The 144,179-nt window shown below is 38.6% G+C and overlaps 2 protein-coding genes across 3 annotated transcripts; one reads left to right on the top strand and one right to left on the bottom strand.

Annotated features, from left to right (window-relative positions):
• Window positions 1–30,817: 30,817 nt before the first annotated feature.
• On the bottom strand, window positions 30,818–104,534 carry mettl15 (methyltransferase like 15). Of its 2 annotated transcripts, none has more exons than XM_012850749.3 (6): window positions 104,446–104,534; window positions 98,971–99,209; window positions 58,167–58,303; window positions 42,475–42,666; window positions 39,919–40,097; window positions 30,818–31,474 (listed from the first exon to the last, which is right to left on the bottom strand). In XM_012850749.3, exons 2-6 carry the CDS (start codon window positions 99,193–99,195, stop codon window positions 31,041–31,043), a joined length of 1,167 nt encoding a protein of 388 aa, XP_012706203.2. In that variant the 5' UTR covers window positions 99,196–99,209; window positions 104,446–104,534; the 3' UTR covers window positions 30,818–31,040. The 2 variants fall into 2 exon arrangements, with proteins under 2 accessions (XP_012706203.2, XP_021165268.2); XM_021309593.2 differs by lacking the exon at window positions 30,818–31,474 and adding an exon at window positions 35,732–39,437.
• Window positions 104,535–104,573: 39 nt separating this feature from the next.
• Window positions 104,574–137,016, top strand: kif18a (kinesin family member 18A). Its single transcript, XM_012850747.3, has 18 exons — window positions 104,574–104,703; window positions 106,610–106,952; window positions 109,507–109,664; window positions 110,293–110,397; window positions 110,842–110,952; window positions 111,088–111,285; window positions 113,796–113,972; window positions 114,090–114,164; window positions 114,303–114,403; window positions 119,873–120,035; window positions 120,374–120,538; window positions 122,678–122,799; window positions 122,888–123,177; window positions 126,504–126,560; window positions 131,716–132,088; window positions 134,806–134,898; window positions 135,014–135,111; window positions 136,343–137,016. Exons 2-18 carry the CDS (start codon window positions 106,637–106,639, stop codon window positions 136,471–136,473), a joined length of 2,733 nt encoding a protein of 910 aa, XP_012706201.2. The 5' UTR covers window positions 104,574–104,703; window positions 106,610–106,636; the 3' UTR covers window positions 136,474–137,016.
• Window positions 137,017–144,179: the final 7,163 nt, after the last annotated feature.

The following is a 144,179-nucleotide window of genomic DNA, read 5'->3' as shown; positions in this document are numbered from 1 at the left end:
AAAATAAGACAAGCACATTCACAACATAAATTTCAAAACAACAGCAATTGTTCTTTTCCTGATTCAGATCTACAAGAAAGGAGCAAACCTTGTTTTAGTGTCGCCTGGCTCACACTTGAAAACAAAAAAGGGCCACTCTTGGAAATGAGAAAGAAAGGAGAACATGTCATATAGGAGGAGATGTGTGTTGATCTTCATGCATCAGGGAATAGTGATCTGCCTAAAACTGTTGTATATCAACAATCAAAAGAGAGATTAAAACATTTAATTTGCAAACATTTAAGTTTTGAACACATATTTATCTGTCAAAATTAGGGTAAATTTGATTGTGTGTAGTTTAGTAACCAGGTGCTGACTAGGATATAGGCAGCGAGTTTATATTTGCACTGCTATCATACTACCCAAAGATTTTGCCTTTGGTTGCTGCAAAAAGAAGTTATTTAAATAGACTGAAAGAGGAATAAACTGTCATAATTTAAAGGAGTGATAACCTGATATTTTACATATACAATTCTACTAAAAATGTCTTTAAATTCATGTTTAATAATTTTTAGCAGAAAAAATGTTTTAAATAGAGCTCATTCTGACCCTTTTTCTTTCTCACGAGGGTACGTGCGAGAATTTGACTTGCGTGCATGTGCATTCATGTGTTCCCATGGAGATTTTACTGGTTAGCAGCATGATAGTAGCCACCCACCTCCATCATTTGATACATCTCACCTCTTATATATATATATATATATATATATATATATATATATATATATATAATATATATATATATATATATATATATATATATATATATATATAAACCTGCAATAACTATAGACTAATCATACATTGTGTCTCTGTCAGTCTTAAACAAATGGCCACCTTGGGCTTGCATGTATCGGATGTATCTGGCCAGGGCTGTGATGTCAGGTGTGGTATTTGTTATGGCCATCCGTGAGTCTAGATGGACATGAAGTCTGTTGGGGGCTTTTGTTTCTTTCTTCTTCTTTTTTTTTTACACAAGAGCGCTGAAGGCTGTCTCAGACATGTAAGTGGTGCTAAACGGGAGAATAACTCTCATCAGTGCGTGTTTGGCCAGTCTGGGTGTAAGAATCTGTCCTTTGACAACCAAAAACTTTTCTGTATCCATTTTCTTGGAAATATTTTTTTGATACAGAATCAGCTTGGAGGTCACAAAGCTCATCTTCACGGCCAGTGTGTTCCCCGTCTTTGATAGTGGAAATGTAGGGGTCCGTCACCCATGTTTCTGTTGATAAATGCTCATCCATGTGGCTTTTCATCTCCGCGCAGAGCAGGTTTATGTGCTGAATAAACTCTGTGCGTAAAGACACGACAGCGGAAACTGCTGTAGCTTCCCTTTCAACATCTTTTCAACACTATAGTCCAGTCAGACAAAGACGTCCACAGCTTCCTTGCACTGTAGGACGTTTGAATCAGATCGTTGCATCCGCTTGTTTGTCTCATGGTAAAGCGTGAAAATGTCAGTGAGATATGCAGCTTTTAACGAAAGCTAGTCATTCAGCTCTTCGTACAGTGATCGATTGCAGTCTTGCAGGAACTCTATTTTTTTTTTTCTTCTTTCAGTTACAGAAAACGCACAAGCACTTGCCCCCGTGACAGCCACCGCACCTCTGTGTGCAGCAGCAGTGTCTGATGCGCGTCATCTTCGCACAGCTGGGCAAAGATTCTCTTGTTCAAAGGACGAGCTATGATAAAATTTACAATGGTAACAACCTTTGTGAGGATGGTACTGAGGTCTTCTGAAAGTTTTTTTTTTTCCTGCCAAAGCATGACGATGGAGCATGCAGTGAAAGATGAAACACAGAATTTTTCTTTCAAGCAGTTGTTATAACCTTTGTTTTTTTTCCCATCATTGCTGCAGCTCAGTCCATGAAACATGCAACTAGGTTTTCATAGGTCAGGTTATTGGATATAAAGTAAGAGTCCACGTTATAAGTATATCATGACCTGTTGACGTTGTTGCTAAATTTGTGGACATAAATACATCTTGTTTCAAGTCTTCACCATCAATGTACTGCACATAAACAATGAGCACGGACTCGTTTGACACTGCTGTTGTTTTGTCCAGCTGAATGGAAAAGGGAGCATTCCTAATCTTTTCATGCAGCTGGTAATGACAGCTTTCCAGCCATTTTATCTATTCAGTATTTGACGGTGTTGTTGGAGAGTGGGACAGTTTTCACTTTATTCGCCGCTTCTGCACCACGCATCAGTTCCACAATTTTCAGGCAAGCCGGTTTGATAAGCTGTTCTCTGATACTGTCTTGCTTTTTAGCCTCGGCAATTAAAAGTGAACACCCAGAAAATGTTTCTGTCACTCTGTGTAGATCTCTACCTGCTTTTTCAAATGCTTTTCTGGTGTCAGTGGATCTTTTTGACAGTGGCAACTACTGTTTCCTATCAAAGCATTCCTAACCTTTACCCATAGTTTCACGGTGTTTAGTCTCTTGCTGTCGTTTAAGTTTGTTTGGCTTCATGCTGTCATTCGCTCGCTTCTCACCACAAATTGCACTCTCGGGCTGAGAAAAGTCCTGTGCTTTGATAAATCCAAAGTCAAGATAATGGTCCAAGTATTGTGTTTTCTTTTTTTGATGAGGGAAAATCCTTACTTTTACATTTCTCAACCATGTTTTCGTTGTACAAAGTCTTACTGACATGATGCGACTTACTTGAGCATCTCAGAAGCTCATGGTACAGCCACATGACTGGGGGCGGAGGGAGGGGGGGGGGGGCTTCCCAGGTTGGGAATCACTCTCACACACGATAGGTAAAAAGTTACACAAGGAACAAAACACACAGAATATACTCCCGATCAGTCCCTGTTTATTGCAGTTGCCCCTTTCTCCAAATGCAGCCTTGATGCCATCTTGGCCTGGTATTGTCCCAAGTTAACAAAACACTCAGGTGCAAAATGTGAAGCGCATACATAAAGGGTTGCATGGAGAGTCACCAGAACATTATTATCAAATATTAACTTAATCCACAGCTCCCTGGTGGTTCAGTTCACAGATGCAGGCGAACTGAAAACATTTGCATGTTTATTTCGGCAACTAACAACGGAGCAGTTGACATGAGCGCGACATTTGGAGATCTTTACTTTTAACACAACTCATTAGTGGCAGCGATGCGACTAAGTGATTTTAGGTGATTGACAAGAGGCAGGCGTGGCTTAGGTTAACGCCTTCTGCCAGTGACGTAAATCAAGGAGGAGCACTGAAATCTCGCTTTGTGGAGAGCACACTCTTGTGGGTTTTTCAGGTTTATACAAAGGGCCCACACACAAAAAAAAGTCACTTTCACTCACCTGATTTTCTGGAAGGTTTTGACTGAGGACCAACACAAACGTTTTAACATGAAAAAGTCAGATTGCCAGGAGGTATTACCTCTTACAACATGCTGGTATTCCTAGATTATTGATTTATTAGCATTCATTCCATGTCATCTATTATGCCTTGAAAATCACAGTTTGTCTAAGACCTGTAAATATTTCACTTTTTAAAAAGCCACAAATCCTACATTCATGAATGCCTAAGTCTTAATTAAGAGCTTATTCGCCTTGAGGGTGTGTAGCTGATTTAGCTTTAATATCTTGACTCTACATATGTTTTTGCACATAAATGAACCAAAACTGGTGAATAAAAACAATTCAACCTGCAAGAAATGTGTGAATAAAATAAGAAAAATGGGTAAACTGATTGTGTTTTGCACCAAGATTAGCAAATCTTGATATACAAATGCTATGTTACCATTACAGTGCTCAGTTTTGATGAAGTAAATAAATATTCAGATGTACATATGTTTTTGAAGTGACGTAAATACGGATATTAATTGTTTGGCACACCGAATCCTCCAAGTTTTACATTCTGATCCAGAGGCACAGCATAATTTTTCTCTAATTAATCCATTCCTAATTATCAACGCACATCTGCAGTCATGGAAGACATTTGTTTTTGTGGTGATAAAAAGTCAGCCTGTTTATGTGCCCTCCTACCAACCATTCTAGACTATGACTCATTTCTGAGCCTCACTGCAGAGAGTTATATGTGATGTGAATACTTATCAAGGCAACAATTCTAAACTTGTTTCCACACTTCAGCCTCATTGTAAATCAGCAGGAGGACATCGTGTTTTCTTTTAATATGCAGAGTATATTAATAGCTGTTAACATACTCTATTTAATCCTGTGGAGACCCTGTGAAGGAGTGTGATAGCACAATAGATGCAGAAAGAAAACAAAAATAATCCTAACATGCAAAATAATAACAACAACAAAATCTGTCCTTAAATTGTGCATTCAAGATTACAAAAAAAAAACAACAACATTGCTATATATTCATTCTCTAAAAATGGGGTTTTTATATTTTGAAGCCTGAAAGTTACTCTGTTATTGAGTGTGTTTTGAGATGGGAGGGGAAATGTTAGCTGACCAACTGAAATAACTTCTTTGACGTCACCACTTTATTTTTAGAAGGTAATATATGGGTGTGGAAGTGCCTTTTCATGTTAGAATCAAAATACAAACACGTAACATATACACACACCGATGCTCTCGTGTGCACATGAGGCAGAGCGTGTGTGTGTGTGTGTGTGTGTGTGTGTGTGTGTGTGCACACGCATGTGCATTTATGTTCTAATACCACAGTCGGGCGTGTTCCCACCTACTGTTGAGCAGGTGTGCACGTGTGTTGGTGTGCACCAGCTAAAAGGGACTGTTGTGATTGTATATGTGTGAATCTCACAGAGTCAAAAGGACGTGGAAAAACTTCAGCTTCATAAGACCTGAAAGGTTTTCAAGTTTATTTCTGATTCTCAGCAGCAGGATCCTAACAATGGTGAAAGCTTTAGCTGAGATAATCCTGTTGACCCCTGGCTTGCCATTGACCTCCAGATCATGGACCAAGATGCACACATGCTATTCAGCGAGACATAAGTTTTGCCGAATAGCATAGCAGCACTTTCTATGTGAAAGAAAAGTAAAAAGATCATGGCAGTACTAGCTTCATTAATGGCTTACAGTAGGAGAGAAACACAGCTAAGGTAAGCTTTGAGCAAATTTTCAAGTCTAGAGGATGAAAGAGTGCACATACAGTTAGTCACAGTAAAAGCTCAGCAAATAGCTGTCTCTCGGAGAGAGACCGGGGTTAAACTCTAAAAGACTTCATACTTGGAGTGCAATGATCTACCAGGGACATCAGGATATACTCACTGGGAGGCAGGGAAAGCAGTGATGAGAGATGAAATAATTTCATTCTCATCTCATAAAAAGAAGTTAGAAAACAAAAATATTCAGGAATTAGAAGAAAAATTAAGTTACTTGAAGTCTCCCAGGAAGAGGGAAAGCTGGGTAAGATCTGTAAGGCAAAATTAGAATTAAATCAATATGTTGAAAAGCAAAATAAAATTTTAATTCAAAGACTTCAAATAGAAAACTTTGAACATGTAAATAATTCAGGAAGCTTCTTAGCTAATCAGCTAAAAATAAATGAATAAAGAATAAAGAAAAAAACAACTATATTTGCAGTTACAGATTAAACTAGGAAGAAATTGCTATATGATCCCGAAACCCCCTAGAATTACAACTACAGTTAGGGAGTATTAAATATCTGGGTATTACTGTGTCGTCTAATGTGGCGGTTTTAACAAAACTTAACCACATCCCTCTTTTAAATAAGATACAAAATTATCTTGCAAAATGGAAATCTTTACCAATTTCACTTATGGGAAGGGTTGCTTCAATTAAAGTTATATTTTTAACTATAATGAATTACTTATTCTCAATGATCCTCAATATATGACTGGTTTAAATCTCTGGACTCCTCCTATTCTCAATTTCTTTGGAAAGATTTCTGATTTGCCATTAATTAGCTCAAACATAAAATGGCATGTATGCTTCAAAAATATCAACATCAGCTCTTTTCTGACAGAGTTTCTTAAAATGATGGAGTTACTCCAGTCCAACCATACACCCAATTAGAATAATCCTGACATCCTACAAAAAATAATATGATAAACTTTCCCTACTGGAAGAGTAAAGGTATTGAATACGTGGAACATATAATTGAAGGAACTGAGTTTATCACATTTGATAGATTAAATATTCAATATGGTATTGATAAAAAATAAATTGTTAGAATAACAACAAATTCAATCTATAATAAAAAAAAAATATTTAAGGTCATTAAAGGTGGTTTACAAATTCCAATAAATGTATTACAGTTCACTGATCCAAATCCCCCAAAACTACTGTCTAAATTATACAGGTCAGTGTCTAAACTAGATGATTCAATATCTCTTCCTATTATGTAATGGGAAGCGGATTTATCAGGCAGCTTTGAACAAAACATCTGGTCTGAGATGTGTTTAAGAACTTTTAAAATAACTAGAAACCCAAATTTACCTCTAATACAATACAGAATCAATCACAGAGTACACCACACTGGTCAAAGATTATTCAAGATGGGTTTTGTACAATCTAATATCTGTTCACAATGCACAGGCAATAATCCTGACAGTTATATTATGCACTATGGTTATGTACACCTTTTCAGAGGTTCTGGGTCCAGATATCTAAGGTCTTGTCAAAGTGCCTGAGATGTAAAATTTCACCTCCCCCCTCAGTTTTCTTGCTGGGTGACTTAGATGATAGCACTTTGGGGAAAAAATCACTTTGCATGGCTTTCACTGCCTTATGTATCACATAGAAAACTATCCTCATGAATCGGAAAATCAAAAATATTCTCAGTATCAATCAGTATAGAGATCTTTTGTTGGATCATATTAGTCTTGAGACAGCCTCTGTCTCCACATCAGATGAATCTCCCCACTCCCACTAACTGATGGAGCAGTCAGTGGGAGTGGGGAGCTGTTGAATTTGTCCGGTGGGGGGTGGTGGTTGATTTGGGGGGGGGGGGGGGGGGGGGGGGTACTTGGGGCCTGGGATGTGCCCAGAGTGGAGTGTCTGGTGGGTCCAGTGCCGGGGTCTGTGTGGAGCTTTGGGGGCCTCGGAGCGGCCTCCTACAGTCCCTTGCGATGCTCTTGGGGGGTTCTGCACCGACAGATGTAGGTTACTGGCCTGGTAGCTGTGCTGCTCCTTGGTGGGCCTGGGGTGAGTCTGGAACCGGGGTTCCTGGGGTCCTGTGTTGACCAACCAACCAGAGCCCACCCCATGAACCCTGATGCGCTACCTCGCCCACACTCTGTCCTCCATACCTAAGCCCTAACCCCATATTCCAGGGGAGAGCAATAGCACCAGAACCAGCTGACCCCCGGGACACAACGCCCACCCCCAGCCCAGACCCGACCAGGTGGACCATTCCTCATCCAGGCCCCGAATTCTGGATAACAATCGCAGAACAAGGGTATGAGAAAGACCTCGAGCCTGCCTCTGCCTGCTCAAATGGTGTGTTGTTGCATGTTGTTCTCAAGTGCGTTTAAAACTGGGAGTGGCCAAAGATGTCACCAGACATCAGGGCTGAGAAATGCTCCCCATATCCCAGCGATGCCCCCACCCCCCAAGGTCCTAAATGTGTGGCAGCATGATGGAGCAGACAGAGGGAGGTGTCCGGGGATGGGGAGGAATGACTGGGGATTATAATAATAATAATAATAATAATAATAATAATAATAATAATAATAATAATAATAATAATAATAATAATAATAATAATAATTCAGGGGACCGGAGTTCAAATCCCGGTTGCCTCAGGAAGGGCATCCGGAGTAAAAACTCTGCCAAGTCTGTGTGCAAGTTGTAAGCTGTGGCGGTCCCTGAACAACGGAGAAGCTGAAATGACTCTTTGTTTTATATTCCCAGCTTCACTTAGGACCCCCTTTGAATGCACTGAAGGCTTTGGATGACAAGGAAAAAACACAATCTTGTGTTTTTTCCTCAACATCTATTAAACCACATAAGCAACAAGTAAGTCCCTGTATCATCTTGCAGTTAATGGTTGGTTTCATTTGATATACTTTCACTCATCTCAAGCTGCTGCAAACTTAGTAAAATAAAAACTATTTAAATGACATTTCTATTCTTTCTCTTTAGCCCCAAAGCCATCTCTCTGGATTTTGTTCTGACTGCGCTTGGAGAGAAGAAACATGTTGTAAAAAGCTTACTACCAAATTTAGCCTATCAATGCAGCATGCTCATAGCCCACAGAAAAATCATCCTTCGAGTATCTTGGGAGGTTCAAAGGGCGAGGAGCCAGGAAGCAGCAACTGGCAAAGACAGAGCTGAGGTCAGTTTGGGTCAGCATCTGATGGAAAGATGGGCAGAGAGGGGGAACAGGAGACACGGTTGGCAAGTTAATGAACTGGGCATTTGTTTTATTTTAATGGCTATTGAAGCTTTTTCACATGTTAGAAAAGCCTGATTAAATCTCACAAAGGTAGACAACCTTTTTAAATTTTGTCCCCTTCTTTACCAATCTGGTGGTTATTTCATATTTGGGTATCAGGTAACAACCAAACATCATCAGCAATGTCATTCTCAGAACAGAACATGCAAATACCAGGTATACTTAATACTAAATATTATGTGCTTCCATTAAATTTTTTCTTTCATTTCTACTAAAAATGGAAATCAGGATAACTGTATATAGTGCACGAGAGTCTGGTGTGCCCATACATATTCAAGATATTCAGCATGCCGCAGCCTGATGAATGACGGACACAAACTAACCCTGAACTTGCTCTGTTGGCCCTGTAAAGTCCAGCTGACATCAAGAGTGCGACGAGAGTTTGGCTGATATCAAACATTTTCCTTTCTTACTTTGCCATGCACTCCTGCCTGCTGAGGATCTGGAAAGCCAGCAGTCCAATCCTGGTTAGGGGTTGTGGCATCCTGACAGCTTTTTGTAGACAGATCATTCATGCATGTTGAAGTGGCAGCACAAATTAATCCACGTTGACACTCTTTGTGTTTTCGAATGTCTTCTGTAATCGATTATAGCCTTTGAATATTTTTGAGCACCCTCAGCCACACAACTAAGAATCTCAGAGCCTGTTTTACAAAACCTTCTCAGACTCAAATATCAAAAACTTCCCCCCAAGCTGAAACTTTTAAACTGAACTATGCCAAGTGCTTCCTTTCCACTAAAAAAGGCTCGTGAATCAAGAGTTAACTGTTCTCCAGATGCTCCAATATTGGGCCATTTTTTCACTTAAGTCTTTATTTTTGAAGAGATCAAATTTACAACAATATCACATTAATGAGTTGCCATTTTCAGTGTCCCTTCAGACTGTTTATTGTTAAATATGTCTCCTATAAACACAGGCTGCAAGCTAAAAAAAAAAATACTTACGCTGCAAGGGAATCTCCAGAGGCTCCAATTTAAAATATTACCATTTGATGAAATTGTCAACAGAGACTCTTTATTTGATTTTGTTTTATTGCTGGCACTTCTTTTTTTTAAAACAAAGGCAAGAATTATGGAGAATCCCATTTGCAGGAGACAGTGTCCAAAGTGAACTTCAACCCATTGCTGGAATTGTATTTGCCCTTGTGAAGACTGTACAGCAATTGTACAGAAACTGTTTGTGCTGTCAAACAGATGCCCACGTAAGGAGAGATTTTTAATGTTAAAATAGAAAATACGATAGATTAAATAAATAAATTTGGGTATGATTCAAATTAGAAACATCAGGTATAATTAAACATAAAGGTAACTAAACAAATCTTCTAGTCTCAGGTGTGTAGATCATCTTTTTAAAGCTGTTGCTGCTGCTATGAATGTAAAAGTTGAACTTCAACATAAGTGTTCGTAACATCCATACCAGTCCATTTCGACTGTTGTCAGCGGTGAATCCAGGGTCATTGTTTGACTATTTGATAATTTAAGAAGTGTTATTTTATCCAGCAATTGCTCAATGTCATTATCTGATGGCTTTATCCACGATATGTATAAGGATTTGTAGAAATCTTGGAAGGTGTTGTTTATACTTTCAGGATCATATAATGTATTCGTAATTGAATCTGTAACTGCGAACATAGTTGTTTTTTCGTTATTTATCTTTGTTAATTAGCTAAGAAGCTTTCTGACTTACTGCCATGTTCAAAGTTTTCTATTCAAAGTCTTTGTATTAAACATTTATTTTGCTTTTCAATTCGTTTAATTCTAGTTTTGCTTTACGGATTTTACCCAGCTTTCCTTCTTCCTGGGAGGCTTCTAGTAACTTATTTCTTTCTTCTAATTCCTGAATCTTTTTTTTTCTATCTTCTTATTATGAGATGAGAATAAAATTATATTACCTCTCATCACCAGATTTAACAAGATTTTAATGCATAAAAAAGATAACAGCAATTTCCATTTAGAGTAGCTTGTGTGCCACCAGTGGTCCATGTACCAGAGGATGAGAACCATAATTCTGCTCTATGTATATGTTGCTCATATACAATCAAACTTTCTTCTGTTTTTATGATGATTAATTTGTCAAATGATTCCTTATTACCTCATTTGAACAATAAGATGAATTATGAACATGACAGAAATTGACTATTGCTAGAATAGAGCTTAAAAAGATCTTGAAGTATGGAAGGTGGCATCAAAAACAGTCAGAAAATGCAAATTTTAACTAATCAAAAAGCAACTGAGTGTAAAAAAAAAAGAAGGAAAAAACAGAGCTGTGACTTTAATGACTGCCTAATATTTGGAAATGCAACCTAAACATCATGGCAGCTATATATAGAAAATGTGTTAATGACATCACACGCAGGCACACGTTCCAACTCGTTGTGCATTTTTATTGTATCACCGTTTGAAGTAACTCAAAGTGAATATGTGATTTGTCAATTGATTCTTTTGCTCCCAGGCTATGAATAAAATGCTTTAATTATTTATGTACTGACGTCAGATGTTCGCTTGAATGTTGTATGTGGTGCAGATCTCTTTCTCCGGGCAAGCTAAACCCCCTCACACCACCACCACCACCACACACCCTTCACCACTACAATCCGTTCCTCTGCAGACACCCACCCCCCAGCTGATGAATGCACCTGCCACGGAGAAGACTTGAACTAGTCGTATGCAGCTAACAGACAGACATCAACCCGTGCAAAAATGAATTCTGCATCTCGGCGTCAGCCACTCCTCCCTTGGATCTGCTGCAGTTGTATCCACCAGAGGCTTAGTCATGCCAAGCTGTCCGAGCACGGGTACTCCACAGAGAACCTGGTCTTATTGGTAAATTCCATGTGACAAAGCTGCACATGGAGTTGAAGCTAAATCCAGAAAACCTGTGGCAAATATTGCCTTTGCATATGTTGGTTTAGCAAGGATTTTGATATTTTGCACAGACAAAGAGGATTTTCTACTGATCTTTTTTTGTTAATTGTTACATACAGAGAAAGAGATATATATAAATTTAGACAAAATAAAATAAATCAACAAACTAATAAACATAGGGAATTTTCTGCATGAAAGTTGGGTTCTGTTTAGATGTGTAGTCCATTTCTTACCTGCAGTAAATAACTCTCAGGATCTCCATTTTAAGGAAAACATTAAATTCCCTGCTAACATCTTGTCAAAGCAAACATTTGTCAATTTAAAAGAACTTCAGTTTCTGACATGTCAATGCAGTTCATGCAAATGCTGTTTTACAAGCCTTTAAACCTCTTTCACATTTGTATGGAATAGGTATTTACATGATGGTTATACATGTGCAAAATGGTTATACACATAGAAATATTTGCTTGTATACACCGAGACTTGCTGTAAGTCACTGTTCGTCACATATTCCCATTCACAAATTTCCTTCCCATGTGAAATATGTACTAAGTACAAGGTGCTTGGCACTCCCACCCCCACCTCACAGCACAGAGCACCGACAAATAATAATAAACATCAGATTAACATTGCATAAATAGCTTTAGAAAAAAAATTGATAAGAAAAACCAGTTGAGTAAAACAACAGTTGTATACGACGGTATCTCAACAACAAGGCAAACTCTTTATAACGAGGCTTGAGGGGGAATTGTTCCTTTAAATGAGGCCAAGGATTTTCATTTACTTCACAATGAGCCTCAGCTAAATGAGATATATTTGCTTGCTCATCACAGCACTGTGTGCCAGTTTCCTTCATTTTGAATGAGTAATAAGACTTCCTGTCTTGCTACACAGCACACATTAGTGTGCAAAAGTCTTGAGTCACCCCTCAAGACAAGCTGTCTTTGTTTCCTCCTCTGGTCCTCTGTTGCCGTAGTCTGGGACATTTAGATGAGGAAAAAAAAGGAAAAGTCAGACCAAGAGTAAAAAAAACTTTATTCTATCTCAATGCTGAGTTTAAATGATTGCCAAAACAGACTGCTTGGGAACAAAGTATAAAGAACCAATGGTTGGTTTAAAACTTTTGCACAACACTGTATTATATCTAGTTGATGCTACAGCTGAACCCTTTCAAAGAAACATTCAAAACAAACACAACTTTCAGCAAATACACAGCTTTAAAAAAAATACACCCTAAAACTGCTAATTAACAAACTTTCAAAGAGTTACGAATTCATACCATTTATTTTGGGGGGGGGGGGAAGTATGTATCAGCAAAGGTTGATATACTGAATTTTATTTTAAAAGCAAAAAAAAAAAAAGGCAGAATTGAATGTAAAAAGCATGACATGATAACTAAAAGCATTTTGTCTTTGAAAAAAAATCTAAACGGCTAATTTGTCCCATTTGAGCGACAACCTGTGGTAGACCTTTAACCGTTCTGTCATATAATGTTATATAATCTTGAAATATGACATATAAATCTTACTTCCCAATTATGTTCATCTCACCAGTTTTTCTAAACATCTTTATTAAGTTAATTCACATGTAAAATCTGAAACGTTTACCTCCATATACTTTGTCAGGTTAAGAGAGCTTAATTTAAAAGGCTTTGTTTTATTACTGAATAATTATCCCTTGAGGGTTTGGGCATGATGACAGTAAAAGTCCCCCCACATGTTGTTAATCGCTTCATTATCAGTCAGTGCTGTTTGGGTAAAAGCTGCTAGGAAATTCCCCCGGTGGGAAATGTAATCGATGGAGGTTTATGGGGTACATTTCGTCTGAGCGCTTCGACTAAATTATTTTAAGCGTTGTTCTGCTGGTGATGGGTGAATCATCCCTGCACAGATCCATCACCAGCAGTATATTCTGCATTAATCAGCTCCTCATCAACATAAACCTTCACCGCTGATGCATCATGCTCTCTTAACCTGAGCGTAGCCCGCGATGGAAGATGTTAAAAGATGGTGGTTCGCTTTCTGGCTAATAGTGCAGAGCAAAGGTGTGATTCATTGCACTTGCACCGCTGAACTGTTTGTACACAGTCAGAGCAAAAACATGTTTACATCGTCTAAAATCCTGACAATGTTTTCACTTATCGTTTGTTGACGATGATCCCTACTCTGTTTGTCATATGTTTTATTTACCACCCTTGCTCTCCAACTAGTTACGGAAAAAAAAAAAGAAATAAAGCACACCCCATAATTAGAACTAAAACATTTCATGCTTGCCGAGCACCCACGACAAAGTGTGCAGGGGGAGACAAAGACAGGCAGGGCTGGGACTGGCGCATGCCATGGATGTGAAGAGATCCTCTTGAGGAGGTGGAGGGATGGAAGGAGGCAGAGGCACATTGAAGCAGATGCAGAGAAATGTGAGAGGGTGTCAGTAAGACTGGTGATGACGCGCTCGTGGCTGCGGAGAGCTGGCGAGGCCGCGGCCCTGCCTCTGACTCACCTCATCCCCACGGGGCCTCCTGGTTGACGTCACTCAGTGTGCGCTGTGGCATTTCTCTGCTTCAACTTCTTTGTGTGCAGCAGCCACACTTGAGACTTTCTCATATAAGAGAGACTCTGAAAATACACACATCTATCTATGTATCCGTCTATGTATCTATGTATCTGACCGTCTCTCTAAAAAATTTATACTGACAATTTTCCTCTTCATCTGCAGCCAAGACCTTGAAAAAAACCATCATCTTTTTCCAGTTTTTTCTTCCTCCCATCAGATGACTTTGGTTGCATTCACATTTTAGGTGGGGCAGGTGACCAAAACAGCCACCTGCAAAACTAATTGTGATCTCTACAATGACGCAGACTGTTGGCCATGAGTGAGAATGAAATGCCAGCACTGCTTATGGATCATCAACTGAGGTAACAACAACAAAACTGAGAGTAAAAATGTAATGAATCCAAATCAATGAAAGTTAAATCTGTGTTTAATTGTATTTGTTTGCTAAGTTTGGTATATGTTAGTCCTATAGCATCACCTTCCCCTTTTTTTTCGCAGATCACCATCTATGTATATCTGCTTTTATTGTGGATTTGGTTAAATTTTCAGTTTTTTTCTTTGTAATAATATAAAAATATTGGCAAAGATTCTTCAAACATAATTACTTTTTTGTGGTTTACAACATCCGGGTATCAGCCAGGTGGAAGGCAGTGACGCCAATGGCACCATAAATTGGTGCCGAGTAAATTAGTTTAAGTGACACTTGGTGCCTGGCAGGAAAGACAGGAGCATCCGTCTAATCAGGGTAATTACTTTGGTTGTCATTGTTAGTTTGTTATACAGTTTTATTGATGAAAGTGTAAGTGACTGTGTGGCGGTTGCAAAGCTACGGTCATCAAGCTTTAATAAGGGACATAGTGTGTGCTGATACACACACTGATATGCGATAGTTGTGTTTGCTTTGTTCAAATATGGTCAGAGGCTCCATAGTTCTTTCATGCATGAATCATGTTAACCTCACTCGAGCCTTTCCTGTGTGTCTTTAATCATCTTTAGGCATATGACTATAATTGGTTTTTCAATTATTGTCATATGAGAATTATTTTTCTCATGTCCCCCTCGTGGTCAGCACTGTTTAGACTTTGAAAATGATACTTAACAAGCAATACTAAACACTGTATTTTAGTTTAAAAACCATAAAATAAGATATAAATATTGGTGTTAAATAATGCAGTCACACATTTGACTATTTTGACTAATGGAAAAAAAGTGCTTCAATCAGATCTGTCCTTTCATTCGTTTACTCTTGGTCCATTAATTATTTTTTTCACCTGTAAGGACTGGCAAGATGTTATCTAAGTGCTCTGTCTGACTGCTGCCAATGGGTTTCAAAAGTATTTTGTGAACTTGGCCGATACGCGACAGAATATGGAGTCCAAAATAGTGGCTTATGTGCAAGTATACTATCAACACCCAGACAGGTAGACTTGTATAGTTTTAGTGTGGTAACCACTAGGCAGGCATCCTAACTGACCTGTTGTATTTTCCATTGCTTCTCCATTTTAAATAGGAAATTAATTCTTGCATATTTTGCAGAAGGGCTGCACGGTGGCACATTTGATTACGCCGTTGTCATGCTGCAAAAACTTCCTGGGTTTGAATCATCCTGGGGATGTTTCTGCATTCAGCTTAAATGTTCTCCCTGAGCATGCATGGGTTCCTCACACAGTCCAAATACACAACTGTTAGGTTCATTGGTCCTCTAAATTGCCCTTAGGTATAACTGTGTGCATGCATGTCTTTTTTTATTTTTTATGCTTTGTTTTTTTGCCCTGTGTGTCGCTGTGTTGCCCGGGGGTGGACTGGTGACCAGACCATGGTGCACCCTGGCTCCTGCCCAATGACTGCTGGAGATAGGCTCCAGCCCCGGCCTCTATCTTCTTCTATTTTAAGTTTATTTAATTATCTTCATGCTTAAAAGAAAACAGCACCTCTAAATACTGCTTGTTAACTTTGCTAGGATGAAGAAGAAAAAAAAAACAATCTGCAAAACCAAAGCGAGACGTCACTTGTGTCTGGCATGCATCTCACATGAGTGGCGTGATGATGTGTTGGTGTCCAGAAGTGCCGCAGCTCTCTGACTCGAGGGGAACACTCCACCCTCACTTCCTACTGGTAAACTGGAAGATCCTCACCCACGGGTCTATCACTGATGTCACGGCAACATCTTAAAGCTCGCCACCTGTCAAGAATCAGTCACCACACATCTTTAATGAGCGCATGACACATTTGATGAAAAGTCCTTGCCCTCCTCACAAGCAGATCACACACTAAGCATCATAAAGCAACCATTACATCTGGGCATGTATTGGTTACAGAGATAGTTTAGATCTTTATTTAGCAATCTAAAACAGACATATTTTAGCAAAAATAAGTCTGTCTGGCAGTTGTACTGGATTTTCAAGCAGCACAGTACTTGGGGGCACATCATTTAAAGGTATTCTGTCTTTTTATATCTCTTTTTTTGTGGCAATAAGAATTGTTGTGCCAAAAAGAGCCCAACAGATTTTACTTTCACAAGTGGAGCCTTACTGCTGTCGCCATAGTGCTCCGCTTGATTTATATATTGAAGACGTTTTATTAGATTTTATGCTGGGACTATTTCATGTTCAATGGACACTGAAACAGGAAAGGTAGAAGAAGAAAAAATAAGACAAACAGAGGGGACAAAAAGCTAAGAGGGAGAAAATGTGAAAGAGAAAAAGGACGCAGCATTAGATGTATGTAATGATTGTTGCAATGAGAAAAAGTTAAATTACAGAGTAGATGGAGTAGATGGGACCGTCTCATTACAGAAAAAACAAGATCAGGGCTCCCATTGATTCCGTGTTATGGTGTATTGTATATTTCACACTCTTTGGGTTAAATTCTGCTTAGATTTCTGGTGTTTCTATTGTGTTTTCCTTCCCTTCACGTTGCTTTCAGTTACCGTAGTTTTACGGGTCTCAAAATCCAGTCCTGAGAGCCAATGTCTAGGAACTTTTACACTACTCACCTGAATTAAATGGTTACTTCCTCAGCTCGCATTGAAGCTCTACAGAGCTCCACCAATGGCCTAATTATTTAAGTCAGGTAAGTTATTACATTTTTTTTTTTTTTTTACTGTCGGCGCACTTTCTGTCTGTCTGCAATTGGGTTTTCTCTTTAATGAATTTGGGAAGGTCTATAGGTGTACCAGATTCTGGCATTCATACTTGGTCAGTTCATACATTGTGACAGAGCAGCAAGAAATATCCCAATTATTACACACACTGGAAAGTAGAATCTAGTGCACCATTCTGTGCATTAAAATCAAATGCAAGAAGGCTGTTTTTTTTCCCCAAAAGAGTCCCACACCGGCAAAATATTAAACCTCATGACTCGGTTGTTAAGAGAACCTCTTAACAGCATGCTAACACGGACCTACACCTGTCTCCAAGATAGGAAAGAAAGACATGTTTCAGTGACAGCAGATAGTTAAATGTATATTTGCGCCATAAATGTGTTGGTTGTGTGAACACAAATGCAGCTGAACCCTTGTTTCAAACACATCATCACTTCATGCCCTTAATAACCCTGCAGATGCCATGTCTCAACCTGTGCACAGCCTGCATGCTTTCATATCTGATATTTTGGTGTAAGCAGAAGCCATCATCTCATCAGAAGCCTTACCTTTACACTAATCTTACTTTTTTTGCTTTATGTTATTCATTTGTTTATTTGCAATATCTAAATTATCTTTTTGTGACAGAAACTGGTTTGATATATAACAAAGGGGGCTCTAGATTTTCAAAAATATTAAACATATTTAAAATACCTTGCCAGTGGGAGGCCAGTTGGATATGATCATTAAATCATGAAATGACCAAACTATCACCACGGACAAGAGTCATTGATGTGTGAGTGAATAACCAGGTCCAGTGTTTACACTGTCGCTGCAATTTCCTCGAGCCACCAGCGCATGCACCGATAACCATAAAAAGAGAAGGTGTCCATTGAAGGCCTGAGTGATAGTGTCCTGTGTTCCTGAGTAAATTAAACCAGAACAAACTCTATCATTTCAACCCCAGGGTGACTGTTCAGCAGTGACCTCTGTTTCACTGTTGTTGTGGCGAGTGGAGCCTCTCTAAGAGCCAAATGGACGACTGCTGGGAATATTACAGGCTTGTACGCAGACAGGCAATTTTCACCACGGTGGAATAATGGCTGCAAATGGAGGGGAGGGAAGATTTACTCAGATACTGCACACCTACTTGGAGAGTGGTGATTTTACTCCGCCGTCACACCATCCAATGTATTGCCTCATTGGCGCTGATTACAGATCGCTCTTGGTTTTTAGACTTCACCACAATATAATTTGAAAGGAATCTAAAAACTGCTATAGAAAGATGTGCTTGTTGAGGTATAAATACAGTGGTCCTACAAGCTTAAACCTGGTGCAGAAAGAATGAAAAAGAGGTGTTTCTGACAGCAAAAGATAAATAAAATGCACTATTCAAATCTTGTCATTTGAATAGTACATTTTACATACTCATATATTACAGCAGCATTAATTCAGAATACGGCCAGGATCAGCATGGAGGCAGATGAGGAGCGATGAGGGCATTACTGCTGTTATACGGTCACACGAGGGAGGGCAGCAGTACACATAAAAGCCACAACAACGGGAAGATAACCTGCTGCACTGCAGAAGGACCAGCTGGCATTAGGGAGTCAGATTAGTATGTTTTTGCTCATTCATTGTCATTTTGGTTAGGTGAAACGAAGCGACGGATTTATAGGTGTTGTATTTACAGTTTGCTGCTAAACTCTGTCCTTTATGACGGCTTGCTTTATGGGAGTCTGCTGAGAATGATTAGTTTTCTTAGTCACTCATTTATTGGTTAAATCAATAACTGAAGTGATGATCTATTGGACAACATGGCCATGAAGGAAGGTCCAGGTTGGGGCACAGAACAATCCCCTCCCTGCTTTTTCCTGCTAATGCGACTCAGGGTCAACTCATCCATTCGTCTCAAAAGCCAAAATCAATGCTTAAGCAGAGATGTGCTGTTTTGCAATCAGAGGATGCAACAGATACTGCTTGGTTCATGTTGGGCCCTCTTATCATTATCCCGTTTGCACAGATGGGCATAGGCACGACACATCTGGCGTGCATTTCCTGGTTATTGTACAGTCTAAAATACACAGTTGTAGTGAACAACTGTCAGAGATTTAAAGTAGACGCTTTCACTCATTCCTTTTATTTTTGACAGATCTACAGGCATAATGTTCAAATTAATCAAGGTCGCCGGAAAATCGTTCTGATCATTGGAGGGATTTTAGTGTTGCCGGTGTGAACCCGAAATTCAGAGGTCGTGAGGAGCCAAAGACCAGTCCCAGACACTGGGGAGACCAGAGCCCCAGACCTACAAAAGGGCCCCCAGAGCACAGGAGCCTGAGAAGGAACAACACAGGGATAGCTGCATCCCCTATCCCAGAGAGGAGCAGAGGAGAGCCCCAGGAAATCTCCCAGCCCTCCACCATCGATGCAAGAACAGATTCACCCATGAGCCCAGAGACCCAAGGGCATACTGCCCCCCAACAGGGTCCCAATAGAGCCAGGAGGATTAGGCCCTTCGAAGCAGCCACCAGGGGTAAGCTAGCACACTCCCAAGCACCCAGCTCTGGACACCAGCCACCAGCAGGGATCCTGGCAGGGGGATGGGCCCCACAATTAGTTGAGACCTGAGATGTTCCAGGAGAGGAGGCAGCTTAAAACACAACCTGACAATGAAACAAGCTTGCAGTCCACAGACATGCAGTCACAATCACACGCTAACATCCTAATGCCCCCAAATGTAGACACTCATACCCATACACTCAGTTTAAAAAATTAACAAGAATGGATGCTGTACACATAATTGCATTCACCACACATATTCTGCACTCCCAGGTCCAGGTACCGATACACCAAAAGGGCGACCAGCCCCCAGACCTGGGAGATGCTCCTCTTCACCAGGGTGGAGGATAGCAGATCGCCCAAGCCACAAGCCAAGATCAGAGTGGAGCACTGCCCTAACCTGGGCAAACCAGGTCCATACCCAAACCCCAACAAACCGCCCGGACCCCAGCAGTGATGACCCCCGAACCCATCCATTCAGAGACAGGGCAAACACAATTTGAACGAGACAGCCAACCAGAGCCCAGAGGTGCCCAGACAAGCCGTCATGAATGTTGTTTTCAAGTGCATTTAAAACTGGGAGAGCTGGAGAGGGGGCCAGCCTGCGCCTGCGCCACCAAAAGCACAACATACTCACAGCAAAACCTGGTAGTGGTAAAAAAAATAAAAATAAATCCCATATCATGATGTGGGATTTATTTTCTTCAGATAAAATATAGCTTTTTATATTGTTGCATGTAAGTAAGTAGTTTAATGACTCAAATGCAAAAAATGTGAGTCATTGCGATTCAAAAATAAATTTAAATTGGAAAAAATTCTGCTAAAAAAAAAAGAACAGGAAGGCCCACAGGACAGAGAAAAGCACGAGGATAGGTTTTAGAGATAACAAGCTAAATACTGGTAACAATTTGCAAAAATCAAGACATAGCAAGAACCAGAAGGAAAAGAGGGAATATAAATACAGGAGACTGTAATTGCTGGATGGAAGGCGGGTGTGCTGGCTGATGATGAACTGCAGGTATAGCAAGCTGGAAACAACTACAACTGAGGAAATCCATTGGCAAACTAAAAAGTCAAATGGGAATCAAATAAAAACACAAAAATCTTCAATTTACAATAGTAATGTGAAAAAGATGTTTTTTTTTTTAAACTAAACAAACAAAAAACAAAGAGCCTTCAGATAACCTTCTCAGTTGATTTTTAAAATGTTGGTTAGTCAAAGTATAGTTGTGGCCCCTGGCTGCACTGCAGCATCCCAAGAACCTTTCTTACCAGGGTGGGCTACTCCTGAGATCTGCAGGCCTCCCAAACAATGTTCAAACAGCCTCAAATTCTGTGTTTTCCTGAGAAAGATCCTTTCATAGCAGCTGGAGAAGCCGAGGTAGGCAGGTAGCTGGAGCGGGAGGGAGGATGTGGCCTGAATAAGCTTTCTGTTTTCTGAAATTCAAACGCTTTGCTGCATGTCAGAAGGGGACTCGCCGAATGACGCATGTCTCTTCCTTTACACTGAGAGTTAATGGTAACAGTGCTTCACTCTCCTATGTCTGCCACAAGTGGAGAAATAACAGAATACTGCCGTCGGTGCAGGATGAATGTCCAGAGGAAGAGCTTCGTCATTCATTTTGAGAGCGTGTTGAAATACCGCCTCATGCTTTAGCCCACTAGACATTTTTCTTGTTATAATAAATCTCCTCTAGTCATGTTTGTGAGTTTTACTCTCGAAACAGATGACCCCCTACAGCTGTTACATTAAAAAATATTTTAATCATTTATAAACAGTTTATAGTGACTATTTTTTTGTGCCAAATGACAAAGAACACTGACACAAATACAACCAGAGTCACAAATGCATCTGCTACCATGATTGGTTTGATTATAGCAAGTTAACGAGGGCGTATGCCATTAAATAGACAGCTTAATTGGATTTTGACAGCTTGTAACAACCCTGACTAACTCAGAGGATTTTTGGTTGTGAAAGCTTTTCTTTTGCGCATCACCTCTACAGAATGACTGGTTCTCATCACCTGTTTCCAGTTTTGAAAAAAAATATAGCAATGAGGCAAGAGCATTGGTGAAAAATGCATTTTAGTCCATTCCTGACTGATGTCAGATAATAAAGTGGTAGCTTTAATTTCCATCATCAATCATGTTCAGATTTGTTGCTGTCATGGCAAAATAAAAAAAGAGTTCAGCTACTCTAAAGGGCTTTAGGGTTTTAATGTAAATTAAATTACCTTTGCAAGGTTTGAAAAACATTTAAATCTAACCCCAAGCATGCAAAACCACAAACCATACATTTAACCATTTTACTGCCTATTAAACAAAAATAAAGCCACACTAAGGAAGTTTGAAGAAAAAAAATTTACATTTCTTTAATTAAGTCACTAATTCCTCATCAAGCTGTCAAATGATTTGCAATGAAATTTCTCCAGTTTTATAACACATAAATTAAAATCAACTGTAACAGTAAAGAACTTCATTAATCTATCATATAGCTCTGGCAGAACTAAAGCTAAGAGTAACATCTTTTGGCTTTTATTGACGTTTTATTGAAAATACTTTTGAGAGCTTGATAATAATTTGGGTTTTCTTACAGCCCTTCTACTGGTTAATATTTTGAATGTAACAAAACCTTGGGAAGCACTTGTGGCATACGATGAAACCCAGGTTAGACTTTTCTCTGAGCTATAAAGTTGTTGCGCTTCTGTTGTGAGAACTGCCTTTAATTTGAAAAGAAAACAAACTATCCCATAAATAGTTTACATGATGATCTTGCTACTGTATCCAGAATCATTTCTCCATGTGTGACCAAGTAAATCTATGAGGGACAGTAGTGAGTGTGAGAGGTCAAATCAGAATAATGTCCCATATGGCCCCTCATATAAATCAACCAGGACATCTCTACTGAGAAACTCACAGTGACTCATCTACAAGTTGAGTTTATTGTTATAGTTCGGAATAAAACTATTGCAGCACAAACTACCACAGCAGAAAATTTGGCTTTTTGCAAAATCTAAAATTGTTTGGATTTTGCAACGAGCAAATAAAACTTTAAATCGCAATAATATTGCACACATTCTGTTGAAATTCATGACAGAAATGTGTTAGGCTCATAAAGGGCAACCATTTTCAAAGCAGACTGTTGACGGATCATTACCTGTTAGACACTTGTCCAAAGAGTTCAGAGACAAAATTATCTGCAGGAACAGCTGCTGTGGCTTCTCTTCCGGTAACATCTCATTTCTATCTCTTTTATTATGATTATGTGAAGTATGCCAAACAACCAGGGATTTCAACATCTTTGATGGTGACACTGTTATGTACGACGACAAAAAAGAAAAAAATATATACCATGGACTATAAACAGGATGTTTCTCATGGAGATTGGAAGCTGTGTCATCACCAGGAGAGTAAATAAACTCATCAAGGATCACTTCAATCTGCTAACTTCTTTTATGAGCAATTCCTTAACAGCACATAACACGTAACGTAAAACAAACCATGAAACATTTGAAAATCAGTCCTGTGCAAGTGTTGTGACGATGACTGTGGATGAAATTGAGCAAGATCTGGCACAACAATGAAGTTTAACAGTCCTCCATTTAAACAGCTAAACAAACCTCACCGTCATCAGTTTTAGTCTCATGCGAGCTCTCTTGGGGTTTCTGGGGCCAATCTTAAGCCTTCCGTCTAAAGGGGAAAAATAGTCATCACCTGCTCTCGTGTGCAACACAAATGGTCCACAGCAACATTGCCCTATGTTCCCTGTGGAGTTAAAACAGCGAGAAGAGGTTCAGAGTGGACTTTATAATCTATGAGCCCTGACGTTTGGATGCAGATGGAGCTTGGTGGGTTTCAAAAACGTGATTCTGCAACAGCTGCTAATAGTTACGCACCAGGTAGTCAATTTATGGAATGATCTGGGGCTTTAATAATAGCATCACCCTACATTATATTTACTGTTATCTCTGCCTCACTGTTTCCATGGTGATTTAGAATCACAGTCATAGATGAGAGTAATTTGAGGGTTAGCATCTCAATTGAGTTATCGTCCTCTTCTCCATCAAGCAACAAGTGCCAGATATTTTTTACTGGCGTTAATACAAAGAGAAGCAACCAGGCTTTCTTTTAAACAAAGTGTATAGGTCGAAACTTTATTTAAACCCGAGTGTGCTTTTGCCATGAGCAAATCCCTGCATCTACGTGTGATTAAAAAGTGTCCCTGCGTATAAATAAAACAGCAGATTGCACACCAAAGCAGAGAGACCAAGCAGCCAGCAAATGCTTTTACAAAGTGTAGTTCATATGTTAACTAAAGTTCAGCAGAAGGACCACGCCTCAGAGAGTCCTCTAATTATCCCAAAGTTTATTTACACCCAGCTCACCCATACATCACGGTTTGATGGACAGGTGAGCTTGATGGATTGTTTCGAACCCACCTTCCCATAACCTCAGTAGGGCATTGTTTCATACCTCATGTCTTCCTGCTTTAGGTCTTATCAATTTTATCCATCTTCCACCAGTTCCCTGCCTTTGGCTTAATTTATATTCATACAATGACACCGTGTTGTGCAAAGATATCAATGTTTGTGTTAGGGCTACACGTGGACAGGTCATGGAGTTCTGCGACACTTGATGCACAAAGCAATGATCCTCTCTCGGTGTGGTCTATATGGTGTAACACCATGTCAAAGGTTTTGTCTCGTTTATCCAGATTATTTTCTCTGGGATCAAATTCAAGTCAGCTTTCAATAAATGTGAAATAAATGTGGGGACAGGAATTTAAGGGTTTAAATCACAATTTCAAAACTCCATTTTGTATTTACTTAGGTTTTCTTTGTAAGATTTTTATTTTTATTTTTTTCATTATTGTGTATTTATATGGGTGATTTCTATTTGACAGAAGTTCTCATTTACAAGAAAGACCTGTTGGCACAAAATTAAAAACTCATACAAAACAACAATTCAAGACTTACTAAAATATAGTGTTACAATCTTTAAAATAACACATATTTAACATAAAAACAAACATTTAGGTATAAGAGCAAGCCATTTCTGATATTTTTGCAAGTTTTTTTATTAGTAAGGACTGCTTTATTTTCATTAGTCAATGTCTTTACATTTGGACTACAGTTATGGGATTTTTGTAAAACATGCAGTCCATCCAATGTGTGATATTGTGCTGCTGAAATAAGAGGAAAAGATGCAACTTTCTCTTGGAAATGTGTCTTCATCTCTTCAAATAGTGCCTTTCACAGATGGTGCAAATTAAGTTTGTCATGCACATTAATGCACATATGCTGGCTCTCTAGTGTCAGCTCATAAGAAGCTGGATTTCTCTGTCATCACCTGAGACACATTTGTGCCAGCTGTCTGAAATAACAAAATTTGGTTGCTAACAGCATTTTTAATCACCTACATGCCAATACTTACTGTTCATAGCAGCAGCTGTTGTAGGATTTAAATTAAATATTTGCCATAAACTTTGTTTGTGACCTTGTTTGGTTCTTGAGGACCTGCCGGCTTTTAAAGTTTGTCTTCTTATACGGTGATGGGAAGCCAGTGTGACTTTCTGACATATTTGCAAAATGGATATGCGTCAATATTAAAAATACAAAAACAGATAAGTAATATAACTGAACAAAGCTGGAAAAAATAGCTTTTAAAATGTTTGTAAAATGTAATATAAAATTGCAATTTCTGGTGAGGAATCAATAACCCACATTTATTCTTACTTAAAAATGTCGAAAACACACGCAGGCATTTCACCTCAGGGGCACATAATTATAATATCGTTACTCAGCCTTTTGAAGGATGTTTGCCCTATTTAAGCTTTAGACATTTAGCTCGGTTTGCTCCTGACAGTTGAAATAAGAGTGAATAACCTGGTGAGACAGAAAGCTGTCTAAGAACCCCAGAAAGTAGAAATTGGAAGCTTATGGACCTGTTGATGGGTTTAAAGAGGTCTTAAAAAATATCAGTGGTTCCAGTGTAAGGAAAATCATCTTTAAGTGGAGGACATTAAAAACAGCAGCCAATATGCCCAGTTCTGGCCGTCCAGGCAAGCTCACCCTGAGTGCAGACCAGAAGATGCTAAAAGAAGTTTCCAACAACCCTGACATCTCCTCACAGGACCTACAGCATGCTCCCGCTACTGTTGATATGAAGGTGCATGCCTGTACAATCAGAAAGAGACTGCACAAGTTTAACTGGTGAGCATGAAGGTGGTACCTCGGGAGGAGCTGCAGATATTCACAACTCAGGTGAGAGTATCCGTGGATGGGACAGCTACTAATTGTGTATTCTACAAGTCTTGCATTGTTTAAAGGAGGCAATTATAAAGTCGTGTTGGCAGTTCAACACAAGTCATGAAGGGGTTGGAGCAAACATGTGGAAGAAATGTGGTGAAATGGGACCAAAAGGACTGCAAGTCCCCCTGACCACACCACAGTAAAACATGGGCGTAGCAGCATCATAATATGGGAATATCTGTCTTTAGCAGGGGCATTCAAGCTCGTCAGAGCTGATGGGAAGATGGATGAAGCTAAACACAAGCCTGGACATTGACCCTAAACGTAAGGCTAGAGCTACAATAGAAAGGTTTAGTATCGACTCGGAGCGCTGATCATGAATGAATGCCACAATTTTCAGGTTGCAACTGTGCACCACTTTGTTTCAGTTAATTGCATGAAATCCATTGAACTTTTAGTCTGTAAAAAATAAGATAAAATTAAAAACCGGGAGAAAAGTTTAAATGCTGTGAATAGTTTTGAAAGGTACTTTACATAGCAGTGTCAGACATAAGAGGCAAAAGAAACATTTTGTCAATATTTATACAGGGTATGGGGGCATTTAACCCTGGGGGAAAATTGTCTTATTCTGGTCTGCAAATTAATTTTAGTTATCATTGCATTCATTTGTTAGTGTGGGGAGAGCGTCTCAGTCTTCACCTGAAATGAGCAATTTTCCAACCATATTGCTAAAAGCAAGATTATCCTGATTAAACACAAAAATGCTTTTTCTGTGAAAGAAAATTCTGAAACATTTTACCTTTGACATTAAATGACTAAAAAACACAAATCCCTTGTCATACAAGTGCAAAACAAAGTAGCTGATTTGTCATACATTTATTTATTCAATTATATGTATTTGCATTTTTGAAAATGCTACTCATTTCTGTAATTCAACTCAAAAGGTGAAACCCATATAAAGGTTAATTCCATATTTTAGATGCATACTGCTTGATTATTGCTTAAAGTTAATGAAAAGCCCATAATTCTCTTTCTCAAAGTAAAAGAAAGGAGTTTTAGTACAGAAATTACAGTGTTCTGAAAAATATGTCCATGTGATGCGTATTATATGTACTTAATAGTTGGTTGAGGCTCCTTTGCATTACTTACTGCATCAGTGTGAGGTTGCATGGAGGCGGTCAGCCTGTGGCTGTGCTGGGGGGTTCAAGAAGCCCAGATTGCTTTAACAGCATCCTTCAGGATCTGATGTCTCTCATCTTCTTTCTGGTAAAACTCCATAGTTTCATCAAGGGGTTTCACACAGTGATATCATGGGCAATGAAACATGTACGCATTGCTGCTTTTGGCAGTGTGGGAAAGTACCAAATCTTGCCGGAAAATGAAAACAACATTTACATTAAACTGGTCCACAAAAGTAAGTTCTGACTGTATACACACAAAAAAGACCAATGCCAGCAGATGGCATAGTTCCCTGAATCATTACCTACTGTGGAAATTTCACGCTGGACCTCAATCAACCTGGAGTCTGTGGCTCACTCTACCTACAGGCTCGGACCTTGATTACCAAATAATGGAAAATTTACTTTCACTTTGGACCATGGTACAGCAGTCCAGTCCTTGTGTTGTGTTTTCTTAGCCCAGGTAATAATGGGTTCACATGTCAGCATAATTAGCCCGATTTCTGCCCCGATCTTCCTCTTCCAACAATATTAGGGACGCTCCCATTATCGGGGTGGCTATTAAGAGAATCTTGTGAGATATTCCTGCCGATGTGGTGTGTTAAGAGTGCTATAATCTGCTCAGGAGGACATCGGGACTGCTCCGACCTCAAATCGGGGATATTCAACATGTTGGATTGTCTTAGTCCGATACGCTAGCATGTGTGTGGTGTACCCCGAGGATAGACGAGCATGCAGCCTGTTGAATGCGATACTTAGCCAATCAGAAAACCAGGAGAGGGAAACACAGACAAAAAAACTCACTTACTCTGAACTCATGTTTGATCTCAAGAGGTTTTGAGTGATTTCCCATCTGATATCTGAATGGTCCTGAGTGAAATCTGTTCTTGTGTGGTGTGTTGTTATGCTTTCCGTTTGACCGGACACCACACACAAACAAACCTGTTATATCTACGATTTCTTTTTTATTCTCATGTGTGACGTCTCTCAGGTTTTGAAAACGCGTCGACAATTTTGAAATCTTGTTTTCTCTGGTTCAGGAGTGGCCTAACACAAAGAATGCACCGTTGTGGCCCATGTTTGATAAATAATACATTGAGCTCAATGTTAATCACCTGGGGGTTATATGTATGATCATTACAAATATACAGAGAATTGTTGAATGGATGAACTCTTGTTTGATGTAACCATTATGTCAGATAAAAAAAATGTCATTGTGAACACTGAAAATTTAATTTCCAGAGTCACTAAGAGCTTTCATGTTCACCTTTGATGCTCCTCAAACACTTTACTTCAGAGTCACTTGAAATGAAAGAAAGGCAAAGATCAAATGTCCTGACGTATCTTAAGTTTTACATCCACTGATGTCACCAGGAAGGGGCGTAGAAAACTCACAATACGGCTTAAATTCAAATTAAATTAACCAACAGCATATAAATTTAGATGCACTTGAGTATTACTTGCACCACATAGTTTCCAAGGTAACGACAAGGGTATATTTAGAGAGCACAAAACTGAGATGGAAGGGGGAAAAAAAGTGTTAATAATCTTGATGAAGCAATTACAATTAGTCAAAGTTAAATAGTAAAGATCAAAACACCTCATCTGCTTACAGTTGAAGGTGAGAGAATGCTCAAGAACAACCACCCAGCTCATTCAGCACCACTTCTGACACTTGCGTCATTCAGTATTCAGTGGCATTACTGATTCATACGGTGCAGTAGAGGTTGCACTTGAGCTACTCATCAAGGGAGGTTCAGGGAAAATACAGACGTCAATGAAAAAAAAAAAAAGTATTTGTGTTGGTTTTACATATTATGCTTCTGAGCAGCAATAACTTCAGGAGCCAACATACAAAGCTTGACCCTGTTATGAAGATGCACAGTCAGGATTATATTGTTATTTGGACAATAGGATAGTTTTTGCTGTTTTTATTTTGTGTAACATCATAATGTATAACAAGAAGGGAACTGTTTGTGAGTAACTGAAACGTCTGACAATTGTTATAATGTCATTTAAGGATGTGAATGAAAACGTCTGCTCCTAAATTGTTCATTTTATTTTAAAGCTTTTTATTGGACCTTTCAAAAACAACTGCAAAGAGATATTGCAAATAAAATTAAACATTAAATAAACAAAAACGCAACAGAAACTGGCAATACTTCCAACATTGTTCAAATGAATAAAATGGTTGGCTTAACTACACAAAAACGCTGGGGAGTTATTAGTTATTGCTGTGTTCTTGAAGTAGAAAACTACTTCAAAACACTGTGAATAGTCTCAAAGACACAAGCCTATAACTATAACTATCAAAAGACACCTTCGTGATGAGATTTAGAGACTTTCCTTAATTATGGAAACCAATAGTAATATTGGCAAAGAGAAAAATCCTTTCAATAACGATCTTGTATGAAGGGATGAAACCCAAATGAATGTATGCCAGGATGATGAGAAGAGACTGGCGATAAAGCAGAGTAGCAATACAACCAACTCATCTACTGTAAAAAAAAAAAGAAGAAAAAAAAAAAGCAGTGTAAGCGATGTGATGGTAAGGGCTTCAATAAATGCAAATAGCGCTGGGTTGTTTGTCTTCACCAAACCAGTTCCAAAACAAATCATTTGGTTTCCAAAAGTCCTTTCTGCTTTCAGACAGATCACAGGCTCTATACAAAAAAGCATCATAGCTCCTTGCTGGGCCGCAGGAAACAAAAGTTTTTATCAGGAGCTAAGGCCAGATTTGAAATGCCAACAAACTAAAACGTTGTAACCCGCACGTTTAGAAATTCAGACTTAAGAGCACATTTAGTTCTCTTAACTGACTAAAAAAGCTGAACTTTAACAATTTATGAAAATAAAATGAGAAATAATTCACAAGTTCACTGCCTCTTTATTTTCACAATTTCAGTTTGAACTGCATTTATTAATTCAGTTAAAAGTTTATTACTACGTCTTTTGTTTTTAGGATCACTGACTGGTGTTTAGAAACCTTAAAGCTCCAAAGGTATAATTTTTTTATATAAATATTTCAGAAACCTCTACGTTTTTAACAAAGTCGGTATTTTTCTGGACAACATACAAATGAAAATATTTTACAAACTATCTAAAAATACAGAAAACATGAGGAAACTTTATTTTTTGGTCTAACGTATCAATTACGATACAAAGAAAATTTGAAAGCCTGACGTTTTTTTTAAAGCAACCAAAAAGGTTTTCCTTTTTAAAAATGTGAAGTTTCCTCACAGTTACCTGCATCAGGCTTTAAATGGTTAAATACAGATTAAAATGGTATGCAATGTCACGTAGCAGTACTGAACAGAAACACCATTCTCTAAAGAGAAACACTGACTCCTTTAAAACAGAATTCATAAAGTAGGTTGGTGGTATAAAGACATCTGATTGTATTCAAATTAAAACCCTGGGATTTATGTTAACTGTCTCCCTAAACTGTAATCCTATTGCTTAGGAGGAAATGGCACAATTTGAAAATAGAGTTTGACATTTTGAAGACATCCTGGTCTCTGTTGTCGTGTTCACAGGAAAAACAGAATCTGCCTTATTAGGGAAACCCTGGCACATGAGCAGTATGGGTTAGCGCTGGCGCCTTTTCATGTTGAAAAGAACATACCGCCAACTAGTGGTGCGGAAGGGGAATTACAACGTTTTGCATTTCTACTAGTGTGTTGTGCACAGAGATCGTAAATAAAATGCTATCATGTAGTTGTGTTATAAGCAAGAGAACAATCATGTTTTCAATGGATCATTGTTGTGTAAACAGGGTCTCAGGTGAAAAGACGAATATCTTCTGTATAAATAGCAAAAAGGAGCATAACTGTAAATTGAGCAATTAACCTGAGGAAAAAACTGTTTGTCTAATAAATATTAGAAAAACACAATAAAGTACCGGTGAAATACATTTAAAGGCCTTTTAAACTGATGGGATTTTGGTTTTAATTGTTTTTATTAAAAATTGTATGAATGACATATAGATGAAACATGTTGCCTAGACATTCACTCTCCTTTGACGTATACAAAGAAACTTTTTTTTTTGTTTACCAACTTGTCCATATGCAGTTATACATTTCGTTCAAAGACAAACCGCTCCACTGCTTCACTGGGGGAAAAAACACCAATATTGGTGCAGTATTGTGTTCAGCTGTCGTTACTGCCGCACAGCTATCCGCAGTTTTGCAGAGCGTCCACGAGGATTCTCTCTTACAGCATCTTTTTCTGGGGTAACCACTTTTCTTTGTACAGGAAACCAGTGAGCACTTTTATTACATTCTCTGTTCTTGTCCAACAATTTGTCCTTTCTGCTACCTTGCTTGTTTTGGCTAAAGTGATATTGATCCAAATTAGATAAGTCATGCCCCCGCAGGAAACGTTTGACCAGCCTGTCCTCCAACGAATGAAACGTGATCACGCAGAGTCGTCCTCCGGGTTTCAGCGCCGACCGGGCAGCGCACAGCCCCGCGTGCAGTTCATTCAGCTCATCGTTCACAAAGATCCGCAGTGCCTGGAACGTCTTAGTTGCTACATGTGCAGGACGTTGAAGGCGGTCTTTACGTGCGTATATAATGGCAGCAGGAAATGCCCCTATAAAAAAAAAAAAAACAGTAAACGTAAGTCCACTTGGTACAAGATGCATTTAAGTAATGAAAAATATTTTGTTAATACAGTAATTTAGCATCAATCTAATTTGATAAGATATGTCAAGTTTCAGATTCTAGCCATTATGTAATCACTTTGTGTTAAGGTTTTTCTTGCTATTTTTAAAAAAGTGCAAAACTAAATTATCATATTTTAGAGACAGAAAACCTACAATCTTGAAAGTATGAAACAATCAAAACATAATTAGCTTTTCCACTGTGTTTCAAACGCACAAGTAAAACACACTTCTGATACAAAAACAGCCTTTTGAGTCACGACCTCAAGAACAGATACGCACTTCTTTCTAGAAAATTGTCTCTTTCAGTGGTGGTAAACATTTTCTTTACCATAAAAAAAAAAACATTTCAAAGAAAAAAAAGAAGATATCAAATGTGTGACCGATTGCTGGAAAAGTGTAAAAATTCTAGCATAAGCATTTCCTCTACAAAGATCCTTTATGTTTTTATGAAAATAGGGTGAGGATCATGAAAGTAAACCGTCAAAGAAGCTGTCTTTCTCCTGACCAGCCAATAACTGTCTCTGTCTTGGTTTAGGTCCATAATTCTAAAATTAATGGATTCTTACATTTACAAGAACGAACAACCTAAATCTGAATTGTGGGGAGTTAACACAGGTTATGCAAGTATAAGCAGAGAGTAAACAGCCAGACCGCAGAGGCCATTGGGGGGGTTGATAGTGAGCATAAAGTTGTTGAGATACAAAAAAGCTCTTTTTCACAGTGTTTTTTTTTCTTTTTCTTTTAATGTGTCCCCTGTTGGCACAAAAACTCAGCTGAAGACTTTAGAAAATAAGGTCTCAACCCTTCCACTTGTATGTTTTCCCAACATAATTAGCTACACTTGCAGTTTTTTTTGTTCTCTTTCGCTTGTTTGAACCAAATGAAGGGCGCCCTAAATGCAACAGCGGTCTGATTATATACAAGTATTTTACAAAAGATGTGTGGCATTAGACCAAAGTGAAGATTTGTACAATTACTACTAATAAAATGGGAGTGCTGTAGCCCACGCCTCAGTGTAACCAGGGTTACATTGCTGATCAAACATCGACCTGAAAGCTGCCAGAATTTTTATTATTATCATTATTATTATTATTATTATTATTATTATTATTATTATTATTATTATTATTGTTGGCCATAAGCAGTCTTTCATCCCAGTTGTGAATAACAAGCAGACTAGACTTGCCACAAACCGCTTTAAAAAAAACCTCAGGGTTCCGGTTTGTTATGTTTCCAAGTGACTCCTCTCAGAAAATATTCCTCCCAACTCTTGTTTTGACACTTTACTACCTTAAATATCGTATGAGTTTTCTCTTTTTGAACTCAATTTTACGAGCCAAACATGGCTGTGTTCTTGGTTGCCCTGAGCTACAGTGTAGCACAGTGCCCATAGATCCCAGTTTGGTTATTTATCTGTTAAACGTTGACACAATAAGGTTTTATTCTTTAAATTAAGGAACGTCTTTTGTGCTTAAATCATTCAAAGGCTATTGGTAAATGGCCAAAATATAGTACAGAGAAGATTTGATTGTTCTACGGAGACTTGTTATTAAAAACAAGTTAATGTCCATAGAAAGCTTTAAAAGACCTTCGGGGAGTCTTGGAAACTATTGCTCAAGAACATTTAAAGAAATTACAAGACAATCTGGCTCTTTTGAAACAAAATATAAAGAAATGACAGATGGCAAAAAACTTCTGCTTTGTACTGTATGTACATCATTCTCTGACTAAAAAAACAACAACACAAATAACAGCTTGATTTATATCATTAACACAAGACTGATCAGTTCAGAGAAAATACGTCACAGCAATAAAAAAAACAGCTTATTAAAGGATATAAACAAGCCAAAGTTAGGAGCGAAGAGGGAGCTACAGTTGGACCGAGCGGCAGGTCCATCAGAGGCACTGTGTGGAGCAGATGGAGGGTGGAGATGGTGTTGTTATGGCTTATGTGTCACTAATTATGTGTCACTGTCACATTCAAGTTAAACTGTAGAATAAAATAATTTGTCCTCCTGTTCACAGGAAATAAAAAAAATACAACGATGTAAAGAATTTAGCAGTTTCGATCTTCAACTAAAAGCCACAACAGCAAAGGTGAGGACGTGTTTTTGTGTAAATTGTGAAGTCAATGCTAAAGTAATATAGAAATTTGTAAAATGAAACCCGACCAACTCATGACCACTCCACAGCAAAAGAACAATTAGGCACTTACACAGATCTAAAGAGATACAGGCGAAAAATGGAGAAGTGAGTGATGTGGCATTTCTCTCCTCCTGCACTAAACAGCCCAAGGTGTGACTCACGCTGCAATCAATACAATGCCTGCACAGCAAGGACCAGCTCTGGTCTGGCTCAACCAAGCCGTGCACTCTTTCTCCAATTCACCTCTCAAAGGTCCTGCAGGCAGCTCCATGGAGGGAAGAGGAGATTACAAAAGGAGGAAATCTGCTAGTTAAGGGTGAACCAAAACACGGAGAGTGTGTAACACAGGACAACAGAATAAACCTCCTACTGCTCTGATTGTGCGAGTTTAGGCCTGTGGATAGCTGGTATATTTTATGTTTAGAGCAAGCCACCAAAGGGAATGTGCTCATAAATGTTACAGTAATATGAGTAAAAATTATTTTTTTTACTGTCCTTGAAAAGAAATGAAGGTTGTCATTGGCTCTGAACAAAATTATTAAACGAGGAGAAGAGAAATACAATTTTTAAACATTTTAGTTTATAAGTGAACAAATATTGATGGAAACCCGGCTGGTGAAAATAAAGAAGGACTTTGGATGTAAAAGTGTCATGGTTTTGGGATACTAAATTGTGGCAGGACCAGGCCAACTCACCATCAAAGAATCCACCATAAATGTGTATTGTACGAGAGGTTGCTTGAGGAAAATGTGAGGCCAACGATAAAAAAAAACAAGTAAATCACAGGGACTGGGTTGAAAATTAAGGGAATGAAAGTCTTGTGCAAAGTCAAAGCCCATATTTTGATCTCATCGAGATGTTTTGGGATGACATGAAACAAACAGTCCACACTACAGTCAAATTCAATAAATTAGAATATACATTCTGATGAGGCTGGGTTATCAGATTAAAAGTATCCTTTGAAAATAAGACCTTTAAGCAGGTATAAACACAGTTTTCATAAAGTCCATATAACTCTATTAAACATTTTCTATTAGTCTGATGTAATAATCTAATATTAAATTCCCTGTTTTCGTTAGCTGTATGGGGAAAATCATCATCATTAAATGAAATAAAGGTTTAAAAACATCAGTCTGTGTGTAAATAATCTACAGCGGTTTTTAAAGGTATTCACCCCCTTTGGCTTTTTACCGACTTTATTAAATTCCAACTTGTAATTTAAAGCTATAGATGGTAATCCTGTTCAGAAACACTTTTTGTTATAATGGGTAAAATGGTCCTTAGTGTATCCATTATATATTCAGAAAAGGGAGGTTAAAAAAAATCTATTTCTGTGAAAGCTGCAGGCCTGTAAAAACTCCGGCCAATCACTGCTCTCCACACCGAAGACCAGGAATTTGTCAGAGTTTTGGTCCTGCCCTCTCCCCTCTCTGTCCCTCAAGTTCCAGGAGCATCACCTCATCTATTGGTTGTCCCACATGCCAATCATTCTGATGCGCTCTCGTAACGCCAGTGTGCGTGCTCGTTCCTTGTTAGTTTCTGCTTGCTGGCTGCGCATGCGCACTTCGTGTTTACGTGTCCGGTTAGCTTAGCGGTTAGCTTCGTGTTAGCTATTCATTGTAGCACCACTGCTCTCACTGTATACTTTGAAAATGGCTAAGAGTCGCAAGAAGCAAACTGTGTTCATGTTTATGAGAAGAAGCAGAAGGCCTCAGTACAGAGAAATAAGACCAGAGTGGAATTGGGAGATTATTTCCCGCGAAACCCTGTGAGGAGCAGAAGAGCATGTAAGATGGTGTTGCGCTTGCGCAGTTGTTTAAAAAGAGGCTTGGGGAAACTTCCAGAAAAATCGCTGACTCTACCTTTAAAGGGGCCTAATTCAATTCCGATTAAATTATCACACACTGTTGGCTTATTTATTATATTACATTTCTGTTTTACAATTTCTTTTTGTTAGTAAACAAAGTGCTATATATTTCTATATATGTGTGTGTGTATATTCACCATAACAAAACTATGTAACTGGAAGTATGATATTGCACGAAGGCAATAAGTAAAGAAGGAGAGGCAACATTGCTGACATATATACAACATCATATTGATGTCATAATTATGTCATAATGCATAAATACAATCATAAGTATATGTTTATTTTTACCTGTGAAAGGTGATGCCAGTAGATTTGGTTTGTACTGGTGCAAACTTCTTTTCAGGCTCAAAAAGGTAAGTAAACACTATCAGGATGAACGCTTGGAATTTAAGTGTCACATGATCTATCAGCATTAATAACGTTTTTTGAAAGGCCCCAGAGGCTGCAGCACCACTAAGCAAGATGCATAAAACCATGAAAGAACTCTCCAAACAAGCCAGGGACAAAGTTGTTGAGAAGTACAAGTCAGGGTGGAGTTCTAAAGATATATACAAAGCCTGGATGTTCCCCAAGAGTGCCATCGAATCCATCATATTCAAATGTAAAGCACACTATACAACAACAAACCTGCCAAGAGAGGACTGCCCACCATTTATACCCATGATGATTGTAAGCCTACTGTATATAACAACCTTTAAAAAGAATAAAATATAAAACAGCTACACCTATATAAGCCACAGTATATCTAAACAACAAAGGGAAGAAGCAAACAAAACTAGGGGTCTGAAAAGTATGGAGGACATACACAGGTCAATACCAGCCGTGCATTGCTGATAGGACTCTGTTGGAGGCTTTGGCACCAGCATGTCTGTATGTATTTCATTCATCACTCCCTTGACATGAGCTGCCCGATCTGTGGAAAATAACCTCATTTTTCTAATTTGTTCAATTTTCTTCTCATTGACATGCTCTGGCGGTGTTAGTAGAAGGTAGAGCAATGTTTTATTACACATAGAGAAAATATACGGTTTCTTGTCTCTTCTTGGACCTCAGTATATCGTCCGTGATTTGTGGATAATAACTACGCACAGCACCAGCACCTTTAAAATCTGCAGACAGAAATTTGGAGAGAAGCTATGATCTTAAAAAAAATATATCACACGTAACATTTATCCTTTAAAATCAAGTTGCTCAAAGGAAGAAAGGCACAAAGAAAACTACAGGTTCAGTCAATCCTTTAGAAACAACTGCCTCATTCAAAATTAATGGACTTGTCCAAAGGTTTGACTGACAGAATTTATACCACAGATAAATCATTGGGAACCCCCCGTGGTCAGAAACCCGTCTCCTGCAAACACCCGTAATCATTAACTGTCTAAAAAAAAGTATTAAGCCAGTTTTTCAGCATCCGCACGTTATGTTGTAGGTCAAAGCCTGAATAAGAATTTATAAAGAACATAAAACAGGAAAACAAGACCTCATGTCTGCATTCACCTGTTCACATTATGTTTGAATGACCGCATTCAAGAGCATCGTTAATACTTTATATGAGTTTTTAACTTTACAAGGTTGTTTTGTTTACCGAAAGAATTTGAACAAAGCGTGCATTCTGGCAACAACATTGTTCATGTTGCTGCCAGAATGCACGGACTTATCGTACTCACATCTGTTTACGCTCATCGCTGAGAGAACCTGTTGTTTATAAGACAACCACCTTTGATGCTCAATTTAAACTTGAATAAAAAAAAACTGTAGATTCAGGATTATCCTATGGAGCTGAAAGCTTATGTTTTTAGTTTTCACACATCAATCAATTTCTGAGCATTTAAGGGAGATACCTGAGCTTAGAAAAACCATGATATTGTCTAACTTTACACATTTTCTGTAGCTGGTTGTCATTCATAGCAGCAAAGCTGAAATCACTACAGAAATAAGTACCAAACTACCTTTTTTTTCATGAAGGCCAGACTTTAGGAGTGGTAAAAAATTAAATCAGCCTGTGGTTCTGCCAAGGTTTTATGGAAGCCGAGGGTGTTTTGATAGGGGCCTTCGGGTCATGTGCCTACTTGGGTCTGGTGTCTTTCATCTTCCTCTTCTCATAAGGTTCTTTAAAACTTTCTGGTAGATGGCTCAGTCGACTCAGAAACAGTGGTTCACCACCAGCAGATGACATGAAACCCAAAATCATCACTGACTGTGGAAACTTCACAATGGATTTCAAGAAAGGCCGATTGTGTTCCTCCCTCATGTCTTCCCAACATATTGAATGGATTTTGTATGACAATCCTGTCATAAAGACTGCAGTTATCCCTTTTGTTGGTGCACCGGTTCCCACCATACTTCTTCCTTCCTCTCAACTTTCTATGAATATGCTTGGCTAAAGCACACTGTGAACAACCAGAGTCTTAACCAATGACCTTTTGTGGCTTTTCTTCCTTGCGTAGGGTGCCAAGGATTGGCTTCTGTGCATCTGTCAGGTCAGCAATCTTCCCCATGGTTGTGTCGCCTACTGACCAAACCTGAGAGGAAACATTTGCAGGTGTTTTGAGCTAATTAGCTGGTTAGGGTGTGACGCCACAAGCTTCCAATATTTAACTTTTTTTCCAAAATATCCTAATTTTGTGAGAGACACTGAATTTTGGGTTTCCATTATCTGTCAAAAGAATCTATCAAAATTACAAGAAAAAAGGCTTGAAATATTTCCCTCCATGTGCAATGAATCTATATTATGTACGAGTTCCACTTCCTTAAATGAGTTACAAAAAATATTGAACTTTTTCCTGTTAAATGTTTTTTAGACATACCTGTGTAGTCACTGTCTTGTTGGAAAAGTGAACCTCCAACGCAGCCTAAAATATTTTAAACGTCTTAAATGGTTTTCTTCCAGGATGCCTCTCTATTTAGCTCTAGCCCTTTTCCCATTAACTCTGACCAGCTCTTCTGTCCAGCAGGATAGGATCCCTAAAGCATGATGCTCCAACCAACATTCCTTACTGGGAGAAATGTGTGTTCAGGGTCATGAGCAATGTTTTCCTCCTGAAAGAAGGTTTTGTGCATGCAGGTCAAAATGTTCAATTATGGTCTCCTCTGAGCAGAAAACCATATTTCACTTGTGTGCCGCATCCCCTACATGTCCTGTAGCACACTTAGAATATCTACAACTCTTCCATAGGTAACATGCATTTTTTTAACGCCTCCACTGATTAATCCTCTCCTTTACTGTCAGTTTAGGAGGACAGCCATATCTCGCTAAGCTTATAGGTGGACTTCATTTACTAATTAGATGACTTCTGAATGGAGACTCTTTCCCTGGAGTTTGTATAGAACCATCAGAGTAATTAGGGATGGATATGAAAATATAAAGAACATCTGAAAAGCGTGTTAATTTTTTTCTTAATTCACAATTATCTGTTCGGTTGTGTTGCTTAATCAATTCCCATGTTTGTGGTCGCGCTGTGACATAATGTGAAAAAGGTCAAGGTGTGTGAATACTTTGGCAAGCTACTGTGAGATAATCAGAAGAGCATCCATTTATTGAACAGCGGTAATAAAACGAATCCGCTCTCTAATGGAGAGTGTTGCAAATGCCAGACACGTGCAGACACGGACAGGCACAGCTGCCTTGTTTGTCGTTCGGTTGTAAGGTTGTCCTGAAAGCGTCACTGTCAGAGGTGCTCCCATCGGAAACTTTCTTAAATCAAGATGTCTTGGATTGTTTCAAATAAACATCGATGTTAACTCGCCTCGCTCTTGAGAAGAGATCAAACAGCTGCTCTTACTCACACCTGTTCTCCCAGGGTGACGCTGACGCATACGCCGCTCTGTTCAATAACTGCTGCAGCGACATCTCGCATCACAAATCCGCATTCACAAGACTAACAGGGGAAGAAAAAAAAAAGAAAAGTAAAATAATAACAATCGGCGAAGACAAAAAAAACTAAGCAGTTTTGTGCACACGAGTCTATCAATTGTGTGGGGACACGTGGGTGTTTGGATGTTTGTCAGGTGTATGTCTGTGAGTCAAGAAAAAAAAAAAAGGAGGGGGAAAAAAAAAATGAAACAAGGAAGCAGAGTGTGGAGGGAGGGAGATGGGCGACTGCATATCAGATACTGTTTTCAAGGCATTAGCCACATTTTGTTCCAGCCACCTCCGTCTCTGTCTCATCGTCCTCAAGGTGTGGACTAAAGCACCTAAAGCTGAAGCAGAAGGCTGACGGCTCAGATCGCAGTCGGTATAATTTTCTCAGTCACATGTGTCCCTCCAGGAGACAGCCTTAATAACTCCACTCATGTTTTATTTTTCCCCTCCAGCCCCGAGAATGCTGCGGGGAATTAATCAGGGTAGAGGCTCGCTACCTGCAACCACGCTGGCCAGCTGCTGTGTCCAGGTTATGGGGTTGACACGACGCGCCTCCACAATGGCTGAAGCTATTTTCCTGGCATGTCTTTCTTCCCCATATGCAGTGAGGATAGATGCAAGAGCCTGTTGATCTAAGGTATTCACAACGTCAGCAGCGCAGGGCATGTCAGGGTACCTACGCACAAAAAGAAGCCCAATTAAGCCGCTTGACGTCATGTCCTTGCTGACAGAGGCGAATCCTGACAACTCTGAGATACAGCTGAAAGCCTGCATGGGTGACAATTCTGAACAGAGTGATAGCGAGGCAGGAAAAGAGGGAAAAAGCAGCTTTTTGCAACAGCTTACGATGAGGTTAAGTTTTGAGGTTGATTTGGAGATTACACAAACGTTGAAAAATAAAGCAGGAGCATTTCTAAGCCTTTTACCCTATTTTTACTGAACCATTTTTTCATTTGGGTATACTGTATATATACTTAAGGTTGAAAGCAAGCTTATATTATATTTATATTTCACAATTATCTATCTTTTATAAATTTATTTCAGAATTATTGGATGCATTATGTTACAAAATGTCTATAAATCAATCTATGCTTTATTAATAATGCAACACGCTGAATCAAGTATGTTATTGTAGGGATCAAATGTAGTTGTGATTATTTTTTGGAGGAAATATGAATAAATAAAAATGTTGGTGGTAGGAGATGGGATACCACTTGTAGCTTTTTATGTTAAACCTTTATTTTGAATATCCAATAAGGCTGTTTTCATGCAAAAAGACCAGAGAATAGCAGAGGACTTGGTTTTGACTTGCTGAAAATACAGTAAAGGCCCAAATTATTCCTACCACCAGCAGATTTAGATTTAAAATGATTTTATAAAATTAACAAGGTGTTTGATCCAAAGATAAATCACCAAAATACCAGTGGAACAATGCAACACACTGGTCTGCAGTAGAAGGAAGGGTCTCATTGCTGGGATGCCTATAAAGACTTTTCTACTGATTACCACTGCCAGGTCAATGGGTTTTGAAATGTCCCTTTTTTAGGAAAATATAAATAAAAACAGAGATGTTTTAATTGATAATGCTGTTTTATTATCTTTTGAGAGATAACCGTCTCCTTTCATATCAGAAACAAACATCCTGGTTGAACAAAAATAATTTGCTATAATAATTTTATATGATTATATGGATTATTATTTATTTAACTTCAATATTTAGGTGTTTTCCCAAGAAAGGCACCCCTCTACCTCCGACGAAACCTGCTGAACAGTTGTCCAACTAATATCGACTAGCTTTTGACTGTCAGATCTGAAACAACCCCCATGGAGGTATTTAGTACATCCTATCATTGAGTTTATGATGATTGAGTTTATGATATTTTATAATTTCATGTGAAATGAAAAACATAGACCATTACCAGGCAAGTACAAGTATTTCAGTTTTTATTTCTCTCTAACAAGTTCATGTTATGAACTGAATTTGAAATCACCACTTTAAAAAAAACACCTTGCAAAAGCACTAAATGTGAAACTGACACCTTGTCCTGAATTGGCTATTTTTGGATTAACAGACCATCAAACAATTAAGAAAAAGTTTAAGGATAGTATTGCCTTTGCCTCTTTATTAGCGCGGAGAAGAATTTTGTTGGAATGGAAGGCACCAGGTGCCCCAAAAGCTTCACTGTGGCTTAAAGATCTCATGCTGTACTTAGATTTGGAGAAAATTAAATTTGATCTGAGAGGGACACCTGAAAAATTTGCTTCAGTTTGGGGCTGCATGATTAGTTACATAGTCAGTTTAAAGACACTACAGGACAAATGAAATGTCCACTTTTGACAACTGACTTGTGATTACATTTTCTTTTCCTCCTTGCTTTATTTCAACCCATTGAAAAATTTACCTCTCAGTTTTATTTTGTGGTGCTTTCTATTTATTTATTTGTTATTCTTACTACTCTCTCTTTTTTAATTGTCTATATACTTTTTTATTCACATGTTTGTGTACGGTAAGAAGGAAGGATGTGGGTTATTACTGATCTGTAACATAATCTTGTAGGATTGGGGAGGGCTGGGGAAGGGAGGGAATGAATGGTTGTTGTTTTTGTAAAAAGGAAAAAATAATCCTTATCATTGTTTGTACTTGACCTTGTTATGTGAATAAAAACATGAATAATAAAAAAACCAACATATTCATAGTAAAAGACACATTAAACATTGATCAATTCTGCAGATAAAAAAATATATATTATACTCATATATACACACACACACAAATACATACATATATTTTTTACTGTAAGTGAGGTAAAAGCCAACATACAATGGGAATACGTTATATTGTAAAACTGATTTTTTTTTTCGGTTTTAGATGGAATGCAATGATTTTTGTGTTCAACTTACATGTAGGAGAAACAAAGTATCACCTATAGATTTCGGGGAAGCCTGTTTATACTAGCTTCACTTAAAGATCATCGCATCAGCGAGCAGTTGAAATAATCCGATCTTCTAGCAGCTCAATGTGTAACAACCACTGTGTGAAGCGAACGGCCTACCTGTCTCCGTCCATCCTCATATCCAAGGGCCCGTCCTTGCTGAGGGAAAAGCCTCTCTCCGCCTGATCCATCTGCATGGAGGAACAGCCCGCATCCAACAGGACGGCATCAACACTGCCTGGCTTAATGTTCATGTCACACAGCAAGGCGTCGAGCTCACTGAACCGGCCGAGCAGCGGTTTCACACGGCCGCTGGAGGAACCAAAGAAGAGAAATGATTAGTTATTTGCAATGTAATTTAACTTCATTGAGTTTGAAGTAAATCTGACAGCTAAAAGCGAGTATAATAATCTTTGTGTGCGTTGATTATATTAATTCATATTTGCTTTTTAGGTATGAAGTTAACCACATTTTATGTCAATGAATAGGACTTTACCAACTTTCTAATCTTATTCTCTCAGCAAACAATTAATTTTAAAGCCAGGGTAGCGACACCTAAAAGCAAATTTACGCAGGTCTCCCCCTGGAGCATCTATAACCCCCTCTAGTTGTGAGATTACCGTAGTTCAGTCTGCTATGTCTGATAGTTCTCTAAAATCCACAATGCTATTCCTCCAGTTTAGGTTTCTTATACCCACATAAAGAGAGAAAAGGGGGTGGGGGGTGTAACTGGCCGTCCCAGACTCTGAGACCAGTTCCCTCTGGATCTCTTTTCAATCACTGACCTGGGACATTTGTATTCAAGAAGTAATTTTAATACCCAGCAGCCATGTGGCATTTTATTCTAGATTTCTACATTTTATTTGTTCCTTTATTTGTTTTTGAATTATTTTTAAGATTTTAAGGTGAGGCCATTTGGCTATATAAATAAATGAATGAATGAAAAGTCTACAGAGATTCTTCTTCATCTGTGAAAGAGCAAGGCTCTTTATGCTCACTGCTTATTGCACAAGTGGTGAGATCCTCACCACGTTCATGCATTTTTCATGTGACATTTTAACATTGTTTAAACAGAGATACTGGCAGAAAAAAGCAACATGATTTCAAATCTATACATTGCAAGCAAAAGGTCTTCGGTGGCTATCCACGCGGTCCGAGTTCCCAGATATGAAAACAGGTTATTGGTGATGTCAGAACACAGGCTTTTCCAGATAACGACTCTTTTCAGCCAAACATTAAATACAGATTACTTGTTATGAAAATAAATCAGTTTATTTAACCTTCTTTAATATGGGAACTATTCTTTTTTTTTTTGTTTTCCAGTTTGCACTTTGTTGGAAATAAGATCTTATATAAACGTTTAGTATTGTACACAGAATTACAAGACATGCAGACCTGATGTAAGCACGGTGTCTTAGGAAGCCGTTTGATTTTTTTTGTTTTTGTTATATTATGTTCTATAGGCTTCTGCTAATTAGTATGATAAGTAGTAATTGGTAAATACTAAGATTACAACACAAAAGAGATAGTATTACTATGCTTAAAGTAGTCAGGACAAGTCTCACATTGAGTCAAAACATGGCCTAGATGACTGAGTCACTGTTTTGGTTTGGTAACAATAAAGTGTTTCTACATGGAAACTGGAACAGATTGAAAGTAGAGGATCCATCCATCCGTTTTCACTATACTGAGAATGTTGTGGGGTAATATGTCCAGGATGGACACTCTTCAGCTCCTTGGCGATTCCGAGGTCAGATCCAAGGAGGGTTCGGATGCCTGAACCACCTCAGCTGACTCCTTTTATTAAGGACGGGGCAGCGGCTCTACTACAAGCCACTACTACAAGAGATAACCCATTTCCTGAGGTATCATTCATTGAAACCCTGTGACCATAGGTGTGGGTCATAAGTAGAGTGGAATGGTGAATCGACAGATTTTTCTGGCTCAGCTCTTTCACCACAACAGTACTGGCATCACTGCAGACAAGGCAGCGATCCATTTATCCATCTCCCATTCCATTATTACCACTCATGACCAAAGACCAAGATGCCTGAACTCTGCCATTTGAGGAGGAGACGGACTCCCAAAGGTGAGCGCAATCTCCTTTCCGAATACTCAGCCTTGTAGTGTGGTGGAGGTTTAAGGACCCCTATACTCCAGGTTCCTGAGGAGGATGTGAATCAGGCAAGTCTAGGCGTGCTGATTTTCAGCATCCTCATCTGACTTTTGAAATGTCAAAAGTAATTTTTATATTAATTTGCAAATACTTAAAAAAAAAAATTTAATTCCTTTTGTGCATTTTTTCCCTCCTAAAATTTGCTGTTTTTTGTTTTGAGTTCAACAAAAGTGAAACCTTGTAAAACCTTACATATAAATGTCTACAAGACTGATTTGTTGTCAGAGCATGGACTGTATATCTAGATTTTCCTATATCCCCTTCTCCATCCACTTCTACAAGTGAAAACACACAAAGGGCAATATTTTAGGAGCCCAGCGACACCAAAACAATCCAGATGGACAAATAACAGTATAAGGTAGAGAAAAGAGGATTTTATTCAATTTGAGTTTGAACCTTCCCTTTGAATGTAACAGGACACTTTATCATGGCTTGTTAAATCTGATGTCTCACCATTCTTTGAAGCAACTAGCAACCTGCGCACATACACTGAGTCACTGCTCTCAACACACAAACCTCCATCTGGAGGAAAAAGCTTGTTGATTTAGTTGATGCCGACCATGTGTAAGCAAGACCACAATACGCATTCAAGAACAACCTCCAGTCTTTTAAATGTTCTCCCTTTCGTGCTGCAGGAAAGGGTCGGGCTTTAAGGTACAAATTAACAAATTGTAATCCATGTGTTTCTACTGCTTGTTGAACATGAAAACAAATGCCAAAAAAATCGTATCTTGCTATGGATCTTGCTTTAAAACTTTAATCTGTCATCTGGAGATTATTTTAAGAACCGTTCCCAGAAAGAAAGATCAAAAGATAAAACTCTAAGTACACCACAACAGTAGACTTTTCCTTCAATATAGGCTCATTAAAACCTTTTGTTAAAAAATAAATAACTATTTTCTATAAGACAAGCTCCCCCCTTGGGGCATTAAAAACTATGGTGAAATTTAACTCAATCTGAGCTTTTTATGTATATTTCAATGACTCCACCTCTCTCAAGATTAACTATAGGCATTGAAGAAAGGAACACAAGCTGGCAGGTCCTTTATTTCAAACCCACAGAAGACAAAATGGCAAGGGAACATTTCACCCACGCTACTGGGGCCTTCCTTTGCTTTGCTGCCATTATTCACAATCTCTCATGGTGGAGTTTCCTTGAAAAAAATAATCTATGGAAGTCTTTTGTTGTTTTCCCACCTCACCTGCCCCTTTCTTTTGTGGCATTGCCTCCTCACTAGCACTCCACCAACTATTCTTCCTCTTATTTGGGGTGTTGTTATAAGTAGTGGCCCCATAGGCCATTTTAGGTAAAAGTTTAGGAACGTTTTATTGTCTTGCTTTTACAACATTTTACTTAACCTGGATTCAGTCTGGAGAGTATTTATGTTGACAGCTGGAGGTCAAGCTGCCCTGCACTGATCATGACTCGGCTGTTTCTTCTGAGCTTGTTTCTAAATTTATCTGCTGTGTGGTGCAGCAGACATCACAGTCAAACACTTTGAATAAAGAAATTATGGCAAAGTTACAGAAGCAATGTTTCTAATATCTGCACAAAAAAAAAAACAACAACATTCCTTTCTACCAAGGTTTACATACACTCATAGCAATGAATACCATGTTAATTTAGGGATGTTATTGATTTAATTTACCCTGTTTTTTGCCAGCGTGGAATTATCATTCAGCATGCATCTGAGATGATTTTCTTACAAACAAGAATTAGGTCCACATACTTAAATCAATAGTGGGTTTTCTGTGAATGACAGCATTAAAATTACACTCATAGGAATATCTATTTATACATCCACTAAAATTTTTATTAGGTGGGACCTGAAGGTTGTCAAACCCCTTTTAACTTCCCATTGGTCAAAGCCCGTTAAATTATCGTTAGTCATGGGTCATTATCATGGGTCTGTATAAGTAGCAGATTCTTTTCCAGCATAAAATGTTTGGTCTGTTCAGTATGACAGTACAAACTGAACATACCAATACTCATGCTGTCTTTTATTTGCTTAAGTCTAAACACAGACCTGGAATGACATCACATCTAACTAAAGTGTGTTCCTGTAGCAGGAGGGTAAACCGGAGGCATAGGTTAACTCTTGTGTGCTGATTACAGCACACAAGAAGACAGAAAATACAGAAAATTCTGCATTTTCTGTATTTAAAGACTAAAGGAACAAGTTTGCACACAGATGCCTCACTGATTTAATGAGATGCAAACAACCAAAAGCAGTCATTCACATCTTAATTCTGCAACTTTGACAACATTCACAACATTTAGTCTACCTACTGCTTCTGTTCCAGAGTATATTTCCAGCTAAGATTTGGAAATTCAATTTCTAATGACAGTATAAGAAACTAAGATCTGTGAGGAGAGGATCAAAGGAGAAGTGTAGATTCACACATGCTGGTAAAGTCTTTTGAAACAATTTTAACAACAGATTCCACCACTTTTCTTTAAATTTTCTCCCTCTGTCTTATGCCCTCATATGTGGGGCATCCCAGTCTAAGAAGCCTTGGTGTTCTTTTTGACCAGTCAGTCGTTGCCCCTGGATTTCCATTCAAAACTTTTGGGTAAAAAAATCCTTTGATTACTTGAGAAATTTCTCTTAATTGAGGGCAATAATTTCCAAATCAGACCTGGGAATGATTATTCATGCTTTTATTTCTTCTCGCTTAGATTATCGTAACTGTCTCTTTATTTGTTTTAAAAGCAGTCACCTGTCTCCAGGTGCTCCAGAACGCTGCAGCAAGGCTTTTACTAGGAATAAACAGAAAGGCTCACATCACACCGGTTTTATCGTCTTTACATTGGCTACTTGTCAAATTTAGAATTATTTTAAAAATTGTAATTTTGACTTTTAGAGCTTTTAGTGGACAGGCCCCCCAATACATCTCAGACCTTTAAATCCCTTATTCTGGCCACACTCTCCAGTCCTAAAGACTAAGTTTAAAACTTGAGGGAACCTGTCTTTTCAAGCTGTAGTCCCTGGATTGTGGAAGGGCCTGCCCTTGTCTACCTGTGTTGCCAACTCCGGTGAATCCTTTAAAAAGCAGTTGAAGATACTTTTACTCAGAAAAGCGTTTATTTAAATGTACGTATTTTTGATGTTATCCTTGTAGGCTGTTCTTGTGATATTTCTATTTGGTATTTATTACACTCTGTAAAGCACTTTGCGAATTTTATCTGTGAAAGGTGCTATATAAATAAAGTTTGCCTAATATAATGCTCCAACTGAAAATAATTATGGATTTTATTCTTACGAAATCAAATTAAGTTGTTTTGAGCTCAAAGTGTATGCTTTCTGACCTCTTTGTGTAACTTACATACTTTTTTGTGGACCTCAATATTTTTTTAAACCTAAGTCTAAGCTTACACCACTTTAATACTAGGCTTATTTTGCCTTGTTCTAAACCTCACCACTAAGCTCTAACCAGTTGTTAGAGCATTCAGCTTTCATCTTGAAGGTTTGTGTTCAACTTCCACAGACTGCCACTCTGGGTCCCTGAGCAAGACTATGCCCCATGTTCCAGTGTTAATGTCCTCCTTCTCTTGCACGTTAGCTTTGGATGCTATAAGCTAAAACTCTCATTCAAAAGGTGGCTCCAAACAGACTGGGAAGACCATGAATCAGGAATAACAATATAGATGTTTTGAGGAGCTATAGCATGAGAACATTCTTTATTATCCACATTTTCCAACATGGGGATACGGACACAAAAATGACTAAACAATTCCAGGTAAAACAACAACTGAAAACATTAAGCACGTCTTTTAAATAGACAGCAGTGAAATAAGCTTATCAGCACATTTTCAGCACCTAACGGACTTCGGTGTGAAACTGTAGGATGATGAGTCAAACGCTGGGGCGAACGCTTAGGAGCAGCTGACTCAAAAATAGTTTGAACACGAGCGTGAGAACGTTGGCAAGATCCTACAACCTGCAGAAACCCTTGCATATTTTACAGAGACAAGGCTGCAGAAGCACATAGTAAACGTCAAGACCTCTCCTGTTGACATTCTGACTTTATGGACGGGCAAAGAGAGAAAAAAAATATCAAGACTGAGAGCAGAGTAAATGTTGTGCTCATTGCCAAGAGGACTAATCCTAAACATTTAATTAACATTATTAAATGGAGCCTTATCTGAACCTTGCGATGCATTGCTATCATGTGCAGAGGCAGAAAGGTGTTTCTGTCGACGGTACAACTCAGGTCAGCGGTGAGTGGACCTGGCACAAATTCAATTCAATTTATTTCATTTATAAAGCGCCAATTCCCAACACATGTCGTCTCAAGGCACCTTGCTAAAACAAAACCCAATTCGAGTGAATCATGCGGACAGATTCCAAGGCAACTACAACTGCAAGCAGCTATGAAACGGTTCTGAACCGTCCCAAGCAAGTCCGCCTCTGGCTCTGCCCCTCCCAGCACAAATGCAGTGTGAGACGAAGTCGGCCCACCACACAGTGATATTGCAATGCAGACTTGTTCCACGTAAACACACTGATGCAACTTTGCGCTTTTTGCTCTCTGTGACTTATCAGTGGTGAACAATGGTGATTAAGGAAGGATGTGCTTGCTGCAACAATAGGGTGCAATCGATGTGCAAAAAGGCTAAGCGGTGAGAGAACGTATATCCAGGACCCTGTTAGCTGTACATTTGCAGTACTTAAACTCCTACCCAGAGAGTTCACGGGTGTTATTTTGATACATGCAGGTGTATTTATAACCCTGCACTGCTGCCAGCAGTTAGTATGACGTCAGCTTTTGTAACCTGGAAACAGGTTACAAGCACAACACCCCAAAGGATTTATGGCAGTCACTGAAGATTTAACCACACCTCCTCTCTTTTCTATGCTTTGAACTGTTCAAATAGTTTGTCTGCTGCAAAACAGGGAAAACAAAAAGACTGATTCCTCCTCAGCAAGTCTTAGAGTTGCACTTAGGTCTGTCATCTCCACTGCCATGACCGAGTTTGTGACAGACTAAACTTGTGCGTCAAGACCACAGTCAATGCCAGGCCAGACGAAATGCTTCACGAATAACAGCCCCTGGATTGCAAAAACCCTGAAAATGTTGACATGAAGAAGAGGATAAGGTAATTTTGCTCATCAGTATGTAAAGACAGTGTAAAACATGGACCAGAAGTTACAAGAACATGTTATAGATGAAGCTCCAGCAGAATTGAGAGACAGATTGCAAGATGGAAGAAAAAGTTTAAGAGGCTTCAACACATTGTATAAATTAGAATGTGGAAGACATTGAAAATCTTGGACCGTATGATGGAGATGGTTTACAAACATAAATCCCCACATCAGAACTCTTTTAGATCCTTTTCTAAACTCCACAGCTATTAGGCGAAGATCCAAGTGGTGAGACTGAACTAAAACAAGCCTCCAGCTCCGTGTGGACCAGGCATGGGCTCTACTGCAACTCTTTAATCTTGGCATAAGCCTGGAGAATTTTACAGTTTCATGAGAAACATATCTTGCATACCAAAAATAAATTGAATTAATCTAAACTAAGTGACAACAAACAATCTACCTAAACTTCTACATGATGAAAGATCTGGAGAACCTACTATGAGAAAAAAAAAAAGAACATTTTAAGATCCACTAGAGTACACCTTCAGTGCATGGTTCTGGGCTAAAAATGCAAACATCTGCACTCTCAACAGGGAAATACCATTTTGATTTGCAACAACACATTAATTTTACTCAGAGAGGCCATTTTTTCTGAAGCTGGAATATACGGGTAATTTTTTCCCCACATTATGTTATCCACAGAGCACTTTGCGCTCAGATTGCATGTGGTTCCTGGAGTTTCCACTTTACTTGTCTTTATTTGCTCTACTCACCGTTTATGCATTACTTGCAAATATTGCTACAATGGGCTTTTTTTTTTTTTTTTTTACGATGAGTTTCTCTCGTTGTTGTTGTTTTTTTCCCATAAAAAAGCATGCCTGAGGCAGTGCTTGTAGATTTAGTTGTGTCTCTTTCTTGGACTTAGTCACTGAAAGAACCATTGCTGGCAGAAATTATCCACACTCAATTTTTCTGCACAATAGAAGGCATTCCTGGCTCTGTGCTTCTGTGTTTAACTTCACGCACCTCTCCCTAATATTCACATTACAGTACCAGGGGATCGACTTTAGTTCTTTAAACTACAGCTAACTATACTTCAAAGTTTTAGCTGCTAAACTCTGGTTGAGTTTACACAATGATCCTCGGACATCTACAGGGTAAGTAGCCAGATCATTATGTGCCAAATGACAACATTGTCAACATGAATGTTTCCTTCATGACTGCACTTTCAAAATATTTATTCAAATATGTGGAAAGCCACAGTCAGCACAAGTTCTGCACAAAAATTAAACTGAATTGGGTTTACCCCTTGCATGAACTAACAAGGGATGTAACATAGGTAACAACATTAGTATTCTTAACTAGCTTAACATGATATATTGCCATGTATTAAATGGCAGACTTAAATACAGCCTCCTTCCAAAAGCTGTGAGGGCTATCGCCCCCTGCTGAGAAATAATGCCTATCAATGCCTATTTGCATACTCTGGAATGTCTGGTTGGACATCTATCCATGTAGATTGCACAGTTCTGTAACTTCAACGTTAAAAATTATTGCACAAAATTTGCTGTAGGCATGAGTATCAACGATAGAGTGTTCGGATGATTCATTTATGCAACAGCATGTTAAACTATATTGTTTATAAAGGGACTGCTAAAGGGACAGATATTAGTTTTATTACATCCTTAGGACTATTTGCACGCTTTAAGATTTTCAGGAAGCATTGTTGGTCAGTAACCTGGCAAGCCAGACCCATAATGTGAAGCACTCGTGGTTTAGTTCTACATATTATTAATCTGGGACTGCTTCTATCCATTCTGGAAAAAGAGGGACATGAAGCAGAACTTTCCGAGCTGATTGGGCAAGGCGACACCTAGTGCCCGCCTATCAAAGTTTGGTTTTAGCTCATCAGGTTATCACGGATGGTAAAAATACGCAAAGCCTGTCTTGCTGTTCTTCTTTCAAAGCTGAAATCTTGGATTCTGACAAAACTGATGTGATAGCAGCAGCTACGAGTGTCCACCTGCGCTGCCATGTTTATTTTGGTTCGGCTGTGGGCTCGGCAGCTCTTCCTTTCGTCACAGCAGAATGTCCCACTTTAAACCATAACACAGCAACGTGATTGGCCGGATTCATGCTGGGTCGCTTCTAGAATGGTTGAGGTGGGAGGGAGACCAGATGGCGTTTGTGAACGCATAAACGCCGTGAGAATTCAGATCGCTCCAAGTTCAGTTGGTCAGTGCAATCAATTTATTTCATGAAGAAAAAAAAACTGCGTGGAAACAGTGTGCCATGTTGTGTCTGTGAGTTATATGTAATTGGTGTGCACCCAGAGCTGATGCCTCTCTTGTTATGGTAACACATGATGACAATAAAGATTCCTGATTACTCAACTTACATGATTTGCTTGGAAAAAAACTGTGCAAAAGTATTTTTTTCATTCTTTTTGCTGGCTCTGTCTGACTTGTTGAACATGATTCTCACACACAGTGTGCAGCTCTGCTCAGCAGCACGTCTCGCATTGGTGATACACCGGTCGCTCATGGTGCATTTAGAGACAGCATGTTAATGTTGGATTAAACTGTTGTAACGGCTGAAACAGCGTGGGGGACAGATAAGGGACAGATAAGGAACATGTAAGGCGGATATGTCCCACGTGTACCTGCGTCCCTTATGCCCATTCTTCTTCCTATTGCCCCAATCCTCTGTCAGTTCTCTATCAGATTCAACTCAGGACTCTGACTGGGCCATTTAAAAAAGTTTATATTACTCACAATCAAGAAACAGGTTGGTAAAATTAAAAAAAATACTTCAAAATAAAATCTGCCATGAGGTATGAATAATTTTCTGCTTCACTGTATGTGTAATTTCTTCTGTATGTGTGTGGTTCTTTTTTTTTCTTTTCTTTCCCACAGGAAGGACTGCTTCGGTGTGTCTTTCCTGTCCTTTCAACCCCATCCAGCAGATGGTAGTTCATACAGAGGATGGTTCTGCTGGAGGTTTTATTGTGTTACAAGGGAGTGATTTCTTTGTACTGTTGAAGCACAACAGTACAAAGAATTGAAATGAAATTTGATTGAAATGAAATTATTCTGGGAAAAAAAATCTGGATTCTCCATAACTAAATGAAAGTAATGTATTTGTCTTGAAATTGAATTTGTTATGAACTGTGGCTTTATAAATAAACTTACAGTGGCTTGCAGAAGTATCCATACTGCTTACCTTTGCACATTTTGTAGACAACCACAAACAGCTATATTTTATTGGAATCTTATGTGAAAGATCAACACAAAGTGGTATACAATATTGAAGTGGAAAGCAAATGATTCATGATTTAAAAGAACATTTTATAAATAAAAAACTGAAAAGTGTGGTGTGCAAAAATATACAGCCCTCTTTTCTCTGTGTGAGTATGATGCCTGCTAATGACTGAATAGAGTCCACCTGTGTGTAATCTAACTTCAGTACTAATACAGCTGCTCTGTGACAGGACCATGGTGACTCTGGACTAACTGCAGAAATCCACAGCTCAGGTGGGGGAATCTGTCCACAGGACATCTATTGGTCATGCACTGCACAAATGTGGTCTTTATGAAAGAGTGGCAAGAAGAAAGCTATTGTTAAAAGAAAACCATAAGAAGACCCATTTGCCGTTTGCCAGAAGTCATGTTGGGGACAAAGCAAACGTGGAAGAAGGTGCTTTGGTCGGACAAAACCAAGATTTAACTTTTTGGCCAAAATGCAAAATGCTGTGTGGTGGAGGTTCACCTTCCAGCAGGACAATGACCCCAAACACAAAGCCACGGCTACAATGGAATGGTTTAAAACAAAACATATTCATGTGTTTGGATGGCCCAGTCAAAGTTCAGACCTAAAGCTAATCGAGAATCTGTGGCAAGATGCGAAAACTGCTGTTTTCAGATCTGTCTTCAGTCATATAGTCTCACATCATGACTTGTAGTCTTCTCTTAGTTTCAACAAGACCCTGAAAGGTTCACCACTGGAACATGTTATGTGTCTCTCCACATGTACAGTGGGTGGGGACAAACATGCCTTCTAATACACACTGTGACTTCTTCCGCATGTTTTTGTAAGTATCTGAAGTATTTAAAAATATGCAAAACAGTTATGTAACATTTGTAAATTATTAACTTCTTTATGTGGTTTAGACAGAGTTGGGGATATAAATGCCTTATGTAAGGTCTTATATTATTAAAGAGGACAAGTTTTAGTGGTGTATGTTCTGAAGTTCAAGTGTGGGTTCATAATTGCTTAAGAGATCTGAGTTATTTTTAGTTTAGCACGGACAACGCCGACATCAGACATGTTCTTCTGGTTATAGCGTCAGATAAGGGGATCCGCCTAATAAGCTGTGTGAATTTAACCTAACGTTGTCTGGCAGCCATGACAAGGTTTGCCCATTAAACTAGTTGACTGATAAAGATAAGGTGCCAGCGAGGGGAGTGTCCCATCTTTAAAATGAAAATTTCAAAGAATTAGGAGTTGAAATTAATTAGCTGTAAGATATGAATTCTCCACATAACATTTGTTTTTCAAAATGGGCCGACAACTGTTTGATAAAATGCCTCAAATCACGCTTTCTTGCCTAATCTTCCACCAACAACATCATCGGGGTAACACTTATTCTTTCCAGGGACACCATTCGGCAGCAATAAACAGAGCCAATGCCAACCTAGGAGAAACACATTTTCAATAGACCAAAATGTTATTCTGATCATTTCTCTCGACTATTTAAAACTGACCAATGTTCGTCACATTTACTAGGAGACAGCGCACTAGAGACATCAGGATCCTCTGCAGCAACCTCAAATTGAGCAATGCTCATTCAACATGATGCAGCCTCTTCACAAATCAAGCCTGAAATATTCCCTTGTGTTGACCTCCTCAGTTTCTTTACCTGCGTCACTGAAGCCTAAGACAAGATGCTGATTGATTGCTTTCAGCAGGGGAGAAGTGATGAAAATATCTACAGTGAGTGAAGAAAAAAGGAGAGGGATAAAAACAGAACCTTGCCTTTTGTTTTCGTTTTTTTTTTTCCCTAAGTAAAAGAGCCCCAGCTCACCTAAAAGGGACTATAAAAGACCTTCCTTCAGGTAGTTTGTTTGATTAGGTAAATAAATAGCTGTTAACTCGTGTGGTCCAGCCATTCCTTTCATGAAATATCTTTTTTTAGCTGCTTTTTCACATTTATTTGGCAAAAAAATAAAATAAAATTTGACTATCTAGTGTGTATAATATATATTTACGCAATCCTGATCAAAATCTTAACAATGGTTAAGAAATTACAAGAATTTGCCCTCTGTACTACTGGATCCTAAGAAGGTCCTAAGTAGAGCATCACTAGCTAAGAGATGAAATGAGAACCACGTGGGAGGATACTCACCATTTGTTCATGATTGTGTGTTTGCTATGTCCTTGGTTGCTTCTCAATACACATTTTGGTTCAATTTGTAAATCCCTTTGAGGAATAAGTATATGACCATCATTGCTGACACACAGAAGGCACAAGGACAAAACAGAAACATTTGGAGCAAATATATCTGCTAGTCTGTTTCCAAAACCAGTTTGAACAAATTTCTGAATTGATTAAACCTGCTATGAGAGTTTTCCTTTTCATCAAATCGGATTTACTTCGGTTAAATTTGAGTATGTTCACTCCGAGTCAAACGTGTGCGTCAGTAAAGGGGAGAAAAGCCATTATCAATGAAGCTCTGACACTATGATTCACCATGGCAATGGATAAATAAAAAGCAAAAACTCCATTTTAATTGTGCAGGAAATTTTTATCTGTAGCAGACTGAGGCATTTATGCAACTTTACCTAATAAAAGGTGTGTAAAATGGTGTAAATTTGTAAGAATCTTATTTGGGTGTAGCTCAATCTCCTGCTATCTAGTTTAATCATCCTTTATTATAAATGTACCGCAGATAAAGGTATGGATCTGGATGATAGACAGATTCCGTTGACCAGTGCTGCATTTGATCAACAAAATGGTTAAAGGTAAAATCTTTAAGAGTGTAGGGAAAGCTGGACAATCTTACAGATGCATTCCTTTCGATGAGTCACTGCGTTTCACAGAAGGACAATATATAGATTTCATTATGGGCTGAAAATGAATCACCTTACACTGATGACAGAATCATTATAAAAGAGGATGTGTTAAAGTCCTTGGATAACAAACCGATTTCTAAGTCTCTCCAAAGACAGCAGTCTCAAAACCTATTCACTAACACCTCATAGATATTTACTGTATTTAATATGCAGTTAAATACAGACACAGTGACGCATACAAACATTTTAGCTGCTCCTCCTAAGAGAGCTTTTGGTATTCAACCTGACAATTCACAACCGCAACAAGCCTAAATTCAAATCAACGATCAGCAAATCATTGAAAAAAAAAAAGAAAAGATAATTTAGTATCAAACATTTTCCATTATCTGCAGTTTGACTATAGAATAAGATTGTCCTTTATGGCATAATCTCTATGCGAGCCCTGCTTTATTAAAACAATACATCTCAAATAAACATTATTAAGAATAAACCATTATGTTGATTCAATAGTCGCACCCACATCGTTTTTCTCCACATATCGACTTTAAAAACCCTGGTCTTTAGTGTCAAAATATTTCTCTATGGTTCTTTGAAGTTTTACCAAGTTCAGCAAAGTTATTTGATGGGCTGCATCTTTTGGCTTTTCCTTACTTATTACTCTGTCCAGAATTACCATCCTTCTTCAGCTAGAGGAACATTAGAACCCACTAAAATGAGAAGACAAAAAAACACTGGATGCAGATCCAATAGAGAGCTATTAGCATTTTTTTCTAAAGTTATGTGAAATAGCAAACTTCTGATGAGGATTTGCTGTTCGCAAAATAGCAAAACAACATTGCTACATCCAAGGCAGAGTGAACACTCTTTGATTTAAGGTTAAAATAGAGAAAGGATAAAGTTCAGGAGGAAGGGAATTTTCCACTTTGAGCTAGAAGAGTGATGTACTTTTGCATCAACAAATTTAAATCACGCACTGAATCATATATTTTCAAACGTCACAAAACGAAAGTTTTACACGAAATGCTAATCCCTTATAAAACACCTTAGGTAAAACATGTACTTAGAAAGAACAAACCCTAAAAATACCAGTAAACCACCACAATCCACTTCTGATGTATTAAACAATCCTGATCCTCTGATGACTGATAGACACAGTAAAAGAATTAATCACCGTGTGTGGCCCAATGTATAATTACAAATCCAATGTTTGTCTATTCAATAATGACTAGTGCCGTTTCAGACATGTGTTGTGGGCGCAACAACTGCAGAGCTTCAAGCGCAGTGAAGTCATAGCAACAAGAAGAATGATGCAGAGAACAGCAAGGCTCAACATGCAGGAGGCAAATCCCATTAAATACATGGGTGAATATTACTTAGGAGGCAGAGCTGCCTTCACAACCTCGTGCTTTTTAGGTGTTTGGACTTGAAATTACCTTCCTTGTGTGGTTTGACAGGATTCAGCCAGACACCAGCATTCAACAGTTCACATTAAGGGTTTACTTTCCGCAAGACGCAGGAGTACAGAGAAGGGAGAAAATCCTCTAACTCTATTGTGTGGATGGACCGCGTAGGCAGGCTGGGTCTTTTACTCAGGCTCCCAATAATATTGGTTAATTGCTAGATTTCTCTAGCCTCTCTCAACTTGCATCACGAGTAGGCGTGGAGCAGTTTACAACGGGGGTATATTGCTGCTGACAGAATACAGTGTTCTCATTCTCTCTCTCTCTCTCTCTCTCTCTCTCTCTCTTAATTGTCATTCCCCTGCTCACAGGCACATTTCTCCAGCAGATTCCCTTGAGAGAGGTTTCCCCAGAATCTACGTAAAAGGATTCCTTCCCACGCCATGGTCTTAGGAACATCTCATTTTCATCCGCCCGCGCCTTGCTCATGCACACACACACACTCCCTCTCACCCTGGCACTGTGTCCTCGTGTCTCCCTCCTCGCTTACTCTTATGTTTTCTGTCTTTTTTTTTTTTCTTCCTCTCCCTTCACTTCTCAACACCCATCACCTCCCCTCCCTCTTCCCCTTAACTTATAGATCCTCCGTGGGAGGCAGCATCTCCCTCACACAACAGGCGTGGGCCCTCCTCTGACAAATGACATGCCGGGCCCACCAGCTTTGCGTGGGGGGAGAAAAGCTTTAAATTAAGAAGGAAGGATGGATTTGATTGGACGCTGCAACTCAGGGGCTGTTTCTTGGCAAGCTGTATTGGGCTGGTCTCAGGGAAGAAATGAGAAATGGACTGAAAGCTGCAATGCTGCTGTTTATCCAGCCAACAGTATGTTTTAAGGGGGGAAAAAACATGACCATAAAACCCAACACTTCTCAAAACTGTCGAGCTGTCAACTGTGACAATAAAAAGTAGAGGTAAAATATTAGACTTGTGACAGCATAAACATTTGTCTAGACAGTGTGGGGCTTTAAGCTCCAACTTGTGTCCAGGTACAGTCGGTCTTCCTCAGTAAATCACTTACGAGTGCTCCTTGGCTAGTTGCTGGGCCAGAGAAATAGCTGTGGGGTCCCGGTCTAAGGCCAGGACCGTGACTTCGGGAAACGTGTTCAGTATCGCTTTGGTATGACCACCACCTCCAAATGTCATGTCCAGGACCACCTACATGCGAGAAAGAGAGAAAACAACACATTCTTCTCACAACGGGGCTCCTTATACAAGATTCATCATCATCATCACGACGTTAGTTCATCACTTAAGTGTTTCTTTTTCAGTGGTTCACTGTAGAAACCGGTTTTTCTGTCTCTCTCATCTCAAGCAGCATTATTTCTATATTAGAAACTGACTGACTTTAAAGAGAAATCCCCTCTTGAACTATCAAAGTTTATTTTACTAACTAAATTAAGACTAATACAGTTCATGTTTCAAATACAAGTTGTAATATATTCCTTACATCCACCCAGAGTGAGATAGGTTTGCAACAACAAGGTTTAACAAGTTATTTCTGCGTCTATATTTAGTTTTACCCTTTACATTTTGTAAAAGTTTTGACAAGTAAAAAAAATTATGGTGGGAACAAACATGAAAAGGCTAATGTTTGTTTAATCATTCTTGAAATTGGTTTTAATCTGTTGCAAGTTCTGGGAAATGTCAGACACTACAGTGAATTATTTTCAACTTCAATAGTTAAGTTGCGGCCTGGGTTGGTCATTAGTCCTCTTCAGAAATCAAATGAACCGCAACAAAATTACTTCAAACCTTTCAAAATGATCTCAGTTACAAGTGGACACATTCATAAAACTCAATCCAAATAACACATTAGGTGTATAAGATAAAATAATTGTCTTTGAACACAATGTTAACTCTCTGTGCATTATGGCGTATAAACATGGGGCACTTTAGTCATCAGATGTAAAATTACCCAACAACAGTGAAGTGAATTTCAAGAAAGAATGAAACTTGAATTCTCACCACAGATAACCTCTCTTTCTGATGGAGTGGAAGCTGTGACTATGAAAATGTTATGATGCCTATGCAACATTTCATCATATCGGTTATTATTATTTCATGTGCCATAATATTTAGCAAATGATATATTAGGTCAGTTCCCCGTTGATTATCTTCACTCCTGATCTGGAGGCAGCCTATAGTTATCAATTGACATTTCAGACCAGCATTCATAACAAACTAGCAATCTCCAAAACAGGCAGAAAATAATGTATTTTAAAGACTTTGAGCAAACGGTGGATTTCAGACACTCAAATATTTGCTGACTATGGGTTGAAGCACTGTTTCTTTCTTGTAGTAGTCTCACATGCAGATTTTGGAAAATCCAGTTGTTTTGAATGTCAAAATAACCATGGGTAGACCTAAGTTTACCACTGTTGCTTTCCTAGGATTCAAGAAAGAAAGCAGGAGCCAGGATATTCTGGGGTAGCTGATCATCGGCAGTAGGAGGACTTTTCAATAATTTGATGGTTTGGAGCATAAAGGGTGCTTATTAACACAATGACAAATAGGAAAGTCTTTAACAAGGAGCTAAAAGAAGTCATTTTTGTTGTTAATCAATCTAGAACGTTTTAAAATGTAATTTCCAAACAACTCAAAGTTGTTATTCTTCAATTAAAATTTGAATAATTGCAAATGGAAAACATTAAAGACAGTTGTCAATCTTCTTAGGGGTTGACTTTAAGGCAAATTCAGTCCAATATTAAAAGATCATGACCGCACCATTGGAAAAGGATTGAACTGAGGTTTGGCCCCTAAAGAACATTGGCCAGACAAACAACAAAACATTATCTTTATACCCTTTGGACTGGTGAGGTCACAGAAAAGAATGCCTGACCTTAACGTGTAGGACCATGTGTTGTGAAAACCAAGTGCAACATATCAGCAAAAATTCTTTATACCAGCTGAAAGCATCGTACTTCAGGAGTCGTGATTCAGCCAAAACATTTCAGTAGATGTTGACAGAAGCTCCAGCCGGTCTTGTTTCTTATCAACCTTCGTTTTATAACTTTTTATCTGAAATGTGAACAGGGTTTGAAAATAATAGTTGATTCAATTTATTTGTTGGTGGATAACTAACGCGACATGACACACTCTTCCCTCTGATGGGGTTTGTGGACTCAACACCAAGTCAGACTGAGAGAACAATACAACCCAAACCAAGAGAAGAGCCCAGTCAGATTCATCGAGCCAATTTTGGTTCTATGATTAGTTTTGTTTAGTTCAGTTTTCGATAATCTTTAAGGTTCCAGGAAACCGGATTTTTGTTTTCCTCTCACACATCTGCAGTAGGTAAGGTAAGGCACATTTATCTATACACAGGGAGATCAAAAGTGCTTTGTACAAACCCACAGAAAATAAATAAATAAATAAATGCCTGGAACCTTTATGTTTTCAAAACTAATGCATAAAGAAAAGAAGTGTTAAAATGCAAATATACAGTAGTCTTCAATATCATGTTTTAAAAACGTTTCAGTGATTGAGCAAAATATGCATAATAATAAGCGAGAATGTTTTCAGTCCTGATTTAAAACAGCCAACAGTTTGTTACAGAGCTGAGGAGCATATAAACTTCTGGCTCTGGGAACAATTAGTAAGCAGATCTCTGATGACCTGAGGGGTTTTACATGGAACCCAGAACTTTATCTCTGACTAAGACCATTTAGTGGTTTATAGACCAATAGCAGAATTTTTAGGGTCGAGCAGAAATAGCAGGATTATAATGGAATTAAAAATGGGTGTGGCCTGACAGCTCTACAGTGCCTTTTAGAGGTAAATGGGTTTACTGGTAAATCCTTGAGATTTGAAATTTGGTACATTTGTAGACCTCTCCAAACCAAGAAAAAAAGTCTCTTGGAGGCATGCCTTAAAACCAACAGGAAGTTGGCCATTTTGGGTCAAAAGGCGATTTCTGGCCATTTCTAACATTTACACGTGTGGAACTTTAGCAAACTCCTCATAGGGATTTTGAGCTATCAGCTTTAAATTTGCTCAGTAGGCAGTTACGTCAAAAGGAATTAAAAATGATTAAAATCATAAGTTTTGAAATAGTTTAGGGGTGTGTGGCTGAACCCCGTACTTTACCTACTCACCAAAAAATGCTAAATGCTGTAACTTTCACATAAAAGTGTTGAATTGTACCAAACTTTGAAACCCCTCTCAGGTGACAAACGATTTGATGTAGTCAAATACTGACATCATCAAAGCCACACCCCTAGGAACAGGAAGTCACTTTTTTCGGTTGGAAAGGTATCTCTCGGACCCTATTGACCTCATCAACTTGAAACTGTCTCAGAAGACAGATAACATTTTGGTCTTACTTCCTGTGGAGGACAGACTGTTTTCAGTGGAGGGTGTGACCATTGCACAGTGCAGCAACATGGCGTGACCGTACGTTTGGCTCAAATTTCCACATACATCTTCGGATCATCACCAAATCATCATGGTCCAAACCCTTCACAGGATTCTAGCCCAACATTTGGTGGGCATGGCCTACTTACTCCACAGCAATCCCTAGCAGCACCACAAAACATTTGCCGTGTCTCACACTATGACCAAGGTTTATGAAATTTGGTACAAATAACATAACATCTTAGGACCAACAAAAAAGTATTCTGAAGTGATGGTCTAAACCCCACAGGAAGTCAGCCATTTTGGAATAAAACCGTAATTTTGTCTCCTTTACACACATTGTAACTGAGCAAACCCTTCCTACAGCGTTTTGCCATAGAGAGTTCAGAATTACTCAGTATACTCTTAAGGCATTGGAGGTCAAACGCTACTAAACGGGGTTTTTTTTTTTTTCTAAATGAAAGCATGTGGGCATAGCCAAGACTCAAAGTCTGACTTCTCACCATAAAAGGCAAAACTGTATTAACACACAATGTCACAGCAGCACCAAACCTTCTGAGTCATCTCACATAAGAACTTGTATATGCTAATGTAAAGACAGCACTTTAGTTCTGCCCACTTACAATATGCAGTTACTACCTTTACTGGTGGATATCCTCCTTTTACACTGTAACACACAAGTTTTAAGAAAAGTTTGATTCAACTGAACATGCTGATCTTGAATCTTAATCTTAACAGTTGGCTACACAGTGTGGGTGTGGCAGAGTGGTGAATTTCCATAGCACACCATTTGCATACGTTTGGATCTAAATCACACATGCATGATCCGATTTGCTCTAAACTTGATATGAATGATATTTGTCACCTTACCTACAGCTCCATTGGAAAACATTGGAATTTGGATCAGCAGCGCCCCCTAGAATACTTAAAAGGCTGAATCCTCACCAAATTTGGTGTGCTTCAACATGGATGATTTTTCAACAGGCTGGTGTCATCGGATGATGACATCACTTCAGCCCCACCCACTGAGAAATAGGTGAAAATGTATTTATCTAATTTATCCTCATTGATTGTGTTTTTATGTTCCCAATTTTGCCCAATGTCAGATAATAATCACCGGTGACATTTTCAAAACATAACAGGGAGTCTATGTTAATCCTTCGCCACCAAACAGGAAGTAACCACAGCTTCTAACAGGATCTTCGGATTTTGGCCAAAATCACCACTTTTTACTGGAGCACATTTAGGCTTGATGGAGGATAATGTTGATGCTTAATCGTCGTACCTCCTAGTGGCGAACTGTGGAACAGCGGGCAAGTTCTGCGGAAGCGCATGGGTGGTGATGTTGTGCTCCTGTGGTCGCGACACAAGGCCAGCGGCGGTTTGCTACAAGGGCCACCCAATGCTGCTTGCAGCTTTAATTACATTTATTGTTTGAAAAATGAAGCCAATGTGGTGATTGAATAACTGCTGTGATATGATCCATTTTCCTGCTGTTGGTCAGAAGTCTGGTAGCAGCATATTGAATCAACTGCTGCTATTTCTTTTTTGTTTTTCAGAGACCAGGAGACACACCATTACATTAAGTGGAAACAGAAATGATTGCATTCACCACAAATACTTTGTGATATGGTTTGCAATTTGGCTTTGGATTCCAAAGACAGGAACGTATGTATGACCTTGGTTTGTATAAAATACAACAAAGATTGGTCTTTAACATAGCTGATGAACATTTAAGTTCTTTCTGAAGTTGACCCTGGAAAAAAAAATCCTGAAATACTTGCATAAAGTTTTGGCTAACACCTTCCCTTTCTAAAAATCAAAAAAACAAGTGGCTCTTTTATTTTGATATGCTGGAAGTATCTCTTTGATGATGTAGCTAGCTTCACAGTAAAAGGTTTGTGAGAGGGAAATTAAGTCTAATTTGCTGTAAACTGATCCAAAGTCGTCCAATAAAGGGTTCATTTGGACAGACATCCATGAGGTCATTATGATAAAGCTTCGGCGAGCAAGCCCTAAGCCTGCAAATGACACTGGCTAAGAAATCAAGTGGATCTTATCACAGGAAAATACGTGCATCAGCTATCAGACCTCTGGAGTGTGGCTCGCATACCAACTTCGTTTAACTCTTATTACTTGAGATAACGCTTATGTGTAAGATTTAAGTCTCAGACCACAAGTCTAACTCAGTTCTCAGGCCTGTCTTAATGACTTTAGAGCCAGTCGAGTCAGGTCTAAAACTTACTTATGACGAGTAACACTGTCTCCATGTCTAAAATTGGGTCTGGCTACGTATTAAAGCCAACACGAAGAAAATAAGCACCGAACTTAGGGCTATCATTCAACATAACCAAAACAAAACTAGTGAAGTTTCTGTAATGCAAATGCATATCATCTTACCCCAACTATTTCATCTTACAGCTGCATTGATGATAGAAAGACTCAGAAGTTGATCCTATGGGCTCACATTACTACCAACCTTCAAGTGACAAGATTGAACAGCAATAGAAACAATGAAAATACAAAAATAAGAGATTGGGTTGTGTCATGCAAAAACAAGTGGCCAAATGATATGGACATTCAACACACAGTCACGTAGATCCTACTGGGTTGTGCTTCACCATTAATGCAGTTGGAATTGCAAAGTGTGTACGGTTTGAGCTGCTTTTTGTTTCACAGTCTATAGCCTTCAAACCTTTTCTTTTCTGCCTTGAAATAAAGTATCCTTATTTCCTATTGAGTAAGAATAAATATTGTGAAATCTAGAGTTTTTACTTTTTTTTTTAGCAAGGATCACAAAGGTGTACCATTAAAGGCATTGCATTACCCTTTACTAGGAGACAGAGTGTAGCAGATTTTGACTCTACATACAATATTTTTTTGTGTTGGCAGGGACCTTTGGTTTTTTTTTCTCCCAGAAGAACTCACTGTGTAAGTTAATTTTCTTTTCACATATTCTCCTAACCCATCACAGTTAAAGTGTAAGTGTTACATACTGTGTTAATCGAGTCATTGAAAAGAGGGAGTGGTAAAATGCACAATAACTGTAAACCATTATGCAGCATATTTGCTGTTAGCTGGGTCCCTATCTCTCCTATACGGATAACACACAAGAAACCTGAAATTTAGAAGTTATTTGTTAAATAAAAGAAATCCCTTCCTGACTAGTCTGACACAGGCAAGAAATGATCATGTTAAAGTTTTTTTTTTTTTTTTTTTACATTTTCTCTCTGTATTTTGAATAAATAGTAGGAAACAAATGTGAAATAACACTAAAGGAAATGCCACCTTTAAAAAAAAAAACATTGAACATGTCGATCGATAGTGACGTTAAAGGTAGGGTGTGTGCGTGCATGTGTGAGGGAAGAAGTGATCAATGGCGGTTCCCTCTCCTTTCCAGCGCACAGCAGCAGATGGGGAGGGGGTGTGGGCTAGTGGGATGAGTCACACGCATAATGAACTTGCCTGTTGTGCTATTCAATAAAAAAAGGGAAAACAAAAACAGAAACACATACGGCAAAGTCGGCTGTACAATAATAGTTGATACAGGTAAACCAGGAGGCAAACTGACTCTACTGCAGTGAACAGAACCTGCCAAAACAGTCTCTTGTCACTCTGTAGGAAAAATGGGAGCTAAAAAAAATAAAAGCTTGATTTTTTTTATTTAAATGATGTAGATAATAGAAAACTGATCCATAATCTCTTTAGAAGTACAGTAGTTATCAGTTTTTATCAATCTAGTTTGAGTACAAACACTACACACCTTACCGGGTTCAAAACAGAATTCTAAAATATCACACCTTGAAAATTAAGAATTGCATGTTTACTAGCTCATTTGGAAAAGATTGATTAAAGACATGTTCCCACTGTGGAGAAGAAGGCTCCTTGAAAAGATAAGGATGTTGTTGAAAAAAAAAAAAAAAACTTCAGCTACTCCTGCTGCCAGATGGACAAAACAACTCCTTGAAAAGATTTGGTGATAATAGGTTTGGCATTTGCAAAGATGACTGACACCAAACTTGGGAATGAGTCATTCACATTGATATTTAATATAGAACGGTGTCTGTGAGGCCCTCACCTAGACCGTGCCTTTGCTGAGAAAGCAGCACGATTCCAGAGCACAATGCGGGAAATCTGGGAAATCTTAAATGCACAGATGAATAAAAAAACTTATTTTTCTTAAAAGGTAATTGCTCCTGTCTGTGTTTTGTACTATATGAAAGGTGTGCAATATCTGCCTTTCCCAGCAGAGGGAACAGAAGAGTTAGGAGTGGTCCGAATCTTTCAGTCCAACACTGAGCCTGCAAAGTGCTTTAATGAAGGACACTTAAGCAGTTGTCACTTAGCATTATTAATGTGGGCTTTTCTATCCTAAACAAAAAATATAATATATTAAAAGACTCTCATAAGATCTATTTTAAAAGTGCAAGCCTACACAGGTTTTACTTCCATGCTTCTGGGAGGGGAAAAAAGTCACATTTTTACATAAACAAAACACAGCATGTGTAAGAGTATATTATGTCAAGACCATGTGGCAAACAAGACCCTCATCTCAAGCTTTCTTGTGGTTGAATTCATTAGGAAAAGGGGAGCAGGAACCTGAGAGAAGCCTGAGTACTCACCTAAATCCTACTTGTGACTCCCCAGCCCAGGTCAGTTACAGTGGGGGATCTAAAATGTCATTGAGGGGAGTTTTTACAGCTCTTGTTACACCAACACACAGACCATTAGGAAGACAGATACACAGGTACAGGATCGCTTTTCTTGTTGCGTCCGTTGCCATGGTAAGACTGGAGGCAACCGGTTTGCATTTCTTTCTCTGTCACACAAAGTTCATGGCAAGTTACAAGTGTGAACATTTTTTGGGGGGGTTTTGCGGCATAGGAACACCGTATACGAGGATAGAAGTGGCAGTTTGCATTAAAGACAGACCTTTTGGGTTTACTGATTGCTAAGAGTACTGCATTTCACATAAATCTCACCCACAAACCTGCAGCTCTGCATAGCCTATATCAATATTGCCTTACATTATGTTTTTGATTTGGCCACAACCTCCTGTTTATCTCCTCATTTGGATTTCGGTTTTATTTCGGTTAAAACGGGTATGTAAAGCTTCTCTTCTTCATAGCAATGAGTGTAAGAACTTGATGCACACGGGTATAGCAGGTAGGAGGCGGACGTGCACAAAACAGATGGCCAGTGAGAGCAGACAAACTCAAACGGCATGAAAGCTTCCCACAATTATCCTGTCAAGAGATTATGTTGACCGAGATCAGTCATGTCTGAGACTCATGCAGCCTTCTGCCTCATCTACCTAAATTAATTACAACACATACATTCAATACTACATGTACGCGTAAGTAAGTAAGACAGAGTGGGTCAATGAGGGATAAAGGAGCATAAAATACTGTATAAACTCTTTGCTCCAGGGCTCCTTCCCAATGCCTCCCTATATGATGAACTAATCTCTCTTTTGTCAAAGGAATGCTGCAGAGTTACAACAAACACTTTCATTCCTCATCCATTCAGTGCTGTTTGCACTCACTTGGCAAGAATTTAAACAAATGCAGTCAAAGAGGTATTTCTACTGGTCAAGACAAGACTCGTCTGTGAGTATAAAAACAGCGGCAGTTCATCTGACAAAAAATAAAAATATGCGTCTGAGGTTTGTAGGTCATTTCCAAAACCAGGGATGAATAAATCCAACCTGATGTGCAGACGGTGTTTTCCCAGTACGTTACAGGACACTGGCTCAGGATCCAAAACAGAGACAGAAATAAGTTTAGGAATTTGGTCGAGGAAAAAGTGATTGCGAAGTTACACAAGCGTGTTAGAGTATACACAAGGTTATCAAGACATGATGTTAGTCCACAGGCATGTGCTTAAGATTTCCATGTGTGCTATTATTTAAATTAACACAAATTGAGAGATTTTGCCTGGAACATTGTCTGTCTGATACACAAGCCTGCTCCATCTGTAGGTAGAAAGGTTGTAAACCTACATACAGTAAACAAACCTTTGAGGATGTGTCAGAGAATACAGATAACATAGTTCTAGTCAAAGGTTTACAGAAACCCAATCATTTCTAGCATTTACTGTTTTATTTGAACTGTTCTCCTTAGTCCTCATAATTGCCTGCAGCTGTTAGCTTCTCTTTGTTTGACAGCAAGCATTGGATTGATCAGTACTAAGAACAATGAGAAGGAACTCAGTGAAGATCTAAAAAGGAGAAGTGTAGACTTAGAAAATAAATCGTTTTGGAGCCATTTCCAAACAAATAATGATTCCAAGATTTTCTGTTCAAAGGCTTTTATTTAATGGGGTCACCACATTGCCAAGATCTGGAATAAACCCAAATTGCCCCCCTCAGAAGAAAAAAAAATTGATTAGGATGTTTTGGAAGCAGCCCAGGAACCATCAAGGCTCAAGCCTGCTAAGGATAGGAAAAATGCAGGAAAACCAGTGTCACTATGCAACAAGTCACAACAAGTTTCACACTGCTGTAGACTGAGGGGGTGCAGAGCAGGAACAAAGTTCTTGCTCTAAAATTTACTTTTAATTTAATTTTTCTCTTGCCCAAATAAACAATACAAAGGTTTTAGGTTGTTTTTTTTTTTTTTTTGCCAAGTAAGCCTAAGATTGTACTATTTAGCACAAAGGTGAGCAGTTTTTTTTTTTTATTTCAGAGGAATTAGGGTAAAATTTTCCAAACCCAAGAACACAGAACCAATTCCAAAGAATAGCGGTAGAAGCAACTATTTCCCTACCAGAGGTACTCCCACAAGACAAAAGTGTGTGTAATAATAATAAAAAATAGGGCTACCTGGGTACAGTAGTGGCAGTAATGTGCGCCACCCATGGAGGCCTCAGTCCTAGACGTGGCCATTAAGGATTCAAGTCTGGACTGTGTACGTTTGACACATGTCTTCCCTCTCCCTCTTAACCCCATTTCCTGTCAGCCTTCTCTCAATTAAAGGCTACTAGTACCACAAATAGTAGCCGAATTTCCGAATCATGATCCACCACGGGTTCGTCGCTGGATTGCCAACTTGAAGAGGGAGGATTTGCCATCGAACTTCTGGCCAGAGAAAAAAGACGTCATCTGTAGCCAACATTTTGAAGAAGAATGTTTTTAAGATGACATGAGAGCGAGAATTTTCGGTAAGTTTTTCTTTTGTATAATGTAGAATTTGCGGGGATGTTTGGTTATCTGACCAGAGGGGCGGAGTGATATGACACACTTGGAAAGAATATGTAATGTGCCTTATAATTTTGTCCATTGTCTGGGCAGAGCTGGCCTGTGTGGATTAGCCTTTAGCCTGATGTGCAGACCACCACAGCTGTCTAGCCATGTTTTTTCCAGTAAAGCACATTCAAATACTCTTAATTAAAAAAAAAACTTATCATTTATTCAACAGTATGTAATCATTTTATATTTAAAGTACTTTCAGAAGTTTGAATTTTGATTATGACCGGACTTTTCCTTTAAAATAAGGAGTTGCTCAAATATATTTTAAACTGATATCCACGGCCATGATGAATGCAGGTAAACCTGTTACCAGAGTTAAAGTTGAAAATTTGGTGTTTGTTTTAAGATGGTGATGTCTGGTTCCATTCTGGGGGCTCTCGTTACACCTGTGGATCGGGTATTTTGGACAGCGGTTTATGTCACAGATAGTGATGAAGTATAACTGCCATGAAACGTAGTGTGGATTATTCATAGTCTTCAATGGACATGAGTTTTAATCTGATTAAAGTTGTACGGTAATTTAAAACACAAGTTGACAGACATTGGGAACCACTCTTGAAGGAATAAAACAATAATTTAGAGATTTTAAACGCTGTTTAAAATATGGACTGACAAACAGAAGAGAAGCACTGGGGAACTGGAGGACATGTTTAAATGCCTTTCTCTGAAGTTTCACATTCAAATGGCATGTCAACAAAAGTCAATGTTGCTTTGAAGAACATACCAGATCATTTTAATCTTAAAATGTTTAATTTATATGTGTCGTATTACCATAACCTTAAGATAATGCCCATTTGAGTTAGAAAGTCACTCTTAAGACAGTTTGAGTAAATATTTACCTTGTATTACATCGTCTCTTCTGAAAATGTGCATTACTATGCCAAATTATAAAGGGCGGCCATTTTTGTTAGCTATGTCTGATATAGTGCTGTGAAAAAAACAAAGTCACACTTTGTTTTGTTTAGTGTATATAAACATTTTAGATCAAAGAAATGATAAGATATTATTAACAAAATTTAGTTTTTTAGTTGTTGCCCCCTTTATTAAATAAGAGCTGTGCCATACATTGGTGGTAACACAGCCATGAAAGGTTTGTCAAAACTGGTCTTTTTTACTGCCATCATTTTAGACCATCAGTATGATATTCTTCTTCTAAAATGTCAGCAAATTTTCCAAAAAGTGTATTTTTTGTCTCCTCAGTTCAAAGAAGAAGTTTTGTGGATCATCAAGACTTTTTCTTTTTTTGCAAATATAAGCCTTTGTGATCTGTTTAATCTTGGAACTCTTATAAGGGTGCAGTTTTTGCCCAGCCTCTTTATTATTGTTGAATCCTTAAATGACTCAAATGGCCTCAAGTGTGTTAGATTAGTAATTTGTTAGTCCTTTGGTGACCTACTGGATGAGCCCGCAATGCGCTCTAGGAGTAATTGTGCAACGTTGGCCACTTATGGCAAACCACAGCTGTTCCTTATTTTTTTACATTTATGGATAATGGCTTGCACTGTGATTCTCTGGACTCCCAAGGCCTTCGCTATGGCCTTGTAACGCATTCTAGACTGAAAGGTCTAAATACCTGTCTTTTAGTCTACTCCAGATTGTCAGACAGGTTCTAACTGCCACTTACTGTGGCAGTAATCAGACTTGAATGTGGCTTTTGAAACTGAACTCAGCTTCCAAGAAAGGGGATTAATACCAGCTAATTCATGATTTAACAATGGAGCAATTACATTTTTGTAAAAGAGCCAGGTTGGGTCAGATTCTCTTTATAGTTCACTAAATTAAATCATCATTTGAATACAGTTCTCATAAGTTGCTTACGTTACCTTTATCTAATTTTAAAAGTTGTTTATTAATTAACTATGAAGAAAAGAGAAAACATAGAATTAATCTGTAAATAGGCAAGTACTTTTCCCAAGCACAGTAAGTAAGCAATACAAAAAACAAAAAAGTTATAAATATTTCTGAGGAAGTTGTTTTTAGAGTACTACACATGTTGGCTTCTTTTCTTCCCCCTGTTTTTCTTAGGACACTCCTGGTTTAGATTGTCTGGAAGATGACCTCAGTTACTGGCAGTTTTCACAGTGGCAGGAGGCTGAAGACAAACTCAAAAACTATTTCAAGAATTTCAGGAGGCTGGCTAGTCAGTTTGTTATGGTGTCTCCCCAAACCTTATATAGGAACTTTTAGGCACAATCTTGCCTGTTATAAAACACATAGGAAAGGTTAAGCATATTTATGTTCCCTGTTATGTCCCTTTGCTTTACAGTTCTGAGAGATTTATTAGGCTCCAGAAAGCCATGAAGTAACAGTAGCAAATCAATGGAATTTGTGGAAATGTAACCAAATAAGTCAAATGTATAACATGGAAAAACAGTAAAATCTTACACTGCATAACATTTACATATAAGTAAAACAAAAAATAAAAGTTACCAATATAAAACAATGTGGATTAGAAGATATTATTATTTGAGAAAAGTTCATTCTCTCTTTACTTGGTGTTGTTTTTAACTGAAAACACATCTAACAGTATTATCACAAGATTGAGAGAGAGACGAGCGATTGAACCTAGAGGCCTGACGAAGAAAGAGAAAAACGACACTCAATCCAGAAGAGGAATCACCCTCAGTGAGGACAGTAGAGGCCTCCAGGACAACAAGACCTTTTAATTTCCGACTTTTGAAGTCAGCTTAAGCAGAAGTTGTTTAGACAAGTTGAAACAAATCAAGGTTTACACTTAGTTTCTTTATGTTTTTTACTGTCACAAATCAAGCCAAGAACTGAAGACTTGAAACAAAATTAATTCAAACAAGACAAACATACATGATGGCACTAATTATATGAAAAGGAAAATACTAAACAGTTTTTTTTTGTAGTTAGGAATGTCATTTTTACTATATCAAAATATATATACACAAAGGCACCTTACACAGCTCATTGTAAAAGTGCTGATCTGAAACAGCTTATGGGTAAAGAAACTAATATTTAAATGTGCTTTGCTTCAGCTTTAATTTTGTTCAGTTAAAGCCCAATCCAGGGCTACTAAACCTTTAACCATTCTTGAAGCTGTCTGAACAACATAATAAAGTTTTTTTTCCAGCAGTGAATAAAACCCTTAAGCGAATCAACAAATTCTTCCGTAATCGTTTCAGTTGAATTGGATTTTTTTTTACTTTTACATTTCGTTTGCTTTGTTTACAACCATGCCAAGAACGCTGTCCAAGGTGCTGATCCTGGATCAAACCGTTAAAATTACATAAAAACTATAAAAACAGCTAGTTAGAGTTTTCTTCTGCTTTTGTTACATTTAAATATTTCAGATCATCAAACAAACAATAATATTGGATAAGAATAGCCTCATTAAATATAAAAGGCTGCTTTTCAAATGATGATTTCAATCACTGACGGAAAAGTTATTTAAATCAACCTGGCCTTACGGGGGAAAAAACAGTAATTGTCACCATAACCTAATAACTATTTGTACCATCCCTTGAAGATATACCTGACATCAACAGTTTGTGATAATTGGCAATGAGTCTTTAACATCCCTACTGAGGAAATTTGTCCCACTCTCCTTTGCAGATTGTTTAGTCAGCCAGCCTATTGTAGGAGCTGGTTGAGTTGTTGATGTACCATTGGAGTAATTTTGGTTGATCTCTTCTGAGAAGGTTCAATAACTGCTCTATGTTTTTCTACTGTTGTGGATTATGGCTCTCACTTTGGTTCGCTGGTGTCCAAATCTCTTGAATATGGCTTCATACCCTTTAAAGACTGACAGACCTCAAATACCTTGTTTTACTGATGTGTTGCTATTTGAGATCTCTAAAAAAAATGTAGTTTAATCACAGTTATTCCATGATTTAAAAATGGGGGAGGTCTAGGTTGGTTTGGATAGCTTTTTCCCAAATAATTAATTGAAAACAACTTTTTGTATTTACTCAGGCTATCTTGATCAAATATAAAAATTTGTTTGATAATCTGAAACATTTTAGAGTAAAAAAAGACAAATGTAAAAAAAAAAGTCAAGAATTGTGTAAAAGTTCAAACGCTCTTTCCCTGCACTGTATAATTGTGAAATATTGTCTGTAACTTTCAGCAAATAGGTGCAAAATATTTTCGAAATTACCTTAAAAGATACCGATCAAACACACCGTTTACATTAAAATATTTTTTTTAAATAATTTGGCCAAAGCCAGAGTGTATGATAATCATTTTACTGAAAGTGTTGGCTGTTTAGCAGTAGAATCAGCCATCAGTCTAGAATATGAATTATCCATCATGACCTCACTAATTAGGTTCATTGTCATAATGATTCATTATTTCCTGTTTTTAATGTTGTGTTTTTCTGATTTATGGTGGAAAGAATAGCTTTAAAGCCTTATGTTCACTAATCATTTATAAAACTGTAATGTTATCTCTCCATATATATTAGATCATTTACCAATATATTTCTATCCCCCTTACTTAATATTTTTCTCGTTTATGTACTTTTATAATTTCAGCAATTTCAGGTAATTTCTAGAAGTGCTTCAGTCCTGTTAAAACATTTACCTTTTTTATTAAAATGTAGCTTCAAACATCTCTCTATAACAAGGAAACCCCCAGTCCCATTCCTCCTCCACAAGGAAAAGGTTCATAAAGCCCATGTCAAGTGTCCACCCACTTCAAAGAGTCCAAAGACACCTCTTACGCCGCACCGATGCTGAGGAGGTCCCCAGAGAAACAAGGATAAAAGATACTTATATGTTTCTTGAAACTATAAGCTTAAAACTCGATATTTACTGTACGTGGGCATTGCAAAGTAACAAGAGGTCTTCCTACTGTTTTATAGACTGCATTTGCTTTGAAGACTTAATGTGGGACTAATTGAGATCATATTTTCAAAATAAACACCAGCATAAACTCACTAAAAAAGTGTTTAGCCATTTCATAGGAATGGTCTGATTTAGATATAATTTGTTACACGTGCAGACCAGTGAAAGAAATTGACATACTTTGATGCGCAAGGAGCTAACACATCTAGAACAGACACCAGAGGGCTTCAGTGGTGTTTATTAGGCTGTGTCCGGAGACTCCAAGACTCAATCAAAAGGTGAAGTTCTCCAGGCACAGAGGATGCCTTGTTCACAGATTAAACAGATTTAACAGTGCTTGATAAAGTCTGATTAATATCAGCTGGATGTTTGAATGGGGTCAGATGGTCATATGTGTTATATTGTTATGATGCAGTGTTTTATCAGTTACCCATCATTAAGCCCTAGTTCTAGGTTCAGTTTCAAACTTTTAGGACTAAATTAATTCAAGGTCATGGTTCAACAGCTAAATACTTCAAACTAACTTTACAGTTCAAAGGTGAACCTGTTCACTTTGGAATATAAACATATTAAAATATATAAATCATTCCTTTGTCAATCTTTGTGTGAAAATAAAATCTTCAATAGCATATACCTCATAATTTGCACCGTCCTTAACAACCGGGTAGGGATGGCAGCATTTTTAAAAGGTGGATATCTGAATAAGAGAAGATCATGAAGATAATGAGTTGGTCTGTATTTTTTGTTCACTTTTTAATCTCAGTTTAGCGTTATTATCATATATATTTATGAAGAATGTTCACAAAATAACCAAAAAAAATTATATTTTTACAAATTTATAAGGTGATAAGAGTGAACTTTGCCTAAATCTTGTCATTTTATTCAGAAATTAAAATCAGTAGTTTTAAGTTAAAATAGTTCCAGAGGCTGTGTTCTTCATGTCTTGAAAATAATAAAATATTTCCAAAATGTCAACTATGTAGCACACAATTTGGGAAAATTCTGCAAAGTAATGAGAATATGGATAGATGTGATTTTTGCTGCAAGTTGTGGTGTCTTGTGTTCTTTTTTTAAGCTATGATGTTAGATTTTATATTTGCAGTGCGTGTTGGAATCCACCAAGGTTACCCCTTGTCAACAATCCTGTTTGTGGTGTTCATGGACAGGAGGCGCAGTGAAGGTGCAGTCGTGGAGAGGAGAGTGTCTGGTTTGGGAACCTAAGGATTGCATCTTTTTGCAAATGATATTGTTATATTGGGTTTTTCACATCTTCACTTCCAGTGTGTAATAGAGCAGTTTGCTGCTGAGTGTGAAGTCCCTGGGATGAGAGTCAGCTCCTCTAAGTCTGAGGCCTCAACTTGGAAAGGGGGGGGGGGGGGGGGGGGGGGTTGCACCTTCTGGCTCTATCTACCTCAAGCAGAGAGTTCAAGTATCTGGGTGTCTTGTTCACGAGTGATGGTTAGATGGAATAAAAGATGGACAGAGGTATAAGGGCTTCATCTGCAGTAATCCAGGTGCTGCTCTGGTCTGTTGTGGTAAAGAAAGAATATAACCGAATAGCATAGGTCTCGTTTTACTGGTCTGTCAACCGTCCTACCGTCACCCTCATGAGGTATGAATCATGACCAAAAGAAAAAGATCCTGGATACAAGCGGCCGAAATGAGCTTCCTCTGGAATGTGACTGAATTAAGCCTTAGAGATAGGGTGAGGAACTCTGTTACGTGGTGGGAGCTTAATGTACAGCTGCTTCTTCGCATTGAAAAGAGTCACTTGAGGTGCTTTGAGCATCTGATCAAGATGCCACCTGGGCACCTCCCACTGGGGCGAGACCTATGTGTGGTGCCACACTTTCAACAGGAGTATTATTGTCGACACAAACAGCCACTACAAAAGTAGGAGCTTATGGCCTATTGTGGTCAAATGGGCAGATCCTCCCATCTCTGTTGTGGAGCTTTACAACTCCTTTGGTCTCTGATTAATGCCCTCTTTGCCTGGTCTGTGAGTTTTGGTGGGTGGTCCTCTCTTGGCAGGTTTGTTGTGGTACCATGAGCTTTCCATTTAAATATATTTTTTAAAACTCCACCCTGACTTGTACTTCTCAACAACTTTGTCCCTGACTTGTTTGGAGAGCTCCTTGGTCTTCATGGTGTGATGCCTCTGGCTTGGTGGTGTTGCAACCTCAAGGGCCTTTCAGGAAAGGGTGTTCATACTGACAGATCATGTGACACGTAAATTGCAAGGTGGACCTGATTTCACCAATTATGTGACTTTTGAAGGTAAATGGTTCCACCAGAACCTTTTAGGGGCTGCAAAGCAAAGGGTGTAGATACCATTCGCAGGCCAATTTTCAGCTTTCTTATTTTAATGTTCTTGTTTGTTTAATTATATATTTTCTTATTTCATTTCATCAACTAAGACTATTTAGAACAGAACATTTTGTAATGGGGTGGGGGTAATATTTTTTGCAGGGCACTGTATATCAAACACGTACCATTTCCATTTATTTCCACCAATGTGTTTTGTGAGCTTAGTTTTTTTTTTTGGCAGTAAGTGATATTCAATTTGGATAAATCACATAAATGCATCCATTATAAATTTTAAAGTGTATTTAAGGCATAATAGATGTGTGTCTTTCAGTCAACGGTTTAGCCAGAGCATGACCATGCTGGAAGCAGAGGATTGTCACCTGCATTCTGGTGTCATCATATCCCCAAGGAACAATTTGTTTGACAGAATGATATAGGCAGCATTTTTATTTACCTAGCATATCCTAAATGTTTGCAAATTAAAGTATTGTGGGGATCTGACTTGGAGGCAGTGAATGACAGCTGTGAAAAAAATGATTGGACAATGAAAAGAATTGAAAAGGGAGGGACCTGTACTGCGTGCATGAGTCATCACTCTCAACCCCCCCCCCCCCCCCCCCCACCCCCCAGTCAAACCGTTTTTTTTTTTCCTTGCAGGTTAGAGAGCTACAGAGCTGCATGTTTTCTTATGGAAATAATCATTTTTGCAGAAAACTGAAGGCAAGGTCTGTTAGGAACATGATTGAGAGTGGCATCAAGAGTCAAGATTACATGCAGGATAGAAATCTACCGGCTTACTGTTTTATACTGAAAGGCTCAGGACTTATATACCCACACCTGTCTGGTTTCAGTTAAAAGAAAAATGACTACCCTACCACCAGCCCCCCCCCCCCCAAAAAAAAAATTAAGTAATAATGTTCATACTAAATTGTTGCTCTAGGAAGCATACTTGAAAAGCATGAGGCTATAAAGATTACAGCCTTTCTTCTGTACTGCGTACTTATGAGAGAGTCACTCTGCCATTGACAAGAAGGTTCGTCTGGGGAAAAAATCTAAAGAAAAAGATGATTCTGTGCTATGAACAAACCTTTGATTGTAACTGTCAAATCAGAACCACCATAAATAATCAGATATATTATTATGAAGTAGGACAATCATTTAGCTTTTTTATTTGACATTAAGTTAAGAAAAACACAAATAAGTCTAATTTAATCATCTATTTCCAAACCAAAGAGAAGTTCGGGTACAAGATAACTTTGACTTTAGATTTGGCTGCAGAAAAAAAACTATCTTTGCAACTGGTAAAAACAATAAAATACTATTTAAAAAATGTCCAAATATCTAAACTTTTATTTATTTTTTTTGCATACAAAGGACAAATTGTTCTGGTGTATTTTAGGTTTTTCTGTATACATTTTAGTAAGACTTTGTTGTATCAGCTGACTGCTGTGCTTCTCTCAATGACCCTTGTGAGACTTCAACCTTAACTAGGGTCAGCTTGTACTTAATTGAATTTATTAAACATAATTACAATCTTGCACTTGTCTGTAAAAGGTCTAATAGCTGGTGTGTGTCTGGAAGAAAAAAACACAACTAAATTATCTGGGGCTGCACAGTGGTGGGGTTGGTAGCACTACTGCCTAGCAGCGACAATGTCCTGGCTTAGGGTCTTGTTACATGGAGTTTGCCAGGTCTCCCTGTGCATGCGTGGGTTCTCTCTGGGTACTCCTGCTTCCTCCCACAGTCCCAAACATTATAAGATTGTTATTGTTAGATTAGTTGGTCTCTCTGAATTGCCCTTTGAATTGCAGTGTGTGTTGACATGTCTGATTGTCTTTTGTGTCTCTATGTTGCGCTGTGATGGACTGGCGACCTGTCCAGGGTGTACCCCGCCTCTCGCCCAAATGACCGCTGGAGATGAGAGCCAGCAACCACGCACAGATAAGTTGGTAGAGACAATGGATGGATTAATTATTATGATATTGTGCTTGTCTGGAAAATAGCTGGTGTGTGTCTGAAAAAAAATAAATTAATCATCTGGTTGAAGGAACTACCTGAAGATCTGAGGCATGGCATTGTGTGAAGGCACTGATTTGACTTTATACATGCAGAGAAAAGTCTATCTAGTATAGTTAAAGGAGACTGACCGTAATCGAATAGATAAGCAATGAATAGTGTAGGTCTGACATGATCCAAGCTTTCTGGCCTTAACTCCAGTTCTACCTAATTGATACCGTCCTCTCTCTCATGCATACACGAGTACTTGTTGAACTTATGCATTGTCATTTTCTAAAAGTAGGTAATGAACACAAACATTATTTTATCTTGAAACGTGGAACCAGATTAACACAAGTTATCCACAAACTAACATTGGGTACCACTTACACGCAACAACCTCTTGGACCAAAACATACTAACCCAAAAATAAAAGCAAAATCAAAATGAGAACTTTACAGCTCCTTGTAGGAGGTTGTTGCAGCTTCAGCACTGATCAGTCCTGAAGCTGTAGCTTGGTCAGGTCTCATCTTTTTAGCTGCAAGTATATTATGCTGAATAACACTGTTTTAAAAGCATTCACACCAGTGATTGCTTACTTGGACAGCTGTACCCCTGTGTACTGACAGACTCGCTGCTTGTGTCTACACATTTTTAGCATCAGGCATGTTGAAAACAAAAACAAACCAAGCAGTTTCCACTCTGTGGATAAGCTGAGCTCTCCACCCAGCTTTTGCTAACATGTTTTTGTAGCTTTCAAACTTGTCTCCCATTAGTTTTTCCACAACACATGCAGGTGTATTATGAAGTCCCACACTGAAAATACTGAAGATTGTTTTCTCTAATCTGTTCATGGAACATACAAGTTGTCTAAAACCTTTTAAGACTGTAGATGTTGTTCTGCAGATTTAACCCAAATCTACAGATATTTGATCAAATAAATTCTCCAGGCATAACCTGTAAACATTTTACATGTTAACAAGATAAGAGTAGGACTCTTAGACAGAAAGGGAAGCAGACACTGATCTACATAAATAAAAAATAAATTTCAGAGGGAAAACAGAATCTCTGGTCTCAGCTATAGAAGGAAAATGCTATATATAGCTATTCCTCCTTTCCCTTTCTTGCTGCCCTGTGCGTCACAATACCTATATAAAAACTGGCAGAACTACCAGTTCTATCTTTTCTACAAAAAGCAATAGAAACATGAAATAAAAGGTTTTTGTTTTGTGCAATGTGTTTTATTTTAAAGAAATGTAGTGCACCGTATAAGACGGTAACTTTGATTATTAAATAAAAGCTTTAAATAATCAGACCAAAGAATTCTTCTTTGTTTCACCAAGAAATAAGGTCAAAATTACGCCCTGGATCTATTCAAAATGATTTTGTGCTTCATTGGTGCGTGCTCTGAAGGAATTCTCTTAAGTGTAACACTACTGTCAATACAGTGGGACAAGTAAACAATTCAAACCACATAAAGCCCAAGAGAACATACAAGCAAAAGTGAAAAGAGGGGGTGGAACCCTTTAACTATATTCACAAAATGTAAAGAAGCAACAGAAAAGATGGCTTTCTCTCCTGAAGGTGAATTTCATGGCACTAAAGGAAGACAAAAGACGAACAAGGCCAAGTCCATTAGGGAGTGCAAAGAGGAAACAAACCAAATGAAGGTTACATGGTAGAAAGCTTGGTAATTGTAAAAAGAAATCTAGAGGCATTTAACATGAGGCTTCCAGTAGTTTGAAGACTGGGCTGACAGTGTCTCAAATGAAAGGAACTAGGCAATGGGGTGGAGCTTTAAAAGTGGTGGAAAGCTTTGGAGGAAAGCTTCACAGTAGCTCTTCGAAAAAAAATTTTTGGTTGTACCCACATCAACTTTTAGTTAACCAATATTTCAGTTTTACTTCTTCCAGATTGATTACCTTGGTATAAATAGAGGTCAGATGTATACCTCTGGCTTAATACAGTTATGGATATACCACAACCAGTTAACTCAATATCAGTTCTAACAGCAATGTCTGTAGTTATTTGTTTGGAAAATAAAGATAAAAAGTCCTAACCTGAAATATTTTACTGACATGTTCACCGGGTTTTTTTTCTTGTCAACGATGACGAAATAATTTCGTCAACACCCCATTTTTTCGTGATGATAACAAGACAATGAAGAGTTAAACATGGCTCATTGATAAATAAAACATGACGAAACGTGTGAGTTTTCGTTGACAAGATGAGACTAGACAAAAATGTTAGTGGCTGGTCTGTCATACGTCAAATGCATAATGTGTCTGCTTATTGTGTGTGTAAACAGTCAGTCAGTAGCAGCAACGCTGCTCTTTCCTTTCCTTTCTTGGTCACGCCCACCCTGAGTTTACAAATTAATTCATGGACCCTGACGGCTGCGGTACATACTACAATGAACCTGATGGTCAGAATTTGTGAAAGTATCTATGGGAATACTTCAAATATGATCTGTCTGAAAGAACCTTGTTGCCACAGCCCGTATTAATGTGCCATCCTGGATGAGCTGCACTACCTGAGCCACTTGTGTGGGTTGTAGACTCCGTCTCATGCTACCAATAGAGAGAAAGCACCGGCAGCAATCTAAAGTGACCAAAACGTCAGCCAGAAAGCATAGGAACTGAGAAGTTGTCTGTGGTCACCACCTGCAGAACCACTCCTTTATTGGGGGTCATTCATGAATGAATTAATTAATTTTCCAGTCCAAAGGAGCAGGGGTCTCATTTATAAAAGAGTGGATAGAATTTATACTAAAAGTTAGCATAAGCCCAAAAGCCGAAAATCGCATACACCGAAAATGAAATCCTGATTTTTTAAAAGCATGTGCACACACACCAGCACACAATTTCCCGTTATGAATCTCAGCTGCATCTGTACGTCAGCGTATCAGTTTCCACCTTCTGCCCTGTTCTGCCCTCTAAACGCCCAGATTCAACCAAAGGTGGTCAATGCAAAGCACCTCATGAATGTCAAAGTGTCTTTAAATGAGCTAGCTGATCAGTGTTATTTCATGGTTACCAATGGCAACCACAGAGAAAAGAGCAAATAAGCTGCGAGAAAAAAACAACAACAGAGAAAGACCTTTGTTACATGTGTAAATCAGAGGTAAAAGCACATGTGTTGTCCACATTAAAAGAACTTGTTAAAAAGTAAACGCAATTGCTGCCTTAAACGTCAGATAGCATTTCAGCACATGCTCTGTGTTAAAATTTATCCTGAAGGAGGCTGCGCTTTGTTTCCCCCCCAATGATGAAGAGAAATCTTTGATCCCTAAAAAAGACAAGTTCTTTCCTAATTCTCCTTTGCAAGGTCATCCAGCAGTGCCAATGCATCCATTGTGCAGCATTACGCACGAGTGTCACCGTGCTATTTAAATGTTTATATCAATGTGACTAGCTCACACCTTGTCACAATGTGTGTTTTAATCTGTTTGAGTCAAATGGTTTATACCAGTGGTCTCAAACTACAATCCTCGACGGCCAGTGTAACAATAATACATGTAAAGGTTGTCTTATAGACCATTACACCATGGTTACTTTAGTTTAGATGGTTATTTACATGTAAATTTATGGTCGCATTATTAACAGCTGTTGATGTTTTCCATGAGAAACACTCCTTACAAAATGTGCGCTGATTAATACAACACTGGAATGTGTTGTGCTCCAGCCATGGACAGAGAACAAGGACTAAATGCACAGAGAACAAAAGAGACAGGCAAATCCCAAAATGCACAGCATTAACCCATCTTCCACAGCTCCCATGATGGAGGAGTTTCACAGCTGGAATTCCTGTGATGTCAAAGAGCTTCAAAACTCTAAAGAGGAGCAGCTTTCGCTCTCTTTTACCTGCAGCCCATCAACAGGCTACATTGGAGACGAAACGTGCATGACAATCCAAGCAAGAGTTTGCCCCCAGCCGCTACAGACAGCAGCTGCCACTCAACTCCCTGACCATGGGACGTCCTCCACTGTTTGTCAAAAACAAAAGTACAGCAAAAGGTTGTGTCTGGGTCGAGGAAATTAGCTTAGAATCAGACCATTTAATTATTGTTGATTTCACTGTGTTGATGCTTCATAATATGCTTATGTATTTCATTTTTACTTAGTAGCTTAGTTGAATGTTACCAGCTTAAAAGAGTTTGTTGACTGCTAACAGGAAGTTGAAATATTTTGTTAATAAATACTTGTATTTTGGAAATAAGTTGTGTTACTATATATATATATATATATATATATATATATATATATATATATATATGTGTATATATATATATATATATGTGTATATATACACATACACTCACCGGCCACTTTATTAGGTACACCTGTCCAACTGCTCGTTAACACTTAATTTCTAAGCAGCCAATCACATGGCGGCAACTTAGTGCATTTAGGCATGTAGACATGGTCAAGAGAATCTCCTGCAGTTCAAACAGTATCAGTATGGGGAAGAAAGGTGATTTGAGTGACTTTGAACGTGGCATGATTGTTGGTGCCAGAAGGGCTGGTCTGAGTTTTTCAGAAACTGCTAATCTACTGGGATTTTCACGCACAACCATCTCTAGGGTTTACAGAGAATGGTCCGAAAAAGAAAAAACATCCAGTGAGTGGAAGTTCTGTGGGCGGAAATGCCTTTTTGATGCCAGAGGTCAGAGGAGAATGGCCAGACTGGTTCGAGCTGATAGAAGGGCAACAGTGACTCAAATAACCACCCGTTACAACCAAGGTGGGCAGAAGAGCATCTCTGAACGCACAGTACGTCGAACTTTGAGGCAGATGGGCTACAGCAGCAGAAGACCACATCGGGTGCCACTCCTTTCAGCTAAGAACAGGAAACAATTTGCACAAAGGCTACAATTTGCACAAGCTCATCGAAATTGGAAAATAGAAGATTGGAAAAACGTTGCCTGGTCTGATGAGTCTCGATTTCTGCTGCGACAGTCGGATGGTAGGGTCAGAATTTGGCGTCTACAACATGAAAGCATGGATCCATCCTGCCTTGTATCAACGGTTCAGGCTGGTGGTGGTGGTGTCATGGTGTGGGGAATATTTTCTTGGCACTCTTTGGGCCCCTTGGTACCAATTGAGCATCGTTGCAACGCCACAGTCTACCTGAGTATTGTTGCTGACCATGTCCATCCCTTTATGACCACAATGTACCCAACTTCTGATGGCTACTTTCAGCAGGATAATGCGCCATGTCATAAAGCTGGAATCATCTCAGACTGGTTTCTTGAACATGACAATGAGTTTGCTGTACTCAAATGGCCTCCACAGTCACCAGATCTCAATCCAATAGAGCATCTTTGGGATGTGGTGGAACGGGAGATTCACATCATGGATGTGCAGCCGACAAATCTGCGGCAACTGTGTGATGCCATCATGTCAATATGGACCAAACTCCCTGAGGAATGCTTCCAGCACCTTGTTGAATCTATGCCACGAAGAATTGAGGCAGTTCTGAAGGCAAAAGGGGGTCCAACCCGTTACTAGCATGGGGTACCTAATAAAGTGGCCGGTGAGTGTGTATATATATATATATATATATATATATATATATATATATATATATATGTGTGTGTGTGTGTGTGTGTGTGTGTAGTGCTCGCTGTTTCAGAACACCGAAGTGCAAATTCACTCCATCTATGGGTCAGTAATACCACACCTGACCTGGCAGGTATTCAAAAACAATAATTGACAGAGACTGATAACTTTTGGATATTAATTCTTAATAATCAGCTGGCAGCCAAATTAGTTAATTTTGATTCATGTTTACACAGCGCAATCTACGTGAAATATTTTTGTACAGAGTCAAGCCACTAAATTCCTGTTTAGCATATTATGATAAAGTAGCAATACAATAAAAGTTACTAGTGGTTGCATTAAATGCTTTCACATTTCAGATAATCAAAATGTAGGTTATCAGAAATCTGCTTTTGTGTTGACCGTCCTCCAAACCATAAGCTTCAGCATGTCCAAATTTATGTATACCCATTTAATGACAAATAGAAAAATCTTTATTGGAAAAACCACAATCATTGCTGATCAGCTTTTCACATGTTTCCAGCATTTTAGAAATGTATCTCTGGTGATGATCCTTATTGGCATTGCCCTAGTCTTTACCTCCCTTCACAGCTTTTTTATGTGATTCAATGCGAGACTCCAGGCCACTCCAAAATAGTTATCTTACTAACAGCTAGAAGAAACATGTAGGTAAAATTAAACATTTACTTTCAACCGAAATCTCTCAGGGACAATGATCATTTTGGGCTCAACTGTATGCTTGATGTAGGCTTTGGCATCAGTAGCGCTCCATTTTTTATGTTCAAATGCACAACACTCACTACAGTTTTTATTTTTATTTTCCACAAGAGAAATAAGAATCTAGATGAAGTGCATTCCTCATATTCAATCTTAGATGAAGCTACAACTGTTCAGCATCATTGTATCATTTTGGGTGGGTTTGAGCTTTATATAAAATTTGCATTTATTTTTTTCTGTGGTTTTATTCAGTCATGCACATACTGTACAATCATCTATGCAATATTCTTAGGATTTACAAAACTGCAGTCGGACTAACTGCCTATTTAGTGCAGGTGATAATTTAGTGCTCATAACCTCCACAAAGCTTTAAAAACAACTACCTAAAAGCTTGAACATATCTGCAATATGCCTTACGTTTAAAAGGTGAGTTTGAACAACTAATGCAATGCTGATATTGTGCATATGGTATATAAGGTACTCCAAACTGTGACGATATGTTGATCCCAACCATAACTGGCCTTTAAGTTAAATTCCTGTCAACAAGGACAAAGCAAGTCAGAATTGTGGCCTCAAATACATAAAGGAAAATGATGATTGTTAAACACGCTGTCATCATGAAGTACTGAACAGACTCTGAAGTGATTAACTCTATGCAAGGACATTCTAGTTAGACTGCAGAAGTCGGCACGATGGTCCTGGTACGAGACTGGCTTAGGTCAGCACAGTCATGTAACGTCAAGCTGACATGGTCCTTTCTGCCAAATTAGCAAAGAAAAAGAGTCGGCAGGTAACGGGAACACTCTAACTTAGAACAACAGAACCTTATCTAAATGTCAAACGAGTACAAGTAGTGTTGGCTACATGTGATGTACTAGAACTTACTTATCAGAAAAGGTGCAACAGAAGTTTATTAAAGCTCATGTCAGATGCAGGAACACATCCTAAGCAAAACCAGTAAAATGTTTCCTTGTGAACTGCTTTAAATACGCATAGGGTTGATTATGCTACAGAGGCTTGTCTGAAAACACTGTTAGAAGGGATTTTACTAATGGTAAGTTGAAGCCAATAATTTTCCTCTTTGTCTCAACTATCAGGTTTCAGGTTAAGTGTAGAATTACCCAAATTACTTTACAGGATTACTTAGGTCTATATGCCTAGATGATTTATTTCTACACAACTCCATAGAGATAAAAAAGGGAGTCATTTATAAAAAGAAAAAAACTTAAAGAAATTAATATTTACCACAAAAATATTTCAATTAGGGAAAAGATCTACAACAAATAATATTTTTTATTATTATTATCCTGAGCATATTTAAATAAAAGCTTAATGATACTACACACACACACACACACACACACAGAATAAGAATGTGTTGCAAGAATGAGTCATCTCCATCCAGCTGTCCACAGGGCAACAGGAACAAATGTAAATATTGCAATTAAACCTGCTGTAATAAAATCAATTCTGCTTTAAAGATGTGTCCCAAAGTTATACTATTTAAATACTTGACAAACTATATGCAAATACGACAATTTGGACTTAATGTTGTATAAGCACAATCTTCATCTGATCTGTTCGAATGGCTGTTGTTAATTGTTTCACATAAGCGTTATGTAGAATGCTTTTGCTCGCAAAACCTCTGATCTTGCTTATCGCTTTGTCTCCCTGAACAAAACCTTCTTTCCTTTCAAAAGGCATTAATCTTAACCTTTTTTTGTTTGTTCGTTGGTTTTGGTTGAACAACATAAAAAAATGAATTTTGATAACCTTTACTTACTGGCCATTTTGTTAGATTCACCTTGCCATTTTTGGGTTAAATCCCCTTCAGCCTTCAGAACAGCCTTAATTCTTAGTAGCATAAATTCAACAAAGTGCTTGAAACATTTAACAGAGATATCGGTCCATTTCAACATTATTGCATCACTCAGTGGCTACAAAGTTGACACCTGCACCTTCATTAGGCAAATCTCCCATTCAAGCACAACCCAAATTTCAGGTCCAGTCCTGCTATGCTGCAACTTTTGGATGCAAGCAGGATTCTTGCACGATCACAGCTGAATCTAACGGATGAGTTCCATCATCAGCAAATCCAAATCCATTTTATCTATAAAGCAAATAAAAAAACTATTTGTTTAATTTCAGCTTTTGAACAAGCTGATGGCGTGAAAGAGGTCTGACTGATCCCAGCATAAAGCGAAATGCAATAATATAGTCAAGCTGTGATAAAAGCATAGATTATTATCTCCAGGTCACACTTTGTGTGGCAACCTGGTGTAGCTGAAACTTTTCTGCAAAACATGTCTTGACCTGCTTGCTGAACATGTAACTTTAATCCAGGGTTAAACCAAGATTTGTAACAAGCTGCATAATATATGGTTCCAGATCACCACCGTTTGGAAGAGGCGATTGCGAATTACCTTTAGAACTGAATAAAATCCCCTCTGGTTTTTTTTTGTTCATTAAAGCTCAGAAGATCCATGGCAATCAATGCTTTGATGTCATTAAGGCACTTTAGGAATGGTTGAATGGATCATAGCTAGTTTGGCTTTATAGGGAGATAAACCTGACAGTCATCTGCATAACAGAGAAAAGAGACGCCATGAGTTCTTCAAAGTGACTCTAAAGGGAGAAGATACAATGAAAAAAAAAAAGAGAGAGACTAAAATTAAACCTCAAGGATCTCTACAGGAAAGAGGTGCTGAAGTGGACATAATGTTTTCTGTATGAACACACAAACTTCTGTCCTGCAGGTATGCACATTTAATCCAAATGTTACACCTGAGATACAAGAATACTGTGGTCAACAGTGTGAAGTGCTGCCATTAAGTCTAGGAAAAAAATTACAAAACTCAGTGCTATGTAGAAGTTGAAAACCAGACTGAAAAATCTCCAGAATGCCTTTTCTTTTCAGAAAGTAATTTAATTGGATTAAAACTATTTTCTCAATTCAATGTTTTTGGAAGAAACCGGAGTAGATATCAAAGTCATTTAACTCTGCAAAGGCCCAGTATGGACCCATTCATTTGACAAAGGTGTGTTGGAGAAGGGACACATCTAAAAGCTGCATGATAGTGATTTGCAAGAACTGGAATTAGGCACCCCTGCTCTATTGGATTGTAATCTAGTGACTGGAGAGGACAATTGATATAGAAAAGTCATGACCCCTTTTCAGATCACAGTTCTGCATTAAACACACAGCTATGAACTCTTCCTTTCAGATCACTTTGTCCTCTCATAATATACAACTCAAACTGATGAATGTGCTTTCAGATCATGCACCAGTGGATGTGAAACCTAAGAGGCGAGGCCAAGAACTTGCAGCCTTCATTTGAATAAGATGTGTGCAATTTTCCCAAAGGGAAAACCTCACATAAAGCACTGAGGTATGTTGTGATCCTTGTCCAGGCCCGCTGTGCAAACACATTCAATGTTTTACATATAAGCAGATTTTTTGAGTGCTATCCTCAGCAAGTTATCTCAGATTCTGCTGATCAACATATTTCTCAGATCAGATGGACACAGGAGAATATGATGTCTGGCTATATCGCCCTACAAGTCATAGTAGTTACAGGTTCGTAACTATGTCCCAAGGGGTGCATCGGGGATTTAATTTTGGTGAATTGACTTCAATGGTCAGGAACAATACACAGGTAGGCACTTAAATCATGCTCAGATGGTACAAAGAGGGCCAATGGACGCCAAGAAAATATTCCACACAGTATTTAACCAACAGCAGCCTGAACCTTCAGTACAGAGAAAGATAGATCAACGCATTCATGATGTTTATACAAAATTCTGGTGACAGCTGAATTAGAAAATGATTAAAGCAAGCAATGCATTTCAGGTCAGTTATTGTTCATTTTGAGTCAGCCTGTATGAACTTTTGCCTCACCTCCTTGTCTTTTAGCTTGTAGGAGTGGCCTTCTGTTGTGGTTTTTTTTGCTGCTGTAGTCCATCTGTTTCAAGGTTTCCTTTGCTGTAAGTTCAGATAATGTTACTTAGCAAACCTTGGTTGTAACAATTGGTTATTTGAGCTACTATTGCCTAACAACTTGACCCAGTCAGCCAATTCTCCACTGACACCAACAAGACATTTTTGCCTATAAAACTGCCACTCACTGGAATTTTCTTTTCTTTAAACGTGACATTTGGTTGTGGGTAAAAATTCCAGTATATACTGTAAGTCCACTTGGCCCATCCCATTTGACACAACCATGCCACATTCAAAGTAATCTAAATGCCAGCAAGTCATCTTCACACCATCTAGATACCTGTGATTGGCTGAATCGCCGTTTGTGTTAGCAGGCAATTGTAGTCGTTGACTATGTGTGTCCATTTGTACAGGCAAATATATTCTGGAGGGAGCATTACTTAGCATTTGTTTAAAAGGCCCAAAGGAAGGTTGGCTGTTTGTTTATGTTGTTGATCAACTTAATTTGAAGCTAAAGTTTGTAAGACTTCAGTCCAAACAAGTCTAGCAGATAGTGTGGTGAAGCACCCTCAAAGAGGCTGTCTGCTCAGCAAGGCTGAACGATTTGGCGCTCTGTAGGCTGAGGCACCCCATTTGGCTAATGAAGTCCCAGACTGTCTTCACACCACACCCCCACCCACCGCTCCACTATGAAATGTTCTACTCATGAAAGTAATGAGGCAGGGAGGGAGAAAGACTCTTCTGGCCACTGATAACCTCAGACTAAACTTGCAACCTTACGAGACAAGGGCCTAATATCTGGCCGTCAATCAGCCCCAGTATCCCCGGCTGGAGTGTTTAGTTACAAGGATCAATTATTTACCAGCCTCCTCTTTCACTACTCAGTGCACCCAAAAATGGAGTGTGAAGAAATAAGAAAAGAAAAACACTGACATGTTGTAGCTGATTTAGTAGGAAGAAATTGGGGGGGGGGGGGGGGGGGGGGGGGTTGTTTGGTATCACACTGAGATCAGTGAATTTGTAAATAAGAGATGATTTGACTTAAAATAATGAAATAACTATAAAGAAAAACTCGTCTGCAGTTTGTCCCAAAGTAAAGATCAATTCTGTATTAATTTGTTAGGATGATTATGCAAAATAACAGCCTGAAATGCCCCTGTGAGAGCTTACAGTAATATCCATACATCTGCATAAAATATTATTAATTATGGCAGAAAATAAAAAGTAAACAACTTTAAGATATTGATAGACTGAAAAACACTTAATTAAACAAGATATTTGACAACTCTCAGAAAACTGATGGTATCTGATGAAAAGCATGGTTAATAAGTATAATGATGCAATCCCCCTGAATACATGTACTTCATATTTACTCTTAACCCACTGACTGCACAGCTGAAACAGCAACTTCAGGCTTTTAACTAATTCAAAGACAAGATCATATTACCGCTTTGCTCAAATTAACATTAGCACTTCACCTTGCTGGCTGATTCTGGAAATAAATACCAAGTCACAGAGAACATATTTAACCCCAAACAGTAACACAAAACTACAATATCTATTCATCACAGTAGTTACAAATACTTCAAAGATGTAAGTATAACTTTTGGCACAGTGTTTTCATGAGTGTTCTCTTAAGCTGATTGTATTGTGCTATCACACTTGATGTTAAGCGTAAATATCTTTGTTTAAGAGTGATTAGTTAAAAAAACATACAAGTACAATACAAGTGTTCAAAAAGGGAACTGCATTGGTCAAAATACAGCAGATTTCTTAACATCAAAGTTATGTGACAAAAGCTTTACTGTCCAGTTGCATATTTCAAATGACAGATAATCAGCATAAATGTCAACAGTGCCAATAAATTATAATTTCATGATTATGAAAAAAATGATTGTGTTTTTGTTTAGTGTTTCTCAGGCCTCATCAAGAGCTCTCAGTACAGTTTTTTAAACAATGCTGTAATACCTATATATGCCAGCAAGTGGTGATAACATCAACCATTACTACATTTACATTCAAAAGATAATCCTAAGCAAGTTTAAATGTTTAGTTTAGTTTAGTTGAAGTGAGCTTCTGTGAACTTATCATCAGTAACAGTTCCATTACCTCCAGTAGAAATATGTACTTTCATTACATGCTTGTCAGGAATACCTCGGGGTAGTAGAAAGTCAGACACACACCAATCCACTCTTAGTACAGACGCATGCCATCTTTGATGCTGATGCACAATTAACACTCTGATACAAAATCCACAACTTTACTAGACTGTGCCAAGAAGATAACACTCACACCCTTACAACACCACCACCAGTCCGTTGACACAAGGCAGGATGGATCAATGCTTTCATGTTGTTTACACCAAATTCTGACTCTACCATCTCATTGTCGCAGAGAACCAAGCCTCATCAGACCAGTCAGTTAATTTAATAAATTGTGGAGACCCTGAGCAAACTATAGCATCAGTTTCCAGCTCTTAGCCAACAAGTGTTGAAGGCAATTTAGTTTGCTGCTGCTGGAGTCTGTTTCATTTGTGCCTTCAGAGGCAGTATTCAACTTGGATGTAACGATTTGAGTTACTGTAGCCTTTCTATCAAACCAGTCTACCCATTCTCTGAACACTGGCATCAATATGACCTTTTTATCCCCACTCCTGCCGATCACTGGATATGTCCTTTTTCTCAGGCCATTTTCTGTAACCCTCAGAGATGGTTGCACATGAACATCCCAGTAGTTTTTGAAATACTTTAATAATAAGCTAACATAAATATCACTCAAAGCAACTCCTCGCAACATGCATATTGTGTACAGACATATTAAGATAATGATGCATTTGCAATATATTGTCCAGCCCTATTTTAAAGTTACTTAAATCCCTCTTCATTATCATTCTGGTACTTGGTTTGAATTTAAGAGTTTAATTGTCTAAATGCATTAAGTAGTTGCCATTTGCTCAACTATTTCATCATTACTGTTGCCAAGCAATTGAAAAGCTGTGCCTAATATACTGGGCAATGACTGTATTGACAAAAAAGTTAGCAGAACAGGTGTTTAGGTATTTGACCATGATTTTTCTGCTTATCTCTTTTTTAAATGTTTTCATCAAATAAAAAAATACCTTAAGGCAGTGTTAAAACTTACTGGTGGTATAATATAACCCCTTTAACCAGGGAATACTTTGGAAACTCATCACGGGATGCTAGAAAGTGGTGCTGAAGAGATCGATATCTGGGGTAGGTTTGTACCTTCATTCAGTTTTTTGTTTCCTTTGCTCATTCATTTAATCATTCACTGATGGATAGAGTCATCTTGCCGTAATACCTATGCTGAACGGTACATGTTGATATAACCTGCATGAACCGACAGTGTAAGTATGCTACTAGATAAGAACTGAATGGGCCTTTAGTAAACCTGCTCAGTCAGAACAGCAAGATTACAGATTCAGCTGAAGGACAACAGCGTCAATTATAAGAGCGGTGTAATGCCCACACAGCCTCCCCCTTATGTACCCGGCTATTTGTTTCTGTGACTACCTGCGTTTCAGCTGAGTCGGTGCATCAGGTTCAGATCGTAAATATTGTGGAAAGAGAGCAGTGGATTCGCCATGGCAGATTCCATTTCCAAGTAGTTTCCTTTATGTATACCTTCTACAAAAGCACATTTAATATAAATTATAGTAAAGGATGAATGGAAAGTACTAACTCAGCCAACAATTTACAACAAACATTTGTTTGTGTTGTGTTCTCACATTCAGAAACATTCAGAGGCAGCAGCTGGTTGAGAGTGTTGTGCTAATCTATCCATAAAATTATTTGTCTCTTTGTATGAGCAAATTACAAAGAGCCAAATAGCGGGAAAAAAGACAACAACAACAAAAAAACAGGCAATTTTGCTTCAGAGACTTAAAGGGGCATAGTCAAGTATTTGGACCATAAAAGGAAAACACTAAAAACTATATATTAATCTTTAAATAAAACAATATATGTGAAGCGTTTGTCCTGATAGTGTTTACTTAGTCCTTTTTGAGCCTGGAAAGAATTTCGCACTCGGTACCATCACTACAAAAAACCATTGTTGTGCCATCTCCCAGTAGTACCGGAAAGCTATCAGAGAGCAAAATGGTGACAATCAACCCAGCAACCGTAAGAGCCAGTAGACCGTCCTGCAATTCCTCACAGTAAAGTGACAACTCGGCATAGTCAAAGACCAACCTGGCCTACGGGGTTACCACTACTTGCCCTCTCTTTTCACACTTTTGCTGGATATTGCTGACTCGCTCGGCTGCATTGCTTCTTCTTGTTTACTCATTGCTTGTTGTGAATGATATTTTACATCCAGTCAGGTGACGTGGTCTTGTTATGGTAACTTGACAAACCAGACTAGTCGCGTTTCCATCGTTTTTCAATGCACATTTTCAAATATTGCATTAGAAAAGGCTATTGGAAACGCCAAGATTCGAATTAACTCACAAAATTTCGCAAAATCCTTTTTACACTGGCCTAAGGTGGTTTTTAACTTTTTTGAAAAATGTAAATGCGCTAGATGAAAAATAAAGGAGATGCAAAATAAAAAAAATCTGCACATTCATTAACGCCCGACTCCATTACTGATCTGTGGTCCGTGGCAGGTAGCAACTGCTACTTCCTATTTATTAGAGCCAACGTCAACATATGACGACATTACGCTGTGCGTCGCCTGGTTAATTAGCTTTAAACCAGTAGATGGAAACATGTCTGATGTGCATTTTCTTTTTTGTGATATCTTAGAAGTATGCTCAAAATTTGCATGAGAATTGGACGGAAACACAGCTATTGATAATGTATTGCCCTCTTCGTTCTACACAATATCAATCTAGGACTGCTTCTATTGAATCCATTCAGGGAAAGGAGGGACATGCAGCAGACTCTCGGAGCTGACTGACGAGGTCCAAATGGCATGCATTAATCAACAACTATCTGGACACTTTAATCCCTGAAGTGTTTTAAGAGAAACGGCATTTCAAACACACTGATTCTTGTTTTCATTAAAAGGAGCAATGAGTGATATTTCACCACTAGGTGGTGCTTGAGCACTGTCTGGAGACCAAAACAAAACCGAGCCCCTCCCTTCCTTCTCACGCATTGCCTTCTATGCACATATTTGTAAAGGATGAAAACAAAGCAAAACAGCCTCACATTTTGGAGGCCATTTATAGAGAAGAAGTAAATAACTCTTAACTTTATAGTGCTGTTAGCAAGAGAGCATTTTCTGCTGGGGTGGTTTTCACCTTATTGTTCCAACACTGCACTGCTCTGAAGGTGGTATTTTAGGGCAGGGAGGGACTAAGCCCTGAGTGGCAGCAGTTCACATGCACATACATATACACGCACACATGCATATGTACGGTCAGGCCTGGCCCGGCTAAGTAAACAACAGACTAGAGAGCAACGCAGAGAAATGCGGTGTGACATCATACCATAGTCCACCTGAAATATTACCTTAGTTCTTCACGTCATTATTGTTTAGTTCTTTCTATCTAAAATATTGAAATTTTGCTTATTGCTCCTTTAAGATAAAATCTACTGTTAACCAAACAAATGCATATTTTTGAATTGTGTGGTAAAACCAAAGAAAACCCATGCTTGCGCAAAAAGACGCCACAGAAAAAGATCCCAGCCCACAGAGTGTGTAAAGAAAATAAGTCATGATGAATCTTATACAAACCATGGTCACGCTCTAAAGGGTATATATATATAGCACCATAGAATGCATAAAGGAAAATACAAATGTACCTAATTTTATTTGACAGTGAGTTTATACAGGACTGTTTTGAACCGCCACATTGCTCCCTGAGAAAATAGATCTTTGGGAATCATTCTGTTGGGGATGAAATAATGACTGTCTAACAAAACTAACAGAAAATGTCAAATAGCCACAGAAAAATTTTGAAAGCCTTTCAAAAACAAATGTTTAGCAATACAACATAACCAGTAAATCTGGAGGCAAGATGTGAAGAAGCAGGGAAAGATCAAAGATTTTTGCATAGCAATTGATGATAAGTTCTCATACTAATTGAAAACTTTTTTTTTCATAAGGCTTCTTTTTTCCACAAGGGGGAGTGGGTTGAGGCCAAAGTGTAAGAGTTGCCAGCATGTTTCTCCTTCAGCAGCAGTACAGAGTTCTTCCCCTTGACTCACAGCTGATGGCTCATTAATCCATTCCAGAGGAGGTCCCTGACATAGGAGGCCTGTGCCAGTGAAGACCTCAGCACACCCTTTATTATCACATCACTAATTTATTTGTGTGCCTCTCTAACTTAAATAAACTGCTGAAACTGACAAAAATCTCAAAAGGAAAATTAGACTTTGGAGAAGGATTTCACATCTGACTAAAATGTCCTGTCTCTTCCTCCCTACAGTACATCAAGGGAGGGCCATACTGTTGCTTGATTGGTTGAGCAGTTGCCTTGCAAACGGAAGGGTGTTGGTTCGATTCCAGCTTTACACGTGTCGATGTGGGAAGGCACCTGTGAGCTGTGTATAAACGTGTCCGCGAGTGGGTGAATGTTGCTCTAGTTTACTTTAAAACTTGATACCAGTTACCGTTTAAGATGAATATTAACATGGCCCAATACCTGATCACCTGATGATGATTACCTGATTGGTAGTTACATTAGCATGACTGCTCTACACCTAAAACCCGAACAAAGAAATTAATTACACAGAGAAATGTGAAAAGAAAATAACTTTGTTATGCGTCATAATACCTATAAATAACAGCCACAATGTAAGACAAATAAAACTGTAGTTTTATTTGCCTCCATGTCCTAGAACAAAATATTTCCTTTCAGGAAAACAGTAAGGACATGGAAGCAAAACTACAGTCAATCATCAAAGTTGTAATAAGCAGACATCAGCAAGATAGGCCAAATCCCTAAATGCCACTAAATTTAGACAATAGCAATTGGGTCAAAAGTTCAGCAAAAGGAGTTGTTTATCATTTATATTTAGGAACTCTGTGTCAATAGCTTGATGACAAATGTTACTTCACAAATTCAGCACATCAATTAAAGCAGGGTTTTTGCAAGTCAGAGTTAGTTATATTAAAAGAAAAAAAACATAAAAAAACTTTATAACTTAGGTTACATAGGTTAAGTGCTTTTATGAGCACCTTTGGAGTGTTTTTCCTATTGCACATTATACAATATGCTTCATAATGATCATTATAGACACAGTTTTGAAACATCTGGAATGAAAATCTATGTTTTTATGGAAATCCTTATTTAATGTAAACTTTCCTGTGGTTAAAATAATCTTGTGTAAAAAATATATATTTAAATTTTAATCTAATCTGAGGATATCAAAATCACATGTATTGACAGTCAAAGTTAAAAAGCTAGTCAAAGATGAAGGCCAAGGTTGGGCAACAGGTTTTTGAAGATATATACATGTTTTAAGAAGTCAAAATACTGATGAAGAGCATATCAATGTTACTTTTTTTTAACATAGCTTCTTAAAAATTCAGAACAATATCAATTTCTCATGCCATCCTGCAGCCCTTTTATTTCTACCATTATTTCTAAATAACAGCATTTATGGCGTTATTTTGTTCCAGACACAACTATTATGGTGAGAATAACTATAATTATTATGATAGTATAGTAGAATCCTGGTTCAGAATTAAAAAGCCAGTCCAGAGATTAGATCCAGCCATTTGCATTTGCATGGATAGGAACTAAAAATCACCAGGCTAAGTGAACAGGATGACAGAAAAGCAGGCAGGGTTTTTGGTTTCCTCAAGCCAGGTTCCCCACCTCTGTAGGAGACAAACTGATGTAATAATGTACATGGAGATTACTCCAAAAGTTGTAATGGAATTTAATCTAGAGCATAGAAGGCATGGACCAGATGCTGGTATTAAGGTAAACAAAATATTCAAACATTTACAAAACTACAAACATTTTTAATCATACTGTTCCTATTCTTAAAAGTCTTTTAAAAGTACCTCAATAACCAGAGGTTTCTCAGCTCCACCTCCTCAATCTGTTCTGTACAATGCCAGTCAGCTGGCTGAAAGAAGACTCCTACACTTTTTCTTTTCTTCCAATAAAGACTAATTTTTGCTTTTTGGAAAGCTTTCTGGTCCTGGAAAACATAAACAGTTATGGAATGAAAAGGTAATGCTGTTTGGAAACTACAGTTGATAAGCCTTGTAGTGTGGTAGTGTGACTGACTGAAGACTCATAAAAAAACAAGATAGCTTGACTGATTAACAAGTTAACATTAACTTGTGAAACCATGAGCTTGTGTTGTATACAGGAAATAGAAAAGTATTCCATAGAATTACTAAATTTAGCAGGTGTTTACACTTTTACTTAAGTCCAGGTGTAGAAACAAAATACTTAATTGTCGAGATGACATTATTATATCTAATTACCATCATGTTGTAGTTCCTTCAAGCTTGTCATACAATGAGAATCTCATACCTCACCGTGCCTAGACCATAGCATAGCAGCAGCAAACCAACTTATGGTAATTTATTACATGCTTCTGTGATTCTTGTTAAACTATGATGAGCTAGCACAAAACAAAATGAAAATGTATTGTTGGCATCCACTGCAAATTAGCTACCTCCCAAGAAATACATAGCCAGACATCCAGTGTGGGAGGCAATGGAGCAATGAAAGACATAATTTACACTTTGACGAGAGAACCTGACTTGACACTAATCGCTGGTTAACTACTCCATTCATACACATGCTTCCCTGCTCTCCGAGTAAGTACATGCTGCCTATCTTTTTTAATAAGATTTATTCAAGTCAGTAACCGTTTGGACATTCTCCTGACATTAGCAGGTTATTCTCTTCACAACAGGTTGTATGTTTGTGACCCCAAGAGGAAATTTGCTCCAAATATTTGCTCCAAACATATCTCCCTCGGAGCTTAGATTTTTAATAGCTTGACAAAATGATATACACCATGTGAATGTGTCTTAGGAAAGACATCAGTAGTAATATTTATATTAAGCTATACATAACAAAAAAGTTAACATGAAAACCTAATGTGGTTACAGAAGAAGCTATTTTGCATGGGCGATAAATAAGTAAACAACGCTCTGTGGTGAAACGATGTTTAAGAGACTTCTTAGTGTGACCATAAATAATTTTATCCAGAATCTCACACTGACTGAGGTCCACAGCATGCACTGTACAAAAAGAAAAATAATAAAATCTATCAAACTGCTTTTTTTTTTTTTTAAGAGCATCTGATTGGCAAGCCATCTTGGGACAGTTGGCAAATGGGCGGGCAGCGGAGGAGTTTAGAGGTGCTAAAGTTCAGGCAGGAGCGATGCAGCACCCTGTGTCCTGCCAACAGCCTTACAGTGGCGCAAATCCTGACTAAGTTGTTGACCCGTGGCCCCCACCTGCCTTGACCATGTATTATATGGAGGGAGGGGGGGGCATCACTTTCCTTCCTAAGCTGCCTTCCACACCAGAAGGCTTTTGACTCATGCCCATCTGTCCTGGTAGTACATACATTAAGTGAAAGCCAAGATACTGGCAACCTGTCCAATTCACGAGTGCCTTGTTATGTGAAGTGTGAACACGAGCTCAGCAACCGTTTCAGTAGGGAGATAAATGATCAGTTAGGAGGTCATTGCACATGGTTCTTTTTAAGTCGCCATAGCAGATGAGAAGCATTTATGAAGTGAACATTTCTTTCTAAACGTATGTATCATTATTTCCTCGTCCGCTTGAAAACAAAGTAACGCAATAAACACTGTAGTTTTCAATAATTGGCAATCACATGCTCTCACACATAAAAGGAGCAGGATTAAAGGACTTGAGAAACACCTCTCAGTGTGAGTTGGAATGACTATGCCATTACTACAGCAACCAAAGGCAGAAAGGATAGCAATGGCTGAAATACAAATATGTCCTCATCACTTGCAAATACCAGTGTGGACGGTCAGTGTAGAGATTCAGTTTAGTCATAAATCACACGTTTGCCTACAGACTAAGCACATTCTGGGTCATTTTTAGTGTGACAATACATCCGTGGGTGAAGCATTATATTAGAAATGATGCTAACAAATGATGTAAATAAATGTACCATTTCCTTATTTGACCAACTGTCTACAAAACTCGTGTCTGGAAGAATTTTGATGCTGTGTGGAAAAAAAAAACATTTAAAATTTCAATTTACCAGCTTCACAAGCTGATTACTACAGAGAATGGGATTGGTTTCACACCAATCAGAACAAGAATTCAAAGCCTGAAAGCCCGGGCTGACTAAACTGTACCTAATCTACAGCTTAAATCAAATGACCAAAGTTTGGGTGAAGATGCTTAAAACATGTGGTGTATAGCTTAAAACCTGTTTTAACATACTGGTCTGTCTTATGGGACATATGAAGTCACAGGCAACTTTATTAGGTACAGTTTTTCAGTTCCTGGGTAACACGTATAGCGGCTCAGGCCAAACTCATGAAAGCTTCTTAAGACGACTTAAAGTTCAAACTGGGCATCAGAACGAGGAAGAAAAAGGATTAAAGGAACGTTGAATGTGGTCTGGCTTCTGATGCCAGACAGGCTGTTCTGATTTCACAAACTGCTGGTGTGCTGGAATTGTCACGCACAGCCATCTCCCAGGTTTACAGAGCTTGTGTTTTCTTGGCACGCCTTCGAATCAGCTGAACTAAACATCGCAAACCTACCATTGTTGCTGACCATGTTCCTCGTTACCGCTGCGTACAGAACTCGGAAATATTTCTAGCACATTTTTTAATCTATGCCATGAAAAATAAAAGGCGGTTCAAAGTGGTACTGGCAAGGTGCAGCTAGCACAGTGATGAATGAGTTTGTAATGTTAACATCAAAGGCTTAAACAGATAATTAAAAGGTGCGAACGTACCTGAGCTGGTTGGATCTCTAAGTAATGAAGCACCTCTTTAAGCATGACAGGTGTGTGAAGAGGCCTTTCCACAGAAACAGAAGAGAGTCCATCAGACATATCCCGAGAACCAAGGCCAGGACACAAACCAGCGGCAGGGGGATTCAGCCTCAGCAGTAATGACCTCCATGCTGCCCATGCTGCTGGGTGGGTTTTCCATAGCCTTAAGTTGGAGTTAAAAAGCATTTTCTTGTAATGACCTGTGAAAAAAAGAACACCAAGTTGTGTGAATCTCATTTATTACGCCAGGTTTGTGGCTCTTTCTAACACTAAAAAAGTGTTAGAGAATCTGGAAATATTGTTTTAGTCTGCCATGGCGGTTTGTATATTTGTCTGTTTATTTTATTGCATGCAGTAAACCAAAGCAAAGTTAAAATTACATATTCCTCAGTGTAAATGCATACACATCATTGCTTTTGGTAAATACAAATCAAGACATTTTGCACCACAAAAACACCAACGCGTCACGCATTCACATTAGTGAACACGTGCCACAAGGGACAAGAATGTGTTTTCTTGTCCCTTTATTCGTCCGTTCTGCAGCTTGCTCCTACTCTGCCGCTAGCAATGTGACGCGGTGTGTCCCTTCAGCTGACTGAAGCTCCACGAGAGACGAAGCGTGAATGCTGTGTTTGCCAGCAATAACAATTTGTTCGGCGCTGCAACTTGATGTGAACATAATTAATGTTTAATTCGAACTGTGCAGTTCATTCACATTACATTTAAGAACTGTAAGTGCAAAACACTTTGCACTTTATATTTACAGTTTTAATACCCATTTCATTTCCACTTAAATTTGGTGTTTTCAGAAAGAAAGAAAGTAAGTACTGGAATCCATTTGACATGGTCTGACAATTAACAAGTTAACTTTCTGCTGGCGAATAACCTAGGAGGAAGTGACGATGAGCAGAAAATGGGAAGTTTTCCTCTTAAACGGTGGGTAAAGCATTCACCAGAAAGTATCACTCTAAATCAGTGACAACTTCTCAGAGCTATCTAAGTTAATTATGAGAAGAGATTCTGATAATATAAATGTGCGATATTGCAATTAACAAGCAAAGATCAGCTGATTGCAAAGCTTAACCGGTGCGCTGCAGGTCCAAATAGTGCATAAACCAGTGTGAAACCAGTTCTGTCAAAAAACTATCCATCCCGGAACATTTTAGGGCTCAACTCAGCAGCCTGATCTATAAATGGTAATATAAACTAGGGTATTTTTCTCTGAATCATACGCTGACTTCATTAGGGATATTGCACATTCATTATTTCAAACACACTATTCGATCATGCACTGTCAAATTTTAAACGTTTAAAAAATAAAGTTCAAAGACATAAAAATAGAAATAAAATTACAGCCATAACAATTGGCTGTAAGTCAATAGATCGACTGACAAATTATTTCTTAATTAATTACAAGTTATCAAAAAAAACAAGGACCCTTGTCTGGGAGTGGCGTTGCTACAACCTCATGTTGATCAGACAACTACAGGCAGACCTCAGAGGACACACAGCCAGTGTCTTTGGTCTCTTCGCCAGCAAACTGGCTGGTCCCTGACTGATGCTAGCGCTAACTAAAAACTGGTTGTGTTTCCATTTAGGCAAACTCTGGCCCTAAGAAACCGAAGCTATCCCAGCCCCAGTTCACTTCTGGGCCAGAGCCAAAGAACTTCATCCGTCAGGTGCTGGAGGCCGGCTCGTAGGGAATAGCAGCCGATCAAGACCATGTGACCGCCAGGTTTAAAACTCCAGAGCTTGCTTTCAAATTTTTTTTTCAAACCTAAAAACAGTAAAACAACTGCTTCAATGAGAATAAATGTCGGATTAGCGTCAAAATAACAGAAGCGGAAAGTCCCTTGTTTTCCTGCTTTTGAAATTTTTGAAATCACCCATTACAAAGTTAAAAGCGCCATTTATAGCTGTGCTCATAGCTTTTCCCCCTTCATGCATAAATGTTAGTTTCAACTCAGTTCTATAATATGGTTAATCTTTTGATTTCACCAGGTGTTGTTAATAGGTCTTGCTCTGAAGTTGGGTTTAACTCCTGTTTATCAGCTCTGGTTTTCATGAGACATCAGCTGTCAGGCTTGTGAAGCGTTCACACACACCGCTTGTTATTGAAAGGAGCACTGTTATCCAAGTTGTTGTTTTTTTTTTTTGTTTTTCCCCATACATGCTCTTACAATTGCCCGATGGGTAAATTGAGTTATCCGCTATTTACCACAGTTACCTCTACAGGCTCCATTAATCAGTTCATGGGAGAGTGATTTGAGTCATATTCTCTGGGTGTGCGCTTGGGTGTGACAAGCTGCGCGCTCTCGCTCACCTGGCTACATTGACGCATTAGTGTTTATAGTTTTATAACCTCAGAAGACATTACGCCTCTAAACAAAAGAGCTGCGCAGTCGCAGCGGCAGATGCTTTTCCTCTTCTCCCGTGAGCGTGCACAACACTGGTGATGTTTCAACTTGTCGCCAGAGAAGGCAAACTTCTGCAAAAACTCTGGAACTTGCTTTATGCTCCTTTATATTAAATAAACTTACCTTTCAAACAGTATTAATAAATCAAAGTGGGGACATTATCGTATCAATTTCCAGGGATACTGGAATAAATATTGCACGCAGTTAAATTGTCTCAATGGACTATAATTCTTTACAAAAAAACAAAAAAAGGAGGGAGGGGGACTTCTATCAAACAATTAAAAAAATGGGACATTCATGACAATGTACTTATGACATGGCTTTCTGGTGGTGGACAGGCAAACGGGTTCTTCTACAGAACCAGTTAAGAACTGGCTCTAACACCAGACTTGACACAGTTAAGAACTACAACATGTTCTGTGAAAAAGCCCTATTTGTGTGGCGCAATTTAAAGTTAGCTTTAAAGCATTGTGACTAATGAGTTCCAAGTACTTATGGGTCTCATAGATGGAAGTTCTGACATAATTGTCTGTACTGGGGGTTCTCTCTCTTTTGAAGGTTGTGGCCCTGTTTATACAATGACCCATTGAAATCAGGATTTTTTCCTTCTCATTTCCGTTAACACATTTATATGATAACAATAATTAATATCTCGTTCACTCTGCAACAGTAGAGAAATGGAACCAGTGTAATTCTCTCGCCAAGCCACTAGTTGGTGATATGTTATATGAAACTCAACATGCATATGTACTAAAACTTTTTGCTGGAAAGCCGCCACAACTAACAAACATTTGAGGCGGTAGCGTACAAAGTTTTCCTTTGGAAAGACGAGGTTCAACAGTTGCTTAAGGGGATTTGAATAACACTTAATTAAACTGACTTTGAGTCACCAGCCCAAACAGTAGTCCCATACACATCATATACGTAGACGTCTCGTCGGGCGCGGGTTCGTACGTCAACGTCACCGCCATTTTATGTGGCAGAAAAGAATTAAGTTCTGCTGTAGTGAACGTGGATCAGAGAAGATGCCTCATTCCTGTGCTGCATGGAAATGTACCACCGTTATATATATATATATATATATATATAAATTATATATATATATATATATATATATATATATATATATAGAATCCTATATATATATATATATATATATATTATATATATATATATAATGATATAGATATAGTATATATATCTCTATCTCTCTCTCTCTCTCTAATCATACTAGTGTGTGTTGTGTGTGGTGTGTGTGTGTGTGGTGTTGTGTGTGTGTGTGTGTTTATGCTCTCCCGTCCATTGGTTCCATCTACCCTTGTGGTCTTCCTTCTTTCCTCACCCTGTGTCCCCTCTGAATCTTTTAAATTCTGGTATAGTCACAGATTAGTAACAGACGTTTTGGGGGAGTATTAAAGAGAAAGTTACTAATATGAGAAAAAAAAAGACAAAAGTGGTAATATTATGAGAAAAACGTCATATTATGAGAATTAAGGGGGACATTTCCAGAATAGTCACAGTTTGCAGAACTATTTCAGTCCTGGAGTAATAGGGCCAGGTTAGATTATTTTAATTATTTTTATTCTTTACGAGTATAAAGTCAGGAGAATGAAGCCAAGGGGATATGAAAATAAACTCGTAATATTACAAAAATAAAAATATTACGAATATAAAGTATGTTCTGAGATTAAACTCCCTCTGATACTGTTTATGTGACTCAGACTAACTGCAGATTTGCCACATTCAACATGGCGGACGCTCTGACGCATCCGCAACATAGGCAGAACCCGCCCGACGAGGCGTCCACATATATGATGTCCATGAGTAGTTCACTATCCGCCATTGTTGATATTTTCTTCTTCTGTGGCTTGTGAAATTGTAAGCAACCATTTTTTTGCGCGTTAAATAATTTACACTGGTTTCTGTCATGCAGTGCATGAACCAGGGATTATCTGTAAAAAAAATTAAATCAAAACTTTACTATTTACACAACAACGGAGACCGGGACATTTTCTGATCGTTACACAAAACATTTGCTGTTGTCGTGTAGATTAATACTACAAACGCACCCAAAATTTTCCATTTTCATCAGAAAACTCTGATAATACAGGGCCTATGTGAGCAGAGAAAAAGGAAATATCCTTAAAAAAACACCCAAGGTAGAAAATAATTATCAGTTTACCAACAAGACGTTACTTGAAATGACTACAAAGTCACAGAAGAAACCAGCAGCTCACTTCTGCTTGCTACTCCACAAAGTTCATCGCAGAAGACAATAGATCTCATATCAGAAGAACTCACTCAGATTGATAGATAGATGTGGGTGAGATATGACACAGTACATGATCGCTTGTTGTGGCTCTTAAATACATTGGTAAATATCATTCAATTCAATTTTATTTATATAGCACCAATTCATGAAACATGTCATCTCGAGGCACTTTACAAAGTCAAATTCAATCATATTATACAGATTGGTCAAATTCCTATATAAGGGAACCAGTTGATTGCTTCAAAGTCCCGACAAGCAGCAACCATTATATAAAAATATTAAAAAAAACAAAGAAAATCCATATAAGACAGCTTATACACAAACAGGTGGGTTTACTGCACTGAATAACCTTGGTAGTTTCTAAGAGTTAGCTGTTAGCCTTTAGCTAGGGCCACACTCAGCTGCGCTGAGCTAGACATAACCTATTTACGTTTTACACGTATCATCAGTGCAACCAAGCATGTTGCAACTTTGACGCAAAATATCATACACGGACAGGTAGTAAGGACTTTCGTTATCCACCTGGCATGAATGAGGTGAACGATGGGGAAGTCGTGACAGTACAACACATATTAATGCTGTTGCTATGCTACCATGCTGACCACATTAGCTTAACATCCTGTCCACGTCCAAACACATGGGGCAGAGCATTTTTCTGTGTAACATTTGAAAACAGTTCAACAAACAACGGTCACGTTGAAACGTGCCTCAGTCCAGATGAGATGAGAAAGCTAAACTGCTGCTTACCGTAGTGGACCAGGCGGAAGCTCCGCCCCCAGAAGCCGCGGCGTGACGTGTACGTCACTGCGGAACCCGCCCACAGTCATGCCGCTTCCAGCCAATCCGCGGCCACACAGGAAGACGGCTCCTGTTTGAAAATATTGGCGCTTGTTGTGCTAGCTGTCGCCAGCTACGCGTTGCTAATGACTTTACCTCCATGTTACAACGACTTACTTTCATCACAACACCTGCTGTGACATGACACGTAGCCGTTGTTTATAACAGGTAAGAGAAATATCCCACAGAGAGCTTTTCCTGGGATGGCTAAAACGACGCTAACGTACCGTTAGAAAATACGCGACAGGTAGCAGGCTAGTTAGCAGGGGTTTGTCAGCTGTGCTAGGAGGAGTTTGGCCTTATTGCAACGTGAGCTTTTGTTTCTATATGTATGATGCACATCTTGGTATAGTTATGTTAGTTATATGAAGAAGGCACATCCTTACTTTCGATGTCTGTAAAGTAATATTTGAATGTATATTACCGTTAGTCGATGGTCATTGTCGCGAACAATGCACTTTCGAAGTAACTTCAGCATGTCTACCATTTTTGACAGACTTTGATAAATAAAAATACAAAGTTCAAACTGCATAGCTTTATTTTTAAATGTGGGTAACAAGTGCGCTAAGAGATAGGATTATATTCGATTATTATATAATTTCTAATATAGTTACTATTATATACAATAACTGTGTTAGCAGCATAAGGAGATTGAAAGCAAATGGTTATTGTTAGCAGCCAAATATTTTAATAGTGATAAATTGTAATAGATTCTTACTTATTATAGGACCTTAGAATTTTATATATGCATAATATCCAAAACATTTAAGGAAGAATCTAATCAGAGCTTAATCAAGTCAGTTTAAACTTGTGGAATATTGATCTGCTCAGTTCAGCAGTGGAGTTAATCGGTATTAGTTGTTTTGTTGTTAATGAGACTAACAATGGGGGCAAAAACAGGAATGTATTATGGAGACTCCATAGCAATCACTGTTTTAGGGTGTTTGAAAACAACCCAGAACAATCTGTATGTGGATATCCTAATAATGCAAATACCCCTTATGCATATGATCCCAACATTGCCTTGATTTGTATTAAAAAAAAAGTTAAATACAGTTGGTTGATGCTTTATCTGAAAAAATGCTGGCTAGTCATCCTTTTTTAACGTGAATATGAGACAAAAACCCAATTTCTCAGCACTTGTAATGCAGATAACAGATCAAAGCTGATTCCAAACTATCAGAATATGTGCATCTGTTTTTTTAGTCCTTTATTTAACCAGGAAAGTTAAACACTTCATACAAACCAAAACTCACTTTTAAAGGAGTGTTTTGAAAATAGATTAGCAAAGAAAAAGGGCACTATGCCAAACATTTACAGATTAAATAAAATCAGCAGCAATCTGAAATGGCTATCGCTAACTGAAAGGGGCATAAATATATTTTTATAGTAGTCGACAAAAACGGTAACAGCATTGACCAATCGCTGATCAGTTTTGTTACAGGTGCTTTTCCATTAAGGCAAATATTTATATTGATTACAGTGTAGTCAACGCTCACACCAGAGTAATACATGTAATTGCTGCTTATCTTTAGGATATAGTTTGTAGGGAGCAGTGATGGTTATAAAGTCAAACAGCTACTGGGGGAAGGATCTCCTATAGCTCTCCTTTGTGCATTTAGGATGCTGCAGTCTGTCACTGAAGGAGCTCAGCAACGGCTTCATAAGACACTGTCCAACTGTTTCTAAAATAGACTAGTAAATCTGTGTTGTTACATGTATCCCTCTAATTTAAGACTGAACAACAGGTCTACACCACAGCTGACACAACCATGAAATGTTTATTAGAAAAATTGCATTGCCTTTACCTGTCCATGTGTCTTTATAACAAGTTCCAAATGTATGTATATACATATACATGTATATGTACATACAAACAGATGGCTTTTCGTGCTCTGGATCAAGTTATTGTGGATAATTGAGACTTCCAAAATAGAAGCTGTAATAGCTGCTCCTGTTGTGCTGCATTTTCACCATTCATCTAAATGTTGTTTCTATTACACTTAAGATTTTTTTTTATAGTTCAACATTATGACAAGTTCACTTAACACCTCTTTTTCTTTTTGTTTTACAGCAGCATTCAAATCACAACAGGACCAAAATGGCTCAAGACGTATGTAGCCATGTAAAAGTCGTGGTTCGGGTTAGGCCAACCAATGACTGTGAGAAACGTGAAAACTGTCGCAATGTGGTCCAAGTTGTCGACAGTCACATGATTATATTTGACCCCAAGGAAGAGGACATATCGTGTTTTGGGTCACAAAGACAGAGGAACCGAAATCTCAACAAGCGGGCCAACAAGGACCTGAAGTTTGTTTTTGACCACGTCTTCGATGAGAACGCGACACAAGCTGACATTTTTGAGAATACCACTAAAGGAGTGCTAGATGGTTTAATGAATGGATTCAACTGCACAGGTAACTTATGGATGCACAGTTGTTGAAGTTGTTAGCAATTTTGCTTGATTCGGGTTCTGCATCTCCCAAATACTGCAAAATAGCTCAGCAGCAGAAGGACTAAATCAGTTCTAATAAATTAACGGTAAAATAGGTTTTCCCTAAGAGGAAGCATGAATCACACCTCACCTTTTCTGAATTCTTTTAATATTTTATAAGATTCAGGGTCACTACAGAGTCACGAACAGATCGTCCCTGAACACCTTTTTCATTTCCTTGTGAAAAGTTTTGCATTCTTTATGATTAATGGGAACTGTTAGTTTGCACATCCATTCCACGTAAGCTGCCAATTCGGGGAACAAGCCAGACAGAAAGTGCACTACAGAGCAAAGTGAGAGGGAGATACTTCATTACAGCATCCAGTCAGCATTCTCAGTTTCCACCCCACAGACAGGTCGGTCACTTTTTCATCCCTCTGTTAAAAAAGTGTCAAGGACAAAGCTGTTTTTAAAATAAGAACTGGTGACAAATCTAAGTTAGTATTTGGAACAGTCTTTAGACTGTAAAACAATTATTTGCTTGAGTCGTCCGTTGTGCTGCTAACTGATGGTTATAGATCTGTTGTAAATATGGATTTAATGCATGATGGAATTACATATATTTTGCTGAGCGATGTTCACTACCACTTCTCACTGAACTTTCCTTGTCTTAGTACTGTATGACATTTAAGGTCGCTAATTTGAGGAACCTTTCCATCTAGACCCTAGTCTGTATGGAAACAGGGTTCTTACCTTGTCTTAAAAAGAGGATTTTTAAATGATTTCTACATCGGTGCAAGTATGGAAAAAATATATTGTTTGTATTTGTATTTCTAGACTTTTCTCCATTTCCCGTTGTTTTAAAGTTGGATTCATTCATCTACTTGTCTATCATCTATTTATCTATCCATGATCTTTCAAAATGTCCTTGATCCATCCCTTGTTCCATATATTTTCCTTCCATGCACTCATCTATCATTCTAGCTGGTAGGCCATCCATTCCTTTCTCCTTTCATCCATCTATGTATTCATAATTACTCAATTTATCCATTCATCCATCGTGCCATCCATTTGTTTGTCTATCACATCCAGCTTTCCATTCATGTGTGTATCACGAATTCACCCTTTGTCCATCCATCTATCTCTTTATTTATCCCTCCGTTCTGCAATCTTCTTAACAGGCTGTGTCTTTTTTTTAGGGTTTCGTTTTCATACCAACCTTAGTAGAAATGTCTGGCAGAAAGTTATAAAATTGGCTAAAAACAACTGAGATATGTGAAACACTTGAGTCTAGAAAAGTATAGAATATCAACCTGAAAAATTTAGTCCATTGCCCTTTGGTTTGTGAAACGGGACAAAAAAGCAACGGCTGTTTGACAGGTTGAGGTATATATATATATATATATATATATATATATATATATATATATATATATATATATATATATATATATATATATATATATATATATATATATATATATATATTCTTCATATATCTTCTTCATATATCTACCGTATTTTTCGGACCATACTGCACACCAGATTATAAGGCGCAGCGGGAATTGACATGTCTATGTGTGTCTTTGTCCACACATAAAACGCACCGGATTATTAGGTGCATTACATTTTCTTCCCAAGTGTGTATAATCACTCCGTCCCTCCGGTAGGGTGACCAGATGTGCCCGATTTCCGGGAACAGTCCCCGTTTTGGATGACCTGTCCCTGCCCCCAGAAATGTCCCCGATTTCAGTGTATCGTGATGGAATAAAAACAGTTTAGCGCAACAAGAGGAATTTACCCGGTCCTGCCGTTGTCCCGGTGTAGAAGAGCTTTGCCAGATACACCTTTCCCGCCCTGTCGGGTTGCTGTTCAGACAAAACAACCCAACCCTTAGGCAGAGATTCTGCACTCAACAAAATCAGAGACGTCTAGTTGTCATTACAGAAATTAAATTTGGTCACTTTACACCACTCTCTCCTGAGAGGGAGAGCTATCCGTCTCTGCAAGGAGGACGGAGTAGTTGGACGACATTGCCCTGTTTCTAATATAAGGCCAAAAATAAACAGAACTTTTATATTGAATTAAATTGTTTGGTTTATTGTTGCGAGCGCATACTCCGGGCGCAGGCTGCCTTGCATGAATGCACTTTTAGTTTAGACGTTACCATCAGGCAGTCTAGCAGGCTGCTCAGGGGTCCTGTTATGGGCCGATCAGGCAGTGACACAGTGTACCGCTCCGAATATCCATTGAGCGGAGCGGCTTCGTTGCTAACCAGAGTCGGAAAATTGGTACTCATATATAAGGCTCACTGGATTATAAGGCTCACCATCAAAGGAACTGTAAGGATTTTAAGCACACCTTATAGTTCGAAAAATACGGTATATATTTGTTGTGATTTCAGTCGAACTAAACATTTTAGTTCAGCCAACTTGTTTTATTGAAGTTGATTCGCTACAGTTTGTACACATTCTCAGTTGCTGCTTTGTGTTTGTGCACGTTTTTCCTTTGTCTTAATCTCTCTCTTTGTGTCACAGTGTTTGCTTATGGTGCTACTGGAGCTGGGAAGACCCATACCATGCTGGGCTCACCAAATGACCCCGGAGTCATGTACCGCACAATGAATGAGCTCTTCAAACGAATGGACGACGTCAAGGAAGAGAAAGAGTTTGCCATTGCATTTTCATACCTTGAGGTGTTTTCAATATATGTGTTTTCACAGAACCTGCTAATTTTGAGTAGATTGCAGCAGTTATTCATAGGGCTGGACGATAATTCAATAACAATATACATCAGTCAATAGACGTGTGGTTAAAAAAAGGTGGTGGTCAGTAAAATGTTCAATAGGAGAACAGTTTCCTTCCTTTTGCATTCTAGCCTGTCATATAGGTTAATACTACAGTCTTTACATCCTCCCAGAGTATGTGTTCTTTTTTTCTTATTGAGACGTAAAGTTTTTTTTGGTTAAATAAAGGCTTGCGTTTATTTAACACTGTTTTCTCGCACAGCGTTCTTTATATAAAAATAGGTAATCAAGCAACAGCATAAAATGCCCAGGGCTGTACTTAAAATATATTTTTTACATTTTATTTGATAATTATCAATCAATCTGATTTCTATTTTATAGATACGCTTTTTTTTCTATGTCGTCCAGCCCTAGTTATTTATAACCCTGAGCTGGTTACTGTTTAAGATCATTGTTTCAGCTATTTGTCTGCATTCATTTCTAGTTGATAACATTTGTTAAAATCTACATTTCCTAATTTTTATCCTGATGTGCTTTTAGTGTCGTTGACGCTTGCATTGTTTTGCTTGGTTCGCAGGTTTACAATGAACAGATCAGAGACTTGTTGGCTAATGTCGGGCCTCTTGCTGTCAGGGAGGACAGCTCGAAAGGAGTAGTTGTTCAGGGCCTTACACTCCATCAGGTTTGTAAATTAAAAATAAAATACTGAGTGTTCTTGTTGCTGTATTTAACTTTCTTCAGGTATTGCAATAAAGATTTCTCAAGTAAGTGAGTACATTATTATGAAATGCAAATTTATTTAATGATGTGCTTCTCATGTTCAGAAATGACACTTTTTTTCATATTCTAGTAAAAAATATTAGAGTTCAGTAATGTCCTCTGAATTGCTGAAATGTGATTAGTAAAACAATTTGAACTTAAACTTACATTTTAATCTTACTAGGTGCTCAGACTATGAGTAGTGTATTTCCTAGAAGTATGGGGGAAAAAAACTTAAATTTAAACATTTAAAACAAAATTTAAATGTGTGGATTTTTATTGCTCATTTTTCAATACCTTTTAGATGATTGGCCATTTTTTTATTTTAACTGGTCATATTGAAACCTTTCTTGTGGATGTTTGACAGCCTAAGTCTGCAGAGCAAATTCTCAGCGCTTTGGATTATGGCAATCGAAACAGGACGCAACACCCGACTGATATGAATGCCACTTCTTCTCGGTCTCATGCTGTGTTTCAGGTACTTTTATTCTAATTCTAAAAGATGAAGAAAAAGAATTGCCAAACGTAAAAGAAGTTTATATGATAAATATTTAAAGTATATTTTACTGGTACAAACTTCAAACCTTGTTTTTTTTTATTAACTTTTTTTTAGATATTTCTGAGGCAGCAGGACAAAACAGCCAGCCTAAACCCTAATGTCTGCATAGCCAAAATGAGCCTGATTGACCTCGCTGGCTCAGAGAGGGCAAGCGCCACCAACGCCAAGGGAGCACGCCTACGGGAAGGTGCTAATATTAACCGCTCCCTCCTTGCCCTAGGAAACGTTATCAACGCTCTGGCAGACCCAAAGGTGAGTTTGTGTTTCTCCATAGCTTCATTAACTAACTACAGGTCGAAAAACAACATGATGACCACATGAAAGAGAATTTATATTTTGTCTAGCTGATCACCCTAATGCTTCTGAAAACCTTGACAGCTTAGCCAGGTTTTCTCTATAATGCGGGGGGAAAGGAGCACAGTGCTTGTACAACCCGTACGGTTGTGTCCATGATGCAAAATTAGGGATCCAGATTTACCAACACTATTCTGATTTTCATTTTAATATTAAGAATGCTTGTATTCATGCAGTGTTGACAATATGTAATCACTCTAGGTTGTTAACTATTATTATTTTAAGGAATATTATCTCTTAGTGCCTGACCTATTCCAGAAAGTTTTTTTTTTTTCAGTTCTTTGGAAATAAAGAAATCATAGGAAAATGGTAAAACCTTTCAGTTATACATTTTTTTTTAGCTCTGCCGGTTGAGACATCGGAAGCTGATTGGGGGAGACAAAGAATTGCAATTAAGCCACGTGGCAGTTAAACAAAACTTCAACAAAACTTGAATTAGTCTCTTAATTTTCTGCACAAAAGCTACTTTAAAGACCATCACAGACCACTGGTAGATTATATTTTACTATTTTCTGTTTATTTAGAATATAATTGACTAATATGACTTTCTTAAACTAGTTAGGTTTCAGTTGTATGAAGTTATCTGCTCTCTCTACAGTAGTACCCATGGAGCCCGGGAAGGGCAGAGTCCGAGTATTTGGGCATTATCTCATTGCAGTTGCATACATTAACCTGTCAGGCAGTCTTCTCATTTTACACGCCAGTCTCAAAAGACAAGAACAAGCAGGCGGCATGCATTGAGGAAGTGCTGTGCAAACTGACCACGGCCGTGTTGAAATGCAATCCATCTTCAGCAGGCTGCTACTTCATTCTTTGGGTTGAATCTGTGTTCTTCCATCTACATGATCAAGTTCCTGTTGTACTTTGCCCACCATTTTCTTTTTTTTCTTTTTTAAGAGTGGCAGTCATGGATTTATACTTAACCCACAACAGCTTTCCCACCCTGTCCCTGATGGTTATTGGTCCAAAGAAATTCATGTTGTGGTCACTGTTTACAAGGAACAATCTCCTCGCTTGTTTCTGAGCCGAGATGCCATTCATTCGAGCGAGCTGAAGAATGTCTGCTTGTTCTCTTTATGCTGTTGGCTCTTCTTCAAATTATGCTGTGTGTACAGAGGTTTCTGTTGCAAGTTGTTTGTCCTTAGGCGGTGGCCATCCTCAGGCCGATACAACTGGTGAAACGCTCCTTTTCTCCAGCCTGTCCTTCAGTCAAGTTCGGTGTTTCTGATATGCAGAGAATGAAACCTGTATAAGCTGCAATTACACAAAAATGCTATTATTCATTAGGGTGAATGGAAAGAGTGACGCTTAACATGAAGCTCTTCTCTTAATAATGTTTAATCACACCACTAATTGTTCTGTTTTCTGATATGGGAAAAAGTTCTCCGTGTCCCAGCTGTGGCATTATTGTTGATTATGATTAACAGCTGGAACAGATGACATTTGTCGAAATCATCTCTTGTTTTAACAACAGAAACCAAAGACGCATCTTTTGGGATTTGCTGAAGCTTTTTTGTCACCGATGCCACGTTTCGTGGCGGCTGGCATGAATCTGTTTTAGATTATTAACATTGTATATGTTACAATAAAATCCAGCAGTGGTGGGCTAGTAAAAGCTGTAATCGCTGTGCAGTCACAACAACCATCTATGGAATGTCATAAATGTACAAGTGGTGCACTGTTCTCAGAAACAATGTTGTTTACTTTTAGAAACCCATTATAGGGTGACAGTGAAAGCCTGCTCTGGTTTGAATTTTTGGACATTTTCCCACATTTATTCTATAACTCGATGGGTTTGATAAGAGTTCCAGCTTCGATCTTTCAGTCCAGATGTAGATGCTTTTATTCATAAACGACAGGCACAGTTCTGACCCCCAGATTAGATGATTTTACTTTGCTTTTCTAAGGTAACTTAAACTGAGTATTTGCAATCCTAGTGTCACTGATGGTGTGACTCACCTGAGCAGCTGTAGTTTATCTAATGCCATTATTATTGGCGGAGCTGTCTTCACAGACTGCTGCAGAAAGACTCGCTCTTGAGATTTTACACTCTGTACTAAATTGCGTTTCCAGTTGGGTTTATTGCTTCCCACCAAACAATGCAAAGTAACAATCCTTTAGCTGTGGTTCAAATGGGGAAGGCATATTAAGGCACATTTCATATGTATGATTTCACCTCTTTTTTTTTCTTTTTTTTTTTTTTTTGATTTATGTCTTGTTTGACAAGAGTAGTGGATTCCTGGGTTCTGTATTTGTTCTTGTCAAACATTTATTTGATATATTTTCTAAGTGAGCACAGTGAAACCTCAGTGGTTTCCCAGTTTTGTTTTTCCGTTGCTCTTCTTTGCAAGAGAAACCAAGCCTACATTGTTGGGCTAATCCTTATTTTTTTTCCCCATTTGTTTCAGAGTAAGAAGGCTCATATACCATATCGAGACAGCAAGCTGACAAGGCTACTTAAAGACTCCTTGGGGGGCAACTGCAGAACAGTTATGATCGCCAACGTTGGTCCATCGTCCAAGTCCTACGACGACACCCAGAACACACTTAAATATGCCAATAGGGCCAAAGAGATAAAGTCCTCGGTCAGTGCTAAAGCTTTCATATGATTAACTGTGATGTAATGGCAATGAATCTTGTAAGCAAATCTATGAAGTCGTCTGAAACGCATCGTGTTTTCTTTGCCAATGCTTACCTTTCAGCTCAAGAGTAATGTTGTGAGTCTCGATAGCCACATTGGTCAATATGCTGTGATCTGTGAGAAGCAGCGGCAAGAGGTAAACGAGAGACCACCAACATGGCCACACTGTGAAAACTAATCAGCAAAATCTCCCACATTTGTTTTGGATTTGGACATTTACGTTGCACTGCGCTTTGTTTCCGACTGTTTTTAATCGTCTTTTGCGTCTCTCAAGATCCTCCAGTTGAAGCAGAAACTAAAAGAGTATGAGGCAAAATACGCAGTGCCCGGGGCTTCCAACGTGATCTCATCCCAGAAACAAGCCGAGTTCAAAAGGTAAGCATGTGGTCTGATTTCCAGTGAAACCTACAACACGTCAGTCTTTTTGGCTTGTCATAAATCCTTCATGGCGAAGGCTGTTATTGGAGTGTAGACGCACTTTCTAGCACAAGGAGCTAGTGAAGAGCTGTGCCAACCGCATAACTAAAGTTGTTACTACAGCAACCGATGCAAAATGTTAGTCTTGTGAAGGGAAAACCTTATCTGGTCACATGCAAATAGCAGGGTTGATTTTTTTGAAAACTGGATTTGAATCAATTGAAGCAGTTAAAGAAGACTAGCTATGAGGTGGAGTGAAACGGGTTTTCCTTCTCTGTATCTTACTCTAGCTCCTTTCCCAAGCTTTTCCAAGTCTCAACAGGATACACAATCCTTACATCATGCAGAGAGTCTGCCCCTGGGTTCCCAGAGCTAGAAAAAAAAAAGGAGAGAAAAGAATCTGGCAACACAACTAGCTCACCGTGTATGAATGGTGCTTGTAGTTTTGAATTGAACTTCTCCTGCAGGCCACGGTTCTCCCTCTCACTACCACGGGATCCCATGATGCATTTCAAGTAACAGATGTGTAATACTAAATTATTATTTTTTTTAATTAAAATATTCAAAAATATGTTGTCAGTACTCTTAAACAGACATAAGTGTGATACAATTTACAAATACACGTACTATACTTGTGCCATCTCCTGTTTTTCCCTCACTTAGTAAAAGACAACACATCACTGCCTTCTTAGGGAACTATTAATTTGAAGGAAATTGACTGTAGACCATTAGTGACGGCGTATGTATTTATATACCTGTTAATGTAGTTATTTATGAAAAACAATTCTGCTATATCACAGTAGTTTCATCCAGATCCATTAAAGAATCTTTTGTCAGCTGGCCGACCCAGGTCTTACTGATGTCAAGTGTCAGAGCGGACAGTCCAGTCTAAAAGCTCCTCGGTTGTTATGATAGCCTTGATAAATTCACATAACATTTATGAGAACTGTATAGCTTTCTTGTTAAATGTGATTTATGATTTTTAAGCAGCTTGTTTGTGTTACTGTTATGAAATACTCCCACATGAACCTGATGGTTAGACCTCTTGGAAAATTGTTTCTTCCTGGAAAATGGCCCACCTCTGCTGATGACCTCATGCTGCCCTAGTGGGTATAACAAGTCTCATTGATTTAAGACAAAACACACACGAAAGCTTTCAGTCGAAACCTTGCTGCCCACAAACCGGTGAACTGTTTCTTTTTTACACCTCAGATTTATAAGTACAGGCTAAATGTCTTGCTTAAAGTGTACATTTTTACACCCTTTTGAAAATGCCCTCATAATTGTGTTTTAAGTTAAAGCTAAAATATTCACCATGACGTGAATAAGTTGAGATGTGGGATTCACAATTGTTGTACGTAAAGTTTATGCACACAGTGCTTTGCAAAAATATGTAACTTTTTTTTAACGTTTTGTCCATTTAAAGGCCTCCAGGTTTCTTGAAAGTCCTCAAAGTGTGTAATATTCTTTTTAGGGCTGCACAACATATTGCAAATTTATGGTTATCACAAATATCTCGGATCACAATGTGCAAGTTGCAAAGAACCACGCGGAGCGCAATAAGTGGTAGCTAATTATTAAAGCGCCCTGCATTCAGGCTCTTAGTGCCTCTAATATGTTTGGTGACATTTATTGTTTAATGTAACATAAAAAAATGTATCCTGTGTGTCTGATATTATTTTTAAAAACAATGCGGGGAAGATATTTATTTTTGTCTTTATATATAAAGACCCGGCTACGTGTGTACAAAGCCTAAGAGCGACTGAGTAAGAAAGGTGTGGTTGACCCCGTTGCTACGTGTGACGCCTTGCTACGTCTTTTAAGAGCTTTAATTGGATGATGGTATTAGAGATGCACCGATTCAGTTTTTTGAATTCCAATCTGATATCAATACCTGGGCTGAGCGTATCGGCCGACCCCCGATACCCATCCGATACAACCAGTGAATAAATGAACTACATGTGAGTAAAGGCATCGAGCTTGACATAAACATTGTTAAATAAAAAGCCTGCATGTTCTTTAGCATGGTGTTTCTGGAGGTGCTTATTTAAGGTTGTGGTGTTGAATTTACCAACTTTATTACCAACCCTCGCAACTTATGCGTTGCAGATATTGCATTTTGCAGTCAGACTTGTTGCCGTAACAAGTTTAAAAATTTTCCAAATAGCAGAATTGGCTCAGTCTGGCTCTTGCTCAGTGCTGTGCTGTGTTTGCTCAAGTTTAGCAAAAACTGTGTAGAAAAAATATATATGAATATATATATTCAGAGTTCATCAGAAATGGATGTATTTTCTGTGTTTAATTGCTACTATTTGTTAAATAGCATTTCTTTACAGCATAGTACTGAGGTCATCTAGCTTCCGGCGTGCTACAGTGTACTTTAAACAAGAATTTCTTGCATCTTGGATTAATGGCAGCTGAGCTCTGAGGTCAAAAAGGATCAGGATTGAAAACTGTTACAACTCACAGTTTAGAAAGAAAATGCAGCTTAATTTGAAGCTTTTTTTTTTTTTTTTTTTTTTTTTCATTTCCTGTCTGCCAAGATTATGCAGCAGGGAATGAATGAATGTAGAGTTTTAATCTTGGACAGTTGTTTCCTTTTTTTCAGTACAAACGATACACATTTATTTTCCTTAAATCACACCAGCCACGTGTCGTCATCTTATCTGGCTGTCTGTAAGGCATAAAGTGGCATCTGTCGGGGTATTTGGGGGGTGGGGAGGGGTGGGCTAGCTGAATGAGTGTCTCTCCCACACACTTCATTCACTGGCATCAGAATTCACAACTCGCACAGAAAGAGGCTAGGAATAGAGGCTGCACGCTTCTCACGCTATTAAAAATTCAACAGTCTAGCAAGGCCACGGCGTCTCCTACGTCACTAGAGTTACATTGAAGAGTGCAGTCACATTTCAGCGACAGTTCTCCAGCCTTATTTACCTGCATGTCTCTTAGGCTGTCTTTGCTCAACTAGACGCCGTCCAATCGGTGCATCTGCTCACCTCTATTTCAGGAACACATATATGCATTATATAGCTAAGAATATCTAACTTGCGCAGTTTAAATACAAATGTTCCTGTTCAAGAAGACACAAAGAGATTCTTATTTTGCTTCCAACTAATAGATATGCTAAATACTTGTAGTAATTCAACTATGTGGTGCTCGTAATGGTATATTTACACAGCATTGTTTCTTTTTGGCTAAACCAATTTAGATGTTCTTTAATATAAAATCTCGATTTATCATTTTTCAGTTGGAGGGAATCTGCATTGGCTCATATTATAATGTCCTTTGCCTGTATAGGAATCAGTAACACCAATAACCTTTAGCAAGGCCTAGAAATAACCTGCTTTCCTGGCTGGTACAGACAGATAACATAGCTTTAAACATGGTTGTTCATAGCTGGTAATAAAATGTGACCTAAATGATCAGATCTCAGTTACCTGTCCTTGATGCGAATCCACAATTACCTCGTGCAGTGTTCTGATTTCTCTGTGAAATCACGAATACATTCAGTCACCTGTGCTGTGGCGTTGTTTACAAATTAATAAGGTTCAGATACAATTGAGTTAGGTTGAAAAAAACTCCTTTACAGATGTGAAATGGGGGATAAGAGCCATAAAGGATTTTCAACTTAGAAGCAACTTGACAAAGCAATGCCATTGACAAATGAAAATAAAAAAAAATGAAAAAATAAAGGCTGTTCAACAACTAAAGCTGCATGGTAACCGTAAGAATATGTATCATATGTTTTGACTGCCAGTTTATTGCAAGTATAGAGCCCCTTAAAGGATGTGGCCTTCCCAGCGACTGGAAAATAATAAATTTGTTTCTATCGGGACAACGTGGTTTTGGTGTAATACATGCATCAACTACATCTACCGTTTGGTTACTTGGTTATAGTTTCTTAATGACTTTACCAAAACATCTTAACACATCCCTAAAACATTTTCTGCTGTATTAAACAACAAGCATCACCAACATTTATTCTGTGTATACAGTAATATTGGGATAATTTGCAATATATTGAGTAGCCTTATTGACAATAATCAGGTCTGTTCCTAAACATGTTTACAGCGCACACATTTGCATTGAAATTTTGAAACTAATGCCGCTAAAAGTATCTCAATATACCTCTAAAAGTTGCCTGAGAGATGCCATTTCATGTGTTCACGTCCATATTTAGTGCCCTCCAGACTTGGATTAGATTGCACAGATATTAATGCCAGGTCTGGGAGACGCCTAAGAAGCTGTCCCAATTTTCTGTTTTTATAGGTGTATTAATAATAATAGTCATACACTACAAGGCCTTTAAGTATTATCTATTTACTGCCAACCTCACAAAGGTAGAGTTGAATGTAGAGCTCGACCGATACAGGTTTTTTTAGGCCAATACCAATTATTCTGACATCAGTGTAACCAGTACCGACATGTGCTGCTGATTCTTTTGTCTATTTTTATTCAATTTCTTTTGGTCCGATTCTTCAGGCCGATCTTGCTTTTTCTTCCTCCATTTACATGATAAAAAGGATAATGATAACAAATGTTACACAAGTATCAAATTTTTCATTTTAACAGCTTCAGATTGCAGTTTGAAATGTACATAGAAAAAGCATAAATCACGACTCTTATAGCAGTGCTTTGCTCACAGTTAAGGAACATGTCTCTGCGAGAACTTCCTTAGTTCAATGGAGAGAAGGAGGAGAAAAATCCAGTGTCTGGACATTATTTTATGTAGAGTTAAATAATATATGTGTAGATATTGGTAATTATTTTTATCTGGATACATAATTCTCCATGGGAACAAACACACGCACGGCTGTGGCAGCTATCAGCTGGAGATCAGACGTGGGTTTTTAGATACAGAAACAGACACGCACTGCTGTTTCCTCCTGCACACAATGAGAAAGACAGTCTTTCAAAGGCCAGATCAGCTAAATTAGACAGTTTTAAACTACATTAAAAGTTGAAAACGTGTTGTTGTTGTTGTTGACACCCAGTCTTGCAATATTACCAGCCACTCCCTGCCAGGGATGAAGCGGTAATGTATGCGCTTCGTGTGATATCAAGGCATGGCTGCTGAATATGCTAATGCATCGGCCAATACCGATACAGGAAAAAACTTAAATATCAGCCAAAAATATCACCCAGTCGATATATCGGTCAACATCTAGTTGAATGAATATCTCCGTTAAGCACGCCACCTTCACAAAAATAGATGTTGCCCTTTGAGACCATTAGACAAGTGCAGTATAATAACTTAATTTAATTCCTTTTTGAGCCTGTACTGATACCGGTGCCAGGCTGTTGAATACATTTTTGATTTGCTAAAAAGACAGAGAAACCTTTGGTGTTAGACCAGTTACTTTCAAAGGTTGATAGAAAGCAAAACTTTCTAAAATAAATAACAATAAGCTGTCATTCCTCCAGAATGTCAGAAGCTCTGCAGAGCATCTTCTCCAGCCGTGCTCAAATCAGGCAGGAGCAGCTGGATCTGGAGAGGCAACTGAAGGCAAATGAGCTGCGCCAGCGCTACAGTGAGGAGGATAACCAGCAGGTCCAACGATTCTGTGCCAAAGAAAAGATGGAGAAGGTAGCTGATGCACACACGGCGTGATCTTTTTGGATTCCAAACTGCGAAGTCATCGTTTCACTTTTCTGTTCTGTTACCCTCTTAATTTACTGCACTTCAGGAAAACTGCAGCTGTTCGTCAGCTTTTAGGTCTCTTCCGCCTTTTGAGAGGTTTAATTTTTTTAAAAGCCAAAATTGGCTGAAAACGTTCACTGTTACCAAAGCAAAATTTTCTTGTATGTTGGATTTTTAAAATAAATGTCCACACCCAGTTGCTAATGCATCACGATAATGTTGCATTAGCCTGTTAGCGTAAATCTCAAAACATTGTTCAAAATATTTTTTAACGATTTCAACAGGCCACTTGTAAGCACGAACGAAGAATTGCCAGCCTACGCACTCAGCACCAGCACATCTCCAAACGTCTGAAGGGGGTAGAGACTCGTTTTCTGGAAAATGATGGATTGCTTCATCGCATCGAAAATGAGATTAAGTTGCTGAAGTCAAATGATCAGACCTCAGAGGTGAGTAAAACTCTTTAACTTGTTAACTTCTGGTGGTACTGGAAATTTTTTTTATTGTTCTTTAAAACGTAGGACAACTTGGCACTTTCCACACATTTTGTGTTAATTACAGATGTAATTACTTTGTGGTTTAGCCTAAAACCTGTCCAATTACATTGTAATTTCTGCTTTCTGCAACGTATGTTCCTAACAGAGCACTTTGCTCTCAGACTGCAGGTCTGCTGGTGGTTCCTAGAGTCTCTAAAAGTAGAATGGGAGGCAGGTCCTTTAGCTATCAGGCTCCTCTCCTGTGGAGCCAACTCCCAGTTTTGGTCTGTGAGGCAGACACCCTATCTACTTTTAAGACTAATCTTAAAACTTTCCTTTTTGACAAAGCTTATAGTTAGAGTGGCTCATGTTATCCTGAGCTATCTCTATAGTTATGATGCTATAGACTTAGGCTGCTGAAGGACATCAGGGTCTATTTTCCTCACTCTGCTGAGTTCTCCTACTGTTCTCCAATATGCATTGTTAGTTATTATTTTAACTTTTTGTTCTGTCATTTTTTTTCTTCATAGTAGGTACACTTGGTCTGGCGTTTTGTTAGCTGTGACATCATCCAGGGGAGACAGATCATCCACTATTACCATATAACATAGAAAGGATTCCTGGATCAATGTGTGCTTCTTTGTGTCTCTGCTCTGTCTTCTCTAACCCCCAGTCGGTCGAGGCAGATGACCGTTCACACCGCGCCTGGTTCTGCTGGAGGTTTTCCTCCCTGTTAAAGGGGAGTTTTCCTCTCCACTGTGGCCTCATGTGTGCTCAGTATGAGGGATTGCTGCAAAGCTATCAACAAGGCAGACGACTGTCCACTGTGGCTCTACGCTCTTTCAGGAGGAGTGAATGCTGTTTGTCAAGAGTTGATGCAGCCTACGAGGTTTCTTTAGATAGGAAACTTTTTGACCAATCTGCATAATATGATTGAATTCGACTTTAGCCAGATCATACTTTACAGGCACCGTGAAGCAACAGGTCAGGGAGGGGCAGAATTGCTCTATCTGGCCTGTTCTCTGGCATTTCATTAAAATGACTACAAACTACAACAGACTGGCGACCTGTCCAGGTTGTACCCCGCCTCTCGCTCATTGAATGCTGGAGATAAACACCAGCACCCCTCGCAACCCCACAAGGGATAAGCGAGTCGGAAAATGGATGGATGGATGGACTACAAACTAGTAATAGTATCACAAAATTATTCAGGGGCTTTGAAGCCATATCTTTTTATAAATATCCATCTAGTGTACCAGTGTTTGCCAAAATGAGCTATACCTTGACATTGTGAACCTGCCAAAGCCTATTTAAAGCTATTTTTTTTTCATAAGGACCAACAACAGCCAATAGTGACATTGGTGAGGGAATCATTACAGGCTATTCTCAGGCATTTGGGCAAAAACAGATGAGTAAAGGTAAACGGTGAGCTAAATTAAATGCGTAATTGCATAACCCATGTGAACTGGATGAAATGTAGGAGGGCAAACAGGCTCAATTAGATACCAAGAAAAACGTAACAATGTGGGTCACATTTGTCAAAAAGCATGACATACTGTTTTTTTTTTCTTTGTTTATTTTGCATGGTAGGCTGTGCCTCTGCTGGCATCGTGGCCGTCTTTGTTTCCTCCCCATCTGTCCTCTCAGTAATTAGAAGCATGTTTATTTTATTTCTCTAGCTCACTCGTGGATCAGTGAAGAGAATAAATCAATACCCTTTGCTCGTTCTTCACACAGCGGACGGTTACCTAAAACCATGTCCATGTTATTTCTTTCGTCTTTATCCTTTCTTCCAGGAACTGACCCAGAACTATGACGCACCCAGCGGTCAAATGTTCTCTCTGCTGTTGCTTCGTAGTTTCTTTACGTCATGATTCTCTCTTTTTCTTTTTTTCCCCCCTCTTCCTCCCATACTCAGAACTGTCTACTTCTCTGATCAAACATGGATGAACACAGAACTTTTTGTCCTCCTCTGCTTAGTATAATGATCTCCAACTAACCTTTTCTGTCTCTTTCTGCCCATTAGAGAGTTTGTTCAGTATCTTTTGTGCGTTTGAGAGTTTTACCACATGATTTTTGCCCTCTGAATTCACATTTTTCTTTCTTTTTCAGACCTTGGAGAAAGATTTGTATTGCCACAGACTAGAGTTGCAGGTGAATGATCTCCAACAGCACATCAGGCAGATGGTTGAGCTCGCTACGCTGCAGGATCAGGAGAATAAGCGCATGCAGAAGTAGGCTGGTTATTAACATTTCTGATCCATTACGGTAGAAAAGGAAAGTTTCTGATGTGTCAGTATGTTTGTTTTTTTTACTTTTCAGAATGGTAAACATCCTGTTGCCTGCTTACAGTAGGCAGTACTCCACATTACACGCTGTCGGCTCGGTCAGTTTAGCAGACGAGATGGAAAACCAAGAGCTGGGGCACATTGTGTTGCGGGAGAGAGGCGTGGTCTGGGCCGACCAGGAAGAGACGGGGCAGCAGGTGATAAGTAAAGAGATTGGCAACGACTCACCGGAGACATGTGGGGCTAAAAGGGTTGGGCTCCACAGCGAGCTGGCTCCCGTCCTGTCTTTCTCACATCTGCAATACCACCAGAATAGCCCCTGCAGTAAGTCTGCATACTTTTATCATGTATTTTTTTTTCCTCGCTCTTTTTTCATCCTGACTTTTCATCTTGCAGGAAGATTGAAGCAAATTCCAAACATTTACAATGAAGTGGTTTTACTTAATGCATCTCAAGTAATTATTTTGCTTCTAAGGTTTGACTTGGAAAGATTTTTCTTTGCTGGAGAATATAAGAAATACAAGAAAGTGTGATCACAAAATCGTCCTGAAAGAAATATCTCAGTTTTTAATCTTTTAGTCCTTAAATTGTAGACTTCAATGGCAAAAATTGCAAAGAAATAAACATGTCTATACTTAAGTGGTTAAGGAGTCAAGTGGAAGACATTAGAAAGATTTCGCAAATGGTTCACCTGAGTTCATAAAGTTAATTTGACAATCTCATATTTCCTCTTTTCTGCATATATGAAAAGAGAGTTGATTGCTGCAGATTTGAAGGCCTTAAGAAATAAGTTTCAAAAAAGCATTTACCATCAACAATATATCCTGTGCAGCACAACTAAAACCTTTTCTTTAAATCTCAGGCAGTGTGCCAATGCAACATGTCGGCACAGATGCAAATTCAAAGAGTTGAAAACTGTCAAGGTGCTTATAAATCTAGTGATTTGTAAGGCAAATGTGACACAACCACATTACCAGAGGTGGAGCCTCTGAAATGTATCAACAAAAACACCTGCAAAATCAGGAGATCAGACGGGACATGTGAGAAGACGTTTTGTCGGCCTGCCAAATGCCGTGGGTGTCATATTGGTTTTGGGATGTTTTCCATCACCAGGATTATTATTAAAATCAGCAGCTAGAGGAATGCAGTCAAAATCCAAGCAGATTATGGCTGGTTGTTTTTGGAAAGTCATCAAAGAACTGCAGTTGCACCTTGGAAGTCTGGATTGGTGGTGTCCAAAACTTTTGCCACCAGCATCAAGTCAAACATGCTCGCCAGCCACAAAAACATAGTTTTTCTTCCATTGTCTATGCTTGTTTATCCGTGCAAGGTCGCTGGGGTCCTGGTGCTTATTTATCTCCAGTGGTCATTGGGCAAGAGGCAGAGGTGGGGTGCATCTTAGGCCAACATAGAGAGACACACTCATTGCTCTCTCCAAGAGTCGTGTTTTTGGGCTGTGAGAGGAGTACAGAACAACGCATGCACTGGGAGAACATGCAAACTCCATGCAGAAAGATCCCAGGATTTGAACCCAGGAGCTTTCTGCTGCAAGGCAACAGTGCTACCAAGTGAACCACAATGCAGTTTAACAGGCATAAATAGCAGCTGCTGAACAATCCCCTCTGGCAGAGTTTAGTATTAGCTGGGAATCCTCTGTTTTGTTTTGGTGTCACATTTTAAACTTGCACCACAGAACGTTGTATTGCACACTTAGTTCCACACATGAACACTCTGCATGTGTCAGGTATTAAAAACACACTGTATTTGTTAAGGTCTTCTCTTTTTTTTTTTTTTTTTTTTTTTTTTTTTTACGCAAGCATTTATGGGATTATATTTTTGTTACCTGCTCAACAATAAACAAAACAGGCACTATTTCAGTGAAACAAATGAAACAGTGTTATTTTTGTGGGAAAGGGGTCTGTTAATCGTTGTAGGGTGTTGTAGGTTTGCCTTATTAAAAGAAAGGCATGTGGTTTTATTTTTTTGTCCTAAAAAAATTGTTTATGCTCAGCATCAAGGACATTTCTTTGGAAATGTTTGTATTTAGCCAAGTTTAATAAATTAATTAAATGCAGATTTGGGTGTTCCCAGGTTTGCCTTTGCATAAAAGTTGCTGGTCCTATTTATTCTGAAATTAAAAACAAAGCAACAAGTATGACTGTTTAAAGATAAATATGTTGTGTTGTATAAAGATTTTAAATTTTTCTGTAAAAATATTGCCCTAACTTGAACTAAAAGTATCCGTCTGCATCAATTCCTTGTGCTGGAAGGTCAAATCTGTACGGTTATTGAACTGTGGTCGGGGGCCACATAAAATCAGTCCAGGGGCCTCACCTTTGGACACCTCTGCTGCAGATGATTAAAAAGTAGTCAACGATAGATCTTGACTGGACAGCAGCTGGCATCGAATGTTTTACTACTCCTATGCATTATAGTTTCACTCATAAAGCCGAAGTAGGGAGGAGCTCCATATGTTCCACAGATTAGTTCCTTATGTTAGTTGCATGTCATGTGTGCCGCAGTTTTCCAGTTTCCCATCAGAAGTAGCTGGGGCATAACGCGTTTTAAAGTCTTTGCTGAAATGCAACAAAAGGAAAAACCCCAAAGCCTCAGGATACCACCTTTGTCTACTGCTGTTCACCAACGTGTGTCTCCGACCACCTCAGAAACATTTCGGAGTCAGAGTGACACCAGCGGTGTCTGGACGAGTGTGTTCTCCAAGGAACGGCTCTCTCTTCAGTGCACAAACTAGTTTGGCTTTATGACTTCCACCTCTGCCAGATGTGACAACTTTGCCCTCCACCCATTTCGCCTCCATACTTTACAGCTGTGGGAAGACATTAAATCTAGAGCTATACTTTGCAATTTAAAAATAACCGTCTTTGGGGGTTTTTTTTCCCGATACATTTTAAAAGGAGCTGTTAATTCAAAAGACCACCGTTGCAGTTGTAAATAATGTCTTCAGCATGACTTACTCACTTGTGACATCTGGATGTTTTGCTGTAGCTTTAATGTTAAAGTCAGCCGTCCAGTTAAGGAGTAAATTGGTGCCGGGCGTGTTTGGCATTCGTTCCAGGGTCTAGTGTGTTTTGTGGGAGCCGTGAGACTGCGTCTTTCACTTTTCATTTTTAACCCGTCATCCCTGCGTGACCCAGCAGCACTAGCCGCTCGTGACACGGAGCGTGAGCTGAAGCCGCCCAGCGGCGCTCGCTGCGATAGTGTCTGTTTGTCGAGAAGTAAAGGCTGCACCTGTCCCTCTGCTCCCGTGTTTGCTTGTTTTATTTGAAAGTGCTTCTTGTTGACTTTTAATTAAATTTAATGTCAGTACAACAAAGGATCCAGTGACATATGAATAGGGATATTAATCTGAGCCGGTTGTTTGTCATAGTTTAAACTTTAAGAGATGTTTGATTATGAACCAAAAAACCCGGCTATTAGGTTTTCTTTGTTCTCGACTTAACATTTCTGCCGTGTTCCCTCCCTGTATGCAATGCTTTGGTTTTTACATCAAATTTGAATTTTCTCAAACATTATGCACAAGCCTGTTCTCCTTTAGTGATTTTATTTTATCGTGTTTGGATTGTTTTGCCTTTTTTTTAGCTTGCTTCACTGTAACGGCAATAATTTGTTGAATTTATTTTTATTGTCAGGTGCAGAGAGGCACAATAAGAGAGCCTTATTCTGCAGTGCAGCTCCAACACCTAAAGGTAAATAGATTTCCTCCCTTCTCTTGCTAAATTTCTGTAGTTGGTAACCTAACACCTCTGTACACCTCTTAATCATTTCCTCCCCTCAATTATTCTTATTTACACTCCCCTTGTCACCTTTTAGTCACTCCATCACGCTTCTGCAAATACACATTAAGCGACAGTTGAAACAGAGCTCTTAAATCATAAATTGCTATTAAAACGCAATATAAATTTTAAATGGTTATTGGCAAGCCTGAAGTTTCACTTAGTCCTTTATAAAGCTGTGAAGAAGTTGCTCAGAGTACTAAAAAAACACACACAATAAAAGTCATGCCTATAATATATTCGGATTTATGCCCGTGGCTTAGATATTCTTTCCAAGCCAAAACTGGAATAATGTAATGAGGTAAAAAGCTCATAAGCGATTTTATTCAGGGTGCGCTGTATGTAGAGAACCTTTGGGAGACTGTTATAGAAAAAGGTTTCTAAAATATCGCCATTTCAATTGCTAGTAATGATATTTACGGCAGATGGTCTGTTTTATTGATATATTTTGAGGGAAATGAAACATGAGGAGAAAATATTTCTACCAGATGACTGGAGTTTCTTCAATAAAAATAAAATGTGCTCACACCAGGGAGTTTGACTCATATTGTAATAATGTAATGTTTTATTTTTATGTCAGTTTAAAATTTCCATTTAGTTATTTTAGTTTAAAATTTAGCAAACGTAAAAAAGATTTTATGGTTATTATGTTCCAATTTTCTCATTTGTAATTATTCAGCCATACTTCTGGCTTAATAATTATTCAGCGATTTCTAGTTATTTTTTAAGTATGTAATCAACCCTCTACTCTTTTTTTCCCCTAAAAGAAACAACTACAAACATCTTCCCTCAGAGGGCACCTAATTATTATATAGGGTTCATCTCTGCGTAATCTAAAGTCATTATGTAGAGAGCGGTGCCTCAAGTTTTTGACGGGTTTGTTAGCGAGCATTTTTAAACAAACCTGAGAAGTACAAGACACACCGGGACATCTTCTTTCCACTGGGTTACTGGTATGCTTTATATACATAAAAAGTTACAATCAGGAGTACAGCTGCACGATTTATTGACTTGTAGTCTTCATCGTAATATGGACATGTGCATAATCACGATTGTTTAGATGCAATATCTAGTTAATTATCATTCTTAATCGGACATACATTAACGTCTTTAATGCAAATAAGTTGTTTAGACTTTCCCTGCTCTTGATGACCAAAGCTTATCTTCACATAAAGTGGTGTTTAACCTGATACTGGCTAGCAAGGGAAGAGCGAGTACCGTATTTTTCGTACTATAATTCACACTTAGTCACATTTTCTCAAACATTGATGGTGCGCCTTATAATCCAGTCCACCTTATAAATGATTACCGTACTTGTGCTTACTGGACGACTTCATGTGGTGTAATGCACTCAAAAAACTGTTAAAATGTATAAGTACGACTTTGGTTAGCAAGAAAGACGCTCTGCTCAATGGATATTCAGAGCATTACGGTACTCTGTGTCACTACCTGATTGGACCCCTGAGCTGTCTACAAGACTGCCTGACTCTAATGTCTAAACTAGAAGTGCATTCAAGTATTTTTACCCCTAAAATAAGATAATTAGATATTCTGCACTTGAAATAAGATGATTGAGATGAATTGCTCTTATTTTAAGTGCAAAGATGTTTTTCCATTGGCAAATAGTCTTATTTAACTGCTCAAATCAAGGAAAAATACACTAATTTCAAGAATATTTTACTTTTAGTTCCCTTTTTGCAGTGCAGAGTAATATTGCATACTTGGGAAGATTATTTAATGCACTTTATAATCCGGTGTGCGTTTTATATGTGGATTTAGACACACCTAAATACGTTAATTCATGGTTCACCTTATGGTCCGAAGAATACGGTAACCTATGGGTTAATTACCATCTATATCTTAATCACAGATGTCAATAGAGATGCAGCGATCAGGTTTTTTACCAATCCGATACCTGGGCTGAGTGTATCGGCCGATACCGATCCGATACTCCTGTTAAATGAATGAACCACGCACCTTGCCATGTGAATAAAGACATCAGGCTCGACATAAACAGTGTGTGTGTGGGGGGGGGAGGTCTGCGTGCTCTTTAGCATGGTGCTTTTAGAGGTGCTTATTTAAGTTGGTGTTTTTTTGCATATTGCAGTCAAACTTGTTGGTGTATCAAGTTTTAAATGTCTCCAAATAGCAGACTTGGCTCGATCCGGCGCTTTATCCATGTCGCTCTGTGTTTCCTCATCACTAGCTGCTGTGAGTGCGCTGCGTGGGGGACGTAACCGGTGTTGTAAACATAGAGTTCAAGTGATTTGATCACTGTAGCTGTATTACTGCATATGATATTAATAAAAAAAAAAGAAGTGAGTGGATCAGCGTCATTCATCCGATCCGGTCTATCTCTAGTTATCAACAGCTACGTCGCTGTTATTTACGTTTTCTAATCTTGCTGCAGCCTTTGTCAGGACAATCGTTAAATGATAAAATTGTGGATTTTTGTGCAACATGGGCTCATAACTTCTCTACTGGAGCCAGAATCCTGGTTGTGTTATAAGGGATCAGACTGACTGGTATGCCAACCAACGTTTAGTTTTTATGTTTTTGCACTTTTTGCTGAGCCTTGTGTTGTTATTCTGTGTTCCTGCATTAAAGCAAGGCTATGATTAAATTAAGAGGCTGTGCTTTTGTTTATAAATGAGCAAACTTAGAAAACCAGCAGGTTCAATATGCTTATAGTTGTCATCTTGTCAAATAAGTTCCCTCCATGCAATGCAAAACATGCATGCAGACTGCTATGTAAATAATTTTCATATTTCATGTGTTGGATGTAATGTAATCAGAATTTCTGTCTGTTTATAAATCTTTTGCTGTTAATCCTCTTAAAGATGTAACTGTGCAGACTGCTCAGGTATAAACTCATTTATGGATTATTGATGATTATAATTGAATCATAATTTTACTGAGCAACTAATATCACATGTAGCTCACACATGCTTACAAATATAGAAATGTACACAGAGTAGCTGCAGTTTATGTGCAGACCAGCTTTATCGCCTGGGTTAAAATATTTTTTTTTGTGATGAAGCCTGTTTTATTATTCAGACAAACTCCCTGATTTCTATCCTGATGCTGTTTTATCAGTGCCTCCATGCTTCCACAGCGCCTGACGGTGGTCACTGCACCATGTTATGAGCACTGGCTCCACCCTGCAGCCTGCAAAGCCAATCAGATGTCGAGGATTTACTGAGGGTTGTGGTTTTAAAAGAACATTAACTCCTTGTGGGCTGCATTACAAAAGCAAACTGGACAAATCTGGTCACATACAGGGACGCATTGCTGTGTTTTAATGAAATAATCATTACCTGGTATTCTCTATGATTTTTTTTTTTTTTCATTCACCTGCCTACCACAGGGTATTCTTTAGGAGTTTAGCTATTATTCTAATAAATACTTCACATTTAAATTGGCACATTTGCCTTTCATTTAAGCTATCCCTTCTGCTTGAAACACTTAGTTTTCTATTTTCTCCCCCACTGCCTTTCTTTTCATCCTATCCTCAAATGTTTTTCCTCTGTCTGTCTAGCGTCTAACCCTCCCAATCCCTCCTGAGCTCCATTCATGAAAATGCAGATCCACAGCAGGGCAGGGAAAAACGTCAACAGACGTAAACTCCCCTGCTCCACCAACCAGAAACGGCGCACTATAAAAAACAGGCAGCAGCAACCAGGCGACCCTAATTCAGCGCAGCTCCCACCAGAAATAGCAACTCATGCATGTATTAATCCCCTACTAGCCAAAAATATGTGATTGAAGAAACTCTGCTGCCATTTATTGCTGGGGACATCTCCTCTGCCACAGGAAAAGGGCTATTTATCGCTGATTCCTCACACGGAGCTCTGTCTCAACTATGACTCACGCTGGCTAAAAATTGCATTCGATATTTAAGGAACAGTATAAATCAGTCATATTCACCTTTTGCATTTTGTGTTTTCACTTCATTTTATCTGCTGGTATTTTTCCTTTTTTTTTTAAGCCCCCACCACGCCTTTGCAGAAAATGCCAGGAGTGTAACGGTGCACCCAAAGTTATTCAGAGACAGTGATTTAACCTCTCTCTGCTCTGCAGCCCCAACATGTTTTAGCTGCTGTTATTTTTCAATTACAATTACTGGATGAATGTTGCATATAAAACAGTTTCAATGATCCAATGTCAGCAGTTAGATTTTTTTTTTTTTTTTTTTACAGTTTTTTCACTACAAATTTAAAAGGAAACATCTCTTCTTATCCAAATCCATTCCCTTACAATAAATATAATTTTACATGAGGTTAATTGTTTTAGTAAAAAAAAAAAATCTTTTTTTTTTTTTTTTTTTTTACTAAACAAAAGTTACTGGCTTGTGAACGCCCTGTTTCCTGATCTATTTTTAAAAATCTCTGCATGTTGTGTGAATAATGCATGCTCCGGCCCTGTTCTGATATTTTAAAGTTTGTAAACTAAAGCGGGGCATCAGGAAGCGTAACGGCCTCGTGCCATCCGGACGTTGGTGACCCCCCTGTCGGTCTCACTTAAGGAAAACAGCCCATGCCACTTCTACATGGTAACACTTGAAATTGAACTCTTAATGGTCTGGGATGGCACTTCACTAGGTTGATTACATATCGGGTAAATTGAACTGTGGCATTTATGTAGAAATTTGTTTGCGCTCCCATTCTTTCTTTCTTTTTTCTTCTAGTTTTCTCAAGTGATTACATTGATGTAATCATGTTCAGGAAGCCATTCTTATTGTTTGTTTTCAGACATTGGGAATATTTTCACGCTCTATCCCAAGGTTAGTGACTGAAGCTGTGAAGGTACAAAGTTGATAGACTGGTCGTTTAGCTCTCTGCGCCACAATGGACCATTATAGCATCAGCAGAAGCAAATAATCCTCAATTTATCAGATTTTCAATGCAAATATTGCTTAACTGATCTTATGTTATTCATATCGCCGGTTATATGAGCCAAAATCAGCTGTTTGGTGTGTGTTCCAACTCCTTTATGAGTGTATTGCTATTTTACTTTACTCATTTTATGTCTGATGACATAAGTTTTTTTTGCGCTCTGTGTTTTTTAGGTGAAGGAGTTCAGCCAATTAAGACAGAAGACAAGCCTCCAAAAATGCCTATTAGGAGAAATCTGGCCACATCACTCCCACCTCAAAGCCCACTAAGTGTCGTCAGGTCCCAAGCGTTCGAGGACGGCGTGCTCCCACTTCAATGCACTCCAGAACCTGCTATGCCGCCACTCGGCTGCTCCAGCTCCGTGGATCCAAACATGACATTTGAAGTGGTTGACATTGACGATCAGACTGCAAGCAACGCAACCATCATTCTTGGCAGCAGTAGTCCGTGTCAGGCATCGACGTCCGCAGACGTCCAACGCCCCAGCCAGCCTCAGCCAAGGCATCTGCACAGAGCAGCTGAGGGGAACCAGACGGCTGCCAAAAGGTTAGACAACATCAGGGCTCCTACACAGTACAGAGAAGTGTGGGACTTGATTTAACTATTTTTCCAGGTCTGGATTATTATTGAAAAAGGAAATAAAAATATTTATTTCCCATTCTGTTGTCCAAACATAGTTTCCTTTCTTCAGGCCTTCCTTCTTTGTGTTCTTCTGTCTTCACTGTATAATTCCTTCTGTCCTTCCTTCCTTCCTTCCTTGTGTGCTTCCTGCCTGCTTTCCATTACTGTGTGCAACCTCCTCTTCTTCCTTCCTCCTATGTGTCCTTCTTACCTTGACCATTTTCCTTCCTTTCCATGACCTATCTGTTCCTTCTGCCCTTCCTTCTTTATATGCTTCATTCTTTGCTACATTGTTGTACTTTGTTTCTGTCTTTTTCAATCCTTCCTTATGTCTTATCTTCCACGTGTCCTTCCTTATTTCCCACCTTGTCTCCTACCTTCCTTACCTGTGTCCTCCATTTGATCTGACCTGCCTCCCGTCCTTTACTTCTGTTTCACTTCCTTTCCTACTTGCTTAATACTTCCTTTCCTTATTTCCTCTGTCCTTGTGACCATCCTTCTTCTTCTCCCCATTTATTGTCTGTTGTGCTTTTTTGTGATCTTCTGTCCTTATCTTCTTTCTTCTGTTTCTGTCTTTCTGTATATCTGTCCTTCCTTCAATCCTTCCCTTCCCCCTCCAGTGTCTGTTTTTTTTTTAGTTTCATATTTAAAACCTGCTCAGTGTAAGGATATACCATAAAGTAATAATAAACTGTAGTATTTTATATGTAAAAATGAACGTAAAACACCAAGACTTCTGTAAAACTGAGTCTTGAAAAGTCTGAAATTTCTACATGAAAAAAAACTTAAATCATCTTTTTCTTGGAGATTTGTTGCAGCCGTTAAAGCTCCTGTCATTTTCATCCCTTTTTGTTTAGGAATAAGATGTCAACATGCTAACCAGATACAGTGCCTTGGCTTTTTACCTAATTTGTTACATTTAAATTACAGGTTGTAATGTATTTTAATCGTATTTTATGTGATGGATCTGCACAAATCAGTCTATGGTGAAATGAGGGATGAAAAGACAAAAAATTAATAAAAAATTAGAAATTTTTGCAAGGCACTGTATTTCTGAACAAATCAATTTCCCCATTACCCCTAGACGTCTGCTTTAGTTGTTAAGCAGCTCTGTGAACTTTTTGGGAATCTGGTCATGCAGGACAGCAACAAGCAAAAAGGGAAGGGAACTAAAGCACAAAATATGGTTTGGCACCTTTGGTGTTCAGGATGATACAGGTTTGTCAAACTACACCATTAGCATTCAGGATTAGAAATGATCCAGATATATATATATTTCTGTTTCTGCAAGAACGTCATATTCAGTTGTAATTGTGCTCTCAAGATGCATGTTTAAATAAACTGACACTGAGCTGTGTCCTTGTGACCAGATCACTTAACTATGCATGTTAATGCCGGGTAGCCATCCGGAGGACTGAGCAGCAGATGACGCTGAATAAAATGAAGTCCCAGTTAAACTTTTAATATGTGAAAGAAAATATTTTTTAATATTTCAATGACAGACTAAGATGAAAAGCGGAGACATCTCTTGAGATTTTTTTTTTTTTTTTTTTTTTTTTTCCATCAAATGTTTCAAAGCTTAAATTATCTTTCTGGCAGGCATCTGAATGTTTCTAAGCTCTCAGTCTGCACTGCAACCAAATCATCCAAAAGTGGAAAATCCTCCAAACCTTATTCAAAACAAGAGTGAAACTAGAGCGCAAACACGGGCTATTCTCACCAGCCGCGGGATTACATTCTGGAAGAGCGGGCGAGGAGGCTTAAATCTGCTGAAAAGGGCGCCGCGTTCAAGTCGTCAGCTGGAAATGGCAAACTGACACAGGAATTATTGGATTTTTGTGGAGAAATTTGATCCTCGCCAACCTCAAACAGAACAAATGTTTTTGCCTCAGAAGAAATGTTTCGTTGCAAATACATGATGGAGAACTTCACAACAAAAGCAGTTTTTATAAACGCACCTGACTCTTTAAAGAACTACCTTAAACTGGTACTGTGATGACAATCAAGTTTTTATTTTATTTATATTGCACCAGTTCAGGTTAAATGTTACATCAAGGCTTTGTCCAGTCAGGTTCCAGTTATCAATTCATACAACTGGAATCCAATCATGCAGAAATATTGGATTTATTGACAAATGGTCCAAAAACAGTTGATATATCAAATCTGAAATATTTACAGCTGGGGCTATATTATGTTCTGGTATTTAAAAAAAGGAACTATCAATGTACTTATCCTGTTTTCTAGTCTTCAGGGGAAAATGGCGGCAACAACAGTCTAAAAGATTTTCCAGACAGATTTTACTACGCAGGTTTTCTACAGCTTGACTGCAGAAATCATATCCTGAATATTTCCGCTGCAGTGCAAGCAGTGTTTGATGCTTAGTATTTTTTTATGTGTCATGTAATACACAAATGTAAAAATAATAAGTTGTTATAATTGAATTCAGTCATTACCTCAGCTGGAAATCTTTAAAAAGTAGGAACAACAACCTCTAAATCGTTTGTTTGCTGTTTTTACCTGATGGAGGAATCACCCTGTCGGTATAAATATCTCCGGCTGCATCATCAAATACAGGTTTCAGGTTCGTGTTCGTCTGAAAGTCCGTTTAGTCATTTGCATTAATGTAAGCTTTTCTTCCGCAGACAACACGCCGCTCCGTTGCAAGATGTGCGACGGACCAACCCGACCTACATGGGCTTGACCTCCGCTGCTCAAGGAAAGCGGAAACTCAACCGGTAAATCTCCTCCTTTTGTTTTCAGATGTGGCTCGTGTAACCTGGATGTAAGCTCCAATCAAAAAAAAGGACAAACTTTTGCTGAGTGCTTATTTTTGTCTATCGTTAATTCTAGCGGCTTCAAAGAAGAGTTTCAAGGCTCCTCGGCACCGAAGCGGATAAAGAAAGACCTCTCCGTTGCTCAGGCGCCTCTCAGGGTGCAACGGTTCACTGGTAAATGGCAAAATAGAAACATACACAACCAAAGATGGCCTCCATACACACATTTCACGTAATATCTGGGATTAATATAGTTACATATTAGACTAATCACAAGTAGAAATGAAGCAATCAAAGATTTGTGCTTGATGTCCGCTTTTTGCAAACCTTGAACTTCCCTGATTTCACAGTTGTGTGAAGGAGCAGCTGCTATTAAACAGGATTTCACTGATTTAAAACAAAGACATAGTTAACGTTAGCTTTTGTTAGGGCTGTACGATTTTACCAAAAGTTAAAATTGGGATTTATGTCAACCATAACTGCGATTTAATTTAGTCTTTTCTCTGCATTAACCACAAGCAACAAAAATGGCCTGTAGGTAAAGATGTCTGTAAACAACAACTATTTAAAACAAGAAATTTTACAGTTTTTATTCATCAGAATATTATAATTGAAGACAATAGCTTTTAATTGAGTGGGATATCAATCCTTGTTGAACATAAAGTGCAACCAACAAACAAGTCTACGTATTAAACAGTTTAACCGGTAGTTAATGCTATGGTGAGATTCCTGAAAGTTTCTGGTCAAAAAGTATTGACTATATTAACTCTAAAACAAGTAATAAAACGAGATTATCTATTCCCTTCCATGTGGAGGCAAACCCACTTTAAACATATTACCAACACTTGAAGAACACGTCTTATCTATAAATTGTTACGTAGCAAAAAAATTGAAGGCCTCTGCAATTTGGAAATTGTCTTAAAATTGCGATTATATTGCAAATGCAATTAATTGTTCAGCCATAGCTTTTGTGTATCTTATAAAGAATGCATGCCCTTACCTTTGCTTAGAGATTTCCAAACGGCTGCAAACATTTCCAGATACAGCATGTTCGATGACAGAGCTCCAAAAAAATAAAAGATAGCAACTTTGTGACCATCGTTCAGCCGTCCTGGAATCTGGGCAGGCCGGCTTTAGGTCAGTTTTTCTGATTTATTGAACGTCCCCACCTTTTCCAGCCTGAAAAAGTTTGGTACGAACCGACCGCAGGTACAAACCGGCAATGGTTTAAAATGACCCAGACCCGCAGAGGCCCAGCTCTGTGCCGCAGCAGCTTGAATGAAACGCTGACATCTGAATACCTACTTCAAGCTTTTGTGCTTCCTCTGACCTCAGTTTTAAACGCCTCACTGATACATGAAATTGATTACTCTGAAACTGACCTGCCTGTTTTTGTCTTCGTCAGGTTCAGAGAACAAGCCCCGCAGAGTTGTGAGGACCGCTTCTGGGGGAAATCTTGGTGTCCACGATCGTCAGAAACACAAATCCCATATCTATAAATCACAACAGATCCAAAAGGTGGCCAAGTGGATGTGAACCAATCACTACCTTCACATCAAGCCTTATTGTTTTTATTTGAACTTTCTTTTTTTTTTTTTAACTCTTCAAACTTCTCCGTCCATATTTGCTTGTTAAAACAAATTGTGAAGACGTAGAAACATAGGAGGCGCTCTGCTGTGTAGATCCGCTCCAGCAGGAATGCTAATGTAGTCCAAGTGTCTCACACAGCAGAAAAACTACTTTATTGTAAATAACCACTGTAGATATTTTCCTTACATTAACGTCCTTACTCTTTTAGCTTTTTGGAAGTTATTCAAAACACAAACAAACAACAACAAAAAATGAAACGTCTTGTGGCCGATCTTTCACTAACATTTATGTGCTTTGAACATGTAGGTGACGACGTTTCACAGGGCAGCTAGTAAAGCTGAAACTGCTCTATTCAAAGCAGTTTGTATAGTTGTTTTTCCTTTTAACTTTTGTACAAATAATAAAATGTGGTTGTTCGACGTTGCTTAATAAAAGTGTTTGTTAGAGATCAGCCTGTTTTTAAATAAGTAAATCCCTTTTGTAAAAAAACGCGGCTTGTGCTTATTGTGTCGTTGCAACTATAGCGGGGTTTCGAACAAAGGCTCAGTGGTGAAACGTACCTTTTTCATCCAACGTCACGTCTTTTGCAGGAGTGGAGTTAATGTTTTTAGAATAAAACTATCTTACGCTAGTGGAGATGACATAGATTGTTCTTCAAAACCTTTATAAAAACTGGGGCTGTTTATTCACGTATGATTTAGATGAATTTGGCCAAAGGATTGAGTTTCTCCAGTCTTCTTGACTGATGCTTAGTTTTAAAAAAAAAGTATTTTTTTTTTACCTATGTGTATCTGCATCACAGCTGCCATGTGAAATATTATCTGTAAATGTAAACGTGAACTTTTCACTCTAAAAACGATTTTGTGCTGTAGCTTGGTGCTGTTGACAGTGAACCACATACATGTCATATATTTTTAAACTGGTGATCATTTTCTCAGTTTGCTGGCATTGCATTAACAGTAGCTCACAAAAGTGAGTACAGCACTCAGATTTAGTTGATGTTTTAGTTGTATCAAATATGTGACATTTTAATACAATGTAAAGAAGGAGGGACTCATATTGTATAACAGGGTCAATTTGTTGTCCCCTCAAAATAATTCAACATGCAGCCATTAATGTATAAACTCAGAAACAAAAGTGAGAACACCCCTAAGTGAAAAATGTCCAAATTGGGCCCACGGTGTTAATATTTTGTGCGGCCAGCGTTATTTTCCAGCACTGCTTTAGCTCTCTTGGACCTGGAGTTTACTAGAGCTTCACAGGTTGCCGGTTGGATCCTCTTACCATCCTCCACCTTGCTTGACTGTAAATAGGACGCTTGTCTTTGTGCTCCTCGCATCCTCAGACCACAGGACATGATTCCAGAAATCTACGTCTTCAGTCTGCTTGTCTTCAGCAGACTGCAGACTTTCTTTAGAAGAGCTTTCCTTCTGGGACGACAGCTGTGCAGACCTGTTAGATGCAGCGTGTGTTGCATGGTCAGTTTGACAGACTGACCCTGACCCTGCCAATAAAACTGTAATAGCCATTTAATACAATCCATGTCTTACATGAAGGGAGCACACACGTCACATATGAGCCACGTCCACGTGTGACAAATTGGGCACGAAGGTGTCAGCAGATCTTTTAAAGTGATCCTTCTCAAGAGTTTCTGTGATGGGAGGTTATTAGGAGTAAGTATCTCACTGGCTCATGATAACTTTTCATTCTGAGGGGTAGATGAAACATGATTTTCCATCAACTGTTCTAGCAACTTATAAGAGCAGAGCCAAGACACAAGTGGCCAGAGTTATTAATACAGAAACCATGGTGCATCACCATTCAGTACAAATGAATGAAATGTGCTGCAAAACGTGTTGCAAAAAGCACATCCAGTGAGGGAAACGAGTTTGATGTGGATTTTAACACGGCAGGTGTCCTCTCGTGTTTGAATCCTCTTAGATCTGCAAGCAGTTCAAAACATATTTTGTTGGGGAGTGAAGATGCTAAGAAAATGATTTACCTCAGCTAACATTTAGACTTTTTTAAACAGAATCCCACTTCAGAAACTTCAAACTGTACCGGAAGCTACACGTTCAGGACTTCGTTGCATTTTTCCCAACAGATGCTGCCTGGGAGCGGTGTGCTTTTGTTTTGTGTTTAAATAACTATCGACGCACCAACTAATCGTCCAGTGATTGAAATTTTCTGTATTCCTTTATCAGCTCTGAGCAGTGACAGATTCTGCAAAATCAGATTCATCTCCTCTTCAGAACAAGCATCAGAACTGCTTTTAACAAATGATGGGTTTTTATTTAATGCAGTCTGTTTTGAGTCTTGTAATAATAAGGAAAAAAAAATCTGATCAAGGTTAGGATTGCTTAGTGGTTGATGCCATGAGAAGCAGAAAAGCAAACTGTACAATACCAGGGATTTATTTGAGGACATAAAAAATGTGTTACTTTACAGGGTTCTAAATATATTTAAATCCTGCATCAAGGCAACCGGGGGCTGCGGATCAAAAGTACTTCACAAAGCATGTGAGCAATTGGATCAGAATGGAGCACAAGAAGTCTGGTACAGTCTTTTGGACAAACCAGTCCAAAGAAAAGATGTCCAGACTATAATGCACTGTACCATGAAAGGTGGAAACCAGACACAGATCATTAGTACAAATTTGTCATGACTAATGACAAGCATGGTGGTGGAGGAATGATGATTTGGGCTTATTTTGCAGCCATCTTACTCTGACATGACCATGAACTCATCTATGAACCAAAGGATTCCATAGTCAAATGAGTAACCATTAGTCAGCTGAAATTGATTAATTTATTTGAAAGTGTAGTTAAAGCCAAAAATCTGCAACAAAATACCTGGAAAAAAAAGTTGAGATGTTACAATGGGCCAGCTAAAATCTCCACCTCAAGCTGACTGGAATGCTGTGGAGGGACATTCAGAAAACTGCAGAAACATCATACCTGCAAACATCAATGAACAGAAGTAACTTGGCGCCGTCTTTTTAAATCTAAGAGAGGCACTTCACATTCTGCCTCCCCTCCAAGTCGCACAATGTTTCACTCCACCCTGTTCGGCCATTTTTGTAGCATGCTGGGGACAGTGTAATAAATTCTAAGTCAACTTGGACTACAAAATCACAGCGAAAAAACAAAAATGCCGGATTCGGAAAACTTGGTAAGCCAGAAGTCCATGACCTTGTTCAGCTGCTCCGCTGTTAACACTGTGACGTAATTGTTCAAGAGACATAATAGAAAACGAAGAAAACTGAACGGATAGAAAACTATAACCTGAACAGAACATAGATATCTATGCAGCACCTGAACACACTACAGTCAAATTATCTGCACTCCCTGAGACTCCAAGCACATAACAAAATTTATTTAAGGATTTTAAAAAGTGGATTTTGCATGATATGTCCCCTTTGACCATGACAATAAGGAAGTAAAAGGTCATTAAAATAATATTTGGTTGTGCTAAACCCAGGCTTTCTTTAAAGGAGGATCAGCTTTTAATTGCTCACACAAACACAAAATAATAAATTAGCTAAATATTGAAATTCCTGAAACCTGACTTCCAGATCACGGTCCTTGCACTCCTTATGTCATTCTATTTTAAGTACCACGGCACAGTTTATATGAATGTAGTCGCGGTTCTTTAATGGGCTTGTGTGGGACAGCCTGAAACAATAAAGACTGGGGAACTGCTGCTGAATGGCTTTTTTTTTTTTTTTTTTTTTTTTTTTTTTTTCCCTCAGCAGCATTTTAAAGCTATTTTGGGCTGTCTTGTGTTGCATTTTTAGCCCGAACAAACGCGGTGAATCGCTGGGAACGAGCTCCTGTCAGGACTCTGTACTTGAAAGCAAACTCAAGAAGGAAAACAAACACGGGGAAAGAAAAAAAAATACAAAAAAAAAATATATATATAAAAATACCTCGTGGATCTATTATGAGGGTGGGACCTCATTGCGCCGTCTGGAGAGAACTAGACTTGTCACTTTGAATTCAGTCTTGCAACTTTCAGCGGCACAGCGTTCAGTGTGATCTTTATTTTTAGCTCAGGAGCTCAATGCATATATCAGCACTGTACTGCGCAAGCACTGACACCCTCACATGCTCTCATTCACAAGAATCTCTTCATTGTGTGTGCGTGTGTGTGTGTGTGTGTGTGTGTGTGTGTGTGTGTGTGTGTGTGTGTGTGTGTGTGTGTGTGTGTGTGTGTGAGAGAGAGAGAGAGAGAGAGAGAGAGAGAGAGAGAGAGAGAGAGAGAGAGAGAGAGAGGAGGGAGTGTGTGTGAGTGTGTGTGTGTGCACACGGGGAGGCAGGTCCTGGCTAAAGTTTATTAACTTTCTCCCAGCCAATGGGGCGCAGTGTGCGTTTTTCCTGCTGACCAATGGGACGGGTCGAGGGGTTGGAGGTGGGTGTTGCTTAGCAACTGCAGGTAGAATCTCAGCTCATGTCGGACCCATTGTTTTATCTTGGTTCCCTGAGAGACGTTGCACGTTATGTGTTGTCAAATAAATAAAATAAAAAAAAAAAATTAAAAAAAAATCTCCAGTCGAAATGTGCGATGAAAGTTTTTTCTCTGTTTTTGGGTTGGTTTATTCATTTTTATTTTTATTTTGCTTTGTTTGACAGATTGTAGTAACTTTAATGATACTTCAGCCTAAATACGGGGCACTTTTTTTTATTACACAAGAAAATGCAACGTTAAAATTTTTTTTTGTTGCTGCTGCTGCTGCTTCAGGGTGCTCACCTTCATGCAGAGACAAGCATGAGTGATGGCAACCCGAAAACAGACGCTGGACGTGCAAAGGAAACACTGGGAACCTGCTAGGATGCCACCACACACAAACCACTGATGCACAATTCCTGACTAAGTCTAACTCATATTAATGAGACCCTGGGAGCTGACCTAAATGAAACTGCTCATGTTTAAATAAATCCAGCATCTGCAAACAGCTTGTTTTTTTTTTTCTTGTTTTTTTCTTTCCCAGTTTGACAAATAAGAGCATACTTTATGATCTCTCCCACGGTGTTCCTCCTTCTCCCCACAGCGTCACGGCTGTGAACTTTTCATCCTCTGTCTAATTAGATGACCTGATATCATAAAGCAATACGTCAGAGGGGCACAAACTGATGGAGAGTCGACCACTAGTACTCCGTGTTCCCTTCACAACTCGCCGCCGTCACTTGTTGGTTTCTGCCTCCCCTCTGTTAGCCAGGAGTTGTTTGTGAGGCTGGAAAAAGGTTACCACGTTTTATTCCATTACAAGGATGTCGAGGAAAAGAAAAAAACCCAAAAACATTTATACTTGAAACATTGCTTTCAGGTTTACTTTGCTTTACTGAAAAGAGAAATTATCTTAGACATTTTAGGCACACGTTGGATGCATTGCAGATTTTTCCCCCCTTCAAACTCGAGCCGCAAAGGGGCGACAAAAAACAGAATTAAAAAACAATTTCAAGTCACAGAAGAGCTGCCTCCGCCTCTCATCCTGTCCCATAGTGCCCGATGCAAATATTTAAAAGAGGTTTATGGAAATCCAAGGTATCCACCCTGGTTTGGCATGTAAAACAGGCCCGTGAGGATTGTTGTCCTCGCCACCAACATTTGTATCAGTAAATCCCCCCCACTCCGAGAGGTAAAGGAATAAAAACTATAAAACAAGATCAGCATCGGCTGTCAACCAACCTGCAGCGAGAGCCCGCGCTCTGAGAGACACTTCAGTTCAAAAGGCCGTTTAAAGTAGTGGCTCTGGACAAGGTAAGCCTTCCCAGCTTCCCGCTTTGGATTTAAATAAGTGCAGACACAATTAGTTGATCAGTCAGAGTGCTTTGATTTTTATAAGCCGTGTGTGTTTGTTTGTGTGTGTATGTATGTGTGTGTGTATGTCTCTGAGTGTGTGTCTGTGTGTTGGAGTGCAGGGTGGTGGTTTGGACATGTTTAAAATCCATTGGGGTTATGCTTGATTATTAGAATCTTTACAATTTTACCTTCTTTACCATCAAACCATTCAATAGTGGACTTGCTAGTTATGTTTTCATATCCGGGAGCAAACTGTCTTGTTTTTGTTTTTTGTTTTTTGTTGTTGTTTTTTTTTTTTTAGTTTAAGGTTGTAAGGTTGGTTGTTGTTGGTTAATTGAACTTAATAAAATAATACATAAATTTTCTCTCTGAGGGAACATCAGCAACATGGTTGGCAAGATATAGGTCTGTAGGCTCTGACCCTGATTCATGCAACCATTTAGTGCATGTTATTGTAAACAAATAGTTTCCTAGCAATGTGCTTAAAGCCTGGTGTGAAACTTTGTCTTTCAGGCTGCTGGTAGTTTTGCCCATTCACCATTTGTAGCCTTTGCAATTTTGGTTGTTTCAAACTCAATTCTTTTTGTACCGAAAGGTGCTGTCTACTCTAGGACATTTTGTACCAACCATGCGTCAATTGGCACCTAGGAGAGGGGGACGTTTTGTGTCCCCATTTGACAACTGATGTTTAGAAGTAATGTTATACAAATTACTTATTACGCTGTGAGGAAATTGGATTATAGGACTCCAATAAATATGATCTACCAAGGAGGTTATTTAGAGGGCTTTTGGTTTGATTAGAGATCATGGTCATTCCATAGTTTATCAGCCAATTTAAAAATCAAGAGTCTTTTCTGCAATTATGTAACCATAATGAAGTTTTGGTGAGACACTGGCTCAGAATTCACAACACTTCCTCAGAAGCTGGACAGTGTGCAAATAGTCATTAGAAATAACTGAGATGTTCAAGTTAACTGAAGTTTAAGTTCATAAAGACAGGTAGCAGTCAATGTAACACCCTGTGCAATTGCCTGGATGTACCAGACAAACTCTCCAATTGGCCCAAATGGGGATTGGAACCAAAATAAGTGAGAACGAAGTAGTATACAAAGTTTTATTTTGAACATACTTAACAGAATCAAAAATAAACAGATTACAACAAGACTTAAATGCATAGGTAATATACATTTTTTGTTTGTTTTGGGTTTATTTCTTTTACTGGAAATGATAATGTGGAAGAGATAGGAAATGGGGGACAAAATCTGATTTTCGTTGGAGAGAAATGATCATGCAAATCTCCAGCAGTAACTGGACGATAGGCGGGGTACACCCTGGACAAGTCGCCAGTCGATCACAGGACTACACAGGCCAAACAACCATGCAACACTACTTACCACAGTTCCACATACAAATGTGCCTTTTAGCTCAATGGTACAATATTATCTGAAAACTTTGTTCCCTAAATATGTTGGTGTTGCTGATCCTGGAGAAATGCGACAGATTAGGGCCTCTGTTCGAACCAACAAGAACCAAGGGACCTCGTCCTTAGCGGACTGTTACTAAAATGTAGAAAATGATTTCCCTCTGCCAGACACAAATTAACACATTTTTGGTAGGAACCCCTCACCTGTAGATAGCATCGTATCAAACCTGAAAAAGTTCAATACTTAACAACCAAAACTACAAAGGGACAAAATGTCCCAGGGGTGAAATAAAGAGCACCGGCACTGCCCAACTATTTATTAATTGCAGATCTGTTTTTCACATGCTTGGTTTTTCACTGTCTCAGATGTGTTTCTTATTTCAACTTCCACCTGCATCTGATTCTGCAATATGTGCGGAGACAGATG

The sequence above is a fragment of the Fundulus heteroclitus genome, unplaced genomic scaffold, assembly GCF_011125445.2.
Source record: "Fundulus heteroclitus isolate FHET01 unplaced genomic scaffold, MU-UCD_Fhet_4.1 scaffold_38, whole genome shotgun sequence".
Classification (NCBI taxonomy): Eukaryota; Metazoa; Chordata; class Actinopteri; order Cyprinodontiformes; family Fundulidae; genus Fundulus; species Fundulus heteroclitus.
This window is presented reverse-complemented; position numbering and strand designations above follow the sequence as displayed.

What these genes read in the sequence shown, in the direction of transcription:
- kif18a (XM_012850747.3), top strand. Translation starts at nt 106,637, where the DNA reads ATGGCTCAAGACGTATGTAGCCATGTAAAAGTCGTGGTTCGGGTTAGG. An exon ending in CAAATGATCAGACCTCAGAG is followed by an intron (nt 120,539 to 122,677) that starts GTGAGTAAAACT and finishes TTTCTTTTTCAG; the next exon opens with ACCTTGGAGAAAGATTTGTA. An exon ending in GGAAAGCGGAAACTCAACCG is followed by an intron (nt 134,899 to 135,013) that starts GTAAATCTCCTC and finishes CGTTAATTCTAG; the next exon opens with CGGCTTCAAAGAAGAGTTTC.
- mettl15 (XM_012850749.3), bottom strand. Translation starts at nt 99,195, where the DNA reads ATGCTTTTTAACTCCAACTTAAGGCTATGGAAAACCCACCCAGCAGCA. An exon ending in TAGAGATCCAACCAGCTCAG is followed by an intron (nt 58,304 to 98,970) that starts GTACGTTCGCAC and finishes TCTCGCATGTAG; the next exon opens with GTGGTCCTGGACATGACATT. An exon ending in ATGAGGATGGACGGAGACAG is followed by an intron (nt 40,098 to 42,474) that starts GTAGGCCGTTCG and finishes TTTTGTGCGTAG; the next exon opens with GTACCCTGACATGCCCTGCG.